This window comes from Chionomys nivalis, chromosome 2, assembly GCF_950005125.1.
Source record: "Chionomys nivalis chromosome 2, mChiNiv1.1, whole genome shotgun sequence".
NCBI lineage: Eukaryota > Metazoa > Chordata > Mammalia > Rodentia > Cricetidae > Chionomys > Chionomys nivalis.
The window spans coordinates 33467551-33611729 of record NC_080087.1 but is presented as its reverse complement, the minus strand read 5'-3'; the positions used below and the strand labels follow the sequence as shown (position 1 = coordinate 33611729).

General features: G+C 42.5%; 2 protein-coding genes across 5 annotated transcripts; one reads left to right on the top strand and one right to left on the bottom strand.

Annotated features, from left to right (window-relative positions):
- The first annotated feature begins 36121 nt into the window (after window positions 1–36121).
- On the top strand, window positions 36122–63053 carry LOC130867413 (TATA box-binding protein-like 1). 3 transcript variants are annotated; one of them, XM_057759421.1, is made up of 7 exons: window positions 36122–36435; window positions 55267–55339; window positions 57747–57829; window positions 57970–58033; window positions 59962–60065; window positions 60153–60247; window positions 62530–63053. In XM_057759421.1, exons 1-7 carry the CDS (start codon window positions 36314–36316, stop codon window positions 62607–62609), a joined length of 621 nt encoding a protein of 206 aa, XP_057615404.1. In that variant the 5' UTR covers window positions 36122–36313; the 3' UTR covers window positions 62610–63053. The 3 variants fall into 3 exon arrangements, with proteins under 3 accessions (XP_057615404.1, XP_057615385.1, XP_057615395.1); XM_057759402.1 differs by having other exon boundaries at window positions 36133–36435; window positions 55161–55339; XM_057759412.1 differs by lacking the exon at window positions 36122–36435 and adding an exon at window positions 44742–44882 and having other exon boundaries at window positions 55161–55339.
- Window positions 63054–64604: 1551 nt separating this feature from the next.
- Window positions 64605–118301, bottom strand: Slc2a12 (solute carrier family 2 member 12). 2 transcript variants are annotated; one of them, XM_057759377.1, is made up of 5 exons: window positions 117997–118301; window positions 100920–102260; window positions 81248–81370; window positions 76697–76829; window positions 64605–66684 (listed from the first exon to the last, which is right to left on the bottom strand). In XM_057759377.1, the coding sequence occupies exons 1-5, from the start codon at window positions 118109–118111 to the stop codon at window positions 66531–66533; spliced, it is 1866 nt and encodes a 621-aa protein (XP_057615360.1). In that variant the 5' UTR covers window positions 118112–118301; the 3' UTR covers window positions 64605–66530. The 2 variants fall into 2 exon arrangements, with proteins under 2 accessions (XP_057615360.1, XP_057615369.1); XM_057759386.1 differs by lacking the exon at window positions 117997–118301 and adding an exon at window positions 113794–113852.
- Window positions 118302–144179: the final 25878 nt, after the last annotated feature.

Below are 144179 nucleotides of genomic sequence, written 5' to 3'. Positions count from 1 at the left end.
AGAGCTGAATCTAAGGAGACATTTCCTTCCTCAGCTGGGGCTCCCTCTTCTCTGATGACTCTAGCTCATGTCAAGTTGACACACAAACCACCCAGTACACCGCTTTTAGACAGATTGACAGTGAACATTGGCTGCAAAAACAGAGCAGAAAGACACAAAACCCTTGAATTTTGGCTATAGAAGGAGCACATATGATGTTACAGGGGAAGAGGGATGATTAGAAAAGGAAGTGCTGGCGTGCCCTGATCAAGTGCTGATGTCCAAGGAAGTTTTAGTTGATTTCCAGAGGCCACTGCAGTCATAATCAAATTACTGATTTAACACGGTCCAAAGGATACTGTTTCTGTAAGCAGGGAGATCACAGTAATTGTGAAATCGAGACTGACTCCTCCTAGATTTTCAAGGGAGGCCCAGGAGACCAGACCATGTGTCATGTGTTTGAATCCTGGGGTGCAGCCTCGAGGAAGGCAATGTCAGAAGCTGTGAGTGACCTCACAGTGTTAGAGATGGTAGAAACCATCCTGAGATACTGGCTCAGGAGGCTGTGGTCTGTGATAGAGACAGCCTGCTGGAACTCAAATAATGCCACCACATACTCTAGATCCCAGGCACAGAGCTACCAGATTTAATGTTTGTCTTTGCTTGGTTCCCCTCCCCCTTTCTATACTACTTCTCCCCTCTGTAATGGGAATTCTCACTCTGTACCATTATAGGGGAAAAAAAAATGTGTGACTTGTATCTCAAATTTCCTAGGGTTCAAAAGTTAAAGTCTTGTGTTTCAGAAAAATTTCTAAACTTTGATATTTGTGAAAAGCTGGAGTTATTGAGGCCTTGGAAATACTTGAGGATGTACTAGATATAACAGGCATCATGAGACAGGCATGAGTCTTTGGTGGCCATGGAACGCTATGGTTTAAATATGGAGGTATGCCCTTGAAGGGTATGCCTTGTACCTGGCTCCTCCCTCTTTTTCTCTGCTTCTCTGCCCCCATGAGGCAATCAGACATGTTTTTCCACATGTGCCTCATGTGTGAATGGATATTCATGGCCCATATTGACACCAAGGGCTATGAGAACTTCAGGGGTCTGGGCTCCCACCTAAGGCCCTGTTAGTGTCCAAGGACTGAGCTTCTGCTGGGCCATACGAATCTGAGTGGCCTGCTCTGACACCTAGGCTATGATGGTGTTATCCCAGTCTGAGCTGCTGCCCAGAGCCATCTCTGGATCTGTGGTCCTGCCACAACGCCAATCTGTGTTGAGGTCCCTAGCTCCTGTCACCACTGACAGCAGTGAGGACAGGGCTGCCCAAAGTTGTCCCTACACCCTCACTGGCTGCAGCACTAGGGAGCATCGGCCCTGCTCCTCTTCTGGGCAGCACAGTAAAGCTGTCCTGATTGGCAGTAGTGTAGGTGAGCAAGCTGTGAAGGCGTAAGAGTGGGAGAGGTAGCCCTACTGTCTGTCACTCGGTGGCATTGGTGAGGGAGAGAAACTTGCTTCACCCCTTTGATGTGGGAGTGATTTCTTTCTAATCTGTTGCTTTCATTGGTTAATTAATAAAGAAAACTGCCTTGGCCCATTTGATAGGCCAACCGTTAGGTGGGTGGAGTAAACAGAACAGAATGCTGGGAGAAAGAAGCCGGGTCAGGCAGTCGCCATGATTCTCCCGCTCCAGACAGACGCAGGTTAAGATCTTTCCTGGTAAGCCAGCTCGTGGTGCTACACAGAATATTAGAAATGGGTTAGATCGATATGTAAGAGCAAGCCAAGAGTCTGGAACTAATGGGCCAGGCAGGATAAGCAAGTGATCATGGCCTGAAACCTCTGACAGAATGAGATAGAATCTTTCCTCATTTATGTTGGTTATAGCACAGAAATGAAAAGTTACTAAGACAGATGTGGAAACACAAACATTATGTGTTGCCTTTATATGGATATTTAAAAAGTAAAGTTGAGCAGGTGTGTGTGTGATTTAGGGGGTGGCTCCGAAGGAAGTTGAAGGGTGGATGATGGGTATTAAAACACAACTAGATATAAATAACAGCCTTTAGAAATATATCACAGAACAGGAAAACTATAGTTCGTAATACCATCATTGTTGGTGGAAGTTTCTGTCCCCACCTGGTCCCGCAACTGTTCAGTCCCCAATAAACATACAGAGGCTTATATTACTTATAAACTGTTTGGCCTATTGCTCAGACTTATTGCTAACTAGCTCTTATGACTTAAATTAACACATAATTCCTATCTATGTTTAGACACATGGTTTGGTACCTGTCCTCAGTAAAACATTCTCTCGTCTTGCTTCCTCTACATCTGGCTGGTGATTGCATCTCTGCCTTTCCTCTTTCCAGAATTTTCCTAGTCTTGTCACCCCACCTATACTTTCTGCCTGGCTACCGACTAATCAGCATCTTATTAAACTAATATGAGTGACACATGCATACATATACGTGTGCACACACATGTGAACACAAACACAGCTCAACAGTAAATAAACAGTGCAACAAGGAAAAGCATGAAGAGCCGTTTGAACTACTAAGAATACACGGCAAATAACCACAAGAAGATAGAGCTTAAACATTGCTAGCCATTTGGAAAGAACAAAGTATCACCACAATGAGCTATTACCAAATACTCATAAGGACCAAAAATAAATAAATAAATAAACAAATAAATAGGATCGAGTGCTATTGAGCATACAGAGGTTGGATCATTTATACTTTGTGAAAAGGAATGTAAAACGGTCCAGCTACGCTGAGAAACAGCTTGGTCATTACTTGAGAATGAAACACACAACTACTACACATTTTCAGATATTTAAGGGGGGAAAACCCTTGCATTTACACACATACACATACACCATTCACACATACCACACACACACACCAACACACAGACACAGACATTCAAACCACACAGATACATACCACACACAGACACACACACACACCCCAACACACACACATACATACCATTCCTGAGTGTCTGAAAAACTTATCCATTAAAACCTTAAAGTAGAAACAACTTGGACATCTTTTAACTAATGAGTAAGGGTGGAACAGATTCTGCCAGGTGCATACAATATAGAATGTTACTTAGTGGAAAAAAATGGAGAGTGAATTATGAATACATATAACAACCAGGAAGAATATGTAATGAAATAGGCTATATGAAAAGGAACAAAAGACATGTAATGTACTGTTCCAATTTCCAACTTCCAATGAAGTAGCATTAACAGGCAAAGTGGGGTCCCTGCCTTAGTGGGAGTGCTTTGTTTAGGTTCTCAAGGGGAAAATGAGTTGCTATCTCACATGAACGCAAAGAGAAAATACAGAAGATGCCCGATGGCTAGTACTGACCATTCTTGTTGAGGATGGTCTATAGTCTATAAAGGAGCTACCAAGACTGCATTTGCAAATACTGGACTAGAGTGGCATTTCATTTGTATTTTAATAAATAAAGCTTGCCTGAAGATCAGAAAAGTAAAACAGTCACACTGGCCAGTCTTACAGACCAGACAGCAATGACACACACCTTTAACCCCAGTAGCCACAATAACACACATTTTTTAATCTACACTAGTTTGCCATAGAAACCAGGTGGTAGTGATTCATGCTTTTAATCCCTGAACTATAGAGGATTATAAAACGGAAGCAGACAGCTCTCAGTCACAGTTTCATTCTGAGGTTTCCTGGAGGCAGGATCACCATTTCTGGATTGAGGTCAAGGTAAGAGCCAGTGGCTGACTGTTTTGCTTTTCCAGTTTTTAGGTTGAACCCCAATATCTGTCTCTGAGTGTTTATTAACCATGTTTCATTGGACCAATTCTTCTAAGTGGAACCGTATAAAATAGCAATAATAATGTATCTGAAAGAAATCACAGTTTTAAATCTGGAAAACAAGGCATCCCAAATGATGCTTGTTGTGGTTTGTAAAAGTGAAAATGACCCAGGAGGTGGTGGCATGCCATGTAAATCCCAACACTTTACAGGCAGAGGCAGGCAGATCTCTGAATTGGAGGCCAGCCTGGTTTGCAGAACAAGTTCCAGGACATCCAAAGCTACACAGAGAAGCCTTGTCTAAAAACACACACACACACAAAAAAAAAAAAACACAAAAAAGCAACCAAACAAACAAACAGAAAGATTTAAAAATGTTGACACATTTGTTAATCCCAGAAGCATAAAGACGACTGTTGCAAGATCAGGAGTCCAGAGTTACCCTCAGGTACATTCAAGTTCATAGTTTTAGAATATCCTGAGCTACATGAGACCCTATCTCAAGAAGGGAGGAAGGGAGGGAGGGAGGGAGGGAGGGAGGGAGGGAGGGAGGGAGGGAGGGAGGGAGGGAGGGAGAAAGGAAGGAAGGAAGGAAGGAAGGAAGGAAGGAAGGAAGGAAGGAAGGAAGGAAGGAAGGAAGAAAAAAAGAAAGAAAGAAAGAAAGAAAGAAGGAAGGAAGGAAGGAAGGAAGGAAGGAAGGAAGGAAGGAAGGAAGGAAGAAAGAAAGGAAGGAAGAAAGAAAAACTGGAGCATCTTGTCTCACCCTTTAATGCACCACCCCCTACTGGCTCCATCCTCTGGTTATGCCTGTGTGAGAGTTGAAACACCAGTCAGGCAGAGAGGATGGGTGACCAGCAACCTCAGCTCAAACCTGCTCAACCCGCAATTTATGTTGTCCTCTGCTCTGTGGCTGTCCTCAAATGACCATGGAAGCCTCCTAGCTTCATGTTCTCCTAGCCATCCTAATGGCCATGACAACCAGTCCCTCACAACAAATCTCTTGGTGCAGATCTTCTACTTGTTTTGCTTCACTGGTTTACCCTGAACTAGTACACACAACAGAAGAGAATTAAGTCTACTCATCAGCTACAGCTAACTTTAACTGTAGAAGAAGGCAGAAAAGAGCTTGTCATGAGAATGTCTCGCCCAACCTGTCACTGAAAGGCACAAAAGCAATTCAATGGTGTTCTCACACAGACCAATGCTGGCAGCCTTTAGGATCATAAGAGGAAACAAACTCTTTCCTAGAGCTACCAGAAAGAGGATTGTCCCTGAGATACTTGAAATAAAGCCTCTGGAACTGCAAGACAATGGGTTTGCAAGACCATGCCCAGCTTGATCAGTGGTTCTCATTCTTCCTAATGCTATAGCCCTTTAATACAGTTCCTCACATTGTCGTGTCCCCCAATCATAAAATTATTTTCATTACTGCTTCAAAACTGTAATTTTTCTACTGTTACAAATCTCAATGCAACTATCTGTGTTTTCTCCCAAATGGGTAGTGACCCACAGTTGAGAACTATTGATCTAAACAGAGAAGTTGGTTTCAGCAGCAATAGGAAAATCAACATATCAAATCTCCAAAGGTTGTTTTAAAAATCTTCAAATAAGCATGTGTGTGTATAGTTTATTAATATATGCAGTTCTAAGAATTTAAATATATAACTTCATACAATATATATTTGTATATGTAAACTTTAATTCAGTGTCATAGCATTGACTTCCTTTGAGCTTTATTGAAGAATTCTGAAAGTTTATGATTGAAAACGGTCTTTGTGTAAGAGAATGTTCACACTAATGTTTCTACTGAGACAGTGATGTCAGATGCCAGACTCAAAGCAGAGTCCCTGCTGAATAATTTATGAAGAAGGTGATCCAAAAACTGATTGAACCCTTTCAGCCTCTCAATCAAAGCCAGAATAGAAAAGGATGGGAACGTGTGGGAGATAAGAAGTGTTTGGGGTGCTTTTGAAAAAAGACCTGTGTGACTGAGGCTGAGCTCTAAGCTCCAGCCCAGCCTCATCCCAAGGGAGAAAAGACAACCATCATGTGAGTGAGAGAGGCTCTGAGGATTCCTCTAAGAGTATGATGCTATTTCTGAAGAGGCAAGAGGGAACGTTTATAGGGGTCACAGAGATCCTTTCTTATGTGGCAGAGTCAGCATGAAGATGCTGCCCCAAGATGCATGCTCAGAGCTTGGCATCCTCTCGAGGTAGATGGCATGAAATCACCTTGGGCTCAATCCAAGTTGACTAAAGTGGCCTCCTAATGTGGCATGTTGTTGTATCTGTCTGGTAAACATGGCAGTACTTTATTTTCTATATCTGCAGGTCCAGAGGTCATGCTACCAAATTATAGGAAGTCCTTGTTCCTGTAAGATCTTGATCTTGCTCTGTAGGTCTGGGTCCATCCCTTCCTGTCTACACTGGGAGGGATAGGAGTAAAGGAAGAGAAAAATGGGAGAGAAAGACAAGGAGGCCACTTATGTGCTCCTGTTCCACTGCTAGCAGGTCTGCTCTGGGGAGCTGAGACTTAGCACACAATACAGTGCGGAATGTCTACCACTACCTCGAGTTAGGCTCCCTAACTGTTGAATTGCTACTCTATGGCTCAGAGAAATGTTTAGTGTCTCAGAATTAGCATGATACTCATAGGGTCTCCAAAAATTCACTTAGGTGATTAAGGTTCACCTTCACTCCCATGAATCCTTCTCAAGCAGGCGGCAGGAGACTGGCGGCAAAGAGTGCTTGGGTCATATTAGCATGTGATTTCTATTTTCTGTATATTATTTTCTACTTTAAGTCTCCTCCGCTTACTTACTCATTCTGAGTCCATGTATATGTGTGCACACACAGCTTTCAGCGGCTGTTCTCGCCTTCCACCATGGGGGTTCTGGTGTCAAACCCAGATCATCAGGCTTGTTGGCAAGCACCTTTACCTGCTGAACCATCCTGCTGGCCCAGAGCTATCCATGCCTCGTAGTACATTCCACCACCCAGACTGGAAAGTCAACACCAACCATTTCCCCCATGACTCCCTCTATCTGTGGCGGCACACAAACTGCACACGCAGCTTTGGCAAGGTCTCCTCTCACAGCCACCCATTTGGGATCAAACGAACATTCTTTCTTTATATCTGTTTCTTTTTCCTCTTCCTCTTCCCATGTTGCAATTGTGGGTTCAGATTTTCTCATATCAATGTTTAATAATTTTCTTATAAGAGACGTTGCTTAGGTCCCAATTTAACCTATACTACAATCTTCCTGAACTCATACCTCCCCCATGCGATATGCCAAGCATTCAAACCCTTCTGTGCTCCAGCTCTGCCTCCTTCCCAACAGATGTGGGGTTCCCCTCTGTATACTGTAATTATTATTGGTTAATAAAAAAATTGTCTCAGGACTGTGATAGAATAGAGTAGAGCTAGGTGGGTAAAATTAAACTGAATGCTGAAAGAAAGGAGGTGGAGTCAGGGAGAAATCATGTAGCCCCACAGGAGACAGACACCCGAACTTTACCTGGTAAGCCACAGCCACATGGTGATACACAGATTACTAGAAATGGGTTAAATTAAGATGTAAGAGTTAGCCAATAAGAAGCTAGAGCTAATGGGCCAAACACTGATTTAATAATTACTACAGTTTCTATGTGATTATACCAGGTCTGGGCAGCCTGGACTAACAAGCAGGCTTCTACAATATCAACGACATTCCTACTTTTTCCATGTCCAAGACATTCTTTCCAAAGGAACACATGTGTGTCTGTATCTTTCCTTCTGCCTGGATGGTTCCCATGATGGTGTTCATATTGCAGTTTTGCAAAGTCCCATTCTTTTTCTCTAGGTCCAACTGAATGCCGCATCCTGCCAGAAGCCTTGCCCACTCTGCTGGAAACAAACGCTGTAGTGAGCGAGCTGGAGTCTCACATCAGCCCTGTTAGTCGACTAATAACTGGAGGAGTCATAACACTTGCAAGCCCCCCATAAATATAGATCCCACTCCCCGGTGATATTTACACTTAACCCAAGGATGGATCGATAACAAGGATGAGATTCATATAAAGGAATAAAAATCTTCATTAAGCACTTGGGGGTCCCGGGAATGATGTAAGGACTGAAATGAATACAGTCACAGAAAAAGTTCTTCAGTGGCAGAATAGAGTTCATCCGGACAATGAACGTTTCCTTTAAAAACTTAACTACAGTCAAGGGTGAGCTGCAAAAAGGGAGAACAATGTAGGAGTGGGAGAGTAACCTCTGGAGGGACAACCTTGGAAACGAATCTGTCTCCCCAAGACTATGGTCCAGACCTTCACAAGGTCATTTGGACAGAGGAGACAGTCGGAGGAGAGGGTCGGTGGGTGGTGGGAACTGACCCACACAGCACGTCTAGCGGAAACTGGTAACATAGGAATTTCAGCTAGAACTGGTACACAGGAGACAGCTCTCTGGGGTGTGGGCAGAAGCAGGCAAGCTGGGGAAGACAGCTGCAAGACGGTACTGGGTATTTGCTTTTTGGGTTCAAGGAAAAGTCATCTACATCACGCTGGAGGAGTTCTTGTAAAGAAAGCTACCTGAGGAGATGGCTGGCTGGAGGGTACCACTCCAGGAGTGCTGTGTTCTAGCTGCTAACCGCTACTGTCAGCCCCCCATTTTCAGCGCCAGCTTGAGTTGCAAGGTCTAGCAAACAAGCTTGTGGTCCAGTTAGAAAAAAACAACAACAACAAAAAAATGCTTTCTCCTGCAGCGTCCCTCTGGCGCCCTCTACTGACAAAGTGTAGCTTGGAGCTGCTGGAGAGTACAGCCCCACTTGTGGACTTAACAGCAAGGCAGGCAATCGGGCATCAAACCGGCAAAGCAGAAGCATCAAACCGGCAATCTGGCCGCTGCCACATCATTGTCTCCCTGCGTCCTTGTTTTTCTACTCAGAAGACCAAATGGCTTTGTGAACCAATCACCAGCTTCCCAAGTCTCAGGATCTCTCTGGGCATTTCCGTCGCCATCACCACCACCATCAAAGAATTTCAAGAGAACAACAACAAGAAAATATTGTTGAGGTTTTCTCTAACATAGGTATTTCCCTGCGACACATCCCTGGTATCATAATTAGTGTGACACATTTGTGAGCAGTGAGTGAGTAGTAGCTCTGATTCAGTGTTACATGTGGGGGAAACGAAGTTCAAAGACATCCAACTAGAAAGTGATGCATCCACACAGTGAATCTTGGATACATGTGACTAGAAAACCAGTGCACTCGTTAACAAACCCAGGCTTGATTTCTCACCCAGAGAGTGAGATCTGGAGATGTGATAAATTCCAGGCACCGCCCCCCACCCCACTAAGGTGACTGTTATATTAGATGACATATTTCCTGTAAATGCCTTTAAAATGCAGGGGAGCTGTTTTTTCGTCGTAAAATTCGATAGCTTCTTTGTGGGCACACTGAGTCTGGGTGCGCTATAATATTTCTGGATCTCGAATGAGAGCGAGGCAAGGGCTAATTGCCATGTGTGTCCTTTGATGCAGTACTTGCCATAGCCTAGGGATTGCGATTTCATGCCCAGGATTAGAAACTGAAGGCAGGAGAGGTAATTAGTGGTAGAGCTAGATTATGGATTCAAATAGGTCAGAGGCCAGAGCATACTTAACTTCTCAATCATGCCACAAGGCCAGAGCGCCTCTGGTTACCCTTTCTTCCTCCTCTATGGTACCAATTTTCATGCTTTCAACTGCTCTAGGTTTTATTTTTTTAAAGACTTAAAATGAGCAGAATCAATTTTCCAGCTGCATTTAGTGACCGAGGTGGCTGACAACCTCTGAGGATGCTAAGCTGTGTAACAAGGAAGCTAACCTTTAACCTTTCTGTTACCAGAGGTCAACCAGTTGTACAATCCCCTCTACCCATCCTCGCAGATTCTGGTAAAAGTGGGCAGCTATGTGTGTACACACTGTGACTGTGCGCACCAGTCCGGGATGGAAATGACATGATGTACCATTTGAACAGGCTGATTTTTTTCATTGTGTATTTCCTATCCTGTGTCCACTTGCTAGAACCATGACATATCAGGATGCATCTCCAGGAAATACAATACAAGCCTCCACTCTGTTCTTAACAACAACAACAACAAATAGGCCCGACATGACAAGGCACATTTGTAATCCCAGCTCTCAGCAGGCTAAGGCAGTCCCGGGTCTAAGGACAACCTGGGCTGTAGTGAGACTATATCCCAGAACATAAAACTAAACAGAAGCAGAGCTCAGTCCACAATTCTCCTGCTCTGAAACTCGAGCAGAAATCACCCAACTCCTGAAGATCTTGAAGGCAAGGTCTGTGCAAGCATTTTATACTTTAACCCTTGCTTCACTCAATAGGAATCCTATTTTGTCTGTGGGAAAAAATCAAAAGCATGAATTTCAAGAATCACATACCCTACATAACTTTCTTTTACTTAACAAAATTATGTATATCTAGCCTGTTTTTAGATAATGCTATGTGGGGGAGGGGAGTGAGTCTGTAAACCTAAAACACCTGTCCACTATAATCTCTTCCTGGGATTTAGGTCCCTCCGTGAGGGGTATGCCATGAGTTCCCGATGTCATCTAAAGAAGATTTTGCATTTTTGTAATATTAGAGCCTGATATTAATTACAGATAACTTGTAAATTACCATTATTGTTCACAGAAGCTCACCTTTTAAACCTTCATATTTCTCACTTTTTTTGCACAAATCCCTCTGGTGTTCACATTTCCTACCACACGGGGGCAGCCTTGTTCCTCCAGTCCTGCTAGTCTGCCTCAGAGCTCTGTCTTGTTAGGGAGTTTGTAGATCTGAGAAGGAAAAAACAGCCTAAGGAAGACCAGCATTCCAGAAGGAGCTAGTAAAAAAGCCCTGTGGGCTCACTGACCTCTAAAGTCCCTTCTTATCCTTATTTGTGATTACTAAGCAGAGGTGACAGTGAATCTGGGCTTGGGCTCACCCAGCACACTCCATTGTGATGAGGTGGGTAGGGAGGGGTGGGCAAGAGGCTGTTCCCAGCATTTTCCAGAGGAAAGTTGAGAAAACTGTAAGTCCAGCAAACTTTTGTGAGAGTCCAAGGGTCTCTAGGACAAAAAGAACAGTAGTTAAAAGCGAATTGGAACACAGGAATAAAGCAGTCAACGTCCACACCCCCGAGAGATGGCTTAAAACCAGTCCTTCCTTATGTATTCAATTCACCTACCAACTGGGAGGAAGCCCAACAGAATCAGCTGCTAATGGAAGCAACTTTGACAGCTTCTTGGAGGAGAAGCACAAAAACACACCACCCAGTCAAGGCATAGTTTCAATTGTTAATCACAATTATATTGTAACTGAATAATATTGACAGAGACGGAGCAGCCTAAATGGTGTTTGAAGGGAAAGAGGAACAGAAAGAAGGATTTTTTAAAAAAGAAAAAGACCTTCCTTTTATTTTATGTGTGTGTGTGTGGGGGGGGGGGGTTGCTTGCATGTTTGTGCACGCACCAGGTGAGTGCAGTGCCCATGGTGGTCAGAAGAAGGTGCTGGGTTTCTTGGAACTGGAGTTGCAGGTTAAGAGCTGCTCTATGGGTGTGAGACCCTAGTCTGGTCCTCTGTAAAAGCAGCACATATGCTTGGCTGCTGATCTGCTTTCCCAGTTTTCTCAGCCCCAAGGATGGCTTTCTTTTGTCTTCTGAGGACTTGCTTCAAATACAGACTCTCTCTCTGTTCATATCTGGTCCATCTGAGGTACATGTACTTTTTTTCTTTTAAATAAGTCTTTTTAAGATGTGTTTGTTTGTTTATAAGTGTTCTATCCACATTATGCCAGAAAGGGGCATTAGATTCCATTATAGATGGTTGTGAGCCACCTTGTGGTTGCTGGGAATTGAACTCGGGACCTCTGGAAGAGCAGCCAGTGCTCTTAACCACTGAGCCATCTTTCCAGCCCCAGGTACACATATTTTTAAGTGAAGCAGGTGATGTTGTACCTAAACAATGCCCATCACCAAAGGGAGCCACATTTTCCCTAGACAACTTTCCTGGTCACTGATTGTGGTGGTTTGGAAGAAAATGGCCTAGAAAGGGACTGACACTCTTAGGAGGTGTGGCCTTTGGAGGAAGTGTGTCACTGTGGGGACGGGCTTTGAGGTCTTTTTCTCAAGCTTCACTTAATGTGACAGTCAGTCAACTTACAGCTGCCTTCTGGTCAAAGCGTAGCACCATGTCTCCTGCACACCACCACGCTCCCCATCCTGATAATGAACTCAACCAGCCTCAGCCTCCGAAACTCTAAGCCACCACCTCAATGAATTGTTTTCTTTGTAAGAGCTGCCATAGCCATGGTGTCTCTTCACAGAAAACAAAACAAAACAAAAAACCTAAGGCACTGATTATTTTTGTTTTGGACAAAATATCTGAAGTCAATATTTAGATTAGTTTAGAGAGAAGATGACGGTATTTCTGGGTACAAGCTATGAGTCATGCAAAACAAGTTTCAACCCTGTCCTGCCACTTAGGAGTCTGGCTCAGCAAGAGCCATTGCCTCATTCCCGTAGAGAAAGCATGGTGGACAGAGAGGTAAAGCATCATTGAAACCTGAGTGCAAAGTGCTGAGCAGAGTTTCCGGCACAAAGTGGATAACAAGTGGAAGATACTACCACCAAGAAATCCTTCCTTCACTCATGTTTTACTAGTTTCCATAGAGATTTTTTTTTCTTTTTTCTTTTTTTTTATTCTTTTTTAATTAAAATTTCCACCTGCTCCCCGTTTCCCATTTCCCTCCCCTCCTCCCAAATATTGCCCCCTCCCCCAACACCCCTCCCCCTATCCCCACTCCTCTTCTCCTCCCCCCACACCATTCCCCCTGCTCTCGATACTGAAGAGCAGTCCAAATTCCCTGCCCTGCGGGAAGACGAAGGTCTTCTATCTACGTCCAGGAAGGTGAGCGTCTAAACAGGCTAAGCTCCCACAAAGCCAGTTCATGTATTAGGATCGAAACCTAGTGCCCTTGTCCTTGGCTTCTCATCAGCCTTCATTGTCCGCCTTGCTCAGAGAGTCCAGTTTCAACCCATGCTTATTCAGTCCCAGACCAGCTGGCCTTGGTGGGCTCCCAATAAATCAGTTCCACTGTCACAGTGGGTGGGTGCATCCCTCGTGGTCCTGATTTCCTTGCTCATGTTCTCCCTCCTTCTGCTCCTCAATTGGGCCTTAAGAGCTCAGACCGTTGCTCCAAATTGAGTCTGTCTCTACCTCGATCCATCGCCAGATGAAGGTTCTAAGGTGATATGTAAGATATTCATCAGTATAGGATAGGATCATTTCAGGTTCCCTCTCCTCAGTTGCCCAAGGTACCAGCTGGGGACATCTCCCTGGACACCTGCGAACCCCTCTAGAGTCAAGTCTCTTGCCAACCCTAAGATGGCTCCCTTAGTTAGGATATATACTTCGCTGCTCCCGTATCCACCCTTCTAATATCCCAACCATCCCAATCCCCCGAGCTCCTCCCATCCTCCCCTTCTCATGTTTCTCATCCCATTTCCCCTTTGCCCCATGCCACCTCATCCACAAGTTCCCAGTTTTTGCCCTGCAATCTTGTCTACTTCCCCTCTCCAGGCGGATGACTATACGATTTTCTTTGGGTTCAGTTTCTTATTTAGCTTCTCTAGGATCACAAATTATATGCTCAATGTCCTTTATTTATGGCTAGAAACCAAATATGAGTGAGTACATCCCATGTTCCTCTTTTTGGGTCTGGGATACCTCACTCAGGATAGTGTTTTCTATTTCCATACATTTGCACGCAAAATTCGAGAAGTCATTGTTTTTTACCGCTGAGTAGTACTCTAATATGTATATATTCCACACTTTCTTCATCCATTCCTCCATTGAAGGGCATCTAGGTTGTTTCCAGGTTTTGGCTATTACAAACAATGCTGCTATGAACATAGTTGAACAGATACTTTTGTCATTTGATGGGGCATCTCTTGGGTATATTCCCAATAGTGGTATTACTGGATCTTGGGGTAGGTTGATCCCAAATTTCCTGAGAAATCGCCACACATATGAACACCTAATTTTTGATAAAGGAGCTAAAAGTATTCAATGGAAAAAAGAGAGCATCTTCAACAAATGGTGCTGGCAGAACTGGTTGTCAACGTGTAGAAGAATGAAAATAGATCCATATCTATCACCATGCACAAAACTCAAGTCCAAATGGATTAAAGACCTCAATATTAGTCTGAACACACTGAACCTGATAGAAGAAAAAGTGGGAAGTACTCTACAACATATGGGTACAGGAGATCACTTCCTACGTTTATCCCCAGCAGCACAGACATTAAGGACAACATTGAATAAATGGGACCTCCTGAAACTGAGTAGCTTCTGTAAAGCAAAGGACACTGTCACTAAGACAAAAAGGCAACCCACTGACTGGGAGAAGATCTTCACCAACCCTGCAACAGACAAAGGTCTGATCTCCAAAATATATAAAGAACTCAAGAAACTAGACTTTAAAATGCTAATTAACCCAATAAAAAAAATGGGGCACTGAACTGAACAGAGAATTTTCAACAGAAGAAATTCAAATGGCCAAAAGACACTTAAGGTCATGCTCAACCTCCTTAGCGATAAGGGAAATGCAAATTAAAACAACTTTGAGATACCATCTTACACCTGTCAGAATGGCTAAAATCAAAAACACCAATGATAGCCTTTGCTGGAGAGGTTGTGGAGAAAGGGGCACACTCATTCATTGCTGGTGGGAATGCAAACTTGTGCAACCATAGAGATTTTTTTTTAAAAAATTAGTATTATGATGTGTGGGTGTATGAACTGCATGTATGTGTACTACATGCATGAAGCCCTCGCAGAAACCTCGAGAGGACACCGGACACTATGCAACTGGAGTTAGAGAGCGTTCTGAGCTGCCATGTGGGTGTCAGGAGCAGAACCCCAGTCCTCCATAGGAACAGCCAGTACCCTTACCCTCTGGGTCTTCTCTTTAGTCCCCTCATGAATATCTTTAATTGATATTGTTGGGTTTTTCAAATAATACCACCATGTGCAAAGCAAAAACCTTCACTTCAGTCTGCTTTTATTGTGTTTTTTTCTTCTCTCTCTGTATTGGCTAAAAGTTCTAAAATAAACATGAGAAAGTAATGGGGTCCTCACACTAATAAATACTCTGCTGGTGTGGGCTTTGGGATATTGCAAATACTGAGGCTAGAACAGGCGATCAGGCCTGATTTCTACCTCATCCCCTCTGTACCCAACAAAGGTAAACTCTAGCCTGAATTTTGTGTTTTCATATGTTTAGATTTTTAAACTATTTTTTATTTTAGCACGCATGCTTACACACTCAGTGTTTGTATAAATGTGGAGGCCAGAGGCCAAAGTCAGTGTCTTTCTCAATCACTCAGCACCCTTTTCTTTTCAATTACATTCTAGTTATTCAGTGTGTGGTGTGGTGTGTGTGTGCATGTGTGTGCCACTCCCTGAGTGTGGAAGTCAGAGGCCACCTGGCAGGAAGCATGTCTCTCCTTCTACCATACAGATCCCAAGTTCTGACTTCATCCTTGCAGTTGCAATTTTTTTGCCTCTTATTTTTTAATTAATTAATTGTTGTTGTTGTTGCTCTGTCTGTGTGCGTGTGTATGTGTGTGCACACGTGTGAGCTTGTACATTTGAGGTATATGTGGAAGTCAGAGGACAATTTTAAAGGTTCTCACCTCCCACCTTGCTGTGAATCGGCTTCTGCGCAGTGTGCTCCAGGCTAGTCTGCCTTTTCTGTCTCTGCCTCCTGTCTCCCCACAGGAGTGCCGCGATCACACACGTACACCACTGTATGGGGCTCTTCTAATGTGGGTTCTGGGGATCTGTGGCAGGCTGCCAGGCTTCTTAGGCAAACTCTTTTACCCACTGAGCTGTCTTGCTGCTCTGACCTTAGTTTGAGACAGGGTCTCTCGATAAACACTGAGTCCACTGACTTAGCTAGACTGGCTTGATCGGACACTGAACTCCAGGGATCCTCCTGTTCCACTTCCTCAAGGATTACAGTGCAAACCGCTTTTATATAAACTCTGGGGCTTGAACTTGGTTCCATAGGCTTACCTGTAAACACTTTACTGACTGAGCCATCTTCCCAGCCCTTCAGGAAAAACATCTTACTAGACTTTGGGGCCTTGCTTCAAAATAACTTTTTCATACATGCTTCTTGGTCTTCTTTGGGTTGGAATTATATTCGCTGTTGTCTTTAAGATGCATGTGATATTCAATAATAAACTCAAAATTAACCCATTTGTTTCTGTTTAAACTTGGGTTTATTCAGTCTTTACTGTTGTATAAGAATCTTAGTATAAACACACTTATTTATATTTATTTATTCTACTTGGAAGAAATTTTTGGGTTGTTCATACTTTTTGCTCTTACTAACGATGTAGCTATGAACATTTTTGTATATTACATCTCCACATAAGAGTTACCCTCCTGATCCCTAAAGAGATATGAGACCAGGCATCTCTATCGCGCTTTCCTTTGTCCATTTACTAATACTGTCATGTTATTACTGCTGGAGCCATTCCCCCGCTCCTTTTTCTCCCCCTTCACGTCCTTCTCTTTCCTTTTCTGAAATAGGGCCACTTGTAGCCCAGGCTAGCTTCTAACTTGCTGTGGCCATGTAGCTGAGGCTGTCCTGGAATTTCTCTTGCCCTCCTCTACCTCTGCCTCCCTGTGCCACCATGCTGAGCTATATCAGGTTTCTTCTAAAATGCTTCCAAATCTCTTTTTCTTATTTTTCTACTGGCTTTGTTTGGTTGGTTGTTTTTCATTGGTTTGTTTAGCTTTTTCTTGTTGATTTGTGCAGGCTTTTACAAGCTGGAACACTAGACAAACCCTTTGACATTAATGTAAATTACAATGTTGTTTCTGCAGATTGTGGCTTATCTGTCCACTTAAAGGTATTTTTTTCATGAACTACAGACTTTATTTTTAGCCTTTCATAGTTTAATTATTTTATAATTAACTTTGTGCCTTCTTTAAAAATATACCCACCCAAAAATACATGTCTACTTTTCTTTTATGGTTTTGTTTGTTTGTTTGTTTGTTTGTTTAAGAAGGTTTGTCCTCAACATCCCATCAAGTTTTGAATTGTCCTCAAAATGAAGCAGGTGTCTTATTTTGTTTCCTGTATAGTTAAGTAATCTACCAGAATTGTGGTGTAGCACCTGGTGTAAGCCCAGCTTCTGTGTGTAAGTGAGCCTGACATTTGGCTCCGTTCACTTTCTGGGGTAGGTGTATCTGATCCTGCACCAGTTCTCATCATGCGGCTTTGTAAGGATCGTCGCTCACATGCCCAGCCTAGTTCTCTGGGAGTGTTTGCCAAGTTTCTCTAAAAGTCCCTTTCACTGGGATCCAGACCGGGATTGTATTAAACTATGTATTAGTTTGGGCAGTGGATAAGAATGACCTCTGTCAGGTACTCAAGTTTACCTATCTAATAAAGTCGTCTCTGAATCTATGTACAACTTCGCTAATGTAAGTCAATAATCTGACTTTTACATAAAGGATCCAATGGATCCAATCAATAGCATGTCCCTTTACTGCAACTGACCCACTGTTTGTTGCTAGTATGTGTGGGGTTGGCTTACCCTCAGTTTGTCGTCTCATACTTCTTACTGTCCCTGTCTGATGTGGAATGTCCTTCTGTATATGTGCTGCTTTTATTGACTGATGAATAAAACTATTTTGGCCAATGGATTAGCAAAGTAAAGCCAGGCAGGAAATCCAAACAGAGATCTATAAAGAGAGTAGGCGGAGTCAAAGAGATGCCATGTAGCTTCCGAAGAAGAAAGATGCCAGAACCTTAACAGTAAGCCACAGCAACAGTTAGTTTAAGATGTGAGAGCTAGCTAGAAATACGCCTGAGCCATCGGCCAAACAGTGTTGTAATGTATATAGTTTCTATGTGATCATTCAGGATCGGGTGGCCAGGAAACGTAGTGCAGCTTCCATTTACAACTGCCCGCATTGCTCCTGTCACTTCCAACAGAGGATGCAAAGTCAAAGTCTGAAACTCATAGATTCTCCTAAACGTGACTGTATCTATGGGAATCTGTTTTCACCACACAGTTTGGAGAGCAGGAGCATCGTGCAGCAAGGTATGGAGGTATCAAGTTTACCTGCACTGAGTTCGGGAGTGCAGCTACACTCCACAGGCTCTGAGAAGCTGTTATAGACACACGAATGCTTCAGAATCCCAAACAACAACTTCATTGAACAGTGCGATCTGGGTGTTCCTGTGTGACCCTCAAATCCCATCCCCACTGGCACCCAGAAACACAGGCTGAAATCTAACCAGCACACGGTGCTGATACGAGGTGGAATTTGGGCAAACGAGTAGAACTAATGTCCTCGGAGTTCTCAGGGCCTGGGAGATGGCTCAGAGGCCAAGATGCTTGCTGTACAAGTGTAGATGCCCAGGACCGTATAAAATCACTGGTGTGACAGCAGTCACCTGACACACCAGCGCTGGGGGTGTGGAAACAATCTCATCCCGAGAGCTCGCTGGCTGGCGTGACAACCGGACAGCCCAGCCTAAGTGGGGAACTCCAAGTTTAGTAAGAGACTCTATCTCAAAAAAGAAAAATGCAAGAGAAGATGTAAATTCAGAGACACACTGTGTTGTAATATGAGCGGCAGGGCTGCGTCCCCGGCACCCAGCCGCCCACATGGCTAGCTTATGAACCAAAATAATTACACGGAAACTGTATTCTTTTAATCACTGCCTGGCCCATTAGTTCCAGCCTCTTATTGGCTAGCTCTTACATATTGATCTAACCCATTTCTAATATTGTGTGTTGCACCATGAGCTGGCTTACCAGGAAAGATCTTAACCTGCGTCTGTCTGGAGTGGGAGAATCATGGCGACTCACCTGACTTGGCTTCTTTCTCCCAGCATTCTGTCTGTTTACTCCACCCACCTAAGGGTTGACCTATCAAATGGGTCTAGGCAGTTCCTTTATTAATTAACCAATGAAAGCAACAGATTAGAAAGAGATCACTCCCACATCAACACTGCTTCACCAGATAGGCAAACTCAATTACCTAAAAGAGGTCGTGTTAATCCACCACCTGAATTGATGTATAGATTTAATCCAGTTTCGGTTCGGATCCCAATGACACTAGGGGAACTTGTCAAACACTCCTAGGGAATGGGGTTGGGCACGTGGTCAGGGCTCCTTACAACGCTGCATGATGAGACAGATGGACTAGAGAAACTGGATTGGGAGCCAAATGTCAGGTGGAGGGTAGCAGAGGAAGAGACCCACTCAAACATGACCTCTGACCCCCACATGTACACGCATGAATGAGCACAATTACACACCCACATGCATGCACACGCTCACACACATGCACATATACACACACATGCACATGCACACATACACAGTTAATGGTTCTAAGAGACCTGCCTGGCTCCTTACCATGGAGAGCAAATGAGAGGAGCATCTGTGAACTGCTCAGTAAGCCCTTTCCAGGCACCAATGCTGCCAGAGCCTTAATTTTGGACTTCTTAGCCACTAGAATTATGAGACGCACATTTTTATTATATACAAGTATGATATAGTATTTTGTTACAGCAACCCCCATGGGCTAAAGTGGTAGAATTTTATTTATTATTTATTTGTTTGTTTTTTTATTCATGTATATGTTGAGGTGGGTCTTACTATGTTGTTCATACTGGCCTTGACCTCTCAGTTCTGTCTCAGGGTTCTCAATGCCAAGATTACTTGTGTGTGGTACCACACTGTACAACTAACGTCTGATATTCTTGAATGACAATGACAACTTCTGGATTCCCTAATTTCCTGAGAGTTTCTTTAAAATTCACTTAAAAAAAAAAAAAGAGGTCCACACTAAGAACCCTGTCCAATGATCTGATACTCATTGAGCCTCCCCTAATGGATCTTTCTCCTTCAAATAGTGTTTTTATTTCATGGTGGCTAGCTAATACATTTAAACAAAGGTAATTTCTTTTGAATATTCTATATACATGACCATGTCTTCTGTCAATAGTATTTTTATGTCTTTGTATCTTTGACTGGTTTTTCATTCTATGTGGCTGCTAAGTACTCTCTTGGAGTGCTGATTGGAAGAAAAAACAAAATTTAGCTTAAGCTTCCTTAACGAATTTTGATGTTTTTGTGTCCTCATGAACCTTCATTACAATCAGAATATCAAACATACCCATCACTCCAAAACATCTTCTTATGACCCTTTATAATATTTTCTTGTCATTGCTGTCATCCCCAAGTAATTCCTAATTTATTTTTGGCCATCATAAATTATTTGAATTTCTTAAAACTTTATATAAATCCTAATGTGTACTATGTGTCGAGTTTCACCTGATCCCCCTGCTTATCATAACCATCATTATCTTGAGATTCACTACTGTAGTTGCTTTATTGACAGTCTACCCATTCAGCTTCTGAAAAGAAGTCCATTTTAGGGTGGCAGGGAGATTTCCTACACACTCCCCTAGTGGTAGCCATTTGTACTGTTTCTTAAGTTTGAGCTGTTACAAAATAAACGGCCAGGAACACTGGTGAGCATGATGCCTGAAGTATGCTCTCATTTTTAAGACTTCGAACAAAACAGTCGGATTTAATGTTCTACTGGACAGTCAACTGCTTCCCAGTCCTTTACCAGCCCTTCGCATCCAAGCTAACACTTTACCTTCCTTCTGCAGCCTTACCCATCTATGCTAACACTGGGAAGGTGCTGCAGTTCTCCTTGTCATCTTATTTGTGCTTCTTTATTCACTGGTGACAGCTTACCTCCTCAGTGTCTGTCCTTCTGCATGTCTTTAGTAAACCGCCGGCCACAACTTTCCTGCATTGTTTGATTGATGCCTCTTTATATTTAGTCATCGGAACTCTCCATCAGATATAGGAATTGCAAATATTTTCTGTAAGTCTGTGGCTTATCTTCTCATTTTCTCAGTGTTTTTTTTTTTTCAAACAGAAGGCTTGCTTAACCTTTATGAAATCCATGCTTTAGTCTAAAAAAAAAAATACTCTTTTGATATAAGAGAGATTTGCCAAATTTGACATCATAAAAGTTTTCTCCTAAAAGTTTCTAGAATCTATTCTGAATTAGTTTTACATATAACACAAGGTATAGATTAAAATTATCTTGGCTTTTGTTTTTGTTTGGGTTTTGGTGGGTTCGATTGTTTATTTGCTTATTTGTTTGGCTTTTGTACTTGACTACCAGTTGATTCCAGGACCAGTCCGTAAGAAAATCATAACTTTGCTATTTATCTCAAGAATTTTGCACATTGATTACAACTCGTGGTAATTTTCATGTTAGCAGCAAATAGTTCTAGATTCATAAAATGAATTCACAAAACTGCCCACAGGTGTCATCTGAACCTGGAATTTTCTTTGCAGAAAAAGTTCTGAACATTGATTTATTAACTTAATGATGGAGGTAGGTCTTGTATTAATCTGTTGCTTTCATTGGTTAATTAATAAAGAAACTGCCTAGGCCCATTTGTTAGGCCAACCCTTAGGTGGGTGGAGTAAACAAAACAAAATGCTGGGAAAAAGAAGCCGAGTCAGGGAGTCGCCATGATTCTCCCACTCCAGACAGACGCAGGTTAAGATCTTTCCTGGTAAGCCAGCTCGTGCTATACAAAATATTACAAATAGGTTAGATCAATATGTAAGAGCTAGCCAATAAGAGGCTGAAACTAATGGGCTAGACAATGTTCAAAAGAATACAGTTTCTGTGTAATTATTTCGGTGCATAAGCTAGCCATGCGGGCGGCTGGGTGCCGGGGACGCAACCCTGCCGCTCATATTACTACAACTTAATTATGAGGAAATGATTGCTTAGGTCCTTATCTACTGTTTTCAAGTTAATTGGCACATAGAAATGTTTATGGCATTTTTATTTTTAATTACTGAATTATCTTTATAATAATCATTTGCACATTCTCTTATCTTTTATTCAGTTACTCTCAGGTAAATAGATAGTTATAAATGTAACAGTTATTTTTGTCCATTAAAAATGTTTAAATTAAAATAAATATATAAATATATCCACATACATAAATATATAAATGCAAGCTTCCAAGTATTTTTAGTGTGACTTGAGTATATATGATTTCAGGGCTGGCCACTTTGTATTAGATAACTGATTGGGGGCTAACCCTTGGGAGAGGCTAACCCCCCATCTCTGAGAAGTTATTAGTTGCCTGTAGTTCTGTCTAGGTGAGGATCCCGTGAGAATTGCCCCATGTTGTCATGTCTATTGATACTATGATTGTTCAGGTGATGCTTAGGCACTCTTTGCTTTTAAGAGCTCTCTCACTTAACTAACCACATTCATTTGGCTTTGATTAATTCTGAGCGCCCTACTGTTTCCTACTTCTGCTTTCAATCTTCCTGTCTTCATGTTTAGATATGTCTTGTAAGCTGCATATAGTTGGATTTTGTCTCGTTCTGTTCTCCTTAAGCATATTTAATATTTCACTTTTAACTGCAGCCTTAAATCCATATACTTTTATAGCTTCTGTGCATAGTTTCCTTCCACCTGTCCATTAAACACTTGTGCTGTGTGTTGATTGGTACATTGTGTGTGCTGCATATGTGTATGTGTGTGCATGCACACGCACCAGGGAGGTGTTCTTGTCTATGCATGTGTGTGTGTACAAGTGTACTCAACCTTGTAAGTGCACATGGAGGCCGGAGGGGACGTAGGCTGTCTTCTCTATTGTTCTCAATATTTTTCTTTTTGTGAGACAGAGTCTTGCTGAAGCTGAAACTTGCTGTTCTCCGCTAGTCATCTGGCCAGCAAGACTCTGGGCTCCATCTCTCTCAACCCTCCAAGACCTGGGTTTGTAGGTATGTCTTTCACACTCAGTTTTTTAAGGCAGGTGCTGCAGATCCAAACACAGGTCTTCGTGTTTGGGAACCTAGCACTCACTGAGCCATCTCCCTTGCCCTTCCTTGGCATTTCTATTGGTTCTTCCTCACACCGCTGTGTATCTCCAATTGTGTGTTGAAATCTGACCGATTATGCATCAATAGTAGTGCTTGGACAGGTCTATTGGTGACATCTGAAGCCTAATAGGACTCTACCTTCCCACAGAGAGACCTGAGATCACCTTACTCAAAGTTGAAAGAAATCCCCTGCCCTTCAAGGTTCTAGAAACCAGCATCAGAAGCTTGTTCACTTTCTGTTCATTCTTACCCCAGGATACAACCTCTTCAAGGTCCCAGCTAGCATCAGGCAGCCCTTTGGTTCAGCTTCCTGCTTTGTGTAACCCCAGCCAACTGCATTGAAAGAGGAAATGAAAATGAAAGTTCAAAATAGGCAGAGCATGAAAGCTTTCGAGCGCTATTCGCTCCTCTTCGTGGTTCTCTGGTCTTGAGTCTCACGGCTTCCTATTCTCTCCTTAGTATGTGTTTTTAAGAAAAGCTTCTACAGACCACCCTCAGCATTTCAGATGCCTTCAATAGAATGCTTGGTGAGTTACAAGAGTCTAGATGTCCCGTCCTTCCTTCCCGAGTCATTTTTGCTATCTTATTTTTTTTCTTTTTTCTTTTTATTTATTTATTAAAGATTTCTGCCTCCTCCCCGCCACCGCTTCCCATTTCCCTCCCCCTCCCCCAATCAAGTCCCCCTCCCTCGTCAGCCCTAAGAGCAATCAGGGTTCCCTGCCCTGTGGGAAGTCCAAGGACCACCCACCTCCATCCAGGTCTAGTAAGGTGAGCATCCAAACTGCCTAGGCTCCCACAAAGCCAGTACATGCAGTAGGATCAAAACCCAGTGCCATTGTTCTTGAGTTCTCAGTAGTCCTCATTGTCTGCTATGTTCAGCAAGTCCGGTTTTATCCCATGCTTTTTCAGACCCAGGCCAGCTGGCCTTGGTGAGTTCCCGATAGAACATCCCCCATTGTCTCAGTGTGTGGGTGCACCCCTCGCGGTCCTGAGTTCCTTGCTCGTGCTCTCTCTCCTTCTGCTCCTGATTTGGACCTTGAGATTTCAGTCCGGTGCTCCCATGTGGGTCTCTGTCTCTGTCTCCTTTCATAGCCTGATGAAGGTTAATATTCAGGAGGATGCCTATATGTTTTTCTTTGGGTTCACCTTCTTATTTAGCTTCTCTAGGATCATGAATTATAGGCTCAATGTCCTTTATTTATGGCTAGAAACCAAATATGAGTGAGTACATCCCATGTTCCTCTTTTTGGGTCTGGCTTACCTCACTCAGGATAGTGTTTTCTATTTCCGTCCATTTGCATGCAAAATTCAAGAAGTCATTGTTTTTTACTGCTGAGCAGTACTCTAATGTGTGTATATTCCATACTTTCTTCATTCATTCTTCCATTGAAGGGCATCTAGGTTGTTTCCAAGTTCTGGCTATTACAAACAATGCTGCTATGAACATAGATGAGCATGTACTTTTGTTGTATGATAGGGCATCTCTTGGGTATATTCCCAAGAGTGGTATTGCTGGGTCCAGGGGTAGGTTGATTCCGAATTTCCTGAGAAACCACCACACTACTTTCCAAAGTGGTTTTACAAGTTTGCATTCCCACCAGCAATGGATGAGTGTACCCCTTTTTCCACAACCTCTCCAGCAAAGGCTATCATTGGTGTTTTTGATTTTAACCATTCTGACAGGTGTAAGATGGTATCTTAAAGTTGTCTTGATTTGCATTTCCCTGATTGCTAAGGAAGTTGAGCATGACCTTAAGTGTCTTTTGGCCATTTGAACTTCTTCTGTTGAGAATTCTCTGTTCAGCTCAGTGTCCCATTTTATAATTGGGTTGATTAGCCTTTTACGGTCTAGTTTCTTGAGTTCTTTATGCTATCTTATTTTTTATTATTTCATCAAAATGTTCACATTTATTGGCATGAAGTTGTTCATGGTGTTCCTTTTATCTGTTTGGTCTTCGCCATATCTGACATTTGCCAAGCCTCCTTTTTTGTCCTTAATTGGTTTTACTGTGGCTTTATCTCTTGTTGTTCTTGGTCAGCCTCTTTCAGACATTGCCTATTTTACTGCTTTTTATCAAAAAAAAAAAATTAACAGAATCTTTTTTCTGTTTCACTGTGTCTTGAACTTTGGTCCGTATTTTTCTACTTTCTTTTTTTTATATTTTTTTATTAAATTTTTTTTAATTAAAAATTTCCGCCTTCTCCCTGCCTCCCTTTTCCCTCCCCGTCCCCCCACTCCCCACGCCCCACTCATTTTTCTACTTTCTAAGAGAGTTTCTTTGTCTTTCTTTCCCTCACTTCTTAAATGGGATGAATTCAGCAAATTTCAAGCCTTGTTTTTTAAAATAAAAAACAATTTAACTGGGTTTTATTCAGAAACGTCTACTAGCTATCCATTCTGATGTTCCTTTGTAAATTTCTCATTTTATGTATATTGCCTTCCCATTGTATTTATATTTGTTTTCATTTTGTGAGAAGTTAAGATAGTTACTGTGAATGGAGACTGCACTTCTGTTTCCTGGCCGCCCAGACCTGAATAATTGCACAGAAACTATATTAATTACCACACTGTTTGGCCAATGGCTCAGGACTTGATCTATCTAGCTCTTACATCTTAGCTGCGGCTTACTGGTAATGTTCTGGCATCTTTTTCCCTCAGTGGCTACATGGTGTCTCCTGTCTCTCTCTCTATCTCTGTTCAGATTTCCTGCCTGACTTTACTCTGCTAAGCCATTGGCAGAAACAGCTTTACCCATCAACCAATAAGCAACACATAAACAAAAGGACATTCCATATCAGGTTACTAATTTATTTTTTAATTTTATGCGCATTGGTGCTCTGTCTGCAAACATGACTGTGAACCACATATGTGTAGTGCCTTCAGAGACCAGAAGACAGCACTGGATCCTCTAGTTACAGATACTTGTGAGTTGCCATGTGGGAGCTGGAACCACACCCATCCTCTAGAAGGGTAACAAGTGTCCTTAACCATTGAGTCATCTCTCCAGACCCTGGCTAGTAGATTTTATGCAAGAATTTTCCCGGGTTTCCACCTCCCCAAATATCTTGTTCTCAAATCTTAGTCTCAAATGACTTTCATGTCTCAGCCTCTCAAGTAGCTGGACTACAGGTGTATCACTATACCTGACTTCTTTTTCAATTTTCCCTACCTTTCTATTCTTTTGTAGTGTGTCTGTATGCATATGTGTGTGCTGCCGAATGTATATGTGTTTGTTCATGTGTGTGTGTGTGTGTGAGTGTGTGTAGTAGTAGTAGTAGCCAGAGGACAACCTCTACGTCATGGCTCTTCAGGCACTACCTACCTTATGCTGTGAGACAAGATCTCTCATGACCTGCAGTTTGACAATTAGGCTAGGTTGACTAACCCAGAAACCACCCTTGGACATACCTTTTTCTACAGACCCAGCCCAGATATTACAGGTGTGGGTCACTATGTCTGGCTTTTTAACATGTTGGCGGAGACGCTAATTTAGAAACCTATGCTTGTGTGACAAGAGCTTTATTGATTAAATTATCCCCACTGCCCTACATATTTCTGTTCTTGAATATACCAAATTTGAATATGATAAAATTCTTTTTTGTTTGCTCATTTATCTAATCCACAGAATAATCTTTCAACTCATGAGCTGGCTTGGCCGGTAAAGACTCTTGTCACCAAACTTGGCCACTAGAGTATGATCTCCAGAAACCATTTTATCAAGAAAGAAAACCAGTTCCTTCAAGTTGTCCTCTGGCTTCCACACTCACACCTTGCCCAAGTACTCTTAAATGTATATCTGCACACACACATACCACTCCATAAGTACTCTTAAATGTACATCTACACACACACACATACACACCATGGCACAAGTACTCTTGAATGTATGCACACATTCACACGAGTGCAAGTACTCATGTAAACACACACAACAGACTATAGTTGGATTATTTAAATCCATTACAATTATACTTTCTGTGGTACAGGACTATTTACTCCATTGACTCACATTATGATTGCAGGAATTTATAGGTTATTTCTACTTTCTACTTATTTATATCTTATTTCTGTTCGTCCTATTCTGTCTATTTTACCTGCTCTTGTCTCTGGCACATTTCCTTACTCATTCCATTTGTTTGTCTTTTTCTTCCTTCTACTGAAGGGATTTTAAGCACTGTTTTATTCCCCTGTGGGCAGTAATGCTTGAGTTTGCTTATTTAACAAGACATGAAATTAACCCTCCCCACAAAGCACAAGGCCTAAGGACTCTTCTATCAACCTCCATTTCCTCCAACATAATTGTATTGCTCAGGATATAGAACTAAGGTTCTAGTTTAGAAATAAAGTGGGTAATTTCCCCACCACTAGAGGGTAAAATGCATCTTCAAAATAATTTTCTATGTATTTTAAAGTAATCTTGGAACTAAGAACAGTAGTGCATGCATTTAATCCCAGCATGTGGGAGGCAGAGAGAGGTGGATCTCTGTGTGTTCAAGGCCAGCCTGGTCTACAGAGCAAGTCCCAGGACAGTCAGAGACCCTGTCTCAGAGAAAGGAAAAGGGAGGAAGGAAGGAAGGAAGGAAGGAAGGAAGGAAGGAAGGAAGGAAGGAAGGAAGGAAGGAAGGAAGGAATTTTAGAATTTACCTTTGGCTATTCATTTAATTTATAAAAATGTTCAACTGTACTTTTTAGTTTAGCAACATGTATTTACTTCCTTGTCCTTCTGAAATTCAATTAAATTAACAAAATCAATAAAACATAAAGATTACAAATCAGGTATGATAGTTCATAAGTATAACCCAGCAGCACTGGAAGGCAGAGAAGTAGAAGGGTTAGGAATTCTGGGTTATCCTTGGTTACATAGGAAATTTGAGGTAAACCTGGGCTACACAAGACTCTGTCCCAGAAAAAACAAAAACAAAACAAAACAAAAAAAAAAAACGAACAAAAGAGCTAATGGTTGCATTCATTTCTGAACAAACTTACATCCAGTCATGTGCACACTTGCAGTTCGTTAATTAAATCAAATATCAAAACTTTTCAATGAACAAATAAAGCTGTTAAACAAATATAGTGAAACCCTAACCCCTGAACCTGTGGCTGGAAGCTGACTTGGAAACAGGAACTGTTGGTGGGTGGTCGATAGAAATAACCAGACTAGCTTTATTATAAAATATTCAACTTTAATAAGGGTAAGAAAAAGGGGACTTACAAAGCCAGAGTTCCCGCAAAGCACAGCGGGAAGCACACCTGCAAGATTTTATAAGTAAATATTAGTCTAAGGGGACCACGCCCTACAAACAAGGTGATTGACTGGGTTTCCCCTACAAGGAACTTTGGAACTGGACTGAAATCTTGAGGTGCGATCACTCTGAAGTACAGGGTAGGTCCTTAAGCCAAGGGCGTGTTTCTATAAGAAAAAATTCTGGGAGGAGGGGATGATGGAAAAAGATATAGAGATGGAGGGAAAGAGACAAGAGTGATATAACACAAGCCAAAGAATGCCAAGCACTGCCAGGCAGCCAACAGAATGGAGAAGAAAAGCATGTAACATATTCTCTCCCACGCCGTATGAAAGGAACTAATCCTGCTGACACTTCGATTCCAGATTCCTGGCTTCCAGAATGATTAAAGAACACATTCTCCATGTCACTAAGCTGGTGGCACTTTGTCATAACCACCTTGGGAAACAGACCAAGGAGCAACTTGAACATAGAGTGGTAAGACAGAGCCCACAGCTGGTATATGCGAACAGGTACACGGAGCAATATCAAATTTACAAGGACGCCATGGCCTTTGTTTCTACAGTTCTTGTCTGGTGAGGCTGTAATTGATACCGTGCCTTTTTATCTTATCATTCTGTATTTCCAATGCCCTCATCCAGAACTTCGGCTGCTAAAAATCCTTTGCCTGTGAAGTAACCCAAATTATTTGGAAAGGTCCTGGCCCTCAGATGCCTAGTGTTTTATTTGAAGTTGTTGCCATTTTCCCTGACTCTAATATTGGTGGCACTAAGATGATGCCCTTGGTCCAGACTGTCCTCTGGCCTCCACCACATAGAAACAAGCAAATTTCCTCTTAAAACATTGGCATCAGTTACGCTGTGTAGTAAGTAGAATAGTTTGTTTAGCCTTTTGCGTTGACTGTGTAAAGAACCCAAAATAGCCGGTCAGCAGTCTCCCTGCCTTCATGTAATCAGTGTTGCATCACCTGATAGAAAGCATTCTCCCCCGGGCCTGTTTTCTGAACCTGCAGCAGCCAAGGTTCCCAGGCAAAGAAGAAAATGAGCTATTAGATAGCACTGTAAGATAAGCCACTGTCAGGCCCACGTCTTAATGCAAGCATTGCTTTTTATGGGCGAGACGGTGTGATGTGACCTGAAACCAGAATCCCATTTTTCCGAAGTACTATCTCCAGCTGGGATCATAACTCAGTTTTCCATAAGTCATTTCACCATTCACTTAAGCCAGCTGCTTCCCAGTGGTGTGTGTGGCCAACCCAATTAATTCTTTTGCTCTGAAATGAGTGGTCTGGTCAGAGGTAATGTGGATGGGAACACACTGATGCTAGTTAAGGCAGCTTGTGAGCTCACAGATAGTGGAGCTGGCAGAAAGATTATGAGCAGTAAAAGCGAAACCGTTTCCAGAATATGTGATCATTCCAATCAGGGCGAATCTTTGTTCCTTCCATGATGGAAGAGATCCAGTATAATCAACCTGCCACCAGATGGCTAGCTCATCGGCCCTGGGAATGGTGCCATATTAGAGACTCAATGCTGTCCCCTGCTCTTGACAGATTAAGCACTTGGCAGTAGTGTTGGCAAGGTGACCCCTGCTAAGGGAAAGTTCATGTTGCTGAGCACATGGATAGCCTCCTTCCAGACTACCCTGCCCATTCTGCTTAATGGTCCCTTCATTCAGCAGTGAGATGACTGGACAAAGACACTGACCGTCATCTGGCTAGTGCACCCCCGTATCTCTGCCTATTAGCAGTCTTCTCTGTGGTGGGTATCTCTAGTGTGAATTCAGCTTGTACCCATTCAGAAAACCCCCGTATAACTCTTTCATGGACTTCCCTGACATCTGTTTCCCAGTCCTGTCTCATTCCTTCCAAACTGCTGACCTTCTAGACACACCATTAGCACCTGGTTTTAGCTCATTCCAGTTATGTCAGTCATGTTTGTGTTCGTTTTTCCTAGACAAGCTCTTGCTATGTTACCCAGTGTGGCCCTGACTCCTCGACTCGAGTGGTTCTCCTGCTTTATGCTCTGTGAAGATGACAGATGCGTGTCATCATGCCAGCTCTATCTTTCACTTTTGGCATACTGCACCAAACAAATACTGTTTCAATTTCTTGATGAGGAGACTTCACCACTGTCCATCAGACCCCTGCAGAGGGCTGGGAATGTCACTTGGGATACCGCCGGTGAATTCTAACAAGGTCTTCTTTCTCCACTACAGGATTCTATTCGGGAACATACTGTAAGAAGAAATCTTTATTATTTTCAGCACTCTCAACCAACAGAAGTCCAGCCTTGTGGTGGCTAGTACAAAAAGGGACTCGAAGGATCTAGATCAGTAGTTCTCAACTTGTAGGTTGTGACCCCTTTGGTGTGGAATATCAGCTATTCTGCTTATCAGATATTTACATTATGATTTATATCAGTAGCAAAATTTCAGTTATGAAGTAGCAACAAAATAATTTTATGGTTGGTGGGGTCACCACAAGATGAGGAACTGTATTAAAGGGTCACAGCATTGGGAAGGCTGAGAACGACTGCTCTAGATTCCTCTTTACCAAGTGGGAATAAAAATGAATTTAGAATTGAGAGGCAACAAATGAATTTATGGCACAAAGTTCCTTTCTAGTTGACCAGATTGGGTCAGAAACCCACTTCTCTAATAATTAGGGAAGTGTTGTTTGAGTGTTCATAGACTGGGGGTCAGAAGTGAGAAGGACTTCCTCAAAAGGGAGAGGAGCTCTCTTCCCAAAAGAAGAAAACTAAGGTTCCAAAGAAAAGGTTTTCCTGGGCTACTCAAATGGGTAAAGGCCCTTGCTTCCAGACCTGACAGCCTAAATTCAATCCCAGGGATCTACATGGAAGGAAAGAACTGACTCGTGAAAGGTTCCTCTCACTGTGTGCTGTGATGTAAGGGGTGTGTGTAAGCACGCTGGCGCACACTCACTCACTGACAGTTCTGCTCAATGTCAATCAGCTCTCCTGTGTGCCACCACAAACATGCCCCTCATCCTCAGTAGAAGAAAACTCATCCATCTACCGAATTTAAGCTCAAATTCAGAAATCTATGAACACAGTTCATTTTGATCTGCTCCAGTTGTGGCCGAATGAGTGATGAATTCATCGTTACTAGACGACTGTGTGTGTGCTAAAGAAGATGTAAACAACGAGGAGGAGCAGCACGTGACGAGATGACCATTGTAAGCTTTTCCCCAACAAGAGGAAAGGAAGTCAGGGCTGCACGTCTACAGCAGGACAAGATCTCCAGTCACCCAGTCAGAGTTCCAAGCTTGATTCTGCCTCAAAAACCCAGTAAGAATGTAATATCACTCATCCTTCTACTTGACAGGTCTGAAGCCTGGAGACATTACCCTTGGGAAGCAGACCACCTTCAGCAGCCTTTGCACCACTAAGACCTTTCTAGAAATGCCTTAGAACTTCCCATGACTGTCAGTAAATGACATTTGAGGAACTCCATCAGCTTGTTACCAGAAATCTCAGAGTCATGAATTTTGAGCCTGAATCTTCCCCCTCTAGTTCCTATCTCTTGGAAGCTAGCCGATTTCCAGGGAGCTTAATTCAGTAGCTCTTGTCGTGGACTCTCTGGGAGGTAGGAAAGGGGACATGCTGGTGTTATGAAGCTAGGGTATAGCATCATACGCCAGCCTACAAGCCGGTTACTACTCAGCTGGTGTAATAGAAGGGACTGTGCTTATGGTAAGGAGCATATCAGAACACTTTGAGGTGGACCCCTGAAGAATGAAGGACCTCTGGCCCTTCTTAAGATGACAGTCATCTTAAGATGTCTGTACTAAAGAATACGATTTTTGTAGTTTTTCTTTTACTTACTAAAACACTGTCTATAACTGCTTTTATATGTACAAAATTGTGAAATGAAATTATTAAAAATTTGACACATCCCTTTATATTTCCATACTTATTCCATTGCTGACTGGAATGGCTTGTAGTGATTTTAGTTTATGTACTAATTACTCTTCTCAAGGCTGTAACAAAGTGTCTGACAAAAGCAAGGGAAGAGGGGTTATTTGGATTCGCCGTTTGAGGGCAAATCCTCTGATGATGGCACGAAATGATGACAGGAGCGTGAGGCAGCTAGTCACATGAAATCCAAAGTTGGGAAGCAGAGAGAGATGGACACCAGCAGTCAGCCAGCTCTCTCCCTTTAATTCAGTCCAGTACCCAGCATGTAGAATGGTGTCACCCACATTTTGTAGCAAGCTTTCTCATTTGACTTTGTTTTGGGACTGCCAGCTCCCAAATAATGACATGGAGACATTATGAAAGCTTGGACTTTAACTTAGGCTTGTTTCTAACTAGCTCTAATAACTTACTTTAACCTTTTCCTATTAATCTACATTCTGCCACATAGCTTTTTACCTCTCTTCAAATCTGTATGTCTCTCTCCTCTTTTCTTCATAGAGTTCCTTTCTCTCTGCCTGGAAGTCCCACCTAACCTTTCCTGCCTAGTCATTGGCCATTCAGCTCTTTATTGAACCAATCAGGTGCCTTAGGCAGGTAAGGTAAAACTGTAGCATGAATTCTTTGTCTTTTAAATATTTATTTATTATGTATACAATATTCTATTTGTGTGTATGTCTGCAGGCCAGAAGAGGGCACCAGACCTCATTACAGATGGTTGTGAGCCACCATGTAGTTGCCAGGAATTGAACTCAGGACCTTTGGAAGAGCAGGCAATGCTCTTAACCACTGAGCCATCTCTCCAGCCCTGTAGCATGAATTCTAACTGTTCTTAATAATAAAAACTCAGAGTCAGCTATTGGGGGTGGAAGCTGAAGGATCAGAGGAGCATAGCAGTCAGCCACTAGAGTTCTTACCTCTAGGGCAATCCTGTCCTCAGACTGACTCCTCAGACTGTGTCTTCAAACTGACAGCTTCTTTAGACTGCTGTGTCAGACTGCTCCTCAGACTGCATCTGTCTCCACCAAACCTGACTGAAACTGAGCTCCTGTCTCCTCCTACCTTATATTCCTCTCTCTGCCCCACTGTATACCTTTCTGTCTCCATCTCCCTAGTACTGGGATTAAAGGTGCGAGCCGCCACTGCCCAGATGTTTCTCTTTTAGACTGGACCAATTTTGTGTAGCTCAGGGTGGCCTTCAACTCACTCTGCCTCCTGAGTGCTGAGATTAAAGGTGTGTGCCACCACTGCCTGGCCTCTATGGCTAGCTAGTGGCTTAGCTCTGAACTCTGATCTTCAGCAAGTTTATCTGTGAGATTACCAACAAGATATCATTATTTACTCAAATATTCCATGGTGTGGGAAGTCCTTCTGTCTATGTGTTGCTTTTATTGGTTAATGAATAAAGAAATTGCCTTGGCCTGTTGATAGGGCAGAACTTAGGTAGGTGGAGAAAACTGGACTGAATGCTGGGAGAAGGAAGGTAGAATGAGGGAAGTCATGGAGCCACCGGAGACAGACGTGCTGAAACTTTGCTGGTAGTTCACGACCTTGTGGTGATGCACAGATTACTAGAAATGGGTTAAATTAAGATGTAGGAGTTAGCTAATAAGAAGTTAGAGCTAACGGGCCAAGCAGTGATTTAATTAATACAGTTTCTGTGTAATTTTTTTTCGGGTCTAAGCTAGCAGGGTGGCTGGGAACCAACAACCTAATTCCTCCAACAATTCCACAACAATATTTAGTGTCATTTAACCTCAGTTAACCCAATCTAGAAACTTCCTCACAGCCAAGGACAGAGGTCTGTTTCCTAGATGATTCTCAACCCTACCAAGAGGACAGTCACTATTAACCATCATGGTCTGTATGTTACATTTACAGTTACAGGCATCTAACCAATGAGCTTGCTAGCTTTTCCAGTCTAGAATGAATAGGGTGTCACTCACTGTCCATCAGTTCTTGATTCAGTGAGAGCTAGCTTACAGCAATGGTTCTCAACCTGTGGGTCCCAACCCCTTTGCCAAACCTCTATTTCCAAACATTACGATGCCTAACAACAAAATTATAGCTACGAAGTAGTTTTATGGTTAGGGTAACCACAACATGAACTGTATTGAAGGGTTGCCCCGTTAGGAGGGTTGAGCACACTGTTAAGATAATTGTAACTCTCCTCTTTAGGTGTCAGTATCTGTGTTAATGAAGGTACTTGGTTTAAAATGGGCTACAAATCGCGACTTCACACTAGTCTTCTGAGCACACCAGATGATGGCACATTACAAGAGCAGAAACGATACTGTCTTGATTCTTTCACTAGAGGTGAATTTCTTGGTCAGAAGGACGGTATATGGGACAGTATGATAGTACAGAAGTATTCCAGTTATTAATGTGAAATGGTCATATTAATTACTTTTGTCTGGGAGTACAAGAAAGGGGGAAGGAAGATGATTTCAAAGGTGTCAGTCCATCAAGGCCAGAGCGCCTGGAAGCAGAGTTCCCACCATCCTTCTATGAAGAAAAGTGATGAAGGAGCCAGAGCAAGTTACATAACCTAAAGACACAACCAATGACCTACTTCTTGCAAGCAGGCCTCACCTACCACCAAATAATGCTCTCATACGGTAATGAACCTATTAACAGAGCAATCCATTTGTCTCTGGAGGCAGCATCAGAAACACTGTTAGCTTTACTATTCATCTAGGGTTAAGAATGATCCAATCAGGCTAACAATCAAAATCAGCACCACAGCTAATGGAACTAGCAGGGAGACTATCCAGTTCTACAAAGAGGTTCCATGGTTATAAGAAAAGGCAATTGAAAATAACAGACCTGCTGCCTTCCGGGTATCCTGCTGGGCTCCTCGAAGGCAAGCATCTCAAAAAGACCTTAGAATCAGTCACCATTGTTGTAAAATTGTAGTCCTTGGAAAAGGAAAGTTTTCTGGTGCCATTTCCTTGGTAAATCATACCCTGTCACTCTCCAGCACAAAATCTCACTTTTCCTAGTATTTGGGAGAAAATGCAAACTCCTGTCTGTAAGGCACAGATGGTTTCAGGTCTCAGCCCCCTCCAACTTTATCTCCAGCGGTTCCTTCCTAGCTATGTTGGCTAAGCCCTGTTCCTTTTAACACCGCAGCTAGCCACACCTCAACATCCATTTCCTTCTAGTTTCAGTCCCATCCCTTTGAGATCTGTCAAAATCCGTCTCTACAGGCATGGCTTTCTCACCCAGCTTCCTGTCCATTCTATCCCACACAAGATACAGCTATTCAATAATGCCCCAAAATAAATCAGTATGAGAACAGAAACAAATCTGTCCTACTGGATTTTAAAATGTTCAAACGCTTTTGTGTGTGTACACTTAGGAGCAGGGAGAAAAGATAAACAGGCATCCTTGGCTACTGCTCAAATCGTTAAATTCTCAAGTGGTTGTGTACTCCCAAACCCTCAGAAGTCAGCCCAAGTCATTTTCAAAAGGCCAAGTGGCCCCAGTCAGAGGCCAAACCATTTAGGAACACGACTCGCGTGGCCTTTTACAAAATCCAGGCTGTCCCGCCGGCCACCACCACCGGCCGAGGCTAGGCAGCGCGTGAGAGGGCCTGACCGCGCGGCGGCGCTCCGGGGCCGTTAGGAGCCTCGCTCCCTGGGCAGCACCGCTCACGCCGCCCCGAGGGTCCCGAGGGCGCACTCGGCCCGGTGCGGCCGTTCAAACCGGCGAGTGTGCATCTCCAGCGTCCAGCCTGCCCTGCTGCGGCCACCCGACGGACACGCTTCTGCAGGGCCCGCCGAGCCCACGCTGAGTAAGGCCGGGGACCCCTGCCACCTCCCGGGTCAGGACCAGGGTCCCGCGACTGTTAGCTGAGCTCTTTTGTATAAACCTATGGGTTCCGGTTTAAGGAAACAAAGCAAAACAATGAAACATCAAAGCCCAACTAGGCTATGCGGCTCGCCAGCAATCAGCTGGGAAACAAACCCAGGGTTTCAAAATCTCTCCGGGCGAGCCTCAGGGAAGTGCAGCCGGCGCTTCTAACGCCCTCCGGCCACTTCCGCCTGGATCAGCCCGTGGGCTGAAGAGCCGCCCCTGCAGCCCCAGGAAGGAGGAAGGAGAGCCGGAGCTAGGGCATGGGGCCGGGAGGGGAGCAGCGAGAGCCGGAAGTGAGCGGCTAGCGAGGATCCCTGGAGCGCCCGGGCCTGGCGGCGCTCTAGCCGCCGCGCGCCGTCTCGATGCTCCCTCGCGTCTAGTCTATTTATTGTCGCGGGGAAGCGGCGGCCGCCCTGTACCCGGAACAACAAAGCACGAAAGACGGAGCCCGAGCCTCGGGGGCTCCTAGCAACGGGCCGGGGCGGGAGTTCCATGGAGACTGGGGAGCGGGCCCGCCTCATCTTCATCCTTGTCCTCCAGCTTTTCCTCCGCGTCCGACGCAACCGGCAGCAGCGCTGCCGCCGCGTCCTCTGCGACCGCCCCGTCTTCCCACGGTAACCACCGTCGGCGATCCGGAGGGGGGAGGGAAGGTTGAGTGGGGAGGCGGGCCCCGGGGCGGCCCGAGAGCGGCCGGCGGGGTGTCTGCGCGCCGGCTGGGCTGCGGTGGGCTGTGCAGGGCGGGGACGCCAGCAGGGGAGCGCCGCGGGCCACGGGCTAGCGAAGAGGACGGGTCGGGCGGCTAGGGCATCCCCCGTAAGGATAACGGGGTGGGGGTGGGGCGCCCCTGCCTGGCCGCGGAAGACCGGCAGGGATGGTCCCCGTCATGGAGCCCGACCCTGGGGGGAAAAGAGGGGCCAGCCAGGCTACTCAGCGAGGGGTCCGATGCTTCGCAGAAAACTTGCGGCGGCCCCTGTGCAGCGACTCGAAGGCTCCCCCAAATAGCGGCGCGGTCGCCTCTTGCTTCTGGCACTTGCCCGGAGGCCCGCTTTATAATAATAGTAGGAACCGAATTAGGCTTCGGGAAAATGGATCTGGAAGGCGGGAAGAGAAAATGAATTGTGACTAGGGTTTGTGCAGGGATGAGAGTGGGGGGGGGGATAATCGCTTCATAATCGCCAGGACCGGTCCTAAAAGTAAATACAATAGGAAATGACTGAAATAGAAAACCCTCCTTTTTGCCGAGCTGTGCATCTGCAGGCTCTGCCAGTGTGCACATTGCATCGAGAGGCAAGCTGCAGCCGGTCCACATCTGTGAGCTCTGTGACTGCATCTGTCACCTGCAGCTGTAGAGCGACACTGGCAGTGACTAGTGTGGACTTGTGTGTTTATGGTTAAGAAGAATGCCTTAGAATTGCGACTTGTTTGTGAAACCATAACAGATTCCCTGAGGTAATTGCAAAGGGGAAATGTAAGAAGGGCACTCAGTTTTCTCGCCGTAATTTGCAGTCTCTTTCCAAGTTTGAGAAAATAGCAGTCCATTCAAATCAAGAAGTGACGTGAAGCACAGTCAGGTTGAAAGAAGTATTTAGGGTTTGGCTATGCCCTGTTAAATATTCATCAGCTTGTGCTTCTCAGCCCTTCGTCACGAAGTACTTGTGCTATGCTTTGTTAAATCATGTTATATGAGGTGTAGTGACACATGCCTGTGATCCCAGCATTTGGGAGGCTGAGGCAGGAGGATTGAGGCCAAGGCCCACTTGGGGTACATAATAATAAGTTCCAGGTCTTCCTGAGCTTTATACCTGTCTCAGAAAACAAAATAAAGCTGAATTTTCCATCGGTAAGGGAAGTGTCTCTGGTACAGGAAAGGTCATGCTCTACAGCAATAACGTTTTTGTGGTCAGTAGGAACAAAGCTCTTCCTACAGAGTTGAAGGTTACTGATGAAAACAACGCTGATATTCATAAAGGCAATGTGTCAACCACGGGTTCACTTTGTCCCTTGCTAAGCCTGGCTTCTCCTAAGCCAAAGGATGTCATCATTACCGCCGGTCCTCTCCTATACTCTGTGCTCCCAAAATGAGTGCCAGAAGCTGTAATCATCTGCTGCTGTGTGTTTTCTTGAAGAAGAACCAGACCGGGTACACTTTTTCAGTCATGTGTTTTCATTTTAAGCGTCTAACCCGGACTTCTGGGTCAGTGTTGTTAGCTGAAGTACTTGTAGGTTTACAAGGAGATGAACAGTTTCTTTTTAAAAGGATTGGAAGTTTGAACATCGGAAAACAAATTAGGTTTTAAAATGCTTGAGATGAAAAAGTCAGGATTTTCGAAGCCATGGTGAGGCCGCTTCTGTGGAGGCTGGTTGAGGATCACCCCACTGGATACTGTGGTACTGAGCTCTGGGGTCTCTTCATGGTGTGTATAAGGAACACCCCCCACCTCAGAACCGCCTTCAGACAGCAGTCCTGTAGAGCTGGACCATTTGCCAAGATCTCTGTTTCCTATGGTCCCCGAATGCAGGTCAGTTCTAGCTTCCTCCTTTGATTAGTTTGGTTTCTGCTTTCTGTGGTATTGGCCCAGACTCTCATGTTCTTACTTTCTCTTTTCCCTTCTGTCCTGATCACAACTGAGTTTTTATACTTTTTGTATTTTTTTTTTCTGCTTCTTAAGGAGTTGAAACCACATGCCCTGGGCTTGTGTATGTTTTTCATTAATGGAACTTTGTTGCGTTTTCATAGGAATCCTTTTATTTGGAGAATTGGAGTGGGCAGGTCTGTGTTCTTTCAGAATAACTGTTAGCTGGAAATCCATTCCAACTCAAAAGATTGTATTGAAATAAACCTTGTGAAAATAATTGTGCTCTTCATCGTAAAAGGTGTTTAGAAGCCCATATGGCACTACTGTTACTATAGACAATCACTTTTTTTAAGGATTAAAAGGTATTATAGATCCTATTGTGTGTTATAAACTAAACCTAGGATTTTTTAACTCTTAGTCTAAAGTGATTTTTAACACCATCTTTTCTTATCATTTTGCATCTGAATATTTGACTAAAACTACATTTTGCAATTTTGAGAGAAGTGCATAAGTGATTTCCATACTTTTTTTTTCAGGTGTGAAATAGTAGGAAAAAATTTTTGTAGGTATAGCTATGAGTAGAACATGCAGAATTTGCTATAAAGTACAACAGATCATGGAACATAACAATATTTTGGAATATGTCATTTCTCATCAGAAATGTGCCATTATTTAAGAGTTAGCAAATTCTCTATAATGTGGTTGAGTGGGCATGAGACTTTCTAAACAAAGGAGGCAGCTGAGTACCTGGTGATTGATTTCTTTCTGTTGCATCATCAACCATGTGATGAAATTATTACTATGAAAAATAAAGCATGAATTGATTTTGAAAGAGTTTAGAGTAGGAAATTTTCGTCAAGTCTCTAGATTAAAACTTTCAGTGTCTCGAGAATCTTAGCTGACATTTGAACTATAAAATTTCATTGAAATTTCTTTCCATTTTATTTCACCTCTTTTTATTGACTGGTGCCACTTCAAGTGTGCTTTTTGTGTAAGTGTAGATGACAGAGAGGTGACAGACATGGGTAACACAGCTGATGTGTATTTGAATTTTGGATATTGTATTACATGCTCATTGGTACCATAATAGTTGATGTGCAGATGTCATCCTGCCTCATAACAAAGCTAGAGGGTCAGCACTATGAATCATCATCATATTGTGTGTTCATATCCTCTATATGTGGATTTTGAAGATTAATCTGTTTACTAGATTGGAGATAACATGTTTACTTCTATTGCACTTTTGGGCTTTCTAGTGGATGAAGGAGAGGTGTTTTGTAGTGCGAGGACTGGAACCCGAGAAGAACCTTTCTGAACCTAGTTTTTTCCCCGTGTAATAACTCTCCAACTTCTCTGTGCAGTGTTGCAAGTTCCAAGCACCCAGAGTGTCAGCCATGACTAGGACTTTGTTTTAACGAGTCCAGGCAATTTAAAGAATGGCTGACTACCACAGCTGGAGTGGTAGATGCAGGGATTGTCGAGGCACCTGGGGTCTTTCCAGACATCTTGACAAATGTGATTTTTGTATTATGATGCATTGTGTTTTTCCTTTAGAAAGCAGTGTGGAGTATGTGTTGTTCTATAGGGTGAAGATTCCAGAAGTATGTCATTAGTCAGATCACATTGGCAACTCTGCTCACCAGGTCTTACTTGTGACTAAATGGTAACAAGATAATTTGTCTTAAATGGCTGGATTTTTGCAAGGAAACAGGGAACTTATTAAATGTTCAAAAATTACATCAAAGCGTTCTCTTGGGCAGTTTAGATCTCTCTTCACATGAGGTCAATGACACTTTAACATGAGCATCCCCTCCTCTGTAGTACAGAAATTTGACTACAGCTCATTGTAACTGTAGTGCTAGCATTAGAAAGAACGCTGAGGTTCTGGGAGATAGCTCAGTGGGGAAAGCCCTTGGCTTGCATGTGGGAGGGCCTGATCCCCAGAATCCACAGGAAGCCAGATGAGGTAGTGTGTCTGTAAGCCTTGCAGTCCTATGGCTGAGAGGGTTGCAGAAACTGAAGACGTGGGCCAGCTAGCTGGCATAGGCGGCAGTGACTCAGAAGAGAGCCTGTCTTAAAAAAGAGGTTGTCCTCTGATCTCCATGTGTAGCATATGCATATCCATACATGCATATCTGTATACGCAAACAGAAGTGTGTTAAGGATAGAATTTTCTCATGACCTGTGATTGACAGTACTAACGGTGTCTAGCAAGAAAGACAACTTCGTATGTAGATTGGCCTGGATGATAGTAAGATTTACTCCCTAGGTAAAGATGTATAGCATCTTAGAAGTAAAACATGAATTAAGTAGATTCTAAGGGGTTAGCCTTCCTTCTGCTTTTAGTTGTAAGGCAGTAACTTGATCAGGATCGGTTCAGTGTTACTGGTATAGCATTTAAAAGAATGGACTATGCCTACCCTGCAGCCACCTGTGTTCAACATCACAGTTCTGCTTTTTGTTAGTGATATGACATCATTTTGAGATGTGTCTTTCACCCCCGAAGCCCCAGTTTCCTTGTCTGCAATATGGAGTTAATGTCTGGAGTACTTAAAGGGTTGCTGTGAGGAATAAGCACTTGAGCAGGTGTTGTGAGCTGCGATGCTACGCAGTGTTTAAGGGAACCATCAGATCGCTCAATTCCTTCCTTTTATTCCGGACTCTCTGTTACATTATTGAAGTTCCTTTTGATCTCAGGCTATTGAGCTCATCTCTGCTGTTAGGTTTTAGTGTGTGTGTTGGCAGGGCGAGGGGCGGGGGTGTGGGACTACTTTTTAAAATCTGTAATTGTCACCCGAGCATCTGGTTATCACTTATGGCAGATGGGCTAAGTAAAGGCAGACCAACAAAGCGTGGTCTGGCTCCGGGTTACAGCTATTGAAATGCTGTTTCCCTGTGGACCAGACTGTTTTGCTATATAGTACTTCTGAATAAAAGGAATAGCCCTGTTGATTCATTAGGGGAATTAGTCTTTCTTTAGAAGACATTCTTTTTACTTGTATACCTTAATTGGTGATAAACTTGAGATTTGTAAGTGCCCATATCAGTCATTTAATTTGAGTTTTCCCTGTCACTATAATGGTTGTGAAATAGTCGCTTTCTTAGAACTTTAGAAGTAGCTGAGGCTGTTGCTCTCTGCCAGTGATTACAGAGACTTTACAACTGAACAACTTTTTTTTCTTTTTTGGTAATGCTCATACCAACATTGAGGCTAATCAGCGAAATAATTTGATAATTTATAGTTAACTATCAAGATAGCTAACTTAAAGTTAAGTCCAAGTCTTTTAGTTTAATTGAACATTTGAAACTATTAAAAAAAAAATGTTAGCTGAGGCTGTTGGAGCATGCCTGTAATCGCAGTATCCAGAAGAAGACTGAGACAGGAGAATCACTGAGTTCTAGCCAGCCAGAGCAAGACCTTGTGTCAAAAAGAGGTTTTGCTTAAAAAAAAAAAAAAAAAAAAAAGAAAGAAAGAGAAGGTATCAGACTCTTGTCCTCTATTTTGTCTAATACCTAAGTCCTGTTTTTTGTTTTTTGTTTTTTTTGGTCAAAGTAATATTTTTGTAAGATACATACTATACCATCATTTAAAGTGTCTTAGCTGATGCTTCAACTCAGTGGTAGTTATTGCCTGACATGTGTGAGGCCGAGTTTAATCCTTAAGACTCTCTGTCTGTCTGTCTGTCTCTCTCTCACACACACACATGCACACACACACAAATAACAATAAACAAGGTGCATAATATTTTAAATATGTAGTGGTGGAGTTCCATATTTCCTTTTTCCATGTTTCAGTTACATTTTACACATGAGATTAGCAAATCTGTTTATATTCAGAGATAAGACTTTTGTTTTCTTGATTAACGGAAGTGAAGTCAGGTTGCTCCTGTTGATTTAGTTGAGCAACTAGATTATTCTGAATCCACCCTGTATTGATCGAATTGTGTTAGCTCTGTTTTCATAGTCTGTTGTAATAAGTGTGGCAGGGCTGCATCCCCGGCACCCAGCCGCCCGCATGGCTAGCTTATGCCCCGAAATAATTACACAGAAACTGTATTCTTTTGAACACTGCCTAGCCCATTAGTTCCAGCCTCTTATTAGCTAGCTCTTACATATTGATCTAACCCATTTCTAATATTTTGTGTAGCACCACGAGCTAGCTTACCAGGAAAGATCTTAACCTGTGTCTGTCTGGAGTGGGAGAATCATGGTGACTCCCTGTCTTGGCTTCTTTCTCCCAGCATCCTGTTCTGTCTACTCCGCCTACCTAATTTTCTGTCCTATTAAAGGGCTAAGACAGTTTCTTTATTTAACCAATGAAATTAACTCCTCCATCATTAGCCGCATGAATGGATCTCAGATATATTGTGGGGGAGGTGAGAAGAAATGATTGTGACTTTTATGCCAAAACCAGACAACACCAGCAAAAACCCATATAGGTTTATAGCGCCTTTAACTTTAGATACTCTGCGGACAGTGTTGGAATACTTCTAAGAGTGCAAGTCCTGAGCCTGGCTTGTTAGCTCTTGCCTTTAATCCAGTGGCGGTAGAGGTAGGTGGATATCTGAGCTTGAGGCCAGGGCTCCATATTGACACCCTGTCTCAGAAAGGAAGGGTGAGTGGCAAGAGAGACTGACTGACTGACTCCAGTATGCCATTGTTGGCTCTTTACAGCAAAACTTGCTGGGTTTGAGCTAGTTCTGACACACCATTAGTGTTTCCCCAGTGTTCTTCCCACCAGACTGTGGACCAGATGTTGCTGTACAGATATGAGGATATAAAGCTAATCTATAACCCAGGCTGCATATATGAAGATGGGTTATGGTTTCTCTGAACCTCAGATAACTCACGGTGAACTGAAGCTTTTGTGGACCAGGACTCACCCCGTTTCTTTGATTTGCCAGACTCTTCTCTGGAGCCCCAGAGCCTTTCTCGCTGTCTTGCTTATAACTGTTGTGTATCTTGTACAGCTCCTTACCTGTGTCCTCAGCAGCCTTGAATTGATCATGGGCTGGCCACAGCCCAGTGTCTTTGCTGTTCATGCTTAAGGAGGCCATGGAAGCACAGCCATGTTAAAGAAGGCTGTCACCAGTTTATAGATCTTCAGCAGATATGGTGTGCTGTTATAAAAGGTACTCTGTTCTGTGGTGTTGTGGAGGTTCGAGGAAAATGATCTATGGCATAGCATATATTGGATGAGCCAGGCATGATGGCTCATGCCTGTAATCACAGCACTTGGGAAGTGGAGGCAGGAGGATTAGGAGTCTAAGGTCATCCTTAGCTGCATAGTGAGTTGAAGTCTCTATATGAGAACATATGCTAAAAACAAAACAAAACAAAAAGTCCATATGAATAATTCTCTCATCTTCTTGGCAGCATGTTGCTACCATGAGTTCCAGTATGGCAGACTTACAGCTCAGCAGTAATTTAAAAACTCAGTGCTGTGCAGACCTACCTGGGCAATGATGAAGGTGTGGTTAGTGATGGACTTTGTATATGATGATGGTTTCATTGTAATGGAACTGAGAACTTCCTGTCACCTAGTGTGTTTACTGTACCTTTTCTATGTTTAGGTATGTTTAGATGCACAAATAATCACCATCCTGTTACCATTGCCTCTAGGATGCAAGGCAGGAATCACACTGTACACATTCATTGTAGGTCTAGGAGTGGTAGGCTTTAGCACACAGGCTAGGTATATCTCAGACATGTCTCTGAGAAGCAGCGAGTGTTTGTGTTAGAAATGTGTGCCTCCATTGTAGCTTTTGGGTTTTTTACTTGTTAAAATTAAAAGAACTTCAGATGACCGAAACCAGTGTCTGTCTGTCTGTCTTGAGGTCAAGGTGAAATCTTGATTTGTATCCCTCACTGGCCTTGAACTGGTGATCCTCTGGGCTCACCAGCTACTGAGATTACACTTGAGGGCCACCATGCTTAGCAGTGGAACTATGTCACTTTGTCTAAATAGAGAAATAAAACTATTATCTCTGAAATGCATAGCATTCTGAAAGAGACTTGACAGGTTGGTCATTCTGTGATGACCAGTTATTATGGAATAGCTTAAGAGATGCCTGAGGGTCCTTGGGTGAAATGAAGAAGGGCGTAATCAGGGCCGGGGGGAAATGAATATTAAAAGTGCAGTATATAAGTGAGAATACCTGCCTCTTGCTTTACTGTTTCTTTTAAATAAGTCTAGATTTTAATTTCTATGATATTTATTGCCACCTTGAATAAAATCTGTTCTTTCCATTTGCCCCCAGTCCTTCAATTATTTAGGTTGTTCCAAAAGTGTTCAACCAAGTTACTGATCCAAGAGCTAAAGACATTTAAATTGAGCCTTTTCTCAAGAGATCTTGAATCTGCAATCTAGTAGACAGAACGCAGACAGATCCCTCCGTTGGCTGAGTACTCTGCTGAGATGGCCTCCAGTTCCGTGGGCTGGCTGCTTAGGATCTCCTTTTAAGACCCTCGTCTCGTTTCCAAAGGTAGTTGAAATTCCTTCCCTGGATCATTCCTCCTCGAGTACCTCTCATCATCTTGTTCATTTCCTAGGTCACTCTTTCTGATTATTTTCGTGGCTGGCCTATTTGTTGTCTACTTTTACCACCAGACTATAACTGCTAAGAGGCTTCCTCCCCTGACCATTGTTCTCTGAGTGAATTCCCACAGGGTTTGGTTGCCTTTAGTTATGTACTAAATGTGTAGCTGGAGTAAGATTTTGTTAGTTGAAGGAACTGGGACAAGCAGAAAGAGATAAGTCATTACAAATGGTATGCTATAAAGTAGAGACTGTAAGGGTGCATTTTAAGTAGATTCAGTTATAAAAGGAAAATTGGAGGTGGGAAGCATGCAGCAGTCCAAGCCGAGTAGATTAGATCCTATTTTGTTTGTCTCGGGGAGCCAAGAGATTTAAAAAAAAAAGTAGGAATGTGGCACAATTAGAAAGATAATTCTGGTAGTTACTTGGTAGATGGACTAGATTTTAGATGTTGCAAACATAGAAGAGTTCTAGTAGGAGGCTCTTGCCATAATGCAGTGCAAAAAAATCCTAAAATAAAATCGCTGCTGTGGACACAGAAAAGAAGCTAGATTCGAAGTTAACTGAACATAAGAGAAAAATGATATGCCAAGGAGCGGTCTGGAGTTCGGTGGGAAGGGGTGTGGGTTTCATCTAGGTTCACTCTAGCCCCGGCTAACCTGGAACTCTGTCTGTAGCTCAAGCTAACCTTAAACTAATGACAGTCCTCCTGCCTCAACCTCCAGAGTGCTGGGATAACATACACAAGTGAACATTCTGACATTTTTAACTGGGATAAATTAATATTGGATAGTAACTCTGTACATAAACACTAGAAGAAGCAAAGTCATTTTTTTCTTATGGGATTGGTGAATTTTGTTTGGGTGAGTTGGTTTAATTTAATAGATATACCTAGTAGGTAGTTGGAAATGTGAAACTAAGTCTATAGTAAGTCAAGATTGACATAGGAGCCAGCCATAAAGTTCATAGATAGCAGCTGGAAGCCTAGAAAGCTCCAGGAAGACTAAGATTTATGACTTTTTTTTTTTTTTTAAAAATATGAAGGAAACAACAACCCCTCTAAGCACACAGAGAGGTTCTCTTTATACAGTTTTAGGGCATTCCAAACTGCCCCAACTATTAGTTTAACTTCTCAGGAGCTACTGTAGACTTCCAGAAGAACGTCTGATTTAAGGAGTAGACAGAGCGATGAAAATACAGTAGCTGACTCTGTAGCCCACCGTGGCCTGGAACTCACCTTGTAGCCCAGGCTGGCCTCAGCTCTAGGCAACCCTCCCTTCTTGCCTCTGGTTTCTGGAATTACAGGAATGAGCCACCCCATCCCTTCTTAATGTTTCAAACGATAGTCTGTACTCAGCGGAAATAGGGACACATGGAAGACCCACTCGAGAATCGGTATCTTAATATTAAATGAGCAGCCCAAGCTTAATTTTCAAATTTAATGCATAAACCTGTATTATATAGAGTTTTCTGGCTTCTGTAGGAACCTAAATAAAGTTTAGCAGAACAATTATTTTAGTCTTTGACAGTCCTGCCCACTTTCCACACACACCTGCTTCTCAACCAAACATTTCATTCCCAGTCAGACCTAGACCTGTCCCAAAGCCAATAGTCATCATGTATTTTGATTTAAAATAGTTTTATTAAGGCTAGAGTTATTTAAATCTGTAGCCAAATCTAGCTTCCCCATACTAATTTTATTGATCAGACACATCAAATTATATGCTTTGTTTTCTGCTTTTAAATTTGAAGACACATGAAGTGTTTTTGTGTTCCAAAGCTTGAAGACAATAATGAATCACCAGAAACCCTTTCCATTTTTGAACATTTCTCTGCTCATAGAAGAGGAAGAAAGGAGATAATTATAGAACGGAAGAATAGTTGAGTCTGAATGCTTACCATGTGCATTCAGTGTAGGCACCACACTCAGCGTTGCCTGTGGCCTCGCACTCTGGGAGGTCGTGTGCCGAGCTTTACACAGGAGGGCACCAGGGCACCTGCCTCGGTACCTTTCCTCCAGTCATGTGGCTCATAGAGATTGCTTTAACTGAGTGATCTGCTGAGCTCTGTGCACCTTGTGTGTGAGAGAGAACAATTAAACGCTATTGAGTGTGTATAGTGCCTTGGGAACCATGCCAAGGCCAGGATACAGAAAAAGAATTAGATTGTATTTCTGAGCAGCCTGCTGTCTACCAAGAAGACATCAAACAGGACAGACTTCACTGGAGAGGCTTCAGTTTGGAAATGTCTGTAACCAGTGCACAATAACATGGTAACAAAACTCAGAGTAAGGATGCTCTGGCTTTGGCTTGTTTCAGACTTCTCAATTACAACTTTTTAAACTTTACTCATAATGATTTTAATTGCTTTTCACATTAGAGTTTCTAGATTTTCGTTTCCAATCCAGACCAAGACCTGCCTGAAAGGTAGATGCTTTGCTGATGATTGGTTCTGTATCTCCTCAGATGTCTCACAACTTTTTGGAGTTCAAAATGGCCCAAGTAAATTGTTACCCATTTTTCCCTCTCCTGGGCAATCTGGCCTTCCTTTCAGTGTTACTAATGACAGTCTTAGCCAGAGCCCCAAAGTCGCCCTCCGGTTGTCCCATTTCTCGTTCTTGTGTCTATCACAAAGCCCTGTTTGCCTTGTCACCCAGTGCCACTCTGGTCAACTCTTCCCTGAACTGCTGACCAGGTTTCCTTACCACTCTCATCTTCTGTCCTCCCATTGCAAAGTGGTAATGGTTTACTTCTTTCCCCACCCTGCTCTGCTAGCTCACCACTGCAGCTGGGACAAATATGAAAATCCTCAACATGGCAAAGATGACAGAATTTGACCCATCCCCGCCTTTCCAGTTTTCTCCCTTTAATCCTTCCCACTCCCCATGCTGGCCCTTCCTCCAGGTCTTAATAGTTTGTGGTCTAAACTTGTTAGTACATTGAACTCATTTTCAGCAGGAGGAATACAGTAAGCAGGCTGATATTTATATATAAGAGCTTTCTGCATAAGGAAAATGAAATATCGATATAAAACAGTTAACTTCAAAGAAATCTAAGTGGTTAGCAGCATTTAAAGAGTTTATCCTCATTAATACTCAGGAAAATCAGCTATTAGGTATTGCTATTTTTTTGTATCTCAAGTTATCAGAAGGTACTATTATTGTCATCTTCATCCCTTTTTTTGTATTATGACTATTTTGCCTGCATGTATGTCTGTGCATCACCCATGTTGCCTGGAACCCACGGAGGTCAGAAGAGGGTGTCAGATCTCCTGGAACTGGAGTTACAGTTACGACCCACCATATAGTGTGGGAGGAACAATGGCCAGTGTTCTTAACCACTGAGCCATGTCTAGACCTTGCCAAAAAATTTTTATAAAATCCCTTCATGACTTTATAAAATAGCACTGTGTATGATGACAACCTTATTTAATATGCTCAGATAAATATATGAATTCAACAGCCTAGATAGACTTAACAGTGATTATGGTTATGGGTGACTTTAACTTTCTTTTTGAGTGTTTCATAAAAAATCAGAAATGGCATGTTTTGTTTATTTAAAAAAATTGTATTGCAGTGTGTGGTGGCATGTGCTTTTAATCCCATCACTTGGGGGGCAGCGGCAGGTGGATCTGTGAGTTTGGCGCCAGCTGGATCTACAAAATGAGTTTCAGGCAGTTAGGGCTATCTACTGAGGCCCTGTCTCAAAAAGGAGTGAAAATACATAAATTCATAGAGATAGAACTTAGGAAAAACAGACAGTGTCTCTTTCCTTTTCTGTTGCCGAGACAGACTACTCTGAAAGCAACCTAAGGGAGACAAGATTTTTTTTTGTTCACAATTCACAGCTACAGGAGCTGATCACAACACATCCATAGCCCAAGACCAGAGACTGAGACGAGTGCTGTGCTCAGCTTCCTTTCTCCTGTTTAAGGAGTCCAGGGTCCAGCCTGGGGATGTTGCCATCCTCAGTGGAACCTCTTTGTTTAACCCAGTCAAGGTAATCCCTCCCATCTAGCCCAGAGGCGCATCTTGTAGGTGATGCTAGGTGCCATCTAGTTGACAATTGAGATTAACTATCACAGAGTTTACTTTAAGTATTAAGAAATATATCTAAGATAAATTTTGTCTGTGCGTAGTAAGGAGTTGTATATCTTTAGGTTGAACCCCCAAATTTAAATTTTTGTTTAATAAAATGTGGATGGCTCTTGGTTCAGCTTATAAAGGTACAAAACCTATATTCTGTAGAAAGCATATTCAAGTTTGAATTTCTTGTCCCTGGCTAGCAATGGTTATAGTAAAATCCACTCCTGGGGCGCAGGGCAGTGGCAGCAAGCCACAGCTCCCAGGAGTCAGCTGCACAGCCAGGGGAATCTCCCAGTAGTGATCTCATCCAGAGAAGGAACAGCATTTAAATCCAACCAGTACCTAAAGATATCATTGACTGGGCATTAAATAAACTTATATTTATGTTGCTTTGGGTGTATTTTCAATAGATAGGTGCCAACAATCCAGAGAATTATTTTTAATAAGAAATAGTCTCTGTAACTCTCTGGAGGTTTTTTTTTTTTTTTTTTTTTAATCACATTTAATCTTCTTTCATTTATATTTATTTATCTGTGTGTGTGCCAACATAGCCATATGAAGTGTGTGGAGGTCAGACAGAAGACAGCTTGCTGGGTCCCAGGAATGGAACTCAGATTGTCTGGCTTGGTGGCAGCAAGAGCCTTTACCTTCTGTGCCATCTCTCCGGCCTTCTCTGTAGAGTATTTAAAAAACAAACAAAAACAATGATAATCATTTTGGTGCAAGTTATCTACATGAATGTTACCTTTTCCCAGTCTTTGGGCTGTTTGTGAGGCAGGTCTCAGTTTGTGTAGCCCAGGTTGTCCCCTACCTGCAATGATCTTCCAGGTGCTGGGTTACAGGTAGTAGTGTTTACATTTAGAATAAGAAAACAGTTAGTAGGAAGAGATGCGCATGCATAGTGAATATTAACTTTGTTTAATGTAATGAGCTGTGTTTGCTTCAGTACTTACTCGGTGTTTTATGTAATACTGGTGACATAGCCTTTGGCCTTTTGTGTGAGTCCAGGCATACTATAAATTCTTTTCTTGCATTGTTGTGCAAAAAAAAAAAACCTTAATCCTGAGTACTGATGCCTGAGGTCTATCTTAAGCTCTTGAGACAAGTACAGGGGTGTCTTCATGATAGAATGTCAGCTAAAGGTCTCGGCTCACCTATGTGACTGTGCTGTGGCCCCAGACTGGTCTTCCTTTTTCCCCTCTGCTGCCCCTCGAACAGGAAGGTGGAGTGAAGGGAGTAATAGGAAGTTTATCCTTGAGGTGATGTATCTAAAATGACAATAGTTCTGGAATTAAATGGAGTTGTCTGTATAATTCCTGAATTTGTCTGTATTATGTCTCCATCTTTTCCACTCATCTTTGAATAGATTTGTGTGGCAATATTTCAGACATTGAGAGCCACCTGGGTGCCAGGAAATATGTTAAACTGGGCTTTGATATGGAAGAATTTGTGTATTAAGTTAGTTCATCAGATACATAACATTCTCTCCTGAATACTTGGGTAAATCTCTAGAAATCATTGTTGATGTCTGGATGATCACTCCAGTATCTCACCTAACAAAATTAACAATAATGCCTTAACATCACCCAAGTCGATTAGATCTGTATAGATCATTGATGCTGCCCTTTAAATATGTTTTATACTGGTTTGTTCGGTCAAAGACCTTTTTACATGGATGCTCCTTGTTACTTTTAATTTTTAGAGTAGACTTTATGTTTTTCAGTGTTGAGTATTTTATTGGTATACTTTAGTGGATTGGCCAAGGAATCAGACTTTTTTAGAGACACAATAAATAGTTTAGGCCTGTGAGTCTTACTCAGAACCACCCACTTTGTGCTGCAGTCACTATGGAAACGTGTGCATGGCTGAGTTCCAGGAAAACTTTTACTAACCAGGTACTGATCCATTGACTATTGTTTGTTGACCCCTGCCTAACCTGTTAGGATCTGGTTCTTTTCATCTGTTACTGTAATGACTCTGAATTTTCTGTCAGCCCTTTCAAAAGCATTCAGTTACCATATTTTACTGTAACTCTGTGGACAGCTTTGGTGCACGCTACTCACTGTGTTCTTCATAGCAATATTTGACCCTCCCTTGGCTGTACATTGGTATCACCAGGTCACAGAAGAGGAGCTGAGGACTTGGAGAGAGCTGCTGACTGACCAGTGTCACAAAACTAGTGCAGGCACCATGACAGCTCCCTCCTCCGCAGCTGATGCTGCATCTCAGAGAATGGGAAGAACATGCTTTTTTCTTTAAGGGGAAATAAGATTTTTTTTTCTTGTTCTCGGGGGACTGTTGACTCTTGGGTAGTGTGGTGGAAAAAGTAAAATGGATGTTTTCCCACCTACTGTTTGGGATAGAGAATACGATGTTGGTCTGGAACTGTGTTAGTTTGTCTGACTTGCGGAACAGGGATCTCTCAGGACTGTGTGGTCCTGTAACGTGGTCTGTTACAGTCTTGCCCTATTTTTGCCACTTCTCAGATTATGTATGCTACTTTTGTGATCCAGTCTTCAAGGCTCCTCCAACATCCACAGCTGCAATGCCAGTCTCTTAGGGTAGCAAGATTCTTCTGTTGTGCAGAAGCAGATTTGTTTAGTTTTACTTTTTTGGTCCTCCATTGTATGTTAGGTTACTTTTGCTTTGTTTTTATGACAGTGTTTATTGTGGCCTCTCAGTTTAAATTCACGTGGAAAATGTGGGGTGGTTGCTGTTGATGAAATTTGTCATCAGAGCCGGGAGGTGGCAGTGTTTTCCACGCCATCCAAGGCTGCAGTTGCTGAAGTAACTGCAGTGAATACCAACCACCAGGCTAGAGAGCCAGAGACCTAGATATAGGTGCTGTATTGTCTAGTCTCTTATATGGGACAGGCTGTGTTGTCCATACAGTCGCTGCACAGGGAAGGCTGTGTTGTCCATACAGTCGCTGCACAGGGAAGGCTGTGTTATTCATACAGTCTCTGCACAGGGGAAGGCTGTGTTGTCCATACAGTCTCTGTACAGGGAAGGCTGTGTTCATACAGTCTCTGCACAGGGAAGGCTGTGTTCATACAGTCTCTACACAGGGAAGGCTGTGTTGTCCTTACATACAGTCTCTACACAGGGAAGGCTGTGTTGTCCTTACATACAGTCTCTGCACAGGGAAGGCTGTGTTGTCCATACAGTCTCTGCACAGGGGAAGGCCCTGTCAGTTTGCACAACAGACTGTATAGACTGCTGGGAACATGGCATTTCAGGAAAACAGGACGGCTGTAATTTTATGTTGTAATGAGAGCGGGGTGGCCGGAAGCTAGCTTAATCCCCAAAATGACCACACAGAGATCGTATTAATTAAATTGCTGCCTGGCCCATTAGCTCTAGCCTCTTATTGGCTAACTCTCACATCTTGATTCAACCCATTTCTAATAATCTGTATGTCACCACAAGGCTGTGGCTTATCGGGAAAGATTCAGCATGTCTGACCTGGCAGCTTCATGGCTGGTGGCTCTCTGCCTGCCTTCTTCCTCCCAGAATTCTGTTCTGTCTTCCTCACCCTCCTAAGGGCTGCCCTATCAAAAGGCTAAGGCAGCTTCTTTATTCAACCAATGAAATCAACACAAATACAGAAGGACCTCCTACACTAATTTTAAACACTTTATTTTGAGATATTTGACAAATCAAACTCAGAGGAGGGGTTTACTTGAAAAATGAGGCAAAATATGTGATCAAGTCATTTTTATAATGTAAGTCCTAGGCAGTGAATATGCAAGTTGTTGATACTTAAAAAGAGAAATAGCTTAATTTTTTTAACAATAACCCTAATATATGCTAATTGATTTAAAAATTCAGATTCAAAGCTGGACAGTGGTGGCGCACACCTTTAATCCCAGCACTCAGGAGGCAGAGGCAGGTGGATCTCTGTGAGTTTGAGACCAACATGGTCTATAAGAGCTAGTTCCAGGACAGGCTTCAAAGCTACAGAGAAACCCTCTCTCAACAAAACATAAATAGGCAAATAAATAAATTCAGATTCAAGACTGGGATATAGCTCAGTTGGTAGATTACAGGTTCAAGTTCATCCTTAGGTACATTAAGGCCAACCTAGGCTACATGAAAGCCTTGCTCAAAAAACAAAAATGAAGTCCAGATTCTACTGAAAAGGAGGGGAGAAATATAATGTGCAAAATCTCTGAAAAAAGAAGTTAACATTCTGACATACAATGTATATATATTTAAATATGTAAGTATATTTACATATGTAAAACCACGTGAACTCCCATCAGGACCCCTTACTAGTTAAATGCTTGTGTGTACAGGTGTCAAAGCCCTTGGTCCCCCTGGATCTGGAGTTACAGATGTTTGGGAGCTTCCTGATGTGAGTGCTGGGAACTGAACTCATGCCCTCTGCAAAGAGCAGCAAGTGCTCTTCACCTTTGAGCCATCCCTACACTAACAAACAACATGAACCTTCATCTAAGTGTTTGTATTTTATACTGTTCACAAAATAGTTGTTGGGCCTGAAGAGATGGCTCAGTGACTAAGTGCACTCACTGCCCCTGCAGAGGACCTGAGTTCAGATCCCAGCACCCCTATGGTGGCTGACAACCATCTGCAATTCCAGGTTGAAGGGATCTAACCTTTGAGGACTCTTCCACACATGTGGCACATACATAAAATATATTTCAAGTCCCTTTTAGATGCGGACAGCTTGTCTGTGTTGTTACCCATTTCTATGTATAAACTTGTTTATTCTTTGCTTGGCTCAGTCACTGCCAATTGACAGCAATTCCACGAGTGCATGCATATATTAAATTTTGATAACTCAAAATAAATAATTCATCCAAGATAAAAAGAGTAACAGAAAATTTTGAATGTTATTAGAATTGACAGGTAATGAAAATATACAACCAATAACCCAGGTAATAGTGGCCTTCGATGTTTATACAAAGTAAAGAGGAGAAATTTAAGCTTAAGTATTTTTCATTGTAAGAAATTAGGAAATGAGTTGAGCAAATCTAGGAGAGAAGATAAGCATGGGCCAAGAAAATCAGGAGAGGGTCAACTCAACCAGAGCAGAAAGACATATGAGCAAGGTGTGAGGGACAGAGAACCACGGGAGAGCCACACAGAGATAGTGGTGAGCGCTGCTGCGGCCAAGGCTTGTAGGGACCAGTAAGAAAGCGGGAAAAATTATGTACACTGGAAATTAAAAAGTAGAAGATACATAATTTTAATTTAGCACAACCACAGAAGACTTCAGTTGTCCTAAAACACTTGTTAACAATACTAGTTTTCAAAATAAATAAAACTAGTTTTCAAGAAATCTCAAGCAAATGACAGGTTCAAATATTTTGAAAATAAGCTCTTTTATATTGTTTTCCAGAGAATTGTAAATAAGAAGAAACTACCCTAATTTTTCTGAGACTTGTTAATCAGTACAGTACAAAAAAGTGTGTGTATATATGTGTGTATACACATATGCTATAATTATAACTATTAAAATTCTACTTATAAATGTGGATACATTAACCTTAAGTCAAGGATTAAAGAGAGCTCAGATGTATACTTGAACAGAAAATGAAAGTCCAAAATTGTAAGAAAAATACAGTGAAATTAAGGTATGGTTGATGAATAGAATTGAATACTGTATGATTGTATAAGTGTTTATTTCTCAGTTTTCTGAGACAGGATCATACTATGTAGCCCAGACTGGCCTCAGACTTGGGGCAGTCCTCCTGTCCTAGCCTTCTAAGTACAGGAATTACCATTATGTGCCACTGTGCCAGTCACATAATTGAATTCTTATATAAAATACTAGTTTTTTATCTTGCACCTGCAAGGATTCAGTAATAACTGGACATTGGGACCACAAAATCTAGCCGTTGAGTGTAATGTACCTGGATTCTTACTGTAACTATAGCAACCTAGAACAGAGGGACAGACCCTTGCTGTAAAAGTTTCTCATGTTTAAGGATTGAAAGTTATTTTAAGATAATATGTTATATCTATTGTGGCATTTTTAGTGACAAGAAGAGACATGATTTGATTCTTGTAATATTTGAAAATTATATTTCTTGCATTTTAGTTTTAAAATTATTTGTGGGAAACAAGTTAGCAGAACATTTAAGTTCAGTGACTTTATTTTGTTTGATTTCCCAGGATGTGATCTTCGTGGTGGAAAACTAAGTCTTTAAACTACCCCAATGGATGCAGACAGTGATGTTGCATTGGACATTTTAATTACAAATGTAGTCTGTGTTTTTAGAACAAGATGCCATTTGAACTTGAGGAAGATTGCTTTGGAGGGAGCAAATGTCATTTATAAGCGTGACGTTGGAGTAAGTATCAGAATCTCCTCGTGTCCTATACAGCCTGATCTGACAGTGCGGGGAATGATAGTATATGGACAGGGATTTGTGAGCACCTTACTCCATGTTAGTTGGAATTGACGCAGCAGGGAGCCCTGTAGAAGTGGCCCTTCTGGAGATAGCCACTCACTCTGAGTCTTAGTGGCTTTATATCCTTGTACGAGTCCTAATTTATATTTATTGCATGCAGATTTCCTGTTCCATTTAGTTCGCTAAGATATTTTTGATAATAAATTGCTAATTCATATTCTAACCTAGATTTAAGAGTTTATGTTTTGTGAAACCTACTACATTTGTGCCTGGTGGTGGTGGCACACGCCTTTATCCCAGCTCTTGGGAGGCAGAGTTAGGTGAATCTCTGAGTTGGAGGCCAGCCTGGTCTACAGATTGAGTTCCAAGACAGCCAGGGATACACAGAGAAACCCTGTCTTGAACCCCCCGCAAAAGAAACTATTACATTTCAAAGTGTTAGTGTTATTAATAAAGAACAAAATCATAATTCGATGTCAGCTTTATAAATGACAGTAGGTGTGCATCTGGCTTTGATAAAAATACATACTGAGAAGTGCAGCCAATAAACATTAGAAGTGTGAGAAATACAAACTAAAACTAAACCAAGATTCCATCTCATCTAATCAAAGTGGCTCTCATAAAGAAAGGAAGGAACAACAAATACTGGTGTTTAGTGACTTTTCTATTGTTAGGAGGCACCATGACCAAAGCAGTTTATAGAAGAAAGAGTTTATTGGAGACTTACAGCTTCAGGGGTTTATGATCCTCATGGTGGTAGGCATGCCAGCAGGTAGCAAGCAGGCATTGGGCTTGAACAGTAGTTGAGAGCCCATTCTTGATCCACAAACATGAGGAAGAGTTGGGGGTCGGGGAGAGACTGACACTGGGAATATCATGGGCTTGTGAACCTCAAAAGCCAGCCCTCAGTGCACACCTCTTCCAACAAGGCTACATCTCCTAACCCTTCCCAAACAGATCCACCAAGTGAGGATCAAGTATTCAAACATGGGGCCTCTGGGCCATTCTCATTCAAACCACCATACCTGGCAAGGATGTGGCCAGAAAAGGTTGGGGGAAGGTAGATTCTTACACACTGCTGAACTGTAAATTGAGGGTCTTCAAAAGTAGCTGTGTTACTGAATCAGTCTAGGTAAAAGAAAATGTGGCATAAATATTCAATGAGTATGTCATTTCTTGGGGAAAGGATGCAATGAAGGTCACCCTATAAAGTAAAATAAGCTAGACTCAGAAAAATAAATATCACATACTTTCTCTAATTTGTGGATTCTGGATTTTCTAATGGATAAACCATACAGGCATAACATACATACATATGTAATACATTAGAAGAAGGACTGGGAAAAGAAAGACTATTTGAAGTGGGAGCAGGGAGAAAGGAAAGAGCATGGATGATGAATATAGTGAGAGTCCATGAAATGCTTATTAATTAAAGTAATTGCCTTCTAAAACCCAGCAGTCTAAAATGACTATACACAAATTTTTAAATGGGGGGCTAAGGAGATCGCTTAGTGGGTAAATCACGTGTTGTACAAAGTTGATGTTAGGATGCCCAGAACCCATGTAAATCTAGAGGCAGTCATGAATGTTGTTCCATGCAGAGAAGGGAGGAGGAGATGAAGTCCCTGGAAGTCCATGGGCAGCCTGCCAGTGAGCAACAGGAGAGACTCTAAGTGGATGCAGGGACTAAAACACACCAAGGTGCACACCTGCACATATACATGAACATACATATCATAGACACTCAACACACACACAAATTTTTTCTTAAGTTAGGAATGTATTTCAAGGCTCAATTTCAGTTCTAAAAACTAAATGCCAGTGTATCCTAACAAGTTCTTGTAACTAGAAACTAAATGTGCATTGGTGTAGGGGTGTTAGATCCCCTGGAAATGGAGCACAGACAGCTGTGAGCTGCCATGTGGGTGCTGGGAATGATCCTTGGTCCTGGCAGAGCAGCCAGTGCTCTACACCAGCTCTCCAGCCCCATCATTTTACTGTTTCTTAGTTGTCTGAAAATTTACAACATATTTTAGTTTGGGTGTTCTCTTGATCTTTGGCAGATTTTAAGTCTTCCTCAGATTGAATTGTGTTCTAGTTTGATCATTTCCATATAATCAAGCAAGGGAAGAATTCTGCAGGAAGATATGTGTACAGACCTTCTTCTTAGGTCTGTTTATACACTTGTAACTCTGTCTTCAGACTTCATTGTGTTCAGTGCTGAACTTGACTTCAGAATGGTGACTTATATAAGCTTAGTGTCACAAGTGGGCATTACACGGGCACATGGGACAGAGCTGTCTGAAGAGTAATGCTTATTTAGATGACTGAATTTTTTTTTTTCTAGAAAGTATTAATGAAGCTTAGAAAACCTAGAATTACAGCTACAATTTGGTCCTCAGGAAAAATTATTTGCACTGGAGCAACAAGGTGAGTACTACCTGGGTAAGCGTTACCCTCTGCTTTGCTCTTCATGGGGAGGACTGGAATCCACAGATACAGTTGATCATGCTTTCAGTGTAGAGTGCATTGTCTGTGCCGCTGATCATCTTTTTCTACTTCATCTGCAGTGAAGAAGAAGCTAAATTTGGTGCCAGACGTTTAGCCCGTAGTCTGCAGAAACTAGGTTTTCAGGTAACATTTTCCAAAAATATGCATACTGCACATGTTCAAGGGTTTAATTTTATAAAGTTAAGTTTAATAGACTAAACAAATCTTGAAAATTTGGTAACCAAATATGGCTCTGTGGGGGTTTGGAAAAGATCCTGGTTTTCCCCTAGTTGCTTTCCCATAGTGACTTGTTTACTTGCAAGTTAATGCTGTTTGAACTCAAGTTTTCCCACCTGTCTCTACCATACACATACATTCATCAGAAAATGTCTCCTGGTCGCTTAAAGAATAGCTGGTCCTTGAAGATGGTGGCCCACCTCTTTAATCCTGAGCACTCGGGAGACAGAGGCAGGTGGATCTCTGTGAGTTTTGAGGCCAGCCTGGTCTACAGAGGGAGTTCCAGGACAGCCAGAACTGTTTCCCAGAGAAACCATGTCAGGATGGTGAGAGAGTCCTATTGATGCAGACGTAGTGGGTGGCACCCTCTGCTGTGTAATGTCACCCGTTGCCCGCTTGTCAAAGTGTAAACAAAATTACTACTTAACAATGTGGCCTTGGTAGGTCATGTTCAAGTGAGTAAATAAAAGAGAAAGATGAGATGTCCTTGAAGAGGTAGTGTTCTCGGCCAGGGCTGTAGAAGAGAGTGGACTGCCAGTGAGGAGCAGTGGCCACTGTGTGTGAGGAAGTGGACTGCCAGTGAGGAGCAGGGAGGGGCCTGTGTGTGAGGAAGTGGACTGCCAGTGAGGAGCAGGGAGGGGCCTGTGTGTGAGGAAGTGGACTGCCAGTGAGGAGCAGGGAGGGGCCACTGCATGAGGAAGTGGCAGAGGATGCTTAAAAGTGTAGCTGTGGTGTGCATCTCGCTTTCTACTGCTCCGTGCAGCACTGGGTGGGATAATAGTTGTCACCTAGAACTATGGTTTGGGGAGGAAATGTTTAACTGAGTGTGTGTGTGTGTGTGTGTGTGTGTGTGTGTGTGTGTGTGTGTGTGTGTATCACAGTGGTAGAGACTTGCCTGAAATGTATAAGGCATTGAGTTTAATCCCCAGTACCTCCCCCACAGAGAGAGACTGAAAAGGAAAAGGAGAAATATTTTTAAAAAGATGACAGTTGAAGAAATTGGTAGGAGTAGCTATTAATGTTGATTAAGAAAATAGTGTTTGGCCGGGCGGTGGTGGCGCACGCCTTTAATCCCAGCACTCGGGAGGCAGAGGCAGGCGGATCTCTGTGAGTTCGAGACCAGCCTGGTCTACAAGAGCTAGTTCCAGGACAGGCTCCAAAACCACAGAGAAACCCTGTCTTGAAGAAAAAAAAAAAAAAAAGAAAAAGAAAATAGTGTTTGCACACAGGGTGTGGTACAGACCTTTAATCCCAGCACTCAGGAGGCAGAGGCAAGTGGATATCTGAGTTTGAGGCCAGCCTGGTCTGCAGAACTAGTTTCAGAACAGGCAGGGTTATACAGAGAGAGAAACCCTGTCTCAAAAAAAAAAAAAAAAAAAAACCAAAAAACATTAAAACAATATTACTTGCAGCTTGAAGTTTCTTTCCCTAGCATAAGCTTACAAGGGTCGAGAAATCTCCACTAGTTAAAGCACCTTTTGACTGGGTCATCACAAGAACTGACATCTGCCTGAGCCCACAGAAATGCCTTTACATTGAATTTAAGAGCCCAGCCTTCACTCTGTATTGAATTCCTTAAGTGACAGCTTTTCCATTCTGACTCTCAAATTCCTTGCTTTTAGCATCTTTCCTTTTCTTGTTTTTTAATATTCCACTTTCAATATTAAGACTAAGTTATACATAAAGTTTAAAAGATGACATATATAGTTTTAATTGTACAAATACCATTTTAAAATGGTGATATTGAGGGTTTTCAATTAGTACAAGTTGCCATAAGTGGCACTTTTTTGTATGTACTTCAAAATAATTTATGGAGTTCTACTTCTCTCCCATAGGTAATTTTTACAGATTTTAAGGTTGTGAATGTTTTGGCAGTTTGTAACATGCCCTTTGAAATTCGTTTGCCAGAATTCACCAAGAACAATAGACCTCATGCCAGGTAGGTCTTTGGAGAACCAAGATAACATACAAACTTTGAAGCTGCCATTGAGTATAAATAACAAAACATAACTATGTTTTTATATAGCTATGAACCTGAACTTCATCCTGCCGTGTGCTATCGGATAAAGTCTCTGAGAGCTACATTACAGATATTTTCAACAGGAAGCATCACAGTGACAGGTAATCTCTGATATGAATCACAATTGCTCTGCACAGACGATAAAAGGGATACCTGTTTTATGATTCACTGATAGGAAGAGCGTGTAATGGGCTTCCTTAGCACTTGGATCTCTGAGTTCCAGGACAGCCAGGCTACACAGAGAAACCCTGTCTCAAAAAACAAAATAAAAACAGTTTCTAATTTGTCTCCTATAGTCACTTCTTTACGCTTCCTAGGAAGTCAGTCCCCTTCTTTAAGCACTGTGGGTTAGTTCTTTCTTATATCTAATCTGTGCTGTGTGTCTTGTGTCTGTGCCTTCATTAGCATCCTAATGAGGCTCATTCTCATTCCCATGTGGTTGTCTTTACCTGCTGCACTCGCAGTGCTGCACCTAGTGCACAGTGTGCTCTCCGCGTCATTTGAATAAGAATATTCTTTAGACTTGTGTGTGCGCACGCACGTGTGCTCATATATAAACATGATATATTGCATTTAAATTACCTAGAAAAAACTATTTTATGAACTCTGGAGATGAGTGAAATATTCCAATACAGTTGACTTTTGTCTGTTATGTTCTCCGTGTTTCATTATCTCTTTTGAACCTTTCAGGAATTGGAAGAGTGGCTTCGCTAGGCATGCATGTCTGGGAAGGCATTAGCTTGCAGGCTGATTTTTAAGTGCACTGTGATGATAAATTATACTTGGATATTGCTTAGGAGTCAAGCTCCCAAAACAAAATTGAGCTAAGATAGAGTCTTTAGTCTTCTTGAATTTTGCTTCTTTGGTTCTTAAGAGAATGAAGACTGAACAGATGAGCTGCAGCTTAGTTCATGCCGTGTGTTTTCCCATCTTCCTGCGGCCTGTCAAACTCAATTGCCAGGCATCCACCTGAGTCTGGTGGTGGTGGACGCCTTTAATCCCAGCATTTGAGAGGTAAAGACAGGCGGATCTCTGTGAGTTCGAGGCCAACCTGGTCTATAGAGCGAGTTCCAGTACACACTCCAAACTACACAGAGAAACCCTATCTCAAAAAACATGTTTAAAAAAAAAAGCGGGGTGGGGGCAGGTAGTGAGGAACAATTTCATTTTTCTCAGACTCCAGGTGCTTCTAAACTTCTGAACCTAGATTTCTGAGTCAGCCCAACGTATAGTTAAGTCTCTTCTAGGAATGGAATAACAGAATGTAAACCTAAAGAAATGTATGTATGCTGGGTATAGTAGCTCACACCTTTAACCAAGGACTCAGGCCGGCAGGTCTTTGTGAGGCCAGCCTTGTCTACATAGTTCCAAGCTTTCCAGCACTACATTGTGAGATTAACATCCCTCCACTCCCACCCCACCCCCAGAGTATACTTATTGAGTTGATAAAAGAAAAGACACTATAACAAATTTAAGAAAATTAACATGGTTAATTACTATGCCTGTGTGTGTGTGATCATTTTTTTAAATGTATAATTATTGAATTGATAGATGATCAGTTAAACACCTTGACAAGCTGAAGACAAGTGACCTGTTTAATTACTATGCCGTGTATACATGTATCTGGAACATCCTATGAAATGGATCGTTCAACAGTGGGTGGGAGAGTCAGAAAGAACGTGTTGCTCAGTCAGTGCGTAGCTAAGTTTTCATGGCTTTTCAAGAGGTCATTATATACTAGTGAAACAAGTTTTGTTCACAAACTGAAGAAACAATTTCTCCTTTTTAGTCTTTTCTTTGATCATTTAAATGATCCAGGATTCCGTGGGTTATAATTACTACATAATTAATTACCACACAACATCGCCTCATCACCTGATGCTTCCCCCAGAACTCTGCTACATTAGATGAGCTCTGAGGGTCCCAGCAGCCACCTCAGTACTAACATGTGAGACTGGAGACTTTCAGACCCTATATGTAAGAGCCGGTGTTTAAGTAGCGGCATTGCGTCACTTGGCTGGGTCCCTCATGGCCTGTGACCCTCAGTTGGAGTCTAATCTGATGACAGTGGCCAACAGGATGGCCTGTATCCAGTCAGTTTGTCCATCATCCTGTACTGATTCCAGTGCCGTTTGTCCTGCTATGTGGCAGATCAGCTTTTCATGCCAGTGCCAAAAAACTAAAGCACATAACTTTGTTTTCTAGGGAAAAAAGTGTTCTCTGGGTTCTTGCTTTGGTTTTCCATAAAGATTTTGTAAGTGCAGTATTTTGACAGTGGCCTGAGCTTCTAAACCAGGTGTTAAGTGGGTTTAACTCTGGGAAGTCAGTTTTCCTAGGGTTCCTCTTCTGGGCTCCTCTCAACCCTTCTTGGTTCTGTTTACAGGGCCGAACGTAAAGGCTGTGGCCACTGCTGTGGAGCAGGTCTACCCATTTGTGTTTGAAAGCAGGAAGGAAATTTTATAACTCACACTTGGTTGGTTAGTCTCTGACTGAGCACCTTGAAACCTGCTGCACATTGGACTCAAAACACAAAGACAACTGGACCAACAGTGACCGAGGGAGTAGACTCCACTCATGGCTACAGTGTAAGCTCCAGTCCCTTTGGGTTTTACGTCAAACTTTGCTGTAATATAAAAAGGAAGTTTACAAGACATGACGTTGCTGCTTTTACAAAAGGACATTCTATTTATTTTCGCAGTAATTCTCATGTCCCCACAGGCAGAGCTGTCACAGTGTGCACTACCTTAAAAAAATTGTTTTATTGTTGTCATTATTTTTCCAGTTTGAGCTAATGTGTTTTATTTGTGAATAGTCTTTTACATTTTTGTATGCTGAATATGGGCACCAAAGAACTTGTAAAAGTTATCTTTTTCAATTGAATGTGCACAAATAAAAGTTTGGAAAAGATCTCTCTTCACATCCATTCTGTAACTTTTACGCACCATTTTCTCTTTTAAAGGAACTGTATTCATAATTTTTTAAATTCTATGCAGGCTTAGACTTTAGCTAAAGTGTGTGGGCTTCTTTTTGAAGAGTGTTTGTGTATATATATATATATTATATATATGTATGTATGTGTGTATGCTACATGTATATAGTATCTTTTCATGCTCTGTTACCAAATATCAATTAGAATCTTTCTTGCAGACTGGAAATAAAAACTTGTATATAAGCTCTAGGCAACTAGGGTAGAGCTCCACAGATGAATGATAATGTTTTGTGTTACTAATTTAATTATGGTAGAAAATGGTAAATGACTTTTAAAAGCAAAGGAATTGTAGTTTTAAAGAGGCCTTTTCCCCTCGAGATGGGCACGGGAAGGAAGCTGTTCCGGGTTGAACCTCGTATTACCTTGGTTACTCTGAAAAGACTCAACAGATGGAGAAGTCGAGGGTCTGTACTACAGATCGTGTCAGAAGTTGAGACCGTGCTGTTTAACAAGAAGTGCCCACAAGCTGTGGCTGTGCCACTGGGTATTTAGAGCTGTACCTGAACCATTGGCCGTTGGCAGGCTCGTCCCTGTCTCCACTTTGTCTTATTAAGTGGAGGTAGAGGTGACTGGAGTCTGTGCGCACTGCTCCTAAAAGTTGTGATGTGTGTGTGAAACAGGCCTCACCCATGCAGGGCTCTGAGGGAAGGCAGGACCACATGGGTGTCCTGTAAACAGCAGTGGTTTTTACCCGCAGATGAGCTAGGTGGAGTCAAAAATTAGATTCTCCACATGCACTAAACTATTTCCCATGAAACTCTGAATTATTAATATAGTTGGAAATGTTTGCAACATCTGAACCTCTGTGTTGAGTAAGTTTTCTACATATCATAATCTCTCACAAGGATATCTTAAGCCCTGCACTGAACAGTACATAGAATTCTGTGTTCCATTTTGTCCTCTTCTAAAAGCCGCCTCACACCCTGCCTTTCATTCCTTCAAAGAGTAGGGCAAAGGCTTTTATACTTGCTTTACTCATACTTAATTCTGATTTTTTTAAGTCTTCAAAATTTTTTAATTGTTTTTACATTTGTTTTTTATTTGCTTTGTTGTAAGATCATTAGCCAAAATCCTAGATACCAGGGGGGGGAAATGCAGTTAGAGGTTAGACTAGAGCTCTGAGGTCTTCCCGCTGCTCTGTCAGCAGGGATCTCCTGTCTGCAGTGTTCACAAACACAGAAATATGTATGTGAGCAGAGACTTAGATAGGGAAGGGGCAGATCCAAAGGACGCAACGTGTTCAGTGTTCAATAGCGTGCAAGCCAGGCAGATTGAAGCTCGTGAGAATTATTGAAGGAGCCAAGAAAGCGTGACCAAGTCTGGATGTCCCTGCCGTGTGGGCACTCCCTGGCAGCTTCCTGGGCAGTCCTCTAAACAAAGCTGGGAAGGAGTGTGTGAGTCTCATGTCACCTGGTTTTCTACAAGTACTGTAAAAAGTTTTTATATAAATAAAAACTGTGAATATATACAGACAAATTTTAAGTATTCTTCCTTTTTATTTTTCAAAACTAAAGGCTTCGTGTGCTGGAGGTGGGATGGGGCTAATACTGGGTAAAAAAAAATATTTTGAAAACAAAAGCGTTTAGTTCCATACTTGGGATAATAAGAGAACATTAGAACATTTGTGGTACGTCCATTCACGTCATTAGTTAACAAGTTGCCTTTGCTTGTTTCTTGTCCATTCACAAGGAATACAAGAAAGCCAACTATGTCTGTCCATATATGTTTAAAATCAAATCATTTAACAATTTTTAAAATATCTTAATCTGATACTTGGAGGGGGAAAAAAGATAAAAGCTCAGGTTGATAACCTGCCTCGACTTTTGTTTTTGTTTTAAATCGTGGCATGTAATTCCAGCAACTCCAATGAGACTAAAGTGATACTCTGCAGGGTACACCTTACCCTCGCTTATGACAACAAGCAGAAAACAGCACCCATTCTTACTCGATGTGAGATACACCGCGACATAATGAAGATTTCAATCTCAGCTTCTTCCTGTCACCTTTAACTTAGACAATGCATTTCCAGAACCAGGCCTCCTGTCATGCTCCTGAGGCTCGGGGGCTGATCTCTGTGATGCTGTGGGCACTCACTGTCTTTCCACTTGGCTAGAAGACAATATGGTGGCCATGTATCGCTCCATCAAACTGGGACCATTTGGGAGTGAAAGGAAGAAAATCCCAAAATAAGGGGTTTGGGCTCTTTTTTCGGGTTCATATTTCTTTGAATTATTTTTCAAGTTAGGCTGTGAAACCTTAAGGCTTATCTTTTGTGTGCCTTCTGTAGTTTATTAAATGATTGAAGGTTCTTTCCCACAGGTTTTCCTATCATATGCACATTCTGTTGGTGAAATGTTTTGTTAAATCTTAAAATTGAACTGCAGAAATAGGCCAGAGAAGTGCATCCTGTGGGTAAAACCCGCCTTGCTGGTATAGCTCATCGCTGCACATCACAGAAGGGAAGCAGGGACCTGTCCTGACGTCAGTGTCGTTCAGTCTGTCTGCATTCATCTGAAAGGGAGCAGTGAGGCAGCCTGCCGTAGCCCGAGGTAGAGAGACTCCTGAGGAGTGGGGAGAATGGCAGGCAGCTGTGCGTGGCTACAGGTTAGGACGGAAGCGTTCCCAGGACACAATTTATAGATTTGACTTTATAACTTAAACCTATGTGCTTAGAGATCTGGATAAATAATAACCTACGTCAGACTTCTAATATTCACTAAGGTATTCGTAAATAAATATGGTCCCAAGGATTTTTAAATTGACTTTTCTAGTTTTAAAAAATGGAAAAATGCTTTATTTTTTAACATTTTTTAAAATGCACATAAAATTTTAAAAAGGCTATTTTGATTAACTTTTTCATTATGTGTGCTGTACTAGCTACGTAATCTTGGTAATGGTGGACTTGAGTTGTCAGTAGTCTTCTGCAGGACACCATAGTCCCTAATCTACAACACAGGTGCAATTGAATCATCCGCCATGTTTTGACAGAGGACCCAGAGCAAGGGGTTTCTTCAGAGGCAAAGATAGTAAATGCCCGCCCAGAATGCTTCTGTGTTTAAGTATTAAGCTGTGACTGGCATCCTAGACAACTTAAGGCAGAGGCTGGCCTTGTCACTAGAACTTCGTCTAGAGAAGGCTGCACTGGAGAGAACGCAGAAGGTACTGAATCTGTCGGGATTTTGTTATTGTTTCTTTTTTTTAACCTGATACATTAGGGCATTGGTAATGCCTCCTCTACCTTTTGATAAAGGTCCCATTTGGGGAAGAGGATTAAAGGTTGTCTTTCTAATTTCAGGGTGTCCACGTAAAAGTTCTCCATGACACTGAGGAGAAGCCATGGCCGAGCCCCCTGTAGTAGGTCATGCCACAGCACCATGCGTAAGGATTTGAGCCCCTTAGGTTCCTGGAGAAGGCTGCTGTGGCTGTCCCCTGCCACACAGCTTCTTACACTCTGGGAGCTGCTCTTGGGGCTTTCTTTTCTGAAGCTGTGTTGGCACTAATTCTTCTTGGTGATGACTCATAAAACAAATGTTGTTTTTCACATAGTTCCTGAAAAAGAGAGAGAGAGGCGCTAATGAAAATGTCATTCTTGGTTTATATTGTGCTTGAAAGAAATCTGCAGCGTTATTTTAAAAATCACCCTGGGGTTGTCATGGTTTAGGTCATGGAAAAAACATTTTCATGGTGAAGCCTTAATGTGCTAAGGATTCGGATATGTACCTACAGCCTTTGGGCAGACTCCTACAGAGAACAAAGTTAGGCAGCTGTCCTCTGAGAACGGGGCCACAGCAGCCCTCGTAACAGGCCACGACTCCAGGAGTACTTTTTGTTACCCACAGGAAAGGAGTCATGATCGCCCCAAATCCAGATTCATTGTCTTGCATTTGTCTAGCTCCCCGTTGTGTCTCTATTCGGCCTCACTCTCCCTCAACAGCACATGATCTCCACCAGCATAAAGTATGCTCTCCCCTTTGATTTAACAGAAGGGAACGCCTTTGAACCTTCCTCTCTTCCACAGGGAAGGGAACGGGTCACAGCGGGCACTGTGGGTGGGGTTGGATGTTACTCTGGCTTCCAAGGGGCTTGTGCTGTCATAGAACAAGCTCAGAAGCCGTAAGTTGAGGGTGTGCTGGCGAGAAAATAAAAAGGGAGACAGGATGGTAGCTGAGGCAGGGATTGCTGATCTGTTGTTCAGCAACTGGAGTTCAGGTTGGGAATCCTTGATTCGCAGAATACACTGGGCCAGTAGAGAGACTGTTCTCTCTGGCCATGGTACAGGGGCTACTGGGAGCATGATCTTCACAGATGGCATCAACTGAAAGTCACAACAGAAAGCGAGAGGTGGTGTGGAAGTATCTCAAAGAGTAGGAAAGTCAGACTCCTTGGGGAACTGCGACAGGTGGCGGTGGGTCCTAACGTCCTACTTCAGAGTTTGTCCCTAACCCTAAAGGAACTGGTTGAATTCCATTTGTCCTAAATGAACTGAGAAGTCTTAAAGATTTTCCTGAATGACAGACTGGGTGGGGGTGGATGGGTTGAGGAGCAATGAATCTAAGCCAAGGAAGAGAAGTGAAGCTGTAGGTGATAAGCACTCGGGCTTCAAAGTCCTGGGCAGGGAAGGCTGAAGATCTGTCTAGCACCACACTAGAGAAGGTTGGCAGGTCCCTGGGTGGTCTGTAGCCATGGTGAGTGGAAAGCCAGCCAATGCCTTTGTTCTCCACAGCAAAACCATAGGGTTGTCTTCACTTGAGTTCTCTTTCCTGCCAGCTTGACCCCTACTTCACTGAGACTCCTAGAGTCTCAAGCCTGTCTTTTCCAACCCATACTGCCCTGGAACACTTGACTTTAATAATACGTTGTTCCTTTGGCTTTTCTCCATCTTCACCATCGGCTCCTTGGTGCTCAGTGACCTCTTTCCTTTTTTGGGGGGTGGGGGGGTGGTTCAAGACGGTGTCTCTGAACAACAGTCCTGACTGTCCTGGAGCTCACTTTGTAGACCAAGCTGGCCTCAAACTCACAGAGACTCGCCTGCCTCTGCACACTGCCCATCAATTTCTTTTATCTCTAAATATTGGCATAATGGGAGGTTTGTCCAGTCTCGGGCCCCATTCTTCTCTGCTTCTGTTTCATGAGGCAATGGTCTCCCACATTTAGCTCTATACAGACTTATAGACTTGCATTCATAGTCAGCTGCCTATCAAATGTGTCTCTGTTTGGTGTCTTAATGGACATCTCCAAATTAATCCATCCAAAATGATTCTAGCTACCCCTGCACCCTGCACCCTGGGGCCCTCCAGGCTGGCCCATTTTACTGTTCATTCAGTTTCTCAGACTTCAAGCTGAGATGTTATCTTGAGCCATGCCTCACTCCTATATCCAGTACCTTTGTTTGTTTATTCATGCATTCAACAATGCGCTGCCATTAGAAACCAGGTGATCATTGTTCTAGGTTTTGAGGAACCAGAAAGAACACAGTGAAAAAATCCTGCTCCTCGGAGTTTCCTTGTTAAGATTGTTTTCTCTGCAAGAGAACCTGGGCATGCTTCCCAGTTCACAACTGTCCGTAACTCCAGTGCCAGGGGGATCTGATGCCCTCTTCTGGCCTCTGCAGGCAGCAGGACTTTGTGGTACATATATACCCATGCAAGTAAAACGCTTTTCCCCCTGCTCTCAAGGAATTAAACATAATGAGAAATAGCTAATAAGCCAAAGGAATGTTTCAACTCTTGTTAAAAACTGAAATAAAGTAGATGCAAAGTCTGATTTATAGTAGGTTGGCAAGAAAAGAGGGAGTTGACACTATGAAGCAGATACATACCTAGGGAAGAGCATAAAAAATAGTCGCGGCCTTAAGTATGCCTGCTGAGTTCCGAAGGTCAGGGTGACTGAAGCCACTAAAGCAAGGGGCCGGGAGGAGAAAACATAAAGTGTATAGCTTTTTCTCTACATCATGAATCCCTAGGGGACTGGAACAAAGGAACAGAATGGGGTAGAGGGAAGGGAAGAAAGGGGGACCAGGTAGGTAACCAGTACACCAGTGAAGAAAGGAGTTCATGATACCTCAGACCATGATAGCATAGCAGAAATGGATGCCTGTGGAAGGAGGAGCCAGCAAGGCTTACTAGACTAGAGGCGGGGCATGAGAGGGAGAGATTAGGGAAAGACTGGCGTAGGCTGCAGCAAAAGAAAAGGAAGACATTGGCACACAAGGAGGAAACTAGGTCTGGAGCCAATGTGTAGACGGACTCTTTGAGGCCGCCATGGGTGGAATTAGCATGTTTAGCTTATCTCTTAGCATGAGAAGAGAGGTAAGCAAGACATGAGCAGCCACGCCTCAAGTTTAAGAGGGAGATCAAAGCAGGTGGATTCCAGCTCCTGGTATATGGTCCAGAGGGCATGCTCTGACACGGATGAAGTAATGAGTATGACAGAAGTTGCGAGAGGAAGCCCAAGCTCACAGAGAAAATAGGGAACCAGGTGTGGACAGGTGAGAAATGCGACAATCAGAAGGGAGGTCCCCACACGTGGCAAAGCTATTATGTCAGGATGACGTACTCCACTAAAACAAGCACTGAGAATTGGCCCCTGCGCTAGCCTTATTCAGGGAAGTGGTAGCCATAGAAGGCTCACTGGAGCCGTTCAGGAGAGGGGAAATGCACAGGTAAAGGACTTTGTTAGAAATAGAGAAGTGGCAAATTTGGAAGAAAAACGGCACCAACACACCGTTTTTAGAAGATGGGAGAAATGATGCGTAACTCGGTTGGCAGAGGTTTGCCTGGCATCCAGGGACCCCTACATTCAACCCCCAACACTGTGTAAACCGGATGTACACATGGGTACACTTGGTACACAATCCCCTGCACTTGGGAGGTAGAGGCAAGAGGAACTTTGTGATCAAGGTTATTCTCAACTACATAGTGAGTTCAAGACCAGGCAGGGATTCATAGAGCCCTATCTTTAAAAAGGGGCAGGGTAAGTGGGGAGATCCCAGCAAGTTTCTATTTATACTGATGGAAAGTACACCAGCAATAAAAAAAATAAAATAAAAAGGAAAGTGAAGGAGTAAACAGGAAGTCTTGGAAAGGGGAGAAGAGATGAGGAATGATGTTGAAAAGAGAGAGGGCCTGCTTTTCTTCTCAGCTGCCCAGCTAGTTTATACCCGAAATAACCACACAGAAATTGTATTAATTAAATCACTGCCTGGCTCATTATCTCTAGCCTCTTATTGGCTAACTCTCACATCTTGGTTTAACCCATTTTTAATAATCTGTATTCACCACGAGGTCGTGGCTTACCGGGAAAGATTTAGCATGTCTGACCTGGCAGCTCCATGCCCGTTTTCTCTGACTCTGCTTCCTTCCTCCCAGAATTTAGTTCTGTCTTCTCCACCTACCTAAGTTCTGCCCTATCAGGCCAAGCAGTTTCTTTATTGATTAACCAATAAAAGCAACACATAAACAAAAGGCCCTCCTACACCAGAATGATGGGGCCGATGTCATAGAAACAGAGCTGACTCTTCAAGCCTGAAGGGCTGCTGGTGTGACTACGAAGCCTGAGTGACCCTTGCTAGGACAGAAGACTTTAAGGGACTAGTGATATCTGCAGCTGCCGGGTAGCATGAAGGGCCATCTGACGCTGACCCTGTGCTTGTGAGTCTCCCCAGCTTCAGGCTGCCAGGTGGTTGCACATGCTCACGACACACCTGGCTTGAAATGTGGGTCATGTCATTTCATGTCATGCCACTGTCCAGGCTAAAACTTTGGGTCCTTTCCTACCCAGCGAGAACTAACCAACTCCTTGCTCAGCCTGCTTTATCAACCCCATTGGCTCTGACATAGAGCTCTTTACCCTTCCAAAAACAGGCCGAGCCTGTTCCTGAGTTAGCCTCTGTACTAACGATCCTCTACCTGCATTCTCTGTACCCCAACCTCCCGGCTTGTCCTCTTATCGCCCAGATTGTATCCTAAAGGTTATCTCAGCACAGCCTTCTGAAGCCTGCTCCACCCCAACCACTAAGGAGCTAACCAGCGCATGGTCATTGTCCTGAGTGTATTTGTTTGTTTTTCTCATTGCTATTATGGTTGCAGCACCTACAACATGCTGGGGCATAATAGATGCTCAATTAGTGTGCGCTTCCCCCCCATGCTTATGTGGAGACAGAGGTCAACACTGACCGTCGTCCCTCCCTGCTCCCTCCCTCCACAGGGCCTCTCACTGAACCTGGAGCTCACAGAACTGGCCAGCTTCCTGTCTTAACTTTCCCTATGCCGGGATTACAGGCCTTCATGGCTGTCAGCCCACTTTCACGCAGACGCTGGGGATGGAGCAGGTCCTTAGGTTTGCATGGCAAGCACTTTTCTGACAGGGCCACCTCCCAAGCTCTCCCCGTTTGCATACAGGGATGGACACACAGCCCATTAACGGCTAACAGTACAAAGGCTTCGGCGCTAAACTCTTTATAAAACACTCATTTGTTTTCGCCTGAGTGGGGGAGGGGGAAGAGTGAGGAAAATCCCACTTGGAAAACGTAAATACTGCAAGCATCCTTATATCAGATGAACTTTAAATTTGATACTACACCTCGGGGTAGTAGTTGGCAGGGGAGATATTGCAAACAAAGCCCTTTCACAGTATACGATGGCAGCTACGCTTCCTGGCTCTTGGCTGAGTTGCTATTTATTTTATAAGGAACTTCGCCTCCTTGGAAGATTATTGTTTTCTCAGCTTTGTAAGAACTGGGGCTGGGGTGGGGACCAACTCCAAATAGGGGAGAGGAAAATATTAAGCAACGTGTAGGATCGAATTTAAAATTTAATTCGATATTATAAATAGTTTCCTTTCTTAGTCCTCAGGAAAGCGCTATGGGGATTTACACATGGGGACTGGTTTCCCTGGTGATCAAAAGTTGATTCATTTGTTTTATTAACTTCTAAATTCCTAAAGACTCCCTGGACTCAGCAGTAGACTTCCTCGAGCAAGCTTACTTGAGTCTCTATGCACTAGCAAGTTCCACGGGCTTTCCACTGCCCTACGTTTCCTTAGTTAATTTGATACCGTACTCAGATCGCCATTTTTCGACTCTGGCATTTCTCTCCGGGGAAGCTTGCTTAACTGTTTCAAACGCTTCTTGTTGGTTTTCATGATTCAGGTTGCTTACACATTTTCATGTTGAAAGCATTTCTCAACCTACGGCAGCAAGCAGAGAGAAGCTTCTGGCTTTTTAATGTTGTGTAATAGGAAGCTATAGAGCCAAATTCTTATTCCTTTCAGGTCTCAGAGTGGGGCTTCCCCCAGCCGCTGCTCTAACTGAGTTGAATGCACAGACTTGCACACCATCATCTTCCTATTTCTCTGTCCCGGGTTCCTTATCTGTTTTCGCTTGCAGAACTATTGAGGGGTCACAATGACTTCGACGTTGACCCCCTCCTAATTGTCAATGCATGACTGTCTCAGTGCCTGGATTAAGGTTTTGAGAAATTGCATGACTCAAAAGTATCAAATGTGGTTTCACAGTCTGCAAGCCAGACGTGTATCCACTCAATATTCTCCCCAACACAGAGTGCTGAGAAAGTTTTAAATACCCGAATCCTACTCTCTACAGGAACATTCTAGAAGCCCACTAAATAGAAAGATTCTGTCTTCAGGTTGCCATGATTTGCAGTTTGCTTTACTTGACAACTCTACTTGAAAGTCGCCTAATGAAAAAAGTTTTCAAAGTTAGGCTTTCTGAAGGAAATATGGTTAATAAACCCTTAGTTTTGTCCACCTTACTAAATGAAAGCGGCAGTTCACCTAGCAGCTCAATCCTGTTCTCCCTTCAACAGTCTCTCACTGTGGTTTACAAGATGTTTTAATAACAAACCTTTGTAAAACACACTTTGTGTTTTGAGTTAGGAGTTGAGTTTTTTCGAAATGTACACACACAAATTAAATTCACCGTGAAGGCAACAGAGTGCACGCCTGAGGTCTCTGACCTGCTCAAGTCATGGAGTCACATCCACTTTTGCATTGATGATTCTCCAAAGTGTTTTTCATCCCACCACTGCCCACATACCATGTCCCTATGCCCCTGTGCCGACCACCAAATCTGTAGAGAGACATCCCAGACATCTGCGCATCCTGGCCTTCCTTCCCCGTTTTCACTTGCACATCTCATAAGCCTCTCAGAGGGAATCTGCACAGTTGGTACTCGGGGGCCCAACCCCAACCGCCACCAGGCCCTCTCCCAAACCTGCCCCTCTCTCCCGGCATCTGAATAACACTACTGCATACATAGCAGGCTGATTCTGGAAGCCTACGAGCAATTCTAATTCCCTCTCCCCCCTATTTGTCCTTCCTGTGCAGGTCCCAGTTTCAAAGGCCCCGATGTGACACTATGTCCAGCTTCATACCTTCCCCTCTGCCACCTCCAGTAGCTTCGTTCAGTGGCTCCTCTTTCTGTTCCTCCTATTTTGTCAGAATTAAACTTCCATCTAAACTCTGGTCACTCAATCTCATTTTACTTCGAACACATCTGCTAGGGCAGTGGCTCCATGGGTGAGAGCATTATTCACACAAGTATGAGAACTTGAGTTCAAACCCTCAGTACTTCCATAGAAGTTGGGCGTGGCTAAGTGTGCTTGCAACCCTAGCCCTGAGGGGTAACCCGCTTAGCCAAAACAGTGACCATCAAGTTCACTGACAGCCATTAGCTGAAAGCAATAAAGAAAGATGCCAAAAGCCCACCTGTGACCTCCATGTATGTACTCATGAACACAAGGATTCAAACATATGCATGTTTCACACAAACTACACATGCATAAAGGGTACAAAAAAAAAAACGCTACTGCCCTTAATATAAAGTTCAAATTCTTTACCAAGATAGACAAAGGCCCTTCCTGACTCCTCTTGGTTCTTGGTTCATTGCCCGGTCTCACAAGTACCTATAAACCTTCGCAGCCCAGCTGAGTGCAGTATTTCTGACATGACCCTACCCCATCCCCAATATCTTTACCAAAATGCCTCAAGTTTCAGCTCTGGTATTTGCTCCTTTGGGGTGGAGGGACTTTTATACAATGAAATCCTCTAACAAGAAGAGTAATCTATCTTTGTGCTAACCAACACAGTCTACTGCCATGATCTGATTTCTTGCTTACCACCTGAAGTAGAAACGGTTTCTGTTGTTGTTTCCTAAATTTTCGGTTCTTTATTGGGGATGGGGAGGGGTAGTGAAACAGGTCTCACGGTATAGCATTGGCCAGCCTGGAACTTGCTATGTAGACCAGGCTAGGCTGGAACTCAGAGATCCGCCTGTCTCAGCCTCCCAAGTGCTGGGATTAAAGGTGTGCTCCACCGCGCCTGGCTTCAATTTTTTCGTGGCTATTGCCCAGCCAAGAAGAGTTAAATCACAGCTGCCAAGTCGGCAAGGCAGTGATGAAGGTAGCTGGTGTATGTCTCTCATTTTCATCCTTACCACTCCCTCCTGCATCCTTACCTCCCTATTGCATGAACTCTGGTAGACTGCAGATGAAGCTGCATCTTATGACCCTCCATAAAAACCTGCTTGGTGGATGTTGGGAAGCAGGAGACTGGAGGATTGAGAGTTTAAAACCAGCCTGTTTTGAGAGCCTCAAACAAAAAGCAAACCTGGGCTAAAGGCTATCCAGCAGGTAGGAGGAAGGGTGTGTACGCCCATGCCCACAGTCCACGTGCAAGTTACCTAACCAATCAAGCCTTCCCACAACTGCATTTGCTTCCTTATAAATTAATCATTTTCATTTGGTTTTCTTAAAATTACCTCATCTGCAGAAAAACACAACCAGAAACTTGACATAGTCAACTTACGATTTGAATTGAGGAAAGTTTTTTGTTGTTTTGTTTTGTTTTTGCTTAGCAAAGTAAACTGTTTGAAAGACTTCAACTATGTCAAGGTTCCACGAGTTTCCTCACTCCAGCCCCTGCTAGCACAGGACTAAGGGCCGGCCTTCACGAGCATCTGCACAATTGCCCCACCACTGGCTCATCTATCAGCCTGGAGCTTCCCTCAGATGGAAGCAAGTGTCACGGTCACAATTTCTGTGATCATACCCAGTGCTGGGACATTATTTTTTAAGAGAAAAACCACAACCTATTAAAAAAAATCTTTTAATTTTTAATTTTAATGCTGAATCTTTCCTGGGTTTTTCATGACAATGAGACACGTCTGCTCCTGGCAGCACCAATCTACTTCAAGAAGAAAGAAGATGGGCATCGAAGAGGCACCTTATGGAGTTTGATAGCCATTTGGGCAAGAAACTGCTCTTGCCTGGACTATTGTATAAACTGGACACAGAGAACCCGCAGAGAGAGGACTACTGAACTTGCCTAAAGGTGAGATGATCTTTCAGGGTTCCTGATTCATGAAAGAGTCTGTGAGACATTCTGCAGGACACAGCAGATAGTGACTGAACTGCCTTTGAAATTTCTTGCTTCATGGAAATGTCTCTGGATACTATGGACCTGTAGGCCAAAGATGGATGCCCCAACGGTACAGAGGAACTTTGGGTGACTGTCCAGGCAGTGAGATGTCTCTGTCATTTCTAGAGTTTGAAAGTTGCTTATTTCTTGTTTGCTTAGGTAATATTGTATCTTTCTGAAGTCTTTGATGGCATTGAAGAATAGATAGATATAGTTTTCCTTAGTTATGATAAAGATAAAATAGATGTAAAAAAAAACAAAAAAAACAAAAAAAAAAAACATGGTTTTCTCCTTTGCAGTAAAGCCCAGGACTAAGCATGGCCCCAGTTCCACTGCAATTTAATCCTAAGAAGAACACATTTCCCTTCATTCCTAGACTGCAGTCACCACTTCCCTCAGGCCATGAGTTTGATCAGTTAAAACTCAGCCTCTGACAGTTGTTCTGGCCAACTTGCTGGATAAGTTATTTATCTCATCTCCCCGTGTGAAATTCACTTAAATGCCTAGAATTTAATTCTGAACACCTAATCATGTAAGACACTCCTTACCTTTGCTAAAATTAACTTGAATGTGCCACCTTATAAAGAATTACAGACATTTAGAACCGAGAGTGTCTCTGCTAATTGTAGCCTTAAGTGTTTGGGATCAAAAGACACCTGAGCCTGTTTTAGATGAAGGGCTGAAGTTGTCTATTGTCCTAGCCCAGGATGGGCATCATATCCCAGTGCCAAGTTAGTACCCCAAAAAAAGGTGGACTACTGGGTGAGGAGCTAGAAAGGAAGTTCTTTCTTGGGAGAGAGAAAAAGGTTGAGATGAGGTCTTATAAAGCTAATCGAAAAGCCAAATACGTAAGGGTCACCTTGAACTCAATCTTCCTGCCTCCACGTCCAATGTGCTGGGGTCATAGGCATATAATACCATGCCCTGCTTGGAATTCTTGCTCACCACTAAAGTTTGTAAAGCCTTTACTATTGATAAGCAATAGTTCACACACACTTGAGACAAGGCTAGGGAACTGGAATTATTCAAGCAATCTTGTAGAATATCCTAAAATAACTTCAAATGTTGATATTTAATCAAATATAACAACTGTATTTTGACCAACCACCAATGATAGGGTACTTACGCTTTTGCTAGCTCCATTGATATTTGTTCCAAAGAGTATCCCTTAGTCTCAGGTATAAACAGAACAACAAAAACCAGGGATGCTAGACTCATGATTGTATATATGAAGCAAACCCATGACAAGCCAATAAGATCTATAGGAGACAAAAGAAAATGGTTAGGTATGTATTCTGTGTGCACTGATCACCGATCCCATTTGTGAACATCCCTTCTCAAATCCTATAGGAAGCTAGTACATGCTCGTAGTCTCCATGGAAATAAGATTCACCAATTCAAAATGTGGCCAAGTTCTTTTTGTTTTGTTTTACAATTCTACCCCAGCTTTCTTAGGTAAAATGCAAAGCTGTCTTTTAAAATCACAAATTAAACTCAAAGCTATTTTCTGGGTACACATTTTTCTTTTTCAACATGATAATATATCTTTATTAATGCAAAGAGCACATGTTCATTTATGTTCTAGTTTTATTTCTGTTGCTGGGATAAAATACTCGGACTAAAAGCATCTTAAAGAAGAATGGCTTTATTTGGCTTATGGTTCCACATTATGGAATGTAATTTTAAAATCTATCACTATGGGGAAGTTAAGGCAGCAACTTAAAGTATTATATCCAAAGGAAGCAAGAATAAATGCATGGGCCCTTGCTTCCTTCCTAGTTCTCACTCTGCTTCCTATACTAAAGACTACTAGCATGTTTCTGTACAGTCCAGAATCCTCTGCCTAGGGAATGATGCCAACCACATTGGGCGGGGTCTCCCCATATCAATTGACAAGTCAATCTTCTACAGACATGCCTACAAAACAACACAAAAGTAGACAATCCCTCACTGAGACTCTCTTCCAAGGTATTTCTTAGGTTATATAAAGTTGACAACTAAAGCTAACATCACCATTGCAAAAATAAAATTTTAATGCAGAAGTCTATAAAGACCCAAGGCCAATTTTCTCTTACCCTTCCCTGACTCCCTCTAGGGATCACCACTGTTGTAGTTTGGCCATTGTAAATGACATATTTGTGCACGTGGACACTTCTGGAAATGAGTTCATCCTTTTTACTCTTATTTCAATAAATTGTTTTATGTTGGCATTATTTCACCATTCCTAATAGCTGGCAACATATTGTAAAGCTTCCATCTAGGTCCAGCAGAAAACATCATAGTGGGGCCAATGAAAGAAATATGATCAGTACAATTCTCAACATTTTGATGGATTTCACTTGTCAGCTCTCTTGGCCACTTCTAAACAAACATATACTCCCTTTCTAATCACTGATCAAGTTCAGGGTGCATTACCCTAGACACAACCCCATTCAGGCACATGTAACTTTGTCCATTTATATGGTGCTGGCCTCTGGACCAGCAGCAAATGTCCAGGATGATAAGGAACAGTAGAGAAGTGTCTAGCTCTTTTTACACATATGCAAAGACCAACTGCAGGCAGGATTTGCAAATAGCCCTTAACAGCTACAATCACAAATCACAGTTGGTCAGGGGAAAAATTGACTTGAGTGATTAGATACTGACGTCATTTTTATAGCTGCAGTGTGGAAAAATCTAAGCATAGTAACCACTTGTGGGTGAGCTGAGCTGAGGTGGGAACAGAAAGAAGGAAGACAAAAGTGTGTGTGTGTGTGTGTGTGTGTGTGCACATGCACATGTGGATGTCTGTGTGTGAACATTGGAGTCTGAAAGCATCAGGTCTCATCCTGTATTGCTCTCTGCATATTCCTTTGAGTCAGGGTCTCTCCCAGAGCCTGGGTGAGGTTCATGTTTTCTCAGTTAGGATGGGAGCCAGCAAGCCCTGGTGATCCTTCTGCTTCTGCCCCAGCTCAGAGTTAGGGTTACAGGTGTGCCAGATGTCCAGTTTGTTAGGTGTATGTTGGAACAAAACCCCTGGTCATCATAATTGCATAGCAAGTGCTCTTAACTGCTAAACCATCTCTTGAGTGGCAAGACAGTTCTTTCAGGCAATTTTAATCAATCCTGTCTCTGATCTTTTATTGCTGCTAGTGCAGGGTTTTGTCAGGTGGATTGCTTATTCTAATACTTGTAGAATTAGTTGGAATTAGTGAAACCCAAACGAACATCTCATTGAACTTGTTTCACATTCTGCTTAAATGCTTGCAGTAACAGAGAGATCATGACCTTACTGCCACAACCATCTCCTTTACTCAGACCCCAAATCTGCCTTTCAGGATGTTCTGCTTTGTCTTGTAGACAGCACACTGTGAGTCATACCTCCCAACCTGCTCTTTGTGATACACGCTCCAAACATTTGTCTATATCTTCACCCTTTCTTTGAGAGTCTTTGGATCCAGATCAAAGACCCAGAACTCTCCCAGTCATTCTTCACAGAGCATAGATACCAGGTTCTTATTATCTGGACCATTCTCTCTTGGATAGTCCTATTTTGTATGTCCTTTGAAATGGGGTCTTTCTGTATTTTCCAGATGGTCTTGAACTCATCCTCCAACCTCAGTACTCCAGGGTTGGGTTTATAGACGTGCATTACCACAGCCTAATATGTACTGCAATTTTCAACCAGTTTTTTTCAAAATAGTGTACCCAGAACTGAATTCACTGCCCACTGTGTAATGTTTGTTTACCAGAAACAGTATGTTTACATTGATACAGGTGATGTTTCACTAAAATGTTGGTATCCAAAGGCTTATCACCAAGATAAGATATGTAGAAAAGCCTCCTATCTTTTAAATCATTCTAATCCATGCTTAAGAATTTGATCTTTGAAAATACTTAGAGATCTTCAGACAGCGCAGGTGGAGGTCAACTGAAGACTAGGTCATTCCAGGCTTCAAAAACTAATTGGATCCGGTTGTATTGAATCTGGTTGTGCATAGCTTGTGCTTATAATCCTAGCTGGGGGAGAAGGCTGGGGCAAGAGGATTGCCATGGGTTCAAGGCTGGACTACCCTACAGAGTCAGAGTTGGTTCTCAAAAGAAACAACCACTACTGAAAAGAAAAAGAATTTGCTTTACCAGGAAGCATGCTAAAAGCCCATTCAAGGGTCTACCTCTTCCTTAGCTCATCCAGTATGTCAGCCAGCCTTCCTGCAAAGATTCAGGTCATGTGTCACCATTTTTCATCCATATTTTCTAATTAAATAATAGATGGTATGTGTGGGTGTGGGTGTAAGGTGAAGGGTGCATGTTTCCTTTTACTACCAGGCTAGAAGATGTAGGATTGATGCTAGTAACTAGTTTCTTTGTCTCCTTTAAGCCTGGACTATTTCTTAAAATCTAAGATGCAAGCATTTGAAAATTTTATATATAACCCAACTGCATTTAATTAGCAACTTCCAAAGTAATTTAAAGCATGATGTACTAAACATATACATGTATGTATATGTGCATAGCATACTCTTGAGTAAGTATTCATTTCTAAAGGTTAAATATACATACATGAAATGAATGATGAAATGAGTTTACAGTTTGGATTTTTTTAGTTATGTTGTCAAGGGCATGTGTATGTCTGTGTGTGTGTGTGTGTGTGAGAGAGTGTGAGAGAGAGAGAGAGAGAGAGAGAGAGAGAGAGAGAGATTAATTTCAGAAAACTTGGCAGTCAGTTTTGGAGGGTGCTAGTGAACCACCTCATTATTTTGAGAATAATAATCATAAGTTATTATTATTAATTAAATTATTGTTAATCAAAGATTATTAAAATTTAAAAATAATTTTAATAAATAATAATAATAAAAATCAAAGTTTCAAGCACTCATCTTGCCTTATGTAAGATCCACCTTCAGAGTAGCTAAGTGGCAGTGAGAGAAATCTCTCTTTAGAGAAGCATTCCAGGTTAAAAAAAAAAATAGGCAGACTGAAAGAACGAAAACCTTGGGTCTGAGTGGTGCACATCAAGGGAGCTCAACATGGCCTGGGATGGGATGGGACAGCCAGACTGGGAGGATGACAGGCCATCCTGTGGTCACTCGCCAAGGAGTGTGCTAATGGGTTAGAGACTTGCCCTGTTCAAGTCTCCGTGTGGCTCGACATAGAAACTCAGAACACAAAGGACAAGAGGACATGTGACCTGAAAACCAACTATCAAGATCCAGATCCTGCAAAAATCCACGCAACAGACTAGTGAGTCCCTTCCCATCTAGATCGGGGGGTAAAAGTCTAGTAGGAGGAATGGAGACGTAGCCTACAAACGAGGAGACATACCATCCTAGTGTAAATTACATATTTAGAGATAACTACGAGAATAAAAAAAATAACTACAAGGTAGAATGTGAATAGAGTGATACTTGGAAACATTATTTATATTTTAAGGGTGATATTTATATTGCGGACTTAATTTCCAGAGATCCATGCTGAAATTCGATGGAGAAAATGCATATAGATGATAGGATTCAAATAATCTTGTAAGGGGAGCAGGTGAGGTTAGAAAGGAACAAAGACTGGAAGCTGCTGAAGGTATGTAATTGACGTAGCTGGTTCAGGACCAGCCTCTCTCTACTTTGGGGTATGTTTTAAAATCTCCACAATAAACACTTTCATGAAGCTTACGAAGACACAAATACACAAGACTTCTTACCAGTCACCGTAAGAAATGTCAAAGAGATGAGAAGATTGATGCCCCAGTTCATGCTAGAAGTCAGGGCCATGGCTCGGCCTCTGATTCCGCCAGGAAAGATCTCACTGAGCAACAGCCAGGGCACTAGGAAAAAGGGAAGAATTGTGAGGCAGCAAAATTCACAAAGACCCCCACCACGCCCCTTCCATTGGTCTCTCTCCAAGCTGTGCCTGACTCTGGGGTTGGAGGTCAAGACTATCTCTCACTCACTTCAACAGGACAGCCCCGATAACGGCACACCCCGTCCTCACCAAGGGAAAGGCTTCAGGATAAACACTGGATGGGCTTGACAACAGCTATCATAAATAAGAGGAGGTGGTACAATATAGCCCTGAAAAATGCCTGTGGCACTTGTAAACGAGCTTTGAAGATCTGTCAGGCACAGAAGCCGCGGGTCCAAATTCCCAACGTTAGTGAATCCAGAATGGTAAACTTTCCTACACTTTCCTCTCTTTCTGAAGGTATAACCAATGAGTGCGTGGTAAATAGAGCTGGAAAGGTGAAAGGTCACATATCTCTCCCTTTTCCAAATGGGCGCCATGGCCCAGGGAAAGCTGGGCAGAGAGAAGTCCTAAATTAAATATTGCTCCCAGATTTGATTGTCAGACCAGACTAGACATCTCAATCTTTGGAAGGAGACTCTTCCTGTATCAAACTTGATCAGAGGACTTTTTATTATCTGAGTGACAGGGAGCATTATGGGCTCCGCCTGATTAGATTAGGAAGGGCAGAAGACAGCAAATTAACTTGTCCTCTGCTCACAAATTTGGGATGGGCTCTGACTGTGGGCTGACCTGACAAACACCTCTACAGTTTCTCATTTGACTGTGGCCAACCCCAACCAAGTAGAACTATTGCTGTTCCTCGGTCATAGAGGAAGAGATTGCCACTCTGAGGAGTTAATGACTTGCCAAGGTCACAAAGCTCCTAAGTGACAGAGGTGGCACAGAGCCCTGACTAGTCTTTGGAACTCACTCTTTAAATAAGTATGCTTTCTCGGTAGTGACTAGATAAACCTGTGCTGGTTAATGAAGAAATGTGAGTGTAAGAGGATCTGATGGGACAGAAAGAGGGATTTAGGAAGAGTCCTAGCTCTCTGCAGATGAGCAAACCCATTGGAAAGATGTTCTTTATTGTAGCCACCAACCATGTAATCCTAGCCTGGAGAAAGCTAGAGGAGGCTAGTGGCTCAGGACTGAGCATTCGGCAGAGTCTTCAAGTGAGCAATTTGCCTCTCATATCACAATCGTGCTCTGTGGAGAAAATATCTACTTGTTGTAAACATGTTAAGGTTGTTTTTGTTTATTTATTTTGTGTGTGTGTGTGTGTGTGTGTGTGTGTACATGTATGAAAGAAAGCCTGGTAGGCCTCCAAGTGAATCTACACCAAGTTACCCTGAGGACCTGGAGGATAATTATAAGAAAAGCACCAGGATTGTTATTTTCTAATTTAAGGAGAATATATGAAAATAATGGCATGCGTCCCATCCTCTCGAATCTTCGCTTCTCCTTTCCCACCCCTCCCTGCACTCAAAGAGGCAAGTTATTGAGGATTACATTCTTGAATAATAACCTCTTTCTCCCTCATTATTTTGAAATCGGGTTTCATACAGTCAAACCTTGAAATTGCCATAAAGCCAAGGCTGGCCTTGAGATCCTGATTCTCCTTCATCCACCTCCCAAGTACAGGAATTACAGTCATGTGCCAATCGTGTTCCTCTTAATGAACTCATCTTAGTGTTCTCATGACCTTGTCTTGGGCTTTTTAAGAGGGTAGATCCAGCTCTGGGTGGATGGTCGCAGTGTATTAAAAAGGAAACCTTTATAATAAAGATTAGACCCTGGGCAAATACAGTATAAAAGTATGTTAAAAGCATTTTGCTTGTTCTTTGATAAAGCATCTTGAGTGCTTGGGTTAAGACTATGTGTCACCATGCTGGGCTTAATGCCAGCTCTTAAAGCTAAATATTCTCACCTCCATACTACTGCTTAACATGGGTATTGAGAATGGTTATCAGTGGAGCTGAGGGGTCTCTGGGGCCTTGTGTTTTAGGAGGCAGAAATAGAAAATGGGTACACCCTTTCATTTTAGAGGCATTGGCTCAGATCGTCATGATTCAGCTTCCAGCCCTATTTCAACACCTGCCCGACCCACTTTCAACTCCAAATGGCCTGACAGAATTAATCAATGGCTGGGTGTTGCTGAGTTCTTCAGAGCCACAATGGCCCCAGATGAAAATGAGCTGCCTTGGCTGTTACAGAAAGCAGTGGGTGCCACCGAGACAGGATGGGGCCAGGATATAGCACAGCTGGTGAAACATGTGCCCAGCATGCGTGAAGTCCTGAGTTTGATCCACACCGCCACATAAACCAAGCACAGTGGCACCTGTCTGTAACTCTAGGTGGAAGCAGGTGAATCAGAAGGGTAAAGGTGATCTCAAGGCCATCCTAGAATACATGAGCCTCTGTCTCAGACAAACAAAGTGGGTGGAGCCGGTCATACAAAGCACTGGTGATAGCTTACGTGTGCTGCATCTGAAATGCCAGGGTCTTATCTCAAAAAACTAAAGACCACTCAGGATGTCTACCCTAGGCAAACAGTGAAGCAGCTGAACTGTGTCCTGGGGCAATTTAACCATCCCAGGTATTGAACTAAAGATAGAAGAACAGGCTTCCTTCAGTCTATGTCCTGGTGAGAACTTGTCAGTCCAGCCCCACATCTGACAGCTCCAAAGATAAAACGCATCATTGCTGAAACTTCTACTTTCCTTTTGATCTGATGGGAAGAACTCAAGAACTGATGTCTTGGCTGATCCAGTACTGACAAAATTAGATGTCGTTGCAATTGTCGAATGAATGATTAACCATTCCGATGTAGAGCATATCAAATGAAAGTAAGGAGGATATTATTTTAATAGTGGTGATGGAACTGTAAAATCGCAAGCTCTCAGATCCCAAGAGAGCAAAATAAAACCCTGAATGTATGGCAAGAATAGCTTCCTGTGACAGACTGAGGAGCAAGAGAAAGCAAGAATTTTCTGTGTCTTGGTGTTTTCCAGAAAGATGCTAGGAGTGCCCAGAGCAGAAAGAACAGAAGAGCTCACCCTTAGTACATAGGGAGAGAGCACAAGCATGAACTGCCGCAGGCGGATTCAATATGGCAATCCTTCTAATCACAAAGGCGGTATTTTCTTTTTAGCCTCAATGAGATGGTCCATTTTCTCTCCAAAGAAAATCAATCTACTGCTACATGGGACAGTTCTCTTTCACTGGCACAAGGGAGAAACGGGGGCCCTTTTTGAGCATCCTCTATCCCCTACCCCAGTGATGCACCAGCAGAAGAGGCATTGTCCTATTTACCCTACAGAGTGCTCACAACAGATACGATACAACAGGACTGTGTCCATTGCCACCACCACTCAGCAAGCATAAAACATCTCGTCGGGACTCTGTTATTCTACTTCTGTCTTGCTATCACAGGACCACTGCAGCAATTTGTGCTCCTATAAATGACAGAGTCTGTGATGCCCTAATGTCAGCTCTAAACTGTAATGACTGTGGAAATCTGAGCTTTTGGGGGACTAGAGTCAGTAACAATTCACAGCTATGGAACTCCTATATCACACGGCATCAGATCGTCAGGGCCCCATAAGAACTTGCCAGATCCAGATGGAGTCTACAGACATGGTGTTCACAGCTACACAGAGTGTCACAAAAAGACCAGGAAGGACACATATCTTAATGTCACTCTGTGAGGACACAGCCTTGGATTAAGAGGGATAATGAAATGACAGTTCTGTCCCATGTAAGTCACCCTGAATATTTCCTGCCTCTTACTTATTCTGGCCACTGCCCCAGTTTTTCCTTCAGAACCTGTCATTTAACCCCCTACGCTTTGAGATTTAAATCCTGCAGCTCTCTGGGCACACTTTCCACTTGGCATGAGTTCTTCCTGAACCACCTGGCGTGTGAACCCAAGTCTGAAAGACTCACTGAGGTCTTGCAACTCCTGCCAGGGAACTTCTAACAACTCCGGAGGAAGTTCTGCACTGAAGCTTCAGAGAGCTCAAGAGTTGGATTTGCCAAGGGAGCCATGCCCTGCACGTGGCATGTAAATCCAACTCCCATGGCTTTATTGCCTCTACAAGCAGCACATGCCACACCTGGCTCTCCTGCAAAGAAGTGCTTGAAATGTGAATAGGAGGGCTGGAGAGATGGCTCAGTGGTTAAGAGCATTGACTATTCTTCCAGAGGGCCTGGGTTCAATTCCCAGCACTCACAGGACAGCTCACAACTGTCTGTACCTCCGATTCCAGGTGGCAACCGTGGGAAAACACCAAATCACATAAAATAAAATAAAAAAAAAATCAGTTTAAAAAAAGGATTAAAGAAGGCAGAAATCTTTAATAAATAAATAAATAAAAATAAAAAAATAAAAAAAGGATTAAAGAAGTGTGAATATGAGCTGAACTATCCCTTCCCGCCAGATGCTTACATCCTGAAACTTACATCTATTTTAACAACAGACTCTACCGTGAACCGCCACTCCAACATGAAGAGGAGCAGGTAGCTTTCCTTTCTCTGCTGGTTTTGGAGTCTCACCTCTCTCAGTCTCCCTGAGTTGTGCCACATATGGCCTTTTGTAAAATAAATACCTTTTTCATGAACATAATCCTGAACTGCTTAGATTACAAACCAAGACAGGCAATGAAATAAAGAATCGGTGTTTCTCAGTTAAGGATTCCTAGTCAAGATCAACCAGAATGATTATTTCAGAAAAGTGTACTGGAGAAAACTGAACTAAACAGAATGATGCTTAATATAAAACAAAATTAAATTTAAGATGAACACCCACCACCCCCACCACCCCCCTGCCACCTGTTTTTTAGACAGGTTCTCACCTGAAATTCCTTACTACATAGACCATGCCGGTCTCAAACTGTCAGAGATACACCTGCTTCTGCCTCCCAAGTGCTGGAATCAAAGGTGTGCTCCACGGTGCCCAGTCAAAAAATGGATGGACCCTGTTTTACTAGGCACCAAAAAAGAATAGGACAGAGCTGTGTCACTTGGAATTCAATCTTTCTCACTCATGTAGCCTAAAAAGTCATTTGAAATTGAGGAACTAAGTATTTTTCTTATTTATAATTATGTTTTAGTTATAAATTTACATACTAGCAGAATATGCAATGCCTGTCATCATGTTCAGCAATCACTCTTCTAGATTCTTCCAGTAGGACTTAATGTCACCCCTGTTTGATTCCTCCTTGTTCACCTAACCATAGTATTTCACCTGCTGCCCGCAAAATCCGCCCGAAATGCTCTCACCAAAAGCCCTGCACAGTTCAATGGAAAAAGTCACAAACTTAAGCTGAATTATAGATTGGCTTTATATACTCTAACATAGCTTAATGGTTTTTCTGAATGTATGAACACCATAACTAGTACAAAAGAGGACAGAACGATAGAAACATCCCCAAATGCTTAGAAATCCCAGCACAAATGTACCACTGACACCTTCGTGTGAGGGATGAGAGATTGTTATTTATCACGCTGTGGGTGAATGTCACTTATTTATAGAGTAAGATGTTATTCTTCCACTTCTGAAATAGATGAAATTAACTCTTCTCTACAATAAAATAGGTGGGGAGCTGAAGGAAATCAGTACTAACATTGTCACTCAGCCCTTGTGAGTAGTTAACAAAAGTTGTGTGCTGATCCGTCAGCTGGTGATTTGATTAGGTCATTCCTTATGTTTTTGTTGAAAGCAAATCACAGGAAAGGAGAGGATGATTATCTCGTCCGTTGACTCATTTCTCAACACCTACATAATATTTTCAAGTATCCTTTTTATTAGTGTTCTTCAGATTTTATTATTTGCCATGCCTATAACAACAGTAATTCTGATGGAGCAATAAATGGGCTTTCTTTTAAACAGGAGGATATACATAACTGCAGATATCGGGAGGGGCTATTTCAGTTTATTTTTACTCTGTATGGTGTGTACGTTGGGAACATGTATGTTAGTTGGTGTCCACACCCATGTGTATGCAAGTGGGGGTGAGAGCAACGTTGGCTGCCTCCCTCTACCTCCACTTGACTGCCTTAAAACACAGGATCTCTCACTAGACCGTCTAGGTGGGCTGGCCAATCAGCTCTCAGCATCTCGCTGTCTCTGCTTACCAATGCTACAGGGGTTACAGGTACGGCTGTAGGCATACTCAGCTTTTTACATAGATTCTGGGAATTCAAAAGGCAAGTCCTGTGTTGTTATGTTGATAGAGCAAACAGTCCTGCCCATTGAGCCATTTTTCCAGCCCCTATTTTATGCTTTTTTTTTTTGAGACAGAGTCTTGTGTAGTATGTAGCCGAAGATGTCCCTGAACTCCTGATCCTTTTGCTTCCCATTCCCAAGTGTTGGAAATGCAGACATGTGCCACCATATCTGGCTTAAAATGGAAAAATTTTAAGAAATATATTGTTTTAAAATTGGGACTTGGGAAACTGATTCCCTTTGAAATATCTTGGAGGACCCTCATAAGAGCACAATTCATACACCCTAAAAAGACTGAAGCCGCACTCAAAATGCAAACCAAAAAATACAAAAGCAAAGACTAGCAAGGACTTTCTCTTTACTAACTTGGGCTGGAATGACATGGCATTTGAAGTATTGTTGTATGTAGATGTAGTATTGTGTACTGTACCACTGTCATTATCAATGCTACAATTAGGAAGCTACTGTGGTTTTTATTGCTCCAAATGCTCCTTGGAACGATTCTTAATGTGTTCCGGAAAACAGTTAAGTAATAAATGAATGTCTGTGCTTATTAAGATAATGTTAAAAACCTCAATCTGTTTCTTTAATGTCTGTGATAGGCAGGATTTACAGTGTTCCAGGACAGATGATTAAAATGGGAGTACTGTCTGGAAGCTAAACACATGTCTTGCGTGAGCAATTCCTAATGGCCACAGAATGGATGGTGCCATTTCTCTGTGTGTTTAGATCTGCTCCTATGCAGAAATGCCATGGAGAACTCTTTGGTTCCATTAGTCTCACAACTGTATCTTCTAACTCTAAAGAGAAAGAAGGATTTCATTTGCCAGATACACAGATTTCTTTAAGCTTCTCCTCTGTGAAAAATCCCCACAAAGTTCATGCAGAACGAGGCAGGGGTAATGCCTCTGATACACTGATGACTAATGCCAAATAACTCCTTCAGTCAGTCAGATGAACATAGCTAACCAGGGAGAAAAGCACAGTGACCATTGTGTAGATATAGGTCATAGCTGAAAGAAAAAAAAAAACATCTTAAAGATATTAAAGGGAGGGACACTTAGCACAGCCACTATGTGAATATTATTATAGACAACCTACATTTGATGTTAGAATTCTACCGCTTAGAGAATAATTTCTGTAATATGCCCTGTTTTTATTAAACAAACATCACATCATAGGAAGATGAACACTTGAAAAGCCTTTGACACCAATGTTTCTGAACACTAGCGGCCTGGGGCCCAGGAGGAAATGCAGGGCTGATCAAGATCTCTTCTGAAACACATGATGCACTGCTGGAATGTCAACCTTCATCTTGAACCCAGCATGGGTTTGGCATGAAGCAGCGAAGTAAAGTTCCAAATTAGAACCTGCTTGCTGTTCACATGCCTGGAACTGTCATCAACTGTGGCTGTGTAAGCGTCACATGCGTGGCAGTTTAAGGGGCCAGAGTTATCTGGATATAACATCTATGTTTAAATATTATGGCAGATGACTCTTCTGCTTCCCACTGACACCATCCTCCAAAGGGCTGGCTCAGCTCTGAAGAAGCAGAGCAACTGGCCTGGCCAGAGTATCTTGACGTGCTCAGACACTCCGAGAAACAGAAGAGGACTTCTGAGTTGAGTTTGGAGACAGTTTTCCATGTGCCTAGCATTCCTTCATGCCAGTGAGTAGAGGCTCTGACAGATCTTTGCTACAGATCCCCTAAGTCTGCTGATTACACAGCAAAATTATCTCCCTGTGAAGAAAGGAACAGCTTTAGTTATTGTTGTGTAAATAAATGTACTGCCTGTGGGGAAGAAAGCAGGTTGGCTTATTGTCTATATAATCAAAGATTTGGGTTTTCCAAGCTCCTCATTCCTCTGTCAGGTGTCCCAGCAACAGTGTAGATATTTTATCTATAATCATGTTGGCCTGTGGGGCTTGGGCATCTACCGTAAGTGCTGATATCCTCAATGTTACTATGAATAATAAATGTCCTTCTGTTCGGACCAAGGAGTCTTACATCTTTTACGAACACCCAAGCTAACCTGTTAGCTTGCAAGTGGGTAAAACCACAGGTCCTTTCCAGTTACTGACACCTTAATTGCTTGTGGTTAGGGTATGATCTCTCTCTAATGGTCTTTCATTACAGTTATTAACTGTACTTGCCCTTTCTTACCAGAAGAATTGAATGCAATTTTGGGGGCTCAGATAATTCACTAAAATATGTCTGCAAGCTCTAATACTAATCAGGTAAGCAAAAGCAAAGGAAAAAAGGAATCTTTCCAAGTCCCAGGTTTAGACTGTCACAAGATTTTCTTAGAAAAAAAAAATTACAAAGGGCTTGGGCTCAAATCTTGTTTGGCTTTTTAAGAGCCAAGTCTTAAGAAACTTGGTTTAGCTGGGCACAGTGGCTCATGCTTTTAAACTGAGTATTCAGGATGGCTGAGGCTGGAGGATGCATGTATTTGAGGCCAGCCTAAGCTATATAGTGAGAGCCAGTCTCATAAGAACAAACAAAAAGGGGGTCTTAGATGTATAGAAACACATTACATCATCTACTTAAAGGGACCGTGAAAGTAAAAGTAAGGACAGCTCAGAGGGTAAAGATGCTCGCTGCCACCGTGCATGTGCTTGCCACCATGCCTGATGACTTGAGTTCAAACCCTAGGGCTTCCACATGGTGGTAAGTGAAAATCGACTCTCAAAAGTTGTTCTCTGACCTCCGAATATACACAACACACATGTACCATCACCCCCTACCTACAGACAGACACATACACACCCACAAAGAAGTGTAATTTAAAGAAACAAAAAGGAAAATAAATTTAAGTAAAAGAAATTAAAGTAAGCATGATTAATCCAAGATACTGCTAAGCACAAGCCTCATACTTGGAGAGCAAAATGGAAAAACTTGGAAATCAGCTTTTTTTTTTTCTAGCACCCTAAAATAAAATGGCCTTAATTCTAAATTTCAACTTCCTTAGGCATCAATTTTTAGAGATGGCCTTTTACCCTCAACTGAGCACTTTTATTGAAGTAGACGTTTTGGCCCAGTGCATGTGGGGCTCCGTGTGAGCCAGAGTTCCCCCTACCGCTGATTCACGGGAAACCTGGGTGTGCCAGTGCCACCCCAGGGAGCTCGTGCACAGCCGCAGAGTCTGGATTCATTGCACAGACTTAGACGAGTGAATGTCTGTGTTTCTTGGCCACATTTACACCTTTTGCTCTCACCAGCACGGCACGATTTTCTGTAAAGCCTGCCTGGATTCCTGGGAAACCCTGACTACAGGTGCTCCATGACTGGACATACGTCCCAAAGCCACAGGTCCATCTCTATAGTGTCAACCCAACGGAAATATGAACAGTGAGGCTGGCGATGACATCATACATCAGCAGTGAGCCATGAGCACTTCCCGTGTGTACCTGGGTGGCTTAAACAAAGTCCTTGCTGACATCAGTGCTGGCAGCATCTGAACTTCTCATGTCTAGACCTTAATCAGAAGTCTGACACCACGGCCCCTGAGTCCACCCTGCACACCAGGGACTAAGTGAAGGACACACTGTACAGATCGCTTCATTAGCTGTGTGATTACCCAGCGAGGTGGACACCACCAGCCTACTGTCCGGCTTAGCAAACTGAAAATTTCAGGGGTGAGTTTATTTGTCCAGACTCCTCTACTGTGGATCTTGATAGAGAGAGGATGTCCTAGGCAAAAACCCCATCCAAATTCTGTCACTGGGATACAGACACAATTGGCTTTTTTTTTTTTCACATTCTCCTACACGTTCCTGCTCATATCCATCCTCAGGGTACGGGACCCACCATCCTTTATCTTTGCTGTAAATTCCCCTCCCTCTTCCAGATGCTCACAGTACTTTCTCAATACAACACTTGCCCCAACAGCACAGTCTCAGAAACAGCCTCTGCACTTTCCTCCCTGAAGGAGCCCCCTCCAAGGACACCTTTCCTCTACATTCCTTTACTCTCTACTACTCTTGCTTCCACGTGAACCGAACACTGCTCTGCCCTGAAACTCTATGATGCTTACGTTCATTTTCGTCCTTATTGCTTGTTCCATCGCTAGCTCCTCAAGCTGTGGCCTCTCCTAGCCTCACCTGAATGTCCAGCGCCTGGCCCAGGCCATGCTGAGGCACACCTCCCTGCTGGATGAAGGAGTAAAGAATTTCCACCACTTTCTCCTGCTGGCTTCTCTTCTTGGCCTTTGGAATATGCTCATTCCTGCCCATATGGGGCTCCAGAGTTGGTAGACAATATGAGAGGAGATGCTCTAGGGCCACCTGTCACTCAGATTTCGGTGTGATGTTTCACTTGAATATGTGAAGCAAAGGTAGTTTTTAGATGAAGGTGGATGGTCACAGTCTCACCACCTAACTTAATATATGACCCAGAGCTGGGCAGTGGTGGCGCACACCTTTAATCCCAGCACTCGGGAGGCTGAGACAGGTGGATCTCTGTGAGTTCGAGACCAGCCTGGTCTACAGAGAAAATTCCAGGACAGGATCCAAAGCTATAGAGAAAACCTGTCTTACAAAAAAAATGGTATGTGTGTGTGTGTGTGTGTGTGTGTGTACTGTTTTTTATGTTTACATAAAATAAAATAAATGCACACATATGACCCAGAGGAAACTTCCTTACATCTGCTCCTGGTGAAAAGCTAGTTAGGAATGAGAGAAGGGAGAATTAACTAATTACTTTATGGACATATGAATTTTTGGACTAGCAAGCCTTCTGGGTACTCTAGAGTGAACAAGAATTGGAATATGAAACCTAGACAGCCGAGTTCACTAAGGGAAAGTCAGGGGAACAGGCTTGTTAGGACAGGAAAGTATGATGGAAGATGGAGATCTAATTATAGGAGAGTAAACCAAATAGGATTGGGGCCAACTGTGGTCCTGAGACCTAGAGTGACATGGAACGAACTGGGGCACTATGAAGATGTGAACTGAAAAAAATGAATTATTGTGATATATTTTACATTGTAGGCTGTATCATTATGCAGTGATGTTTGTTAGTAAATATAGATGTACAAACACTGTCCTAAAAAATAAAAAAGAATAGCACAGTTAGGAAACCAGAGGACCTGAGAGTGGAATGACTTGGGGCATCCACTTGAACCTGAAAACAGAAACCCTTTCCTGGCAGAAGGAAGCCGCTATGACCTAACACAATGAAAGAATGTTGCTCTTAGCCAACTCATACTTACGGAGATTTAATAAGGATGGTTTAATCTGCCTCTCAGTGTTGGTTTAGAACAGCAAGTACTTTCCCCTTTTAAACCTCTACTTACACAAAGGATTTGTTTGTTTTACAGGTAATAAACTCCCTAAACTCCATACTTGAGCAATAACCACACCGGGCTAATACGTTTTATCATGTATTCAAAACCTGGTATTATAAAAAGCTTGCTCCTAATAATATTTTTAAAGCTCTAGCTGGTTCTTGCAGGGCATGCCAAAGCTTTACAGCATGATTTTGAGTACTGAAATGGAATGCCCCATGGCATGCTTTCTTTAGGAAAGAAAAATAAATCACAGCACGGGTATAGACATCAATGGCTAGTTCTTTACAAAATAAATGAAGGAAAATTTTTAATTTTTTTAAAATTTTTTTTAAAAGATTGATTCTTTTATTATGTGCATAGCATTCCTTCACATGTGTGCCCACATGCCAGAAGGGGGCACTAGGTCTCATTATAGATGGCTGTGAGCCACCATGTGGCTGCTGGGAATTGAACTCAGGACCTCTGGAAGGGCAGTCAGTGCTCTTAACCACTGAGCCATCTCTCCAGCCCTTAATTTTGGTTTTCTAGACAGGGTTTCTCTCTGTAGCCCTGGACATTCTGGAACTCACTCTGTATACCAGTCTGGCCTCAGACTCAGAGATCCACCTGGGTGCCTCTCGAGTGCAGGGATTAAATGCTTGCACCATCACCATCTGGCCAAAGGACAATTCTTTAAATTCTCCTAAAGACAACAGGAAAGTCTCTATCCCCAAGCCATGATACAATGTTATTATTGATGTTAGGATGGTTGATTCAGATGCTGGACTCTGTCACAGTATGACCCAGTCTCCCATGGGACATCCAAGCCAGGTCTTGAAGCTGCCATTCTTAGATACCATGGGATGCATGAGAGAGTTAATTCCCTTCCCACACCCTAAGGGCCTTCCATCCTCAGCCTCCCCAGCCAGTAGCACTACTTTGGACCCAGAAATTCCCAGAAAGACTAACTACTCCATGTTGTGGCAAAAAGCAAAGGTGTCCAAGAAAATCCAGGATGGCTTTCAGAACTCTGGGTCCAGCTCTTTGGGACGTAACAAAAGATGTGCCGTAGCTGCCCCCCCCTCGTGCGGTTTTGAGCACAACTGATTCCCAGATTCTTCTAGGCAAAAAACCTGATTTTTCAAGGTCATGCCCAAGGGCTGTATTGCTCTGCAGAAAGCCTCATGACGGTGTCTGGCAGAGGACTTGCTTTGGTCCTTAGCATTCCTAAGTTATTGGGTCCTTCGCTCACCCACTTGAGCTGACTCCAAGCCCCTTCCTGCATGGCATCTTAGTTTACATGTCTTTTCCCATCTCCCTTCACAATCCAAACGTGACCTCACATGGTTTATAATCAGACTTATAAGGTGCTCACATGTAAAGGACGGAAAGAGAAAAACACAAGATGCGGTTTCCTTTTTCTAGGAACTTATGACCTACCAACTGTTCTCCGATTAATAAACCAACAGGAATGTACAGTAGCAATACAGGCTGTCACTCAAGGACTGAGTTACACCATTGCACTGTCATTCACATTGGCACTGTGCTCTGTAGCTTCCAAAACACACGGGCTCACCTGGCATGCACCTACTCTCTCTAGCAGACACCACACTGCTGTGCCCATTTCAGAGACCAGAAACAACCGAGAGTAGAAAAGCGGCTTGCAAGTCAACAAATTAATGGTCTGGGATTAGAATCCAGAATTCCTTTCTATCTCTTATCTCAGACACTTTGTATCCCGGAACTGAGTAACTCTACATGAGACATACACTCATAGCTCATTCACAACAGAGGCCCTTTAAGAATTGGAGTGGGTCCATGGAGGAGATTTTCATGAAACCTCAAAGGTAGGAAGGTTGGGACTGAGTAGAGAGGAAAGGCACTACATGCCTTCTGGGTTTATCGACTGGAAGATAAAGAAGTCCTAATGGGCGAAACCTCACCTCAGCACGCAATGCCTGCACCTCACTTACTGTGCACACTGTGTGGACTTTCAACATACATCTGTGTGAATGACAGCTCCGGAACACAATGCTGTAGTCACCAGTGTCACTCACCACACGGATGCACGGATACAGTTCAGGGAGGTGAAAGAAGGCCCCGAGAAACTGAGTTCCCCTTTCAGAAATGGGCTAGAGCATGGTAGAGAGTATGGAACGAGCCCAAGGAATCTCAGCCTGTAGACCTTAACTGGCGTGACCTCAGAATACTCTGCAGAGTCTTATTTCCTTCCCATAAAAGAAAAAAAAAAAAAAAGAATTACTGTCTTTTTATCTTGGCAACTAGTTGATTTCTCTGGTACAGTATAAAGCTGGCATGCAGAAAAGATGGCCAGATGTGAGCCAGGCCTGGCATGGAGCGCCTGGGAGACTCTCCCAGTAACTTACTAATAAAAACATAGGGCCAGAGGAGGAGGGCAAAAATAGAAAAGAAGCAATAAATACAGGATCCATTGCTGAGGAAAAGCCCAAGTATGTGGTCACTGACTGAACTAAGAAAAACCTCCAAAATCAACCCTGAGTGTCTGCAGGTGTGGCAACCCCATGGAGAAAGGGGGAAGGGGTGGTGGGCCCTGAAGTAAGAGGAAAAAGAATTTTTAAAAAACAAAAGATTAACTTCAAGATCCTTAACTTTTTGAAATACATTTTTCCATATTCACTCTGTTCCCTTTTATTCCATGGATTATATTATGGTGATTCTGTGCTGCAGCACTTAAGCTACAATGGGACTACATTTCCCAGAATCCCCTTCCTATGTAGTCCTGAGTGATAGTTTTCAGGAAGACAAATATGCATGAGTTTGGAAGCCCAAAGTAAAACCACAGACCAAGCTTGCTGGTTGGTGCAAGGCCCTCAAAACCACTGTAGCTGAGACACCATGCTGTTGACCACTGGGTCCGCTTACAGATAGCACGAAGAAGAAAATTTGTCCAGGTCTGCTTTTTGCACTTCTCTAAAGCCAAGGCCAAGCAACAGGAGAAACACGGCCATTTCTCTGCAGATGGCCAGCATCCTACTGGCTGGTGTAGGCAGACATGGGAGCAGGCTGCAGTTCCCTCCCCCATACTCTACATTTGCTATGCAAGTCCACTCGAGTTTGCTTCAGTCTATTGACTTAAGCTTTTCTGCTCTGCAGATACTCCAGGCCATGGTTACAGAGGCCACAGCCTTCCACAGATGTCTCTACCAGCTTCCCTCTGGAACCCTGATTATTAAGTCTTTTCCTGTTCTCTCCCAGACCTTTGCTTCTTCAGCTCCTCCCAGTTATGAGATGCCTGACCCCTATTGGAAATTCCTTACAGGCTGGGGAGATGGCTCATTAGGTAAAACATCTACAATCCCAGTGTTCATATAGTAAGATGCAAGGGGGAGACAGGAGAAGCACATGGGTCAGATGCCTTGCAACATGCAACTGTAAAAGAAACAGGAGATTCTGTCTCAAACAAACTAGCAGGTGAAGGCGGCCAGGTTGTCCTCTAGCCTCCACATGAATGCTGCAATACAGACATGACCCAGCACTCACACACAAGAATGCAAGAGCACATGCACATAGATCACACACACACACACACACACACACACACACGTAGTGGCAGGATGTAATAAAAAATTCCAATGTATTCATCACCCGGAGTGGTCCCACTCTATTGCAATGACCCACCTGGCCATGGATGGCCCACCTGACACATTCCTTTAACCGGCTGTACTGTGCATGCTGATTCTGAAAGACTCACTAGCTGCTAGGAAAGGATGGAGCAACTGTTAAATGCATCTCCGTATTTAAACAGTCATCATGACAAAGGAGGGGTCAATATTAAAGCATAACCTAATATAGGGTCTGGGGAAGTTGTAGGCTCCCAGAACCTGACCCCGGGCAGCACCATAGCATCCAGAACTACAGAGCTCCAGCTGGTAAGCATTTTTAAAAAGAAGAAGAAGAAGAAGAAGAGGAGGAGGAGGAGGAGGAGGAAAAAGAAGAAGAAGAGGAGGAGGAGGAGGAGGAGGAAGAGGAGGAAGAAGAAGAAAAGAAGAAGAGGAAGAAGAAGAAGAGGAGGAGGAGGAGGAGGAGGAGGAGGAAAAAGAAGAAGAGGAGGAAGAGGAGGAAGAAGAAGAAGACGACGACGAGGAGGAGGAAGAGGAAGAGGAGGAGGAGGAAGAGGAGGGGAGAAAGAAGAAGAAAAGAGGAGGAGAAAGAAGAAGAGGAAGAGGAGGAGGAGGAAGAGGAGGAGGGGAGAAAGAAGAAAAGAAGAAGAGGAGGAAGAGGAAGAGGAAGAGGAAGAAGAAGAAGAAGAAGAAGAAGAAGAAGAAGAAGAAGAAGAAGAAGAAGAAGAAGAGAAAGAAAAAGAAAGAAAGAAAGAAAGAAAGAAAGAAAGAAAGAAAGAAAGAAAGAAAGAAAGAAAGATAGGTCTAGCTTTTGTTATTTTGGTCCTGTTATATCAGTTGAACTTGAATTCTAACTGATGCGGATGTCAGTGTTTTCTTAAGTTCACTTATCCAAGTAGATGTATATCAAAGAATTTTTTAAAAAATCATTACTTTTTTTCTGACAGTGTAGCCTCAGAAAAAGCACACACTTACCTACCTATAGCCTGTCTTCAGAAAAGGCAGACTGTGTCTTTTGGGGTGGATACAGGAGGATGATACACTATTTTTACTCACTCTTACTTCTAAGAGGACGGAGCTAAAAATAATTGACTGTTGTGTCTGAGTTGGCAGTGTCTCCTAAAGGCCTATGTGCTTAAGACTTGCTTCTAGCCTATGGTGCGGTGGAATTAGGAAGTGGTACACCCTCTTAGGAGGCAGGACCTATCGGGAAGTCACTAGGCCTTAGAGATACACCCTTGAATGAGATATTAGGACCCTTGCTTCCTCCCACCTTTCTGTTCATGTCAGTGAAGAGTACATCCTCTGGTGTGCACAGTCTATCCTGCTATGTACTGCCTCACCATTGGCTCAATGGTAAAAGGGACGCGTGATCATAGATGGAAAACTCAGACACCACGAGGCAAAAAGAATCTTTCCTTTTTTAAATTGATCTTCTCGGATATTTTGGCACAGTGACAGTAAGCTGTCTAGTTCATTAGCATTTACTCTCAAGACCAAAGAGAAACTGGATCCACCAGCTGAGGACCAAGCCCTTCAACACATGAGCTTCTGGAGGGGCAGCCTCCATATCCAGTACCTAACCCTAAGTTCAAGGTACATTTAAAAAGAAAAAGAGCAGAGGACCCTTTACGGGAACAATAAATCTTCTAATTGTTTCCAAAAATCAAACTGGATTTCCTACAGAGGGGAGCTCTGTTCTAACGCAATGAGATAGCAAGTGACACGCTGGAAAGAGAATCTGCTGCATTCAAAATGTCCCAAAATCTAGAGAGAAGCTTGACATCATGCTAAAAGGCTCTAATGGCGAATAGGTTTGTCCATGTCCTGAGTGGCCTGGGTCTCTGAACCCTGGCGAGGGGCAGCAGGGAAATGAAGAAAGACACACAGATACATGTACAATGAAGCTGGAGGCAGAGTAGGGCAGAGATTCTCCAACCACTGCCAACCTGAATCTCAGGGCATTTACTATACACAGTATGGGGTGGGGATGGGGATTAGCTAGTCTCTGTAGGGCTCTCTGCAGGTGAACAGTCCCAGGCTGGAAACAGAGAAGAGGAAGCTGCAGTAGCGAGGCGGTACACACACTGGTCAATGGTTCATAAACACACAGACCCAGACTTTGAGGAGAGCTTTGCCTGACCCAGATGGGTAATGGCTTTGCCAATATATTGTGGGCCACTGGCATCTGAGTCATGGACACGCCTTGTTCATTCATTCAGGACTCCACTCACTCAGGGCTTCTTTCACTCCCTACATAGGCTGACCCCAACAGCCCGAGATCAATGACTCTCTTATGATACCGTGTACCACAGCATCAACTCTTTCAGCTGAAGCGAGTCTCTAAGTTAAAACCACGAAGGCATGCCTGGTTTATGATTTTCTCAGATTCTAAGGTAGCCCTTAATAATTCAAAGAATTGGATTTAAAAAAGAAGACAAAAGATTCTGGCAAAGAAACCCAGTAGATTCATAACCACCATGTAGCATTTATCAGAGGAACAAACCTCACTGTACTTTCTTATACAGGAAAGTATTACAAACAAGGTCACGTTGTCCTTCAGTATATGATAACACCCATACCTATTCTCCTATAGAATATGACATCTTTCTTGAAATAAAAATATACAAATCATGCTTCCCCAGCTGCCATTAGTTTGAAGAACCAGAGCGGTCATATACATATATCATGGGTGAACAACTTTCTGAAAACAAGCTATATCATGTCTTAATAATCAGTATCAATAATGAGACATACTAATCAGATGCTACAGTATAGTAATATTTAATCTATTTGCCCCTTCACAGGGTATGTGGGTAAATCTATGCACGTATGGTACCAGAAAATTGCCTCCTTCTGGCTACCCAACCTAGTTACAGCTGCTTAGTCCTGAATTGCTTCAGCTGACTAGGCACAGGACAGGGTCCACCAGATTCCGATCTTTCTACTTGTCTGGAATTTAAAAAAAAAAAATCATATCTAGAAAGTGATATTTTAGAAGTAGGTGTAAAATTTAAATAATGAGGTAGTAAGATTGGAGCAGGAGAGGCGAAAGCAGCGTGTTCAAGAATATTATTAGTTAACTGAGATCAAGCAAGCCGACTCTGCTGGTTGATAAGAGGCCAGCACAGGGGATATACCGTAGGCTAGTCAACTTGTCTCTTAGAAGATGAGAACAGGGTCTGGTCTGTTCATGACTGTTTCCTAGCATTGAGCATGGCTCCCTGTGAGTAATAGCCAAGTCCCCTGACAGACACCATCTGAACACATAGTTAATGCATTAGCAGTGGATGGCTAGGGTATGCCTTCTTTCTAGAAACTCCTTTACATGGCCAGAGATGACATTCCTCCACGGAATCCCTTCTTCAATGGGGAGCCTATGCATGCCTCTTGGTCTGAGACTGGAAACAGTTCCCTTTACTAGAGAAGATTGATCACCTTGATCCTTATAGTTAGTTCCAAAATTAACTCTACCTAATAGAGGGATTGAGGAAAGGGAGGAAGAGGGAGGAGAAAAAGAGGAAGGCAAGAAAAGAGATGGCAGTTGGAGGATGATCAAATCTGAGAAGAGAATGTTAGAGAAACACTACCTCCACAATCTCCCTATAAAAAGGTTGAGAGTCCTTGTGGTGCAAAAGACTACAGAAAGGAGCCGGGCGGTGGTGGCGCACGCCTTTAATCCCAGCACTTGGGAGGCAGAGGCAAGCGGATCTCTGGGAGTTCGAGGCCAGCCTGGTCTACCAGAGCTAGTTCCGGGACAGGCACCAGTAGAGAAACCCTGTCTCCAAAAACCAGAAAAAAAAAAAAAAAGACTACAGAAGGGAAATAAGCAAACTATCTCAGCAAGTGCCTCTCTGAGTTTGAACAGTCCAAGTCTAGAAAATGCAAGAGCCTTGTAGGCAGGGCCCTGTCAATTGTCCATTTGCATTGTGTTCTATGGAACCAACCACACATTCATTCCCCAATTTAATGAAAGAACATGAAATTCCCCAGGAAACTGGTCTAATAAAAAAAAAATTTACTCAAAGAAATAAGAAAATTCTTCTTCCCATCTCATCATTCACTTCTAATTCATTATTACTGAAATGTATCAATCATATCTTTCAGAAAATCTACACAATTGTTTTTCCTTCCACCCATAAAGAGAATCAGAATATAATGCGATCTCAATAAAGTTGCATTCAAAAAACACTACAATACCTTTGAGCAATGAATCTCTTGCTAGGTCTGATTCACATCTAGTCAATTGTGCTAAAGTATGCTCATTTAATGAGAACAGTGATGAGTAACCAATCCTTTGAACAAACTTGGCTCTGTGCTTTTCAGAAGCAGGTATGCACGAGGCACATTTTCCACCTTTGCAGACCATCAGGGACCACTAGCATGCTCATCTGCATCTTGTACTTACCAGAGTCTATCTTGATAGATTGCTTGAAAAGATTAAAGGCAATTATCAAGTGAAAAAGAAATAAGAAATGAAGTACTTACTGGGTCCTAGACCAATTGAAAAAGCAGCAACATACACAAGCAAGCTGGCCAAGGACAGCCATTTGTAAGCAGCTGGGACAACAGCAGCGTCTGTGACTACCTGGTGTTCAGTTTGGCTCAGTCCAACATTTGGTAAAGATGTGAGGGTCATCTCCCCTTTCTGCTCCATGCCATGACCCATAGGCATGAATGAGCCCTTGCTGTGTGGGGGGACTCCTTTAAAGTGCTCCCCAAGACTGCTGTTGCCAGTTGACAGGTTCCCGGTTGCATAGAACACAGGCTCCTCTAGGGACTGGTTAAGAGGGCTATGGTTTCTGCAGATATTTGTGAAATTCATGTTGATGTTGAGATTCACAATGCCCATGGTCAACAGTGAAGCAGCCATCACAGAGGAGCCAATGCAGAGGAAGGTTTTGCTACCAACGTGGTCCACAAGGAGAGTTGCTGGGATGGTGCTAACCACCTTGACCACTCCAACCCCAGTGGAGGCGAGGCTGGCTGCCTCATTGCTCTGGAAGCCAACAGACTTCAAGACAGTTGATGCATAGAACAATATGTTTGGCTGGCCAGTGGTCTGTACAAAAAATACCAGTGTCAGACCTATCATGATTCGGGTCCTCATGTTGTCCTTGGAGCGAAACAGATCCCAGAAACTATACTGATACTCATCTTTCAAGGAAGACTTGATCAAAGTGAGTTCTTCAGTGGTGTCTGAGATCACTCTTAATTTCCCAAGGACTTTGCCGGCAGCCTCCTCTTGCCCTTTCATCACCAGAAACCGAGGACTTGGCGGAAGAAAGTACATAGCAATTGCTTGCAAAAGCCCCAGGGGAATCACAAGACCAAACATATACTTCCAACCATTGAAGACATTGGCAAACACATAGTTTGAAATGTAGGCGAAGAGGATACCGATGACAATCATCAGCTCATTCAGGGACACAAGGAGGCCTCTTCTGTGCTGGGGCGCAATCTCGGCGATATACACACAAGTAGCAATGGAAGACAAGGAAATGGATACCCCGATGGCAATGCGTCCCATAATAAGGACAGTGTAGGACAAGCTCATTATCAAGACCAAGCTTCCGAGTCCTAGGAGGCACGATGAGAGGATGATGGTGAGCCTTCTCCCATACCTGTCTATCAGCACGCCTCCAGTGAGAGAGGCCAGGAATGCCCCAATGAGCAGGGAGCTCACAACCATTTCCTGCTCGTGGCAGGTCAGGGCTAACAGGGTTCTGATCTGAAGAAGGGCTCCAGAGATGAGCCCCAGTTCGTATCCCACCAGGAGGCCGCTGACGGCTGCAGTGACAGATGTCAGGAAGGTGAACATGCTGCAACCTGCAAGCAGAAAAAGGAAACCGTGAAATCAGTTCACAGAGATCATTTCAAACATGCCCTATCCAAATGGAGACTTACCTTTGGGTAAGACTTTCATAACATTGACTTTAGACACTCATGCACACAATGTGGTAAATTAATGCGCCATGGTAAAATAATACACCGTCAAAGATAATTCGCAACAGAATGAAAAATCATTTTTTTCTTTGTTGTTTAGGAGAGGAGTCATGAAGGCGTTTATGAAGTCTGGCTTCCTTCTGGCTAGGATGTTGGTGTTGTTTTCAGTCAAGAGTAAGTAGTTTTACAAGATAAGCAACTGGCAGATGATAAGGACTGAACAAAATGGTTAGCTGCTAGTGTGTGCCTTTGGCATTGGATTAGATGTCCTGATAGCCTGGTTGTCCAAGCCCAACCCAGTTCTCTAAAAACAAACTTCTGAGGGCAGATAGATAGGGGAGAAGGGACCTCTAGAAGAAGGTGTGGGTTCCTGGCTATGTGGAGCCCACAGAAACCAGCCCCCGAGGCTCTTGCCTTCAATTCCTCAGTGGCTACCATCAGGCTGTACTGGGCCTTTGCCCGTGCTCATGAGAGTCATTGAACAAGTTATTCACCACCGCCAGGAATTTAGTGGCATATGCAAAGTGAATGGGCAATTAAGAATAAATAAATAAGTTGAGCCTGGTGTTGTAAGCCAGTTGGTAGCATCCTTGCCTAACATGTTCAAAGCCCTTGGTTCAATCCCCAGCAGTGCACAAAAACTGAGTTTAGTGCACATGCCTATAAGCCTAGCACTCTGGAGATGCAGGGAAGATGAACATAAATTCAAGGCCATCCTTGGCTACATAGGGAATTCAAAGTCTGCCTGGGCTACAAAAGATGTCAAGGAAAGAAGGAAGGGAGGGAGGGAGGGAGGGAGGGAGGGAGGGAGGGAGGGAGGGAAGGAAGGAAGGAAGGAAGGAAGGAAGGAAGGAAGGAAGGAAGGAAGGAAGGAAGGAAGGGGAAAGAAGCAAGCCACGAATAGTAAGATAAATGAGAGAATAAAATAATCCACATCATGGTCTTGGCCTTCAAGAAATTTAACCACCTGGTGACATTTCTCTGATTTATTACATTTGCTTTGTTTTAGTACATATGAAATGACTTAGTTGCTTACAGATTCATTCATGTCCTCAGTTTCCAGAAACACCTTTTCCCCCAGATGGTCTGAAAACTCCTCCACTGCAAAGAAAATCAGGTGGAATCTTCACAACTGGATTTGAACAGTTTATTCTTTGTGTGTGTGTGTGTGTGTGTGTAATGAAGTGTGCTATGTGCAAATGTTTAGGAAAGAGGACCACTTTCGGGGGTCAGTTCCCTCCTTCCATCTTGAGATACGGGGCTCAGACTCGGGCATCCAGCTTTGTGTGACAAGTGCTTTTACCCGCAGAGCTGTCTTGCCATCCCAAGGACACTGTATTAGCCGGACTTACTCTTGCCATTACTAATTTTAGCTTTGCTTGCTGTACGCACTTGTGTGCACATGTGTCTGTCGACTGGTATCTAGCTTCTGTTGTACTGATCGATGTGGTTGGTAGTTCTCGAGCGTGAAACCTTGGAGGCAGACCGGGTGAGGCAGCAAAGCGGCTGTTCACAGTGACGGGGTAGCCATGGACAAGTTAAGCATGTAGCGGAACTGACAGCTGAAACAGCTTAGGGAACAGACTGTCCCTACCACCTTGCCCTTCCTTGCTTTCCCTCTTGGGAGATGTGAAAGAGTCGTTTTCTACAAAGGGGACTTGTGGTGATTGGAGGGCCCCCTCCTTGGATCCTCTACTGTTCTGCCTTGGAGAGATCTGCAGGGGTGGATAGGGTGGGAGCTTTGTGTGGTCTGGTCTGGGAAGATCCACTCCTTACAAAAGAGGGGCCTGGCTCCTGCTACTGCTTTCTGGACTTAGATAATTTGCCTCTTTCCTTAGCCAGAGCACAAAACACTGAGAAACAGGGATATGCCTGGAAGCCACCTTAGTTTTCAATGTCCTTGAGACCTGGAACACTGACTATAATTGTTTGGTGAATAATGGTTGCATTTCTCTAGAAATTGTTGAAACATTTTACTTTAACCTGTGTACACCACAGCGTATCATTCTCTCATTAGCTATCATTCTACTTTATCTATCCCTGGCCAATTTGCCATTAAAAGGATAAAACCGGGCAAAAACCTGGCAGTAGGATGTTCGATGACCTCAGCCCCATGGGGAGATCTTACCAACAGTGTAAGAATTAGGGACTTAGCTCTTACAAATCTGAATTGTCCCCACTGTGTCATTCAAGGAGCCCTATCCAAAACTATTATCCTTACCCTACTGCTGGGACTTACGACAACAGAAGTTCCCATTCTCCATGAGGCTGTCCCATCTGTCCCACTGGGCTTTGAATTCTAGTTCAGTGTATAATGCTTCCAAGATGGCCACCCGTGACTCCTGAAGACTTCCAACAGAGCACATTTCCTGGTACTGCTTTCTCATAAAAAAGTCATGAAAGAGAGACATAGCATGACCTTTTCTTGGACCTACTGTTGGTTAATGATATCAGGAACAAAATGCTATCCTATAGAAAGTAGAAAGTAGACATAACTTTTCTAAGAAAGCTGACCATGAACAGTATGAAATTGGATATAGTCTGGGGTGATGGCAGGAGACAACGTTTGGGTTTGTCAAAACATAAATGGAAGAGTTTGGGGCAGATGGATGGTCTGAGAGATAGCCATGGCTAGAGCAGTGAAGAAGAACACCCAAAAATAATGTAAAAACAAAACCTCAGCAACAAAAGCTACTCCTTGATGTCAAGTTAAAAGCTTACGTCCAACATCCCAAAGCATTCTGTCACGGCCCTGCTTCCAGATGCCCCCTTTTCCACATTGCTGTTCTCAGTAAAAGTGCCACAGGGGAGTCTCAGCTTCCTAAGCTGAGGCAAGAAAAGGGTGGACAACTCAGGGCAGACACAGAGACCAGCAGGAACCCACAGGCCATTGGGTTCTGCTTGTTCCTGTGTCTTCTGGATACCTTGTTAGAAGGCCCACACCTGCACCAGAAAAACCCTGGTGCCTTTTGATTGAGTGAGGACCCCTTCCCAAGGTGATATGAAGATGCGGTCACCATCAAGAGGCCGTGTGCAAAGGAGCTTTAAGTCCCACAGGAGCACACAGAGCCGGCTGACAGGTGGCACTGGGCAGGGGACAGCAGCGCTGGCCGCCACAACAATAGCCGCCCAGTCTCTACTCGAGGTGAGTCACACGAAACCATGACTATAGCCCACACTCAACGCAAGATGCTCCATTTTCCACAATATCTGAGTTTCTGCCTGCTTTCTTCTCTTTTCTCCCCCAGATGCCAGTCCTGGCATACGGACATAATGGGCACACAATAGATACTTGCCGCCTCACTAAATCCCACAGTGGGCTGAAAAGCATGCATGCACAGGTTTCCTTGGCAAGCAGCCAGGTAATTATACAACTTGACCAACTGTGAAAGCTTCTCAGATTTAAGGAGCCCTCCTCCGTGTATTGTTCGAGAAAAAACTTGCAGTTACCCCTCAAGCGGCCCGACCATTGTGTTCACGGCTGTTGGCTCCTTCGCCCCGGGTTCCTTTGATCCCAACTCATCTTTCAACGGCCACCTCAAGTGCCACCACTCCTGGGAAGACCCTCGTTAGTGCTGTCATTACCCTGCTTAGCTGCATTTTGCTGGCTCGTCCAGCCCCTCTGTGCAAAGACTTCACAGGAGGCCTGTCCCATGAGAGGCACTGGTCCCTGGACCTAATCTTCCTTACTTTTAGGCTGAAAATTAACTTGGAAGGTCAAGTTCTGCTCTCCACACTTCTCTAGTCTCGCTCTTAATCTTCTGCACCTGGCAAGATAATCAGTGTTTGCTGACATTGTGACTAGAAACAGCGCTGCGGAAGGCTCTTCCTGCTCCTTCTCCTTCACATAGCTGTACTCGATACTGCTAACATGCTGCATTTTACAATTACAGACATGCTTGCTACTTGAATAGCATACTGCCAGCATTTCCAAAACATTGTCAGAACAATTATTAGCTTGTTACTATCACACTCCTGCAGGGACTATAGTCTTGTGCGTACCTGGGTTCCAGTAGCATAGCCTTGTGTATGAGGCTGCTCTGTGTGATTGTCAGCTCTCACTCAGTGTGAGCGGTTCCCTTTCCTGCGTCACTCTGCAAGGACCAAATCCTCTGGCCCAGCTATACATCATCTACTGTTTCCAGAAACTTCTACATTCTTTCCCGGACTTGTGCGGCTCTTCACCCTACACCATCCCCCATAATCCACCAGTGATCTTCATCAGCACTATCCATTCCAGGAATCTTAGTCATCTTTGTGGGTGGAGCTCAAAGATCCTCACTTCTTCAAGATCCCTACTTTTTCAGAATCTCTTAGATTTCCCTTCGTTGGTTAATATTAACGGTGTATTTATAGCCTATAGTGTCCAGGTGACAGGTAGTCATGTAGTCACGTGTGTGTGGCCTTAGACCTGAAACACTGACAACCAGAAGGTGCACAGCACGCGCAGAGAGGCTCTAGGATGGCTCATGACGGAGGGAGTCTGGCTGAGCCAGAACACTGCAGCACATAAACTCCCAGACCCTGAATGTACACAAGCTTTTAGAGGCCACATCCCACGGAGAGCTGTAGTACAGAGTTCCCAAGACCCAAGATGTTGCTTTTTGGTCCTGTGATGTGTGGTGGCCCAGTGGTGGTACATACTGGGCACCAGCTTTTGTCTATCTCTTACAGGCCTTCTCCTTACCTGCACCTTGTTGTGAGGAAGGCCGCTTGTTGGTTCCCGGCTGCTCAGCCCGGAAATAATCACACAGAAACTTATTATTTAAATCACGGCTCGGTCCGTTAGCTCTAGCTTCTTATTGGCTAATTCTTACATCTTAATTTAACCCATCTCCATCAATCTGTGTATCACCAAGTGGCTGTGGCTTACTAATTAAAGTTCCAGCTTCTGTCTCTGGTGGGGGGAGGGTATTACATGGCTTCTCCCTGACTCCACCTCTGTTGTAATATGAGCGGCAGGGCTGCGTCCCCAGCACCCAGCCGCCCACATGGCTAGCTTATGCCCCGAAATAATTACATGGAAACTGTATTCTTTTAATCACTGCCTGGCCCATTAGCTCTAGGCTCTTACTGGCTAGCTCTTACATATTGATCTAACCCATTTTTAATATTCTGTGTAGCACAATGAGCTGGCTTACCAGGGAGATCTTAACCTGCATCTGTCTGGAGTGGGAGAATCATGGCGACTCTCTGAATCTACTTCTTTCTCTCAGCATTTTGTCTGTTTACTCCACCCACCTAAGGGCTGGCCTATAAATGGGCCAAGGCAGTTTCTTTATTAAATGAAAGTAACTCCTCCATCATTTCCCCTTTTTTTGTTTAAACAAAAAAGAAAGGCTTTCACTTTAACATAGTAAGATTACATTCTTCAACCATTCTTCAACTCCATTAAAGACTCCAGAAGGATATAATATTACCTAAGCAAACAAGAGATCCAAAACTCTAGAAATGACAGAGACATCTCACTGCCTGGACAGTCACCCAAAGTTCTTCTGTACCGTTGGGGCATCCTCTCCTCTCCTCTCCCCTGCCTTCCCCTCTCTCTGCCTATCTTAAAGCACAGATGCTATTTCCAGCCCGGCCAGACTTGCGGAACTCCTGAAAATCCCAGTGATGAAGAAATGCAGAAAGAAGTAATGATGACAAACAGAGTGGGAAGAGCTGGATGTCAGCTCCTGTGGAGCTGCTCTCCTTTGACTCCTCTGCATCTACAGCAGGACCTCTCAGGAGTCCAACATGTCGCTCCCCGGCCTTAGACATTTCTGGACCATCTTCCTTTTACTCAGCATTGCACCTTACTCCCTGACGACTGTGTCGGTTTTTAAGGCTGCTGTCATTTTGCATGTGTTTCTGTGTCTACGTAGGTTTTCAATAGATGGTTAAGAGGAATTTAATAAAAACAAGCCCCACAGCCATCCTGCCTAGCCACCTCTGATGTTTCTAGATGGAATGTCTTAGAATGTGGGAGCTATGTTACGATACGGACATTGAAAATCCATATTGTCTTAGAATTCTCGTGAGCGACTATTTAACAGGTTTTTCTTTCAATAGTAACACACCTTTCATTTTACAAAATTTCAAATGTATGGACATTTGTTTCACATACATAGGAGTAGTCTTCTGCAATTGCATTTTCTAGTTAATAAATATAAAGCCACAAAGAAACCATAAGAGGATTTGATGTTGTTTTTTCTATTTAAATCTGATTGAAAAGTTGCCCTCTTGTGGGCTTGGCTCTTGTTGTCTTGTTTGTTTTGTTTTTTGAGACTGGGTCTCAGGTAGCCTGGACTGGCCTTGAACTTGCTATGTAGACAAGGAAACCCTTCAACTCCTGATATTCCTGTCTTTACCTCCCGTGTGGGGCTGGGACTATGACAGTGTACCCCCGCACCTGGCTCCCTTTGTGCTCTGTAAATCCTTAAATAGCGCAATGAGGTAGGAAGAACATAAGTAATATTGTAAATCCTATAATGGGGGTAACTTTAGAAAGAGCTCTTTTTTAAAATGTAGGCCTGCATGGTCACATAGGCACTGAGAGAGCTGCTCACGGGGAAGTCTGCCAATGGACAGATGGACCAGAGAGACAAAGGGAGAAAAGACTGAAATACTTCATACTATAAGGAAAAATTCTGAGAGAGAAGTAGGAAGGCAGGAATAAAGAAAAGCTAAAAATGCAAGACATAGGAGCAATGGAAGAAAACGGTAGGATATGTTGTTGATGTGCAGGGACAAGGGTGGGAAAAGAAGCCAAGGACCCAATTTGATGAGGGACCCGAAGATTTAAAAAGCCAAATTTGCAATAGATTTCCTGCGGGGCTGTGACAAGAGACCTTGAAGAATGTGCCTGTGTACCAGTCACTAAGCTCAGCAGTCACTTTCTGAAGAGCCTACGTGGCTGGGATTTGGGAACAGGGAGGGGAAAGGCTACAGAGTTCTTAAAAGCTGCAGCAGGGATAGGACCATTCTACTGCTGTGAGGGAAGGGCAGGGATCCAGGGAAAACAGAAAGCTGGGGCAGGAAGAATCAGAAAAGTCACAAGTCCTTTGTGCCTGAGGGCAGAAGCAAATGTAGGGAGTCTGGGGGCTTCAGGATTGAACCATAGAGGGCTGGGCTAAGCTTTACTTTTATTGAAAGCTGACGACCTTCGAGAGTTGGAAAAGTTGAAGTCACTATGGTGGCCTTTTCTAAACTGCTGTAGGCTGTTTCCCAGGAATTTCTCCTTGCCACACACCAAGCTCCCGGCAGTCCCTGCATGAAGCTCCAGATTCCTCTGTTGTCTGCTTTCCCTGCTCCATGCCCACTGCTCCCATCAACTGGAAACCCTCGCCATTCCCCAGATGTGTTCCTCTTTCCTCGGTTTCCATCTTGCCTATATTCCCACGTTAGAATGTTCTACAAACCTACTGTCCTCAGTTACACTTTTGTCAAAAAATGTATAGGGGTGTGTGTGTGTGTGTGTGTGTGTGTGTGTGTGTGTGTGTGTGTGTGTGTGTGTAGGCCAGAGCTTGACATCAAGTGTCTTCGATCTGGAGCTCTAGACCAGGGCCTTGGACCTGGTGAGTTTTTAAATTGTTATTTAACAGAGTAACTTTTAGCTCCATGTGACAACTACAAAGCATCCAACAAAGAAAGAAAAACATAGTCCCTCTTACTTAAAACAATTGAAAAAAAAGTAGAAAAGAAATACATATACATTTTGCATATGTGTATGTATGTGTATATATATGTATATATATATGTATATATATGTGTGCATGTCACAGTACCATGTATTGTAGACAAATATATCACAATAGCATCTGTATGCCTAACATCAAAAGACATCCTGGAAGGTTTGCTATAACATCCTATATATAACCTGTCATAGAGTCCATAGTTGATCAGGATGACACTAGGCAGTACATATCTTAATCACTTTATTCATCTTGTGCACTGACCAATCACACACATACCATATGCAGTCCTGTCTTGGGCACAGACGGTAGACCAAGCTTATCTTGATGGTCAGCACTACCAGCTTTGGTGACTTCAGTGAGCACCAAGGTCCCCAGGATACCACTGGTGGTGATCCTTGTACTATACACACAACATCTGACATTCATGCTATAATATAGAGAAGCATAATTCATGAATTATGCAGAACTTTTCAAGCGCTGTCAATCAGCTAAAAGCTCTGATGGGTCAAAGAATATACGCTATTCATGAATTTATCATATCCTTTATGCCTGTGTGTGTGCAAGCTTTGGGGGGGGATGCATAGTGGGGGTGCATGTAGAGGCCAGAAGACAACCCAGTTGTCATCCTCAGGAATGCCCTTTGAGATGAGATCTCATTGGCCTGCACCTCACAATGAGGCTAGACTGACTGGCTAGCAAACCCCAAAGACCCTCCACCTCCACGGTGCTGGAGTTACAAGTGCATGCGACCATGCCTGGCATTTTTACATGGATAGTGGAAAGTTAGCCCAGGTCCTCTTTTCCTCAGCCCAGGAACTTAGAAAAAAAAAAAAAAAAACATAGAGAAAAAAAAAACAAAACATGAAACTAAGGGGAGTCACTAATGTAGAATGCAGCCAAGTCCTGAAATGAGTTCAACCCGCAGTCCTGAGTTGGGCAGGTCAGGAAGCTGAAAGAGAGCTGGTTGTATGATTGATATTGGTCAAGATGCGCGAGTCTGCAGTTGAAATCTGGACTGCCACCTACTCTTTCTGTGGCATGGACAGCAGGACACTTTGCCTCTCCCTAGATACCTGGGGCTCAGAAGTGAAGGCCTAGGCTAGAAACAGGGGGCCTGATTAGTTAGTGGCTAGACTTTGACAAGATCAGCAAGACTTACACTTTCTGTTCCTCTGTGACCTCGGTCAGAGGATTAAATAATATTTCTCAATTCATAGTGCTGGGAGGACGGCTGTTGGATGACAGCAAGTACATGGTGAGCATCAGCTGATCTTTGCCCGGCTTCTGACTCTGTATGTGAAATGGGGTTAATCTCACTTTAGTGGTTATTACGAGATTAGAAGGGATGTTGTGCAGGCTGGAGAGATGGCTCAGCAGTTCATAGCACTGACTGCTCTTCCAGAGGTCCTGGGTTCAACCCCAGCACCCACATAACAGCTCACAGCTGTCTAAGTCCAGGATCCAACACCTTCACACAGACACGCACACAGGTAAAACACCAATAAAATAAAAATAAACTTTAAGAAATCTAATTAAAAGAGACATTGTCATTGAAGTACTTCGCCCGTGTTACTCATTTCACAGAAGTCTTTTTAATCTGAATTGATGTAAAATGGAACCAGGTGGGGATCTGACAGGAGCTAAAGCTGATCTCAAAAAAGAAAAAAAAATACAAAAGGCTTCAACTCTACACCTATCAAAGGACAAAGAACTCTTTCAGGCCTGAGATGGGAGACTGAGAGAATAGATTTAAGAACCTCTGGACCTGGTAACAGCATCAGTGTCTACCACCAAGCACTAATAGCATCAGAGTCTCTGCACCTCCTGTGATGGGCTCATTCCCTCGGTAAGGAGCCTACACCTGCCAGAGCCTGGAGAGTCAACTGGTAATGTAAACACAGGGCTGAAGTGAACATGCTGTACTAACTCACCAGGATCCAGACGGCCAAACCCACACGACAGGAAACTACAGGAACAAACCATTCAGCAGTTATCAGGAGCAAGAGAGACTGAGGAGCAAGACAATGTGTGTGTGTGTGTGTGTGTGTTTGTGTGTGTGTGTTTGTGTGTGTGTGTGTGTGAGAGAGAGAGAGAGAGAGAGAGAGAGAGAGAGAGAGAGAGAGAGAGAGGATGGCAGAGACAGAGACAGAGATGACCACACGACACAGCTGGCACCAAATCCAATCACAAAAAGTATAGACATCACATGGGTCTTCAAATAAAGCTTACTTACTAACCTATCAAAAAAAGAAGGCAAAAGTTTGAAACAGTTACTTATATGACATCACAGGAAATAAGACGATGCCTTATTTACGTCCAGTATAGCAACCCTGCCTTTTTTTTACATTTGTGGATTCCGTTTTTTTTATAACCCATTTCCCTTGATAATGGAGTTGCATCTCCAAAAATCATTTTTTCCCTATGGTTTTTGCCTTGTGCGTTTCTACAGTTTAGTTCCCATTGGAGATGAAACATTAGCGTGGGAATGCCCTCTTGCTGCGCAAATTGATCCTAATTACAACTTTCCCCCCTCTATTCTTAAAAAGTCTTACACATCTGAAGCTTCAGATGCTATTTCAAGCAGGCTTCCAAATCAGCTCGCCTCATAGCTCCCAACTCCAAGGTCCACAAACATGTGAAAACATATGTGAAGTTATGTGGACATTGCCTATGGCCGGGGCAACATTAACAGTTGACTCACAAGTTTCTCAAGAGACAATTACTTCCAAGAGGATCACAGCTGAGTGTGAAGTTAAATTGCAGTGGTTTATGAAAAGAAAGACATTGCTGTAAGTCCAATCAAAGGAGTGTACTTTTCTCCCTGACACGTCTCTAGAAGTGAGTCACTCTTCAAATATAATGGAACTGGCTGGCATTAGAATGATTGCTAAGCTATTTCAGTCTTACTGCTTTTGTACAAAGTACATAAACAATTGGTATGTCACTGAGACATAGCCATTTAGCAAATGTGCAAATGTATGTGTTATCATGTAGAAAGGAAAACCATGTCAGTGAACCAAACAAACCCAGATGAAATAGGAATAGCTCGTGTAAGTTTATGATTTACGATGCTGGTCATTTGACTCCATTTCAGCTGAGAAGTATTTTGAGAGCATTCAGTGTCTGTGGCTGGAACTGAAATTGGATATTTTTCGAGGGACTCCAAGATGAGAAATTTTCCTCATTTGGTATTTTGCAGAGTCCTTGGGGAAGATTGAAAAAGTTATGCAGCTCGCCCCTTTCTCAGCCCCAAAACTTGGTGCTTTTTAAGTCACTTGGTAATGCACTTCTCTGGCAAAGTCCGCTCACAAGGAAAAATGGACAGAGGGAGCTCCGGCTGCTCACCTTCAGAATCTTCCAAAACCAGTTCCTGCTCATACACGCTGGGTAAAAGGCTGCTTCAGCTCAGCTGTGGGAGCTCACTGCTCCCAGGTGGAGGGCTATGTCAGGTTCTCGGGAGTTTTTAACGAGGAGTCTAAACGGTACTTGGGTTCCTCTCACTGAGCAAATGCTCCCTATGAGGCGTCTTTAACGGGATACTTTTTAAAAAAGAATATAATCTTCACAAATCTAAGGCTGCATTTCAGGATCAGTGGGTTCCTCTGCGGTTATGTAGCTCATAGCCTTGGCTCAGGCTGCTCCACGACATTCTGAGAGCTACTTCCATCAGCTAGGGAAAGGGCAAGAACACTAAGTGTCCCGTGGACCATCCATAAGCAATGTTCCCCCAAGCTCACCTGAGAGTCCTGTTCGTTACCGCTAAGCATGCTCTTGGAAACTGCTCCTTCAGCTCCTCTGGTATGTCTGGCAGAGAGCAGGGCAACGTTGGAAATATTTAACACCTGGGACGGGGTAATGGCCTATCAGAAAGGACCCTGGTTATAAAAACCAGTTCCAGCATGCAGGTGTAAGTCGGGAACGTCTCGGCCCTCACCGGTGACTTGGCTGGTTGTTGTAGCCCTAGCTACAGCCATGTCTGCCAACTCCCTGTCACAGCCTGCGCGCCTGCCTTTGCAGCTCCTGGGGCTGCGTGCTCCTGTGGCTGTAGTGGGCCCAGGATCTGTGGCAAAGGAACAACCTCTCTGCATTCTCTCTGGGTGACAGTGTGTTCTTAGAAAGGGACAGGGCGCTACTCTTCCTGTCTGTGCCTTCGTGCTGGAGTAAATCCCAGCAGCCCCTCCCAAAGAGGTTGTCCCCTAGGAACCACTTTCTCAAGCCTCACATTGAACTAAAGTCCCAGTTAGAACTTCTGACGTGATTTCCAAGTGATGTTAAAAATGTCCAGTGTCAAAGAGGTGCTGGCTGAACACAAAGGAAGGTGTTTACCTTTCGAACTGATCTTATCATACAGAAGGCCTCTGGTTCCTTACAAATCCTTGTCTCCAAATCCTGCCACTTCCTTATGTATACCTACAACTTGCTGTCAGTCAGCCATTTGTTAAATACGTGGTTTTAAGATTCAGCAGTTTTGTCATTTAAAAAAAAAACTATTACATTTACTTAAGTTTTTATGTGTGTGCGTGTGCGTGTGTGTGTGCGCACGCTCATGGACACTCACTATTTTTGCCCAACATAACAGACTTATTGTTCCAATCCATCTTCTCACAATTCAAATCTCTGTCATCAGGCCCAGCTGGTTAGCTTGACTCTCTCTTCCCTGAAAATGCATTGATTCCCCCATAAGTTTCCTCCATGAAGACTTCCAGATGGGCAGCCCAAGAAAGCCAGACCAGCTGCATTCAGATTTTCCAGATTAGGCTAAGCCTGAGGGAACACCCGGGACAGGCTTATTGACCAGCACGTATTAGCTCAGCACCCACAACTTTAAAGTCTTTAAGGACAACTCCTTCGGGTGTTCTGATTAGTGGGGGGATTCTGAAGTTCTAGCCTTTGATGTCTTCAGAGGGATGTACGACAGACCTTCCAGAGGATCTGTGCGTCCAGTTCTGGGTTGGCTGGTTCCAGAGTGTTTGCTTCAGTGCTAAGAACCTGAACTCAGACAACAAACACTGCTCCTGGTTTCTGACCATTTTAGGCAGAAGAGAGATGAAAAACCAAGGATGATGAGACAAAGAAGAGTTCTCGAACTCTCTCGGGCCAGGAATTTGGATGTCAAAATAAGGAAAGCACAGGAGCTAAGGATGAAGGAGCAGACAGCAAAGCTCCGAGGCAGGGAATCTCCAAAGTTAGAGCTGTACCAGCCTCTGGCAACTTGCCCCTTCCACCCTGGGAGAGATGCCGTCTGTGTGGTCTCCCTTCACCTGTGTCTGTCAGCTCGCGGCACCAGGACTTGAAACTGAAGAAGGTCAATTAGGATGTGTCTATGAACACTGACAATGTATTCACTTTGAGACATAGCTTCTTGGAAAAACAATGAAGCTCATTATTGATCGAGACAAAGCAGTCTTTTTGTTTGTTGTGTATATAATGTTCTGCCTGCATGACAGAAGAGGGCGCCAGATCTCATTACGGGGGTTGGGAGCCACTGTGCAGTTGCTGGGAATTGAACTAGGGACCTGAGGAAGAGCAGCCTGTGCTCTTAACCTCTGAGCCACCTCTCCAGACCCACAATGCACCCTTTTTAATTAAAGAGTTGACCAAGGAAGACCAGCCAAAATGCTTTGTGTGTGTGCTGGGACACGGGTGGGAGGTGCTGAGAGTTTGTGGTCTGTCTTTTGTTGTTGTCCATTGTTTGTTTGTTCCAGTATCTCACATGGTTTAATCATCTTAACTTGGGTTATAGACCGTATTCCCCTTTTCGCTTGCTTTATTTTCCACTTAGAAGTATAGAAAAACTTTAAAATCATACATATGCTGATAATCAGCATATTTGAGATATTCTGAATTTCCTGGGTAAAAGAAATTATATACGCTTGAAATACAAAGACAACAAAAAGAGCACTTGGAAAATGTTTCAATAAACATCGACCTCTTGATTAAAATGAATGAAAATATAATCCGACATTAGAGAAGGAAAATTAGATGATTTCCTAAAAACATACAGCAAAGCTCTATAATACATTTATACATATATGTATAAGGTTGCTCTGAGGTGTCAAGAGATAGTTAAAACAATTTAGGGGAATCTAAACGGGTTTTATTCATCCAAATGCAAACAATATCTAACAAGACCCAAAGCTGTATTCATCTGAGATGCTAGGGGAAACTTAAGGTTTTTTTCTGCTACATAATAAAGATTCGTCTGGAATTAAATTTGATAGATTGTGGTATTCACTATTTCTTTACAGTGATAAAAGCAGTAGCACTTTGTAATGAATTCTGCATATAAGTTCAAGACATACATCTACACACTACCTCCCATGGAGATAATTGTGAATGTGTACAGTGTGTGATATGAAGGTGTACTTGTGTGTGCGTGAGCATGTGCGTGCGTGTGTGTGCATGCGCGTGTGTGCGTGTGTATGCATACATACTTGTGCATCTGTGTGTATGTGTGTGTTCATGTGTGTGTGCATTGTATGTGTGCATGTCTATGCATGTGTGCATGCATGTGTGTGCATGCGTGTGCGTGTGTGCATGCGTCTGCATTGGAAGACAGGGCCTCACTTCGTCCTCCAGGCTGGCCTACATCCTCCTGCCTCCTACTGACATTACAGGTGGGTGGCAGAAATTAGTCCATTTCTAATGCTCGTTGCAAGAGCCGAGCTGGGCAGTTACTTTTCCTCTCCATTATGACAGGGTGACACCGCGACTCCATTTAATTGACCCTCTCCTTGTCAGCACCAGTTCAGAGCTCTGCTGTCTCCTGCAGCTCATTTCTCAGGAATTTGTAGATAAGACCTCTCTTAACCGCCCATCTCATTCCCCTTGCCTGCTCTTTCCAGTCAGCCAGCAAGGCCCTGGGCAAAGAGAGAGGCCGCATTCAGAGATGGCCCCAAGTATTGACTAGACATGGGAAAGAAAGAGAAGGCTAAGCCCAGAGCAAGGCAGGAAAGGAAGACAGCTTCTCTCTTCCTGGGATGGGATCACTTGACTTCCATATGATGCTTGGTGGATTCTGTGCCAAAATGAGGCAAACCCCCTGCTTGAACAGCACATTCCCAGGTGAAAGGCAAGGAGTGACTTCTGTGTCCACGCGCCTCGGTGACTATTTGTGACATTCTGCTAAGCAGCTTGGCAATGGAATGTATCATGGAAGCATGTGGAGCCGATCAAAGTATTAACCGTAGGAAGGAGAGGCTCATTTGTATTTGGTATCTTATTACACAATTAGATGAATAAAAAGAGGCACCAAAAAACAAACAAACAAACAAACACCCTGGGATGTGTGTTTGGGGATTGTAAATGTGGAAGCAAAGACAATCATGTAGGCTAGTGCAGATAATGCAATGAAAACTACTGATGTTCACTTTGGGGAGGAAAAAGTATTCAATGAATCTCATTTTGAAAGGCAAGTCTCCAGGAAAGCAGGGACAAGAAAAGGAGGCACTTGGAGAACAGAATAACACAAGTTAAAAAGAAAGTTGTGGTGCTCCCATAACCAGTTACTGTATGATGTCTACTTAAAAGTTTGGTTTTTAAAAAGCGATGCTCACAACGTCCACTTGTTCCACACTTGGTCCACTTGCGACAATAAATGAAAAAGTGTGTTCACAAATGAGGCTCTGATCTGCCTTTCCAAGAAAAAAGAACGTATGCATTGCGTTACGTAAAGCAAATTGATGGAGCCCATCGTAGCCGTAGCGGGAATGTAACTCACGTTTTAACACATAACGTCCCAAGGAGGCTTCAGTCCTCATGTGTACAGCTCTGGGTCACTCCACGTCGCACCAAACCCTGTGTTCCTTTCTCCACGCACCCAGCGCGCTCCCGTGTTGCGCGCGCACCCGCACTCCCACACACGCACAGTCCCGAGGGGCTCACGGGGACGGCTCTCCCCTCTAGCGTTCACCCGAGCCAGCCCCACGGTCTCACTTTACCTCCCGCGCATGCAGGATGCCGGCCGCCGCTGGCTCCACAGCTGCCATCGGTCTCCGCCTCTCTCCCCTTCTGGATCAGCAGATTGGGGCCCTCTGTGTTTTCAACAGGTACCATGGTCACGTAGAAGTTACAGCTTCTCCCTCGCCGCCACTAAACCACCCCGACCTACCGCTCTGACAGCAGTGGTCCCGGTCCCCATGGGCAGCATGCTAAAGAAGAGTGGGAGGGGTTCGAGTGGGGTGTGGGGGGGAGAACCTTCGGGCAAAGCCAGTGTGATTTGTAACCAACTTTGTTTCTATTTCCGAAGGCTTTGCCCTTTTCGGTGACACAGGCTGTTGCTATTCCCAGCAGCCTATCAGGAGCAGGGGGAGGGCCGTGGCTCCTGGATTGTTTTGCCTTCAGACGCGAGTTGGAAGCAAGAGGTTAAAAGACTTGGGACGCAGAGGCAGTGTTTGGCCACCGGCTAGGGCTTGCTCTTGTGTTGCTGCAATTTGAAAAGAAGCTTAGAAAAAGAAGCACGAAGATTTAAATGCAAGTCTGCAAACCGAGAGTGGGGAACAAATACCCACAGATGGTATCAGTTAATCTCGCAGAGGAAGACTTTATGTAAAAAAAAAAAAAAGAAGTAAAAGTGTGTTAATTTTCCTTTTCTTTACTTTATTTTTTTTAAAGCAAGCCTGTTACCCTAAAAGTCATGACACTCACTAGTTTAAACAAAGCATAAAATGTGTTTGTTTCCACGGGATTCGGGTCTAGGTAAATGCCTTGCATAGCTTTCGCTCCAGGCCTGCGGGACGAATGAAGGCCTGCTTCCAACTTCAAACGCAAGATTCTTTACTAGAGACTTTCCAGCCGAGTTTATAGCAAAGTCGTCCATTTAAAAAATTCACAACTGACCTGAAGAGATGGGCAGACGGTGGATCTTCCGTCAGGTTGCTCGTTGCCTTGGCTGGCAGAAGGATCTTCGCTCGGTATTCAGAGACAGCTTGAGCTGTTGTAACACGTAACAAATCAGGGCATCAGTGGGAGGGGTGTTTTACTGGTCTGTGAGCTGAACGTGTACTTCTATAAACAGTCAAACAGACGGGAGGTTTTACCTTCGGCTCTGTCCTAGCAAATCACAGCCGTAGAAAACTCGTGGCGTCGTCTCAGAAATCATCGGGAGTGAAAACCAAAATGTTGGAAGTACTGGTAAGACAGAAATTACGCTAGGTGCGTTCACCTGAGTGATTCTTTTCCCACACAGAGCTTGCGAGAGAAAATGGAAGCCAAGTAACTCGCCTAAATTCTTTAGAGCGGGGTGTGGCTCAGCGGTTAAGGACTTGCCTGCCAGACACCAGGTCCTGGGGTCGGAGCCTCGGAAGAAAAACCAACATCCCAGGTGCTCTCACATCCTTCAAGGCTATCAGGAGTGGAGCTGGACTTCCGAAGCCTCATACTGTAATCCTCCTGCATCGTAACTTCCCAGCCTTGTCCAAGGCCCTTTGTATCTTCTTGACCTCCAGAGATGCCCTGAAACACAGATTTCACCTTTGCTGTTGCCCTGTAAAAGAAAGCAGGTCTGTGCTTGCCTAGGCCAAGACCGGTTCTTGCTTATGTCCCACACTTTGGGTCACGACCAAGCTTGTCACTAGTTACTTCTATATTATTCCCTGGGAAAAACAGGAGCAAACGGAAACAAATCTGTACTAGTGCAACTAGTATTGATTATACGCCTGCGGTATACATGCTGGTCATACTGGGAAGAACAAACCAAGGCCTGCATGCACAGCTCAGGCCTCGCTAAGAGAGTAGAAGTTCAAAGTCCACCCAGACTGATGTATCAACACCCAAGAACTCATAGTGCAAAATGGCTGGAGAAACTTCTTTTCCTTGCTCCCAAGTGTGTTAGGAGGATGGCAGTATTTATCAGTGAGGCCCACATGACATCTCATCATAGTCTATTGCCCAGAACCTGTAATAAACTTAGCGTGGGGTGGAACATAGGTTCTTACCTTTGGGGACTTGTAGAAATACTTTGTTTTATGACATAACCCCCACCTCCCCACCCCCACCACCCACCACCCACCAGGCCTGTGTTAGCAGGAAGTCTTGAATTGCTTGCTGTGGCAGCTGAGTAGGCACAAGACAAACCCCAGTTCTAGAATGCTTTATGATTTTAAGTGACTCCGTAACCGTTGTTCTGCTCTTTGTAACTGTGCTGTTCAGAGACGCCATGGGCATAAACCAGAAGTCAAAAATAACAAGGAAACAACGTGACGGACCACATTGCCGCCTGGCAACAGACTCTGTTTTTTGTCTGGCTATCTCAAGCTCTGGCCTGCGCTCACTTTCTTCTCTTACATCAAAGTTGACTCCACCGGGCTGCACCAGGGTGTGCTGTGTGTTTTCAACCCTCAGAGGCGGTTTCTCCGACCTTACCCTGCCCTTCTGCCTTTTCCCTTCTCATTTCCCCCCCAAAGCAATTGATAGCGATCAGGATTCGGGTTACCCAAGGTTAGTCATAGAAGCTAGTGCCCTTCTTCAAAGCAGGCAATAAAGCCTGTGCCACTTTTCCCGTTCTCGCTGGAAGCGGGGTCTCCCTCCATCCTCAGAAGGAATGCCACACAGAAAGGCCAGGAATCTGAACACACAGGTCTTGCTGAGTTTCTGTTTAGTTGTTAACCTTTAGGCTACACTCTGTGGTCCATTCACACTTGTACGTGGCTCTCCTATCTTCACTGAACCCAAGAAGGAGAACAGTTTTCCATGGGTAGTGAGAGCTTCATTTATGGAGGTCCCTATGCCACGTAAAAGTTTAGCCAGATGAAGGTGCCATGGTTGCACGGTTAGTCAGTCTCTTGTTATGGTTGTTCCTGGCCATGACTATCATAACATGCTGGGTGTTGAGAGAATATACCACGTACTTCTGCCTCTCCAACTACCAGACTCATCCCTGAAAATCGAACGAGCTTTTCATTGCTAGAATGTGATCTTCAAGAGGACAAGAATGTGTCCTCCATAGTTCTAGTTCCTGGGAGGATGCCTGTCATGCTATAGATGCTCAACAGATATCTGTCACATGAATGAGTGATCACAGTTAGAACTGTTACTGGATCAAATAACTAAAGCTCATTCTGAAACATCGAACCCCATCTTATGATTCCTTTTTAGGGAAAATACCACCACAGGATGCCCCCAACACAGTCTCAGCCAATAATGCTGATGTTCAGCTGTTCTTGCCCTCGGAGAATATATAATCAGCTACCAGAATGCAGGCACTCCCTTGCTCATATCACTAATTGTTTAGAGGCCACGCTGCCAAATCTTCAGACACTGCGGCTTGCAAAATGACAACATGGCACAGTAGATGATCTACTTTGTGACATATTATTGTCCCCATTACGCATTCTCAAAGCAGTATCAAACATACCCAAGATCAAAATGTATTTTCCAGTGTCAGATTGTGAAAATTTCGAATCACACACAAAAAAATCCTACATTTCATAAGAGATTTTACTGTTGACCCACTTACCTGTTTATCTAACAATCCCCCACCTGTTGAAATAATTAATTTTTATTATAGTTAAAGTAAGGGTAAATGTCTTCGATGCAATAAAATTAACTAGAGGTCTACAATCTTTAGGTTGCTTCTTTCAGCAAAGTTTTACATACAGTGTTGAGCACAAAGCCTTAGAATGCCATTGTCCACATTCAGGAAGCACACACAGTCTGATCCCTGATTAGATCTCAGAACATGACCGGTGTCCTAGAAAGTTCCCTGCATCTCTTCTGAGCGAATTCCCACCGTGACCTCTGATTGTTCGTTTGGTCTCATTATTTGGCAAGTAAAACACCTTCACTTCTTCCGAATACAAGGGAAGAATGTGGACTCTGGCATAGAGCATCTCTCACTGTGCTTTGTTTGAGATTCACCCAGGGTTGCCCAAACACTATCTGTTCGTTCTCCATAACATGAGTGAATACACCAACTTATTCGTTTCCTCTCGTGGACACCTGGACTGTTCTCAGTTTCTTTTCTATAATAAATAAAGCTGTTATGAGAACAAGCAATTTTGCAGAACATAACCTCTCAAGGCACAGCAGTGCAAGTCCATTTGACTCCAAACCCACAGGCTTCCTTTATAGCCTGCTGTTTCTCTGCAGTGCATCAATGTGTTCATGTGGACATCCCTGGAAGGTTCAACCTAAAGGGGCTTATTACAGTATAAACACACATGCAGAAATCCAATCCCTAGACAAACACAATGTCCAGATACATTCAGTTCTGGCTTAATCATATGCCAATTAATACCCACCCTGGCATAACTGTTTGGAAGGATATTTATTTTACCTCTTGCTTAGGCTATCTGTATAATTTTGCTTTCTAAATGATACTTGGTTTTGTTTTTGAAATCAGGTCTTGCTGCATAGCTTGTTGAACTACAACACTACATTCACAAAAGGAAAAGGTAAATTATGGGGAAAATAAGACTGTTGTTACTTCTAGAGGTTAGGATGGGAATTTCCCCTGAAGAGATGTGATGGAACTTTCCAGAATGATTGTGCTTTTTGGTGATCCCTTCTGCCTATGCCTTCTAATTGCTTGGATTATAGGCATCTTCCACCACACCTGGAGGCTAAGTATGTTCAGTGTTTCTTCCATATGCTTAGAGTATTATGACTCATAACACTGTTTAAAGTTTCTTAAATTACAAAGTGGGCATAGTTAAATTAAGTATATGACTATTGTATTTAATATTATATATTAGTCGTTCATAAGACAATGAAGCAATACAAGAAAATGTTGATACTGTTATTTGAAGTAGGAAAATCAGTAGAAAATTGCAAACTATATTTTCCCACAAGCCTTCAAAAATAGACATGTATATTGTTCAAGACTACTAGGGAACTTTGAAAAATTAAATATAACTGATATGTTGGGCCGGCAAATCATGTGTAAAAAATATTGTCTTAAAAATCGTGGCATGGGAATACAGCCTAGTGGTAGATGTTTGTTTATCATTCCCAGGAGACTGGAATGAGACCCTCAGCACCACACACACACACACACAGTTTGCACAACCGTGTTATTGAATATATAATGACTACAACTCTGAAGAAGTCATGCAAACTTGGGACAGACTGAGGGGCCATTGGCAGTGGCACCAGGATTTATACCTACTGCTTGTCCTGGCTTTTGGGAACCTTTTCTCTTTGGATGGATACCTTGTTCTGCCTAGATATAATATGGAGGACCTTGGACCTTCCCCAAAGCAATGTGTCTTACCCTCTCTGAGGAGTGGATGGGGGATAGGACGGAGGTATAGGTGGAGGAAATGGGAGGAAGGGAGGTAGTGGGACCTTGGATTGGTATGTAAAATGAAAAAAGATAGTTGGTTTTCTTTAAAAAAATAAAATAAAATAACTTAATGATGAAATAAAACCCTCTTTTAAAAAAAGTCATCTAAACTAAGGGCTGCCATAGCTCACTGAAGACAGCAAATGTACTTATAAAGCATTTTTTAAAAATATAGAAACAGAAATGTCTTGAGGAAGGGTCAGTATTTTTCTAATGCACGCAAGGGTGTGTTGAGGCTACTAACGAGGCTGCTCAGATTATAATATCTCTTTAAATTACACCAGCATCTTTTCTATTAGTTTGGCCTGTAACCCTTAGCTACATAAAATGAGCATGACTTTCCCTTTGATAGCTTTTTTTTCCAAATAAATTATCTCTAATGTTTAAGATTTCCTCAGTACCATTCTCACAGAGCTTGGATAGAGAGTATTACCTGATTACCTTTCCTTTAAATTAGTCTTCCTGTTCTAGAGGATTGTTGGGAACATTTGCTTCTATCACCTGTAACAGCAGGCCGTGTTTACCGGCTGGAGAGTGCTGGCCTTTCTCATTACACCCCTCTTGTTTGCCAGTCAAGGTGGAGGGCACTATACAGAAAAGCCACCATTTTCCAAAGTTAAATAATCTGAGGGCATTTGAGACCAGAAAGCTTAATGAAATAAGGCATTCCGAGGTTAACTTCTTCAAATCAGCTCATCAAGGGGTGGATATGTTGATGCACATCTTTAATCCCAGCACTCAGGAGGTAGAGGCTGGCAGATCTCTGAGATCAATGCCAGCCTGGTCTATAAAACGAGTTCCAGGATAGCCAGGGCTACACAGAGAAACCCTATTTATAAAACAGAATAAAATAAAAATAAATAGATAGATAGATAAAAAGAAGATCAACAAATTCACTCATTAAATTTTAAGCTTGTGCAGAAGGAGGGAGAACATGTACAACGAAGTCAGGACCACGAGGGGTGCACCCACCCACTGAGACAGTGGGGCCGATCTATTGGGAGCTCACCAAGGCCAGCTGGACTGTGACTGAAAAAGCATGGGATAAAACCGGACTCTCTGAACATGGCGGACAATGAGAGCTGACGAGAGGCCAAGGACAATGGCACGGGGTTTTGATCCTACTTCAGGTTCTGGCTTTGTGGGAGCCTAGACAGTTTGGATGTTCACCTTCCTAGACCTGGATGGAGGGGGGAGGACGTTGGACTTTCCACAGGGCAGGGAACCCTGACTGCTCCTGGGACTGGAGAGGGAGGAGAAGAGGAGTGGGGGGAGGGGGAGAGGGGCGGGAGGAGGGGGAGGGAAATAGGAGGCGGGGAGGAGGCGGAAAATTTTTTTTTTCAATAAATAAATAAAAAAAAAAAGAAAAAAATTTTAAGCTTGTGGACATCTTAGAGCTTAGCACGGACTTTCCCTCATAGACCCTCTAGCGTCTCCCCATGAGAGGACCTGTGTGGATAAGCCTGTATCCTCAGCACCAAGGGAAAGGCATCTCCTTCCCCTTACTCACTTTTTTCTTGTCATTATTCCTCACCTACTGCAAGAGTCACAGCCAGTATAGCTATAACAATAGAAAAGTGAGGACTTGGAAGAGGGCACAGTCAGTAAAGCTCAAACTTTGTAGCCCCGAGGATCCGAGTTCCAACCTGAGGACCCACATAAAAATGCTGAGCAACACCACTTCATCCAAGTGCCCCACCCAGCTGGACCCTGTACTTTCTTTCTCCATGCACTCTTCCTATTCCACCAGATCAAGCCTGGGCTCCAAATCCAGTTCTCCAGCCTTATCAAGAGATCCCTGTCTGCACTAAAACACACCTATAGGACTGGCCCCACCTGCCCTACAATACATAGGCCCCTCCCATGCCACATTCAACTTCTGTACCCAGTCAGATCTACTCATACACTCCAGGCTTGCACCAGGATGTATACCCTGCACACCATCCTGTCATTCCACCTTGGCCATTTCCAGTCTCTAGGCTCAACCTGCCCCAACCTGCTCTGTCCCTAACAGATGCAGAGCTAACAAAAGAAGTCCACATGATCAAGTCTCATTACAAAAAACAAACAATATAATAAAACAATATAAAAGATCAAGCCAGTAACTCCCCTCCCAAACTTACCAGTCCTATAAAAAATGTTTACCAATGAGAGTTACCTAAATCAGTATTTCTCAATCTGAGGGTTCCAACCCCTTTGGGGGGTGTCAAATAACCATTTCACAGGTGTAGCCAAAGACCACTGGAGAACACAGATATTTACATTATGATTCATAACAGTAGCCAAATTATAGTTATAAAGTAGCAACAAAAATAATTTTATCGTTGGGACATCACCACAACATGAGGAACTGTATTAAAGGGTCACAGCATTAGGAATGTTGAGAACCACTGACCTAAATGAACCCCGGCACAATTTAAAAGAACAATCATAAACTTTATCAAAGTATTGAAAAGGTTAAAAAAAAAAGACACAAAGAAATGACTCAGTGAAATTAAAGAGAATAAGTGACCAAGTAATGTTCAAGAAAACAGAAATGTAAGACTGATTGAAATGATTAAGATAATCTAAGACTTGAAAATAGAATTCAGTGAGGAGATAGAAACATTGAAGAGGGCTTAAGCTGAAATCAAAGTTGAATTGAAAAACTCAATGACACAGCCAGAAAATTCAGAGAAAAGTCTATAGATATAATGAATCAAGTAAAAGACAGGATAATGTGATTTGAAGATAAAGTAGATGACCTAGACCAAATAAACAAGGAATGTGAAAAATTAACATGAGAGAGAGAGAGAGAGAGAGAGAGAGAGAAACAGGGACAGAGACAGAGAAACAGAAAGGGGGAAGGAAAATACAGAAAATTTGGAACAACAAGAAAAGATCAAACCTTTAAATAATAGGAATAGATGAGGGAGAAGAACCCCAAGTCAAAGGCATAGACCAGCTCTTTAACAAGATCATACAGAATAACTTTCTAAACTAAGAAAAGACATACCCATACAGATATAAGAAAACAAATAGATAAGACCAAAAAAAGAAAATCCTCATGGCATATAATAGAAAAATATCAAGTATACAGACAAAAGAAAGTGTATGGAAAACTTCAAAAGAAAAGGCACATGTCCCATATAAAGGAAAATCCATCAGAATAACAGCTGATTTCTCATTGGAAACTTTGAAAGCCAGAAGAGCCTGGAGCAAGACATTCCAAATTCTAAAAGACCACAAAGGCCAATTGAGACTGACATACCCAGAAAAACTATACACCATAGCTGAAAAAGAAAGAAAAAATATTCACAATATAAATAGCTTTAAAAAAATTGTGCCCAGCAAACCAAACCTAAACAAAATATAAAAAGCAATTTTCCAGGATACAGAGAGGAATAAAGACAGCCAAGAGACTGTGAGGGAAAATACAAAGCTATGATTACTAAGTACAAAGTACCACTAAGAACACAAACAAAACTGAAAATCAATATCATAATGACCACAACACCCACATTTCAATAATAATGAATGGCAGTCATGACTATCCTAATATCTGAAAAAACAGACTTCAAACTAAGTAAATAGAAGAGGTAAAGAAGAACACATCATCCTAACCAAGAGAACAATTAACAAGAAGACATTACTATTCCAAACAAACTCTTGTGCATCCAATTTCATAAAAAAATACTCCTGAATTGAAAGACATAGAGTAGTATCTACCCACTAATAATAGATAATTTCAATACCCCATTTTCTCAAATAGACAGATATTCTAGACAAAAAATAAGCAGAGAAACATTAGAATTAAATGGCATATTACGTCAAATGGACTTAACTTATAGTTCCAGAATATTCTATGTCAAACCCAAAGAATAATATTCTACTCAGTAGTACGTGAAAGCTTCTCTAAAATAGTCTATATTTTACACAAAACAAACCTTTGCAAATTGAAAAAGGTTGAAATAACTTTATGTATCCTATCCAACCACAATAAAATTAACAACAAACAGATATCTAGTAAATACACAAATTCATGACTATTAAACAACTTATAACTGAATGATGAGTGTTTCAAAGCAGAAGTAAAAGAGTTTCCTGAAACTAAAAGAAAATGAAAACAAAACACAACAAAAAAAAAGTCTGAAATACACTAAAAGCAGTTCTATAATGGAAATTTAAGGCTCTAAGTACCCACATTAAAAAACAAAAGGAAGCACAAATAAATGACTTAATGATGCAACTTAAAAATTTGGAAACAAGAACAAGCTAGATTCAAACCTAGTTGACAATAAGAAATAATAAAAAAATCAGAGCAGAAATTAATAAAATAGAAATAAAAAAAACAATATAGTCAACAAACCTAGAAGCTAGTTCTTTGAAAAGATTAAATAAGATTGTCAGACCCTTAGCCCAACTAATCCAAAGAAATAGAAGACCAAATTAACAGAATCAGAAATGAACATAAGGATATGTTACAACAAACAACAAAATATTCAGAATATTGTAAAGGAATACTTTTTTAAAATGTATACCATTGAGTTGGAAATAACAAATGACTTAATGATGCACTCAAAAATTTGGAAAGTCTAAAAGAAATGAGTGAATTTTTAGATTCCACCAAGCCACCAAAATTATACCAAGAAGGTGGCAGACTTAATAGACCCCTAAAAAATGAGGAGCTTGAGATACTAATAAAAAGCTTTCTAACTAAAAAATTTACAGGACTAGATGGATTCACACCAAAATTCTATTAGTTTTTCAAAGAATATCTTTAGCCAATGCTTCTTAAACTCTGAAAGAAATGAAGGAAGAATGGAGGGAGTGAAGGAAGAAGCAAAATAAAAAATCTCAAACAAATATATGGAACTTCAACCACTTAATATATGACAATGATTTCCCAAACATATGCTGGAGAAAAGAAGTGGTACTGAGAAAGTGGTACTGAGAAAGTGGTACTGAGAAAGTTGGATGTTCACTTGTAGAAGAATAAAATTAGACCCATATCTAAATCCCCTTGCACAAAAACTAACCCCAAATGGGTCAAAGACATGAAACCTGAAACACTGAAGTTACTAGAAGAAAACATAGATAGTATCCTACAATACAGGTAGAGGAAAATACTTTACTTCCTATATAGGAACCCCATTGTCCAACAATTAAGGCCAGCAATTGACAAAGTGAGACTGCATAAAACTAAAACCTTGTAAAGACGGAATCAATGAAGAGGAAGCACACAGAATGAGAGAGAATCTTTACATATCTGATAGAGGATTAATATCCAGAATATATGAAGACCCCCCACCCCCCAAACAGCCAAAATAGTGAGTGGCCCATTCAAAAAAATAGACCTGAACAGAGAGTTTTCAGAGTTTTAGAGCAACTGAGTAACCAGTAAAGGACCCTCTCCAACCCCAGCTCTGCAATTTCGTCTGTTCTTACAGGTGAATAGTACTCCACAGTATGTATGTGCCACATTTTCACCATCCTTTCATCCAATGAGGGACATTTAGGTCATTTCCATTTCCTGGCTATCATGAGTAGAGCACTAATGAACCTGGCTGAGCCAATATGGCTGGAGTCCTTGGGAAGATGCCAAGGAGTCGTACAGCTGGGTTTTATGGTAGGTTTATTTTTAGCCTTTCTGACAGGGGTAAGGAAAAATCTTAAAGCTGTGTTGGTTTACATTTCCCTCATTGCTAGGGACTGTGAACATTTTTGAAGAATTGTTTAATTGTTCTTTTTAAATGATTGTTCTTTTTTTTCCAATATAACATGTTTATTGATTACTTGGGAATTTCATACAGTGCACCCAATCACGCTCACTTTCCTTCCTCCCAGGTCTACCTTCCCATCCTTGTGTCCATTTTCTTGTTTTGTATTAGACCTCAAAACATTTTCTGAAATAAACAATCTAAGTTTTTATATCTCTCTCTACTTTATACACTTTTTGTTTTTGTTTTTTTGAGACAGGGTTTCTCTGTAGCTTTGGAGCCTGTCCTGGAACTAGCTCTTGTAGACAAGACTAGCCTTGAACTCACACTGAGATTAAAGGCATGGGCCACCACTGCCCAGCTTTCAATCTTATACACTTTATGCTTCTTTTGTGAGTTTCTTTTCTGAATTTGGTAACAATGAAAACTGTAAATATAATTATCTCATCTTCAACTCCGTCAGAGACTCAGAAAGGACATACTATAACCTGAGTAAAAAGGAAGTTCAGAACAAACAAATTCCAAAAGGATAGAAATGACAAAAACAGCTGGCTGCCTGTAAAGTCACCCAAGGTTCCTCTGCAGCACTGTATCATCCATTTTCAGCTTACAGGCCTAAAATATCTGACAGACTTTTTTTTCGTGAAGCAGGAATTTTGAAGGACTGTCCTCTTGCTGGGACAAAGTTTGATAGTCACCTTCTTTTGTCCAATTTGTACAGTATATTGTCAACATTTGAGGTAAGGGCAGTTTCTTGCCCAGCAGCTATTTTTCCCATAATTTAAACAAACTCCATACAGATGTTCTTCAATGTCTATCATCCTTTTCTGAAGTAAATTGATGCTTCCAAGAGCAGATGTGTCTCACTATCATGAAAACCCCCATGTTATTAATCTTAATGTCATATTCTGTAGGTCTCTGAAGTGTTTGAGGACAATCTATCTATCCAAAATAAATTTCTGTATGATTTTGAAACCATGACAACATGTTTCATTGTTACAGATGACCAACTAATAAAATGCATGCCTTAATCATCATAACTTCTCCTGGGCACCTAGATTCCTCCTCCTCTCTCTTTCTGCTCTAAAGTCCCACCTATACCTCCTGCCTAGTTATTGGCTTTTCAGCTCTTTAACAAAGCAATCACAGCAATATATCTTCACACAGTTGTCAAGTATCCCACAATATCACCATGGTTAGTGAGATGGCTCAACCATTAGAATCTAAGCTTACAACTAAAATGTCAAACCTTTTATCAGCTTCCCTTAGTTCTAAGGATTGATCAAAATTAATGATGCTTAAAATGCCTGGATAATCTGGTGTGAGCTGATCCTTAAGACTTACATCTTTCTGGTTTAGCTCTGCATTCTAGGCCTACCCTGGACTCTGCTAATCAAGCCTATGGACTCCCTCATTGACCTTCTCCCCTTAGATGCTCTTCTTGCATTACTCACTGGGACCCCCATTCTCTTCCACCTCTTCCAGTAAAACTAAACAAACTATGGCTAGACATTTTATAGGCAGAGGGGCAAGGGGCTAGTTGAAGGCACTCTTTTCAGAGCCTTTCTATCTGAATTAAGTTGGGGACTAGGTGGTCAGTCAGTGTCAGGCCGGAACTTTAAGCAGAAGTCAAAATAGGAATTATAGGACTTATAATCCTTTATTGTAAGTCCTGAAAAATCAGATTCCAAGCTTTTGGGAACACATCTCAGGACAACATGGACCTGACACACAGGTTGAACTCCTACATCCAAGTTGTCAAATTGAGCCATAAGGACAGGAATGTGTTGATTTAGCCAGGTCCAAAACACATCGTGAGAGGCAGAAACAGAAGGCTCATGAGTTTGAGGTCAGCCTAGCCTACAGAGACAATCGGTCCCTATAACATGAAGAAATGAAGATAAGCAGGAAGGGGCCAGGCATTGTGGTCCATACCTATAATTATGGCACTCTGAGGTGGAGATGAATGGATCAGTAATTCAAGGCCAGGTTTATGCTACATAGATAGGGCAGAGGGGAAATAAAATGGCTTCTGTGCAAGCATAAGTACATGAACTCAAGTTCCGAGCATGCCAATAAAAGGTGTGCATAGTCAGTCACATCTGTAATTGCAGAGCTAGGCAGATTTCTGCAGTCAGTATACCCAAATGGCAAACTCATGGTAAAGTGAGAGATTGTGTCTCAAAAAAATAAGGTGCAAAGTGATAAAGACACAAAACTTTGACCTTTGGTCACACATACACACACACACACACACCCCACAGAAGGAGAGAGAGAGAGAAAGAAAGAATAATTCAATAATTCGTGATCCTAGAGAAGTTAAATAAGAATGTGAACCCAAAGAAAAACATATAGTCATCCTCCTGGATATTAACCTTCATCAGGCGATGAAAGGAGACAGAGACCCACATTGGAGCATAGGACTGAAATCCCAAGGTCCAAATGAGGAGCAGAAGGAGAGAGAGCACTAGCAAGGAACTCAGGACTGCGAGGGGTGCACCCACATACTGAGACAATGGGGATGATCTTTCGGGAACTCACCAAGGCCAGCTGGACTGGGTCTAAAAAAGCAAGGGATAAAACTGGACTCGCTGAACATAGCGGACAATGAGGACTGCTGAGAAGTCAAGAACAATGGCACTGGGTTTTGATCCTACTGCATGTACTGGCTTTGTGGGAGCCTAGGCAGTTTGGATGCTCATCTTACTAGACCTGGAAGGAGGTGGGGGGTCCTTGGACTTCCCACAGGGCAAGGAACCCTGACTGCTCTTCGGGCTGATGAGAGAGGGGGACTTGATTGGGGGAGGGGGAGGGAAATGGGAGGCAGTGGCAAGGAGGAGGCAGAAATCTTTAATAAATAAATAAAAAACAAATGTCAGAATTGAACATGCAAAAAAGAAAGAAAGAAAGAAAGAAAGAAAGAAAGAAAGAAAGAAAGAAAGAAAGAAAGAAAGAATAACTCATTGCTTTATTCCAGGTTCAGGACCAGACTATCTCTGCTCCCAAAACTGTGTTCATAAGAAGCTATGTGTGCTAGAATTTATCAGAAAAGTCCAGGTCTGTCTGGTCCTGGAGGCTAGCTGAAGCTCCCCTGTCAATCAAATCTGCCTTCATGCAGGTGCTTCTGCATGATCCTTGAAAAGCTATAGCAAGGAAGACAGGGATATGTAAATTTATATTCTTTCCAGTGGGGTGGAAGAGAAAATGGAGGTGATCAGGGCCACTCCACTATATTTGTTACAGTGGTGAATATTTGGGTTAGTTGATTGTCAGGGTCATGGAAGATCCAAGCTCACAGATGCTAGAGTTACCACAGCCTGAAGAAAACACAGCAAAATATGAGTAGTTAGAGCTGGGGAAATGTCTCAGTCAGTAAAGTACTTACTGTGTGAGCATGAAGACTAGAATTTAGACCCTCAGAACTCATGAAAACACTGGACAGGTATAGTGGTTTACCTGTTATTGCAGGTCTCAGAAGGTGAAGATGACATCCTTGAAGCAAGCTAGCTAGCCTGCACTGGCAAGCTCTGGGTTCAGTGAGAGACCCTGCCCCAATGAATAAGGTAAAAAGTGATTGAGGAAGACCCTGATGTCAATCTTGGACTTCCACATGCAAGTGCACTCATGTGTATCCACATACATGTGAACATGCATGTATATACCATATACACATACATATACAAAAGAAGGAGATGTGAAGATGATTTCAGGGGCAATGGGAAGAAGCTGAAACTCTATGGTCCCATGAGCATAGTCTTGGTTTGGGGTTTTTGTGAAGCCCAGCTGTCCTTTTACCTTCTAATACTTGTATTGGAATGACTAGGTAGCATATTTTCTCACCTCATTGCTCCCAACTCTTTCCTATTTTTCAGGTACCCTAGTCTTCATGAACCTCCTATGTTCCAGAGTGGGCCACATATCCCTTCTCTCTGCTCCCAAGGCTGTATTATCAGCAAGAGTTCAGTGAAGAGTGTTGTAACTGACTGCCTTGTTTTCCCAGTTAATAGTTTCTAAGTTCTGTAGGCAAGGTCATGACCACCTTGCTCACATTCCTCCAGGCTGTCTGAAAATTTGAGTCTCTCTTTAAATATTTTCTGAACCCTGTCCAGAAGAACAGGATGAAAATGATGTATAATGAAACCCCACCTTGACTTTGCATAGATTCATTGCCTCCTGGTTTGAAGGCAGATTCTGAGAGCCAGTTTTCATAATAGCTATCTCACTGGTAACACTGGAGCCTCTTTATGGCCCAGATTCCTCATCTCTGTAATGGGATAATAATGATGGTCATCCATCTCATTGGGCTCACAAGAGGATTAAGTGAGTTAATGCATAAGCAGGATTTAAGCCAGTATTTGAACATGGTGCTTCTCAGTAAATGACAGCTGCTACTACTGCCAAGAGTTCCATGGGTGTAGAAAGTCACACTAAAAAATAACCAATACAAGGGCAAGACAACATAAATTCTAATGTTTGATTCTGGGCTTTGGAAGATTAAATAGCCCTAATAAATTCAGTTTACTCATCTTTAAGACAAAGAGATATATATCAACTTTGGATACAGTGACTAAATATTTGCCAAAAGTCAAGTGCCCTCATTTTGGCAATATTCCTGGAATGATCTTCTGGGAAATTGCAATTTTCTGGGCCTGCCAAAGATCCTATACCTTTCTGTAGCCAAGGGGTAAGCTTGTAACAGCCTGCCAACTAACATACACCCCCCTGCCCAGTCAACAGATAGGCTTCCAACAGCCTGCAGTGGTAACTCAATATTCTAGCTTGGAACCTCAGTGGAAGAGTGAGTGGAACTTCTGATCTTGTCTCCTGCCAAGTTTGCTTGTCCTTCTGTTACAGTAGCTTTAGAGGCATTGCTACTTTGGATCCCAACCTGTTTCCCTGGTAACACTAGAAAAGTGAACACCAGCTTTGCTGCAACTCCCTAAGGCTCCGTAGAAAGAACAGAATATGTCTGGTCTTGGGTAGAGACATGACCTTCTGATCTGCTCCAAATACTGAACATGTCATGCTGTTATCTCTCCACTTAAGATTTAATCAAGGCTGGAGAGATGGTGTCTGTAGGAACTCCTTCAGCCAGTAGCCTTTAAGATACCAACCCATTTGGGCGTGACCTCTTACACTATAAATGTTGACATAAAGTGTGTGCTCGCTCTCCTTGCTGCTGTATTCGGTTTCTCTTCCATGTCCATGCAGAGAACTGTGATCTATGAGTCTACCCCTAAATAAATAACCCTTTATTATGCTCAATTCTGAGCTAGTGTGGGATTTCTTTTTAGCATCCTTCTTCATCTGGTGCCCATCGTGAATCCCAACTCCACACCCACCTGGTGGACCGTCCTAAAAGGCCTAAAAGGTTCGTGGCCCAGAAGGTCTCCCAACCTAGACTGCCTGGCTTGATTTTACCTACTAAGTGGTTTTATGCAAAAACCCTGCCACAGTAGAGCTATGCACAGTTACTTGGAAATTTCCTAAGTTCATACATGCTCCCCTTCCCTGCTGCTTTCCCTGCCACACAGCACCTTGCATGGCACTTGAGCATTTTCCAACTTGTGTTTCCTGCTTGTGAGCTCTGAGCTCCTTCATCAAAAAACCAGGCACCAACACGCAGAAGCAAAGCGAAGGACTGTTCATGCTGCAGCTGACTGGGTCTCACTGCCCTGCAGCTGCAAACCTGACACCTGCTGGCCAATAAAAACTGATGCATCTACAACAATTTACTGAAATCTCATAACAAAGGTAACGATTTGATTAGTAAATAAATCAATAAATTTGAAAGTCATATAATTGCAAACAATATTATCATCCAGGCATTTACTAACCTTTTTGCTTATACTATGGATGATATTCTACAAGGCTTATATGGTTTTTCTGATACATCCACTTATGGGATATCGGGATTAAATTTTCTTTTTCATATTATATCCCTAAGAATATGGTTTGATAACAGAGACAAGAATCAGGCACTTTTAGAAATGATACAGCAGACTAATAATGAACACAAAGCTGACAGAATTAATACCATCAAAAATCAAAAGTTAGCTGAAAAACTAATACCATTGAAAAAGATAACATTAATTTTACAGACAAAATTCAATCCATGTCAAAGGTTACTGAGAAATAATATGAAAGAATTCATACTGTTGAATTTGATAAACAAAATCTGTTAAAAAAATTATGATAGGTTATCAGATAGAGTATCTCTCCAGGAAGGCAATCTGCACACTATCCAAATAATGTCCAAGGATGAGATGTTACCTTTAAAAGAAAAACTTCACACCTTGGAATCACATGTGCAGAATAAGGACCAGAGGCTAGTTGCCTCAATGAAATCACTAGAAATATATACAGGCCAAGAGACTCAGGCTTTACAAAAGACAGTAGTAAAAAGATTTGAAATGATTGAGGAAAATATCAAAGCTGATGGTCAGGGAGAGAAGGTAAAAGGATGGGATTTAACATCACCAGTACATGTCAGAATCAGAGATGGCTTATCGAGGGTTTTAGCTTCCTACCCTGTAATCACCTCTGAAAAGGCATCAAGTTTTAAATGCCCAAAAGGATCCAAAGAATGGAGGTGGATACCTATAGGTCTGAACAATCTAAAAGAAATTAAACAAACAGTAGTATCTTATGGCTTGCATTCACCAATTGTTTGGGAGATGGTTACGACATAGGCTTCCAGCAATAAGGCAACCCCACATGATTGGCTTTCATTAGTTTCAACAATCCTGGAAGATGAGCCACAATTACTCTGGAAATGCTAGTGACAAGAAGAGGTAAAAATTTTAGAACAGCAGGGAAAAGCAAAAGGTCATGAGACTTTCCAAGGTCAAATTCTTAGTGAGGGCATTTATGCTAACCCACAGGATCAAGCCCTTCATGATGAAAGCATCTTGTCCTGATGTTACAGAGCAGCCTTAAAAAGCTTGGGACGGGATTCAAGATCCAGGGAAACTAATTGAATCATATATTAGGGTTAAACGGGGTCAACAAGAACCTTTAGTGACTTTTTACAAAGATTAACTCAGGCGTACAAATAGGAAGCTACGAATACACAGACTATGAAGTGTAGGCTCTTCACCTCTACCTAGGAGTCATAGGAATAACAGACCCAAAAGCTAGACGAGTACTTACTGAATCTCTGGCTTTTGAAAATTCCAAGTTAAAATGCAAAAAGATACTTGGGCCTTTAAAGATTAGATCAGCACCAATATACTAATGAATCTGCATATGATGAAAGTTTAGACATTTGACTATAATACTGAGTATTGGGTAGGAGAAGCAAAAGTATGAGGAGACATCAAATGCCAAGTGTTTTAGTTGTGGTAGAATAGGACATCTGAAGAGGGATTGTAGACAAGAAATTCCTAGAAATAATGTCTCCTCTGGGAATGGCAAAAATAGAAGGTCTCAGCATTATGTAAAAGGCATGGCAAAGGCCGACACTGGACCAAAGAATGTAGATCAACAAAAGACAGGCAAGGCAACCCAATACAACTGGGAAACTCCTTGAGAGGTCCTGTCGCAGGCCCCCAAGTCAAATGTGATCCAGTCATTCACAGTTATTATAGAGGACATGTTTCACCAGGAAAATTAAAAAAATCCAGCGCCTTCTGTAAAAATCAAAACTGTTCTGGAAATGGAATAGACATGAAGGATGAATTAAAAACTCCAGTAGGAAATAGGAAACAAATATTTTGGCAGACTTCTATAAATGATCAAAGAACAAAGCTAAAAGTGTATATAAATAACATTGTAATTGAGAGATTACAAGACATAGGTGTGGAAGTGAGTATCATTACTCTAGAATCTTGGCATCTGAATCAGCCTCTTCAAGAGGCAGATGTTTAATTCCTAGGAATTGGAACCCTATCTCAAGAAAAACAAAGCACAAAATAGGTTGATTCATAGGACCAGAAGGACAGAGAAGAATGTTGAGGCCATATATGGCTAATATCACAGTGAATTTGTGGGGTCATGCCTGCTGCAGCAATGGAATACTCAAATTAACATTCTTGCACTTCCAGAAACTTATATTATAAGGTACTATACACAAAGGTCTGTACAAGAATACAAAGCAACTAGCACACCTTTAGAGGTATCAACAGCCATACCTTTAAAATGGTTAACTGAGAAACTAATGTGGGTTCAACAATGGCCTTTAACAGAAGAGGAACTGCAGGTTTAGAGCAATTGGTACAGGAGCAACCAGATGCCCACCATATTGAAGAATGAATCAGTCCTTGCAATTCTCCTGTATTTGTTGTTAAAAAGAAATATGGAAAATGGAAAATGGTGACAGAATTAAGAGCTGTCAACAAGATAGTTCAACCTATGCGCCCTTTACAATCTGGAATTCCTCTGCCTTCTCTATTACCAAAAGGATGGCCTCTTGTAGTTATTGATTTAAAAGATTGTTTCTTCATTATACCTTTACTGGAAAAGGAAAGAGAAAATTTTGCCTTCACAATGCCTATTTATAATAATTCTCAGCCTACTAGGAGATACCAGTGGACCGTCCTTCCACAGGGAATGTTCAATAGCCTTACCCTTTGTAAGTCAGTCATTGGAAATAATACATAAACAATTTTCTAAATCTATAATCTACTATTACATGGATGACATTTTGCTATCTGATTCAAAGGTAGATACTTTAGAAAGAATGTTTGAAGAAGTAAAGAAAGTTTTGCTTAAATGGGGATTGCACATTGCTCCTGAAAAAGTACAAAAAGGAGATTCTGTCAAGTACCTAGATTATAAAATAGGTTTACAGAAAATTAGAATGCAAAAGATACAAATTAGGAGAGACAGATTGCTGACTCTTAGTGACTTTCAAAGATTGTTAGGGGACATTTCCATCTATGACCGGCTATTGAGATAACACCTGATCTAATAATTCATTTAAACAAAATCTTAGATGGTGACAAAGACTTAAATAGTCCCGGGGAATTAACAGCTGAAGCTAAAAAAGAAGTGACTGCCATTGAAGAGAAATTACAGGAAGCACAGTTGGATAGGGGGAATTCAAATCTTAATTGCATTATAGTCATATTGCCTTTCAGAATTTCCCCTACAGGAATTTTAATGAAATGGGAAGATATTATCTTAGGATGAATTTTTTAACCACAAAAAAAAGTAAAAAAAAAAAATAAAAACTTATGTGGAAAAGGTCTCTGAATTAATAATAAAAGGAAAATTGAGACTTTGTCAACTAGCAGGAAGAGAAGACCCAACAGATTTTATAATGCCTTTTACTACTGATGAAGTTAAAAATTATGAGAAGACAATGAACCATGGCAAAGAGCTTGTGCTAATATTTTAAGAGAGATTAATAGCAATTATCCCAAAAGTGATAGAATTAACCTTATAAAGATAACTACTTAAGGAGGCCAGCCTGGTCTACAAGAGCTAGTTCCAGGATAGGAACCAAAAAGCTATGGAGAAACCCTGTCTCGAAAATTTAAAAAAAAAAAAAAAAAAAAAAAAAAAAGATAACTACTTGGAATCTTCCCCACGTTGTACATGACACACCAATAACTGGAGTTCATACATTTTATACTGATGCAAATAAATCAGAAAAGGCAGGTTACAAATCAGAAGATTTAAGTAAGGTGGAATAAAATTCTTATAATTCTGTCCAAAATGCAGAATTATATGCTATTCTCATTGTACTAAGGGATTCTAAAGAACCTAGCAGTATAGTTACTAATTTGCAATATGCAAAAAGAGTTGTCTTGTGTTGTGCGGGCTGCGGGCCTCTTCCCACAGCCCAGCTCATGGCTGCCTGGCTAGCTTATGCCCCAAAATAACAACACACAAACTCTATTCATTTAAACACTGCTTGGCCCATTACTATTCATGTGTGTAGCACCCCAAGGTGCGCTTACCGGGAAGATTCTAGCTTATGTCCATCCTGGATCAGAGCTTCATCGCATCTGCCCCAGAGAGCAGAGCTATCGAGTCTGAGCTCACTTCCTCTTCCTCCCAGCATTCTGTTCTGTTTACTTCACCCACCTACTTTCTAACCTATGAGGGCCAAGCAGTTTCTTTTTTAATTAACCAATGACCTTCCTCCATCAGTCCTAAAAATGAAAAATGCTAAATTTATACCAAATGATATAGAATTGACTTCATTGTTCATTCAAGTTCAAGATATAATCAGGAAAAAAGTTATAATCAGGAATAAGCTTTGCTCCATATATGTAACACACATCCAATTCCATACAGGTCTTCCATGTCCTCTAGCACCAGATAATGCAGAAATTGACCAATTATTGATTGGAAATATGCTGAGGGCCTCAGAATTTCAGAAAAAATACCTATCATGTTAATACCAAAGGTTTAAAGGATTTTTCTATTACATGGCAACACGCTAAGGAGATTATAAAGAGATGCCCTACTTGCTCTTTCTATAACCAAATACCACTACCTGCAGGGACTAACCCAAAGGCTACTCAAAGGAATGAAATCTGGCACATGGATGTGTTCCACTTTGCATATTTTGGAAAATTAGAATATGTATACCACACCATTGACACTTATTCAGGTTTTCAATGGGCAACTGCTTTGAGCTCAGAAAAGATTGATTCAGTAATAATGCATTTATTAGAAGTTATAGCCATCATGGCTATACCTGCACGAATAAAGACAGATAATGGCCCAGCACATGTCTCCAAGAAAATAGAACAGTTTTTTTTTGTTTTGTTTTTTGTTTTTGTTTTTGTTTTTGTTTGCTTATTATAACATATAGCATATTACAGGTATACCAAACAACCCTACAGGTCAAGCAGTTATAGAAAAATCAAATTGAACTATAAATGATATGTTAAACAAACAGAAATGGATGGAAAATACCACCCAGAAATAGAGTGTTTAATGCTATATTAACCTTGAGTTTTCTTAATGTTAATGAGAAAGGAACAATGGCATCAGAGAGACATTGGATAATAGAAAAAACTTCTGAAGCAAATCAGCTGGTGTATTTCAAGGATGTGGTAACCTCAGAATGGAAACCAGGAGATGTGCTACATTGGGAAAGGGGTTTCACTTCTTGTTTCCACAGGAGAGGAAAAGCTATGGATACCATCAAAATTAATAAAGATTCGATTTGCAAAGGAGAAACCTCTTGCGACAGAGAAATGACAGCTCATCCACAGAGGTGACAATCATACAGGTGGTAAGGATTATAAGGGTTAGGACAGGGATCTGTTCTTGTCTTTGCAGGAAAATACTCATCTTCAAAAAGTCAAAAGACCCTAGACATCTAGAAGCCTAGAGAGGAAAAAGATAACTATCCAGATAGGATCACCAAGCAAAGAGAATTATGACTTATAAGGTTATGAGGACAGGTCATCTAAGGTAAAAATCACTGAATATATATGCTGCCCACTAGACTAGTAGTCATGACTTCATGACTCACTTGAAAATCAAAGCTGATTTTGGAGTTGGATGATGGCTCTATCCTTCTCTAAATCTAAGCATGTTTTTAAAAGAAAAATTCAGAGTTTCTGTCTCATGTAAGGAGCCATCTGTTATGGACAGAAAGAAGAAAGAATTCAGGAAAAATTTTGCTTTTCTCCATATCTATTTTTGTCTCTATCATACCTTTTGTTAAATATATGTCTATATAAATAATGTTTAAGTTTTCCACAATGAACAATGAATCTTTTGTAGTAATATTTGAAGTTTCCAGGAAGAATATGGGGCCCCACAATATTCATGGGGCTCAACATGGTTCCTACTTGGTTAGCTGAAATGATGCACCTTCTTCCAATGTTCTGGCAAGAACTTCAAATAGGAACCTCAGAAAAACCCTATCTAATATCCAAAGACTATTTGCAATTATGCCAGACAGTAATCTTGAAACTTTACCATCATTTTATTTTCATAGGATCTCATAGAAAGAACATCACACCCATGAAAGCTGGAAGTAATTCTAGAAGATGATATCCCCTCTCCCAACAAAGTTTGTCCTCAAGGTTAGGGACATCAATTAGGGGTTGATTATAACTAGCACAGGGTTGGGGGTTGGAGTGGAATTTATGTAGGTTCAGGGATCTCTTTGGAAAAAAAAGAAAAAAGGGAAATTGGAAGGGGTAATAGGTAGGTTAGTGTGAGCTTATGCACACTAATAATAGTGAGTAATAGAGTGAATACTTGTGAGCTATTATTTATATGCAATTTACATTGGTGTAGAATCTTGTATACTGATACAAATTTAAATGATTTTTGTTATGTTGGGTATGCTCCTATTTCTGTTCACAACATTTGTACACATAGACAAAGTTATTTTGTCATATTGTATGTGTACATGCTTCTACCTCTGTTTAAGACATTTTGTGTATTGATACAATTTTAGGATTTATTTATCATATTTCACTATACATTTCTATACTCTGATCAAGATACTTATACATTGTTTACATTTTAAGGTTATTGTCCTCATTTGTTGCACAGTTGTTTAAAGATTGTTTAATATTCTAATATGAAGTCTTAGTCTTTAAGTTACAGGGTATTAAGAATTATAGGTCAATAGTTATCCATGTTTGTCATACTTAAGCTATGTCATATAGTTAAACTAATGAGGTTCTTTAGATACACAGATATTGTGTTCTGCATAGATAATCTTCAAAGAACTGTAGGATATGGCATTTAAATAACTTAGGGTTTTGTTGAAGTGAGACACGATTGCTTCTGGCAGCACCAATCTATTCCTGAGAGAATGTTGTGCACTGAAGACACTCCACTTGGACCTTATTTTCTTATTGGCAAAACTGGCCTTTGGGCAAGGAACTGCCCATGCCTTGACCACTGACAAAATGCACAGTGTCCAGAATGAACAAGCAGGATACAAGAAAAAAGACTGTCAAATCTTGCCAAAATGAGGTAAGATGGTTTTGAAAATTTTCCTGCCTCTGAAAATGGTCTGTCAGTTACTCTAGGCCTTAGCCAAAGTTGGTTGTTCCAGCACTGCAAATGAGACTTTGGGTGATTGCCCAGGTAGGCAGTTGTCTCTGTCATTTTTGTAAATTTTGGAAGTTGCTTGATTGCACTTCCTGTTTACTCAAGTAATATTGTTTCCCTTCTCAGATCTTCGATGGGGTTGAAGACTAGATAGTTGTAGTTACTTTTCTCTCATGACTTGGCCAAGCTATTTCTAATATAAGACTTGGACTCCTAAGAATAGGATAATTATTGAAACATTTAGCATATGTTCATTGCTTGGTATTGTTTGTACTGGTTGTAATTCTAATTTTTATTCTTGATATTTGTTCTTATTGTATACAGTTTTAATTTAGGCTTAGAACTCTCTTATTTAAACAAAACAGGGAGGTGCTGTAGAAACTCTTTCAGTCAGTAGCCTTTAAGATATCAGCCCACTTGGGCGTGGCCTCTTATACTATAAATGTTGACATGAAGTCCATGCTTGCTCTCTCGTCTGGCTGCTGGATTCAGTTCCTGTTTCTTGTTCATGCAGAGGACTGTGATCTGTGTGTCTACCCCTAAATAAGTAACCCTTTATTATACTCAATTCTGAGCTAGTGTGGGATTTCTTTTTAGCCTCCTTCCTCAGATGGCTTGGTGATCAAGAACACTAACACTTGCTGATCTTTCAGAGGGTTTGGATTCTGTTCCCACCACCCACCTGGGAGCTCACAACTATCTACTAACTTGGTTCCAGCGAAGCCAAAGTCCTTTTCTAGCATCCACAAACAGTTCACACACACTGTGCATGTGCATATATGCAAGCAGAACACACGTACACATAAAATGAAAATAACAAATACTTAATCCATCTGGGTGTGTCAGTCAACTGGCTAAGAGCCCGATTCTCAGAAAGGCTGTTAACACCTGAGGCCATGCTGAAGAAAGAAAGGAGTAGTTACCCCTTTAATGGGGTAGTGTGCTTGTCCTTTCTAGAATGCCTTTTGGTGCAGTCACTCACGGAGCCACCTTTGTGCAGCTCTCCAAGTCTGTCCCAGCCCAGAAAAGCAGGTTCTTTACTTTTTCTTTTCCATCTTCCTTTTTGATCCTAGCTAAAGCCTACTTAGGTTTTCTCTGGCACTTTGATTTTTCTCACTCATTTTCTGAGACTACCTCTTGCCATGTAGTTAAGTGTTATCATGTGACTGCTTGCTATCATGTGACTGCTTGCTAAGCCTGTGTTGCTGAGCTTGCTGACTTAATTCACACAGCATCGCTCTTTCTCTTCACCTTCTCCATCTTTCTCTTCTGAGCAGCTGCCGAGCTTCATGACTCACCTGCTCTGTTGCTTTCTCTCAAACGATAATAAAATTGTCCGTGAGTGTCCTGATGAGTCTGTTTTTAAATTCTTTTATTTCTATGATTGAGGCCCCCAAGAGGAGACAACAGTTTCCATGGTAACATATGTCAGCCTACATGGGGCTTCCTAAAACTTCTGGTAACCCTTCAAGATGCTAGGTGGGAGATGCTATTCCACCTAGCATCTGGTGAAAAGGTGGAGTGGGGGAACAGAGGCTACAGCTCCCTGGCTGAAGACTGCTTCTCTAGCTCCCATCACCTGTTTCTCCTGAACCCTTTAGGCTCTTAAGTCTCCATTCCTTCCTTTTCCTTTCTATTAATAGTTGTATGGACCGCTCTGAAGCCGCAAATACTTTTTTGGCCAATGTTAGCCTGAGTAGAAAGATTTCCTAGTATGCATTCTCTCAAAAGATGTTAGTTAAGATAAACATTGGATGGAGGATTGAAAGTCATCTTAAAATTGTGAAGGTAGTACACAAACATGATCTGTTTCCAAGGCAACAGCAACAGCAGCCGGGAGGAGAGAATGGAGTGATGATGCTTAATTCACTTGCCTATTTACCCATTCAGACTCTACAGTCTCTTGATAAAGAAAACCGGACGCAGACATGACAGCAATGTGGCACCAGAGACAGGGGAGATAAAACAAAAAAGATCCCCAAATCTCCTGTCTTTACAACAGTAATGCCTGACTCAACATTCCAGAAAGCTACACCCCCAGCTAGAGGTCCCTGGCAAGAATAGTAACTTCCAAGTGGAGTTTGAGAGCTGGCCTTCCTTCCCAGGCCTGGTAACAGCCAGGAAGAGAAGTGGCAGGTATAAGGATTAGGTAACATATACT

Bases quoted from the DNA above. Each gene is read 5' to 3' on its own strand.
- LOC130867413 (XM_057759421.1), top strand. From the start codon at position 36,314: ATGGAGACTGGGGAGCGGGCCCGCCTCATCTTCATCCTTGTCCTCCAG. The intron at 36,436-55,266 runs GTAACCACCGTC...CTGTGTTTTTAG, and splicing joins GACCGCCCCGTCTTCCCACG to AACAAGATGCCATTTGAACT. The intron at 60,066-60,152 runs GTAGGTCTTTGG...GTTTTTATATAG, and splicing joins AACAATAGACCTCATGCCAG to CTATGAACCTGAACTTCATC.
- Slc2a12 (XM_057759377.1), bottom strand. From the start codon at position 118,111: ATGGTACCTGTTGAAAACACAGAGGGCCCCAATCTGCTGATCCAGAAG. The intron at 102,261-117,996 runs GTAAAGTGAGAC...TTCTGCTTGCAG, and splicing joins GCATCCTGCATGCGCGGGAG to GTTGCAGCATGTTCACCTTC. The intron at 76,830-81,247 runs GTAAGAAGTCTT...TGTCTCCTATAG, and splicing joins GACATTTCTTACGGTGACTG to ATCTTATTGGCTTGTCATGG.